This window comes from Dendropsophus ebraccatus, chromosome 3 (assembly GCF_027789765.1).
Source record: "Dendropsophus ebraccatus isolate aDenEbr1 chromosome 3, aDenEbr1.pat, whole genome shotgun sequence".
NCBI lineage: Eukaryota > Metazoa > Chordata > Amphibia > Anura > Hylidae > Dendropsophus > Dendropsophus ebraccatus.
Window position 1 is genome coordinate 68,162,007 of NC_091456.1, and position 144,179 is coordinate 68,306,185.

The window sequence follows — 144,179 nt, forward strand, 5'->3', positions numbered from 1 at the left end:
GCCAAGGCCCATGCTGCGGGTGCGTTAATGTACGCTCGTGGTTGCCAAGGGGTTAACTTTATCATTGTCAGACACACATCACTTGTTTACACACAATGATATGTGGCCATACGAGTTTAAATGCTTACATGAAAGATGCAATCTGCTTTTTCTTGTTCATCAACTGAACTTTTACATGAGCTAGATATCGGTAAAGAACATTCCTACCAACAGTCAATCACCTCAATAATCGAGCCTTTACTTAGAGAAAGTTTACAACATAGGGGGACATTTATCAAAAAGCTAAAATGCCTTTTTTAGGCACAGATGGGGCTGATCAACATAAAAATATTTTATTCGCATCAGGCACATCTGGGCCAGTAGGGTGGAGATGGGGCGTTACGGGGGAGCAGCAGCACGCAGAGGGAGTGCGGCCTCTGCCTGCACCGAATTTACAATTTCAATTCATTCCCATGAACAGGCTCCGTGCGCACAGGATTTATGTGGAGGCAGTGTGCTTCTACATAAATCCTCTGAGTTCCAGAGCTGCGGGGACATTTGTAAGCCTGGCATAAAAAACGCAGGATTTAATAAATGTCCCCCATAGTCTACATTTTCCTTGATGGTAGATATCCCTTGTTTCCCTCACAGAAAGTAAAAAGATTTGTAATATGCTCTCAGTAGCTAGCAATATCCATGGGGCCATCCAATATCTTATGGCAATTTTAAAGGTTTCTCTCCATAAACACAAGAGCCATGTTTATAGCTCACAATCCCCTCTACTCTATTTACCTCTATAAAAGGCTCATTTACACACATCTACGCAACTCCCATTAATGTCAATGGGAGTTATGTCACCTGATTAAAGTGGCCTGTCCTGCTGTTTCCACCTTCTAAACCACTTTCAGTAACCACATACAGGCAAGTGGGTCATGATCTCAAGATTTTTTTCCCCCTTTTAATCGATTAGGGTTATACTACTGTTCTAAGTGCTGGTCCCCCTTTATCACAAATACTTATCTTTTCAGATGGTACAGCTAAACTAAATCTGTCAATACAGATAATTGCAGATAGTATACACAGACTTTCAAAAACACAGAAAGGTAAGAGGACAGGGCAGCGTTTAAATAAATCTGGGTTTTTTTTTCTAAGGCTGGGTTCACACTGTGTTTATGAAACCAGTTTTTTCCATCCATTCTATGCAAAAAAAAAAAAAGATGAAAAAAAAGCTAAAAATGCTAAAAAAAAAAAAAGCATTTTGATACAGTTTCTTTTTAGAATGAAAGTCAGCGTGAACCCAGCCTTAGTGACCAGATGACTGAAATACCATGCTAACAAAGAGAAGAGCACTGTTTATAATGAATATATGTACTTTTTATTATTTGTTTTGAGAGTGTCTATAACATAACTATATTCACTTTATACAGAAAACCCTGTAAGAGATTTGCCAGCATCATCTGTACTTCCTGTGTTAAACATGCCAGGAGCCTCAACACCATTGATTATCCGACACAATATTAAAGTGCGGGTAGAATGAAATATGTTTATTGATGATATGTCTCTATGAGGAAGTCAATGTTATTAATCCTGTGAAGAATTCATCAAGCAGGTGGAAAATCTGACAATCTGTGAAAGCAAATAAATAATACATTGATTATAGAAATAGAAATGTTAAATATAAAAGGCACAACATTCTCTTGTAAACTCTACTCAATGCCATTCGCCCTCTGTGTATACTTATGGTAAATCAGAAAATGGTTCCAAATAGAAACACAAGAGAAATATTACAGTTCTATACTCTAGAGGGAAATTTACTATTCCTCAATTGCTACATTTTCATCCTCTCAAGCGCTAAAGTTTGGCGCACATCATGTACATTTATTGATAATGTATTAGGCCATGTTCACACATTGTATGAACATCGGCCGTTGTTTATTGTAAAAATACAACATGTGAACATGGCCTAAAACTGTGTAATTTGGGTCTTATCCAAAAAATTATTTTTTTACCGATTTATTTACTAATGAAAAAGGTTGTTGTTTTTTTAGGAAAAAATACACCTTACACTATACAGTCGGCATGTCAGGTACTCAGCAAACAATAGTTAATTCTCCCCTATATGTGTGGGGCACATGTAATGAAAATACTTGAATTTTCGGAAGCAAGTGCTGCTGTTTATAGAGTCCGTCATCAAGACTCCTTTAAAAAAAAAAAACATGTTCCAACTCCTATAACCTCCAGAAATAAGCATTTACTGCAAGCAGAGGCTTCATCTGGCCACTCATTTTTGCCACTGCAAGGAAAATCATTATTGTGGCAATTTATTTTTGACTCATAGATATTATCCTGGGCAGGGAAACCCCCTCCAAGATACCTATCCTCATGAAGAACCCACCCCCAGACAAATGAGCACTGCACTCGAGGTCGAGGATAACCCAAGTGCAGACAGGTGTATGGGTGCAGGTGAAAAAATTATTTTTTGCAGTGGCAAAAATTTTTTTTCTGGTTTCGCAGTGTACTTTAAGCACAAGGAGGAAAAAACTAAAACGTAAATTGGCCCGGTCCTCTAAGGGTTAAGCTACATTCACACAGTTTTTTCAATGGACGTTATTTGATACTTAAAACCATGGCTATTATTTTAAGTATCAAATAACGGCTGTTGGTTAACAATGCCATGACGGCCGCTGGTATATTTTTCAAATGTTATGTTTGCCATTGCCGCCTTTTCACACCCTTATGGGTGTGGTTGTTTTAAAGCCCCATTTAATATAGTGAAAAATTTGGGTGAAAATACGATGGAAAAAAAATCAATGTGTAAACAACGTAAAACTAATGAGCATGTCACTGCAGCGATTATTTTATACATTTTGTGAACCAACGGCCATTGTTTCCATAGACTTTAATGGAAATCATTGAAGACCGAAAACATTTTAAATTAAAATGGCGGCCATTATTTTACAGCATGTGACCACAGCTATATTCTGCTTTGCTTATTATGCTTTTCTGTCCTGCAAATTAAACAAACTTGGATAAAGAGGGCCAAAGAGGACAAAATTTAGTCACAAGTAGTCAATGATAGTCTTTTGAACCCTGAAAACTGAGCAAAGTGTTGACAATGTGTATCTATGCCTAAAACATTATGAGAACGACCTCTGAAAAAGGCAGTATGACAAATATGACATACAAGAATATGTAATATGGATATTATACCACCATGTGTGGATCACAGACATTGTGAAAGAGTGCAGGGATTTTGTTCCCAACCAATGTTATAACATGATTATCTATATTGTTCCATTGATACAGGGGCAACACATTTTTTTACAACTTTCTGCAAACACTTATAGAACAAGAAAAGTAATAATACATCAATACAATCCTTATTGAGGCCTAAAGTGATAGATAAATGGATATTAAATAGTAAAATTCGTATTGCTAGAGGGATAATATGTCTCTAGCTACACTGGTTGAAAACTGGTTAAATGAAACTGATGACAGGGATTCCCTATTGCTCTACTCTAACAAACGTACAGGACTTTGATGAATTTCAAGTGCGCAAGCTTCTCAATAATAAAAGGAGGCACCTCAAGGGCAGATAGTCCTTGATTTCTTTTCTTAAGAGAACGAGATTTGGTGTTAAAACATTTCCCTCTACTAGGTGTTATCAAGAGAGACAAAATAAAATCCAGTCGAACACATCCAGAACTGAGCCACAGCGTACATATAATGTAAGAACTGTGTCAACCTGTACCATGCAACTGTACCGATTAGAATCTTGTGACACAGAGTAAAGGGCAGTGGCATGAATCTTGTGTGTGAGTTAAAAAATGTGCTTAAAAATAATATAATGATGACCCTGACTTTAGTGAAAGATGGCAAACCGAGTAGAAAAGTAATGACATGTCACTTCTTTCCATGCTGTTATAATATGAAACGCCTTTGGGAGCTTTTGGGATGGATACCCCCATTTGACCTCTGTTCAAAGAAAGTCACGTCACGTCACAGAGATACACATGGCAAGGTTCTTGCCCATGTGCACATACCCTAATACAGGTCGAAATGCAGCAGATAAAATCAGATAAACCGTGGAAAGGGAAGATAATATTTTGTTTTTAAAGAATCTTAAACATGGCTTGGAAACTATTGTGACGTTCCAACTTATAGAAAAAGCCTCACAAATCATGCAAGATTGTAAGCGATGCATTGTTTAGGCAAGCATTTGTTGTGTTTTTTATTTTAGGAATACATACAGGAAAATCCCAGCAATAGTAGTATGCATGAGCAGCCCCCTATCTGCCAGAAATCATCCAAATCCCCTCATTTTGACATGAATTGTGATTTCAGCCAAAAGGCACTACTGATGTGAGTTTAATGACATGTCTGATTAATAATAACATGTATTCTTGACCGCATGCGTCTAACCACGTTAGGTGCTCAGTGGCAAATGGTTATTCAAAAAAAAAAGTCTGTGTCCCAACAAGAGTATACAAGAAAATAGAATATGAGACCGTAAATCCTATACAGCAAATGGCAAGATGACGTTTCAGTCCTTCCCGGACCTTCTTTGGCCATAGAGTCTCTAAGCATAGAAAGAGTAAAGTCTGGTCTGGAGGAGACGGGACTCTCCCCTCTCTATGCCCAGATACCCTATGGCCTGAAGAAGGTCCGGAAAGGACTACAACATCATGTTGCCATACACTGTATAGGATTTACTGTGTAAAATTTAGACTGGTGCAAACTTCCCCCAACAACCAATCACAGCTCCTCTTTCCTTCCACCAGAGCTGGAAGCTGATGTCAGGACAGGGAGGTACAGACACAACCAGACAGTGGGCCCTTAATATGAACCAACCCACTGCCCCTGCCTACTTGCCTCAGTCGGCCCTAGGCGGCCGTGGACAACCATGTAGACTTTCCCTACACTGAGTATGTGCACACGGAAAAAGACGGACGAACAAATATAAAGAATAGTCAAACAAGCCGGAGGTCAGGTAACAAGTCGGGCAAAACAGAGGGATTAGAAACGGGGTACGTAGGAATAGACAGGGAAGCTGGGACCTGGAAGTTAACCTAATAGCCAGCGATCACATGCTGGCTTGCACTTTACTTTATACTGGATTAGGAGCCCGGACCAAAAGCTGATTGGTCCGGCCTCCTGAATCCAGCCACATTGCAGCTGATGCACTGCAGGCCGAGTGGCAGGGCAATCTGTCACTTAGCCTGAGTGCAATGCAGCTCAGCTGCACGGCCAGGCGGCTGCAAGTGACGCGAGACCCACGGCTCCCTTATTTTCTAGGGACGCCGTCGGGTTCCGTGACGTCACCCGGCTCCGACGGCGCTGTGTCCTAGCACTTTCAGCCTGAGAAGAGGCCAATGATGACGCTGGAGCCCCGACAGGTAAAATACTGACAGCTGAGCTGTAATTGGTTGCTGTGGGCAGTTTGCACCAGTCTAAATTTTACACCCTTTGATAAATCTCCCGCAAAGTTTATATTTTTCACTCTGCTTAAGAAATAAAATTCATCTTCACTTGCTTTACTTAAGTGTGCCGTGGTTTAGCTACACTTATGTCTGAATAACCATTCCCAAAATCTCTTAGAGGAAAAAGTTCTCTTTAAAGGGGCTGGTTGGTATTTTAAGAATGTTGCCTAAATGCAGAAAATATAATAAAATAAAATAAAAACGATATTCACCTATTAAATTCCCTTCCATTCTAATACTGTTGCTCTTGTGGTCAATGCCAATCCTGCATCACAGGACAGCTACAGACGATCATGTGCTTGTTTTTTTGTGTTCCTTTTTATGGTTCACTATGTGCCACTATGGTTCACTACCCATAAAATAACAATTCTGAAACATATTTTCCTATAGCTCTGTGATGCAACGATTCTGTTATTCTTACTAGAAATCTATGAAAAACCAACTGAGTATTTCCATTTGGGATCATGTCCCTACACACTCTTGTACTGTCAACTCTGGCTGAATAGTGTCAGACAGAGTGGGGACATGTCCTCAATTGGTAAAACCCAATTATTTATTCAGTCATATATTTCAAGTAAGAAAAACGGGAGCGGCATATCACAGAGCTGTAAAAAAAGATTTCTCAGAATTGTTATTTCATGGGCATTGCATGTATTTTCTTAAACAGACAGGCCAGGAGAGGTGACAGTTCCTCCTTAATGTTTCTTAGTTCAGCAAATAATACATCTTATTAATTCTGCTACCAGGGTGGGAAAAATGCACATAACCTTATTAAGAATACATACAGTTATCAATATGGTTAATTGGGTTATTTGTGAATCCCCTCATGAGAAATAGAGCCTAGTGCTTAATTTTAGACTTTTTGGCCCCCCTCAGGCTTCTGGGACTGGGTGCAACCACACTCTCTGCACCCCATATAGGGGGCCTCAAACATCCCTATTTGGGGTGCTTATTTTATTAGCGGGTCCATATATCACCAGAAAATTCTAATGTACTCTCGTTGGCCACACCAACATTGCCTGACCTTCTAGACCCTGCTAGATACAATTGTTTTAATCCAGCATTTGTTTACGGAGCCAACAAAATTACCATTTCCTGTCACATTAGTAGTTACTCTTGGAATCGGTAATTTTGTACAATTTTTTATTTGGATTTCTCATACATTTCATAAGAACAAATATTATTTAGTATTTTTTAAAATTGCAGTCATTGTCTTTACACTGATACATTATACTGAAAACATATAAAAGCTACAAGCAAATATTTCACAGCTACTGCATTACAATAGGAAAAAGAGTAAGAGAAACTTTTTAGAGCTAAACATGTTCGTCATAAACTATAAGTAAGTCACTTATTGCTTGGAGAGACACTCTGCAAAATTGAAAAAGAAGGGGTAAATTACTTTGTGGTTGAAAATCAGTCTGTTTAACTGATCAAAATGCTGTCAAGAGATTGTACCATTAGTTTCAAGGATGACTGTAGAGGATGAGCTTAATGCCTTCAAGTAGCCAAGATAAATGACTCTCAAATCAATACACTGGATTCTAAACTTTCTGTATTGCAAGGTTTTATGGCTTTTGTTTGCATTGTAAGGACATTTCCTCAAAGTATTTGAGAGTAATATTCCAAAACACAATATCAATTATACTCAGGGAACTTTCCCTGAACTTTTATCCTTTGGATAGTTCTTGAGGGGTTTGAAATAAAACTATTTTCAGTATTGTTAGAATTGTAGTAGTCACTGTTGTATTTTGTCTCCACTTCAGCTAACAGATTTGAAATATAATATTTGTGCAAGGTCTACATTTTTAACTTTTCAACCATTTGAAAGTAAATATACATCAGCACACACACAGATAAAAGCGTTTGTTTTTGTTTTTTTTGTAAATAGTGCTATGAAGTATATCTTGGCTATGCTTTAGAGCAGAACATTTGTTTAAAAGTATGGATATTTTTTATCTATAGGCTTTAAATATATAGTACAGGTGACTACACATAACATTTACAATGTGTTAACTGGACCTGCGTTTAGAACGATACTGACTTTCTCACCAATGCTTAGTAGAAGTCACTATTTGCTAAGTGACATGTATACTTGTGTGGGTGCATGGTGACACTGACCACATGATTAAAACGCAAAAATCATTAGCAATAGATAAAATAGATAGATAGATAGATAGATAGATAGATAGATAGATAGATACCAATAGATAGAAATAACAAGACATAGATATTTTTATTCACTCGTTTCAGTCTTGATCATTGAAGCTTTTTTGAGTTAGACAAGCATAATGATCTGTACAACTTTGTCAAGGGCACACTTGTGATCAATAGATGACAAGGTAAGGACATTCTTAAAATGGCAAGTCTTGTAGGGTTCCAGGTATACAGAGGTCAGTACCTACAAAAAGTAATCCAAAGAAGTACAACCAGTTACCCACAGCTCTATTCATTGTCAATGGAGCCACCAAAAAGGGCTGAGTGCACAGAGGTCAGACCCCCGACAATCTCCTACTTGTCCTATACACAAGTAATTTTTAATTGGAAAACTCCTTTAATGGAAACAACAGTGTTGAATTAAGCTCACAAGACTGTGGAATATAAATATGATAGCAAACCTTAAAAAAGAAACTAAGACGTAAAAGAGGAGGAGGTGCTTGGTATAAAGGGCTTTTGGTTAGAAAAGAAAGTGTACAGTGGTGAAAGCTATATGGAGGTATGGGAAAGTGACAGAACCAGGGAGTCCATTTAAAAAGAGTTGAGTGTACTGAAATTAGAGTTGATAGTAAGAGCAGAATGGGCCAGTGGCTTGAGCCAGTCCTTTCAGAGAAATGGTATGTATACTAAAAACTGGCTGGATTCTTTAAAAGATTTTAAGTAGGCACTGGAAGTATACCATTAAAGATGTAACCTCTCTTGCTTGAGAAAGTTTTCAATGTTGTTTTTAAGTATGAGAAATTAATAAAGATTTTGTTAAATAAATAAAAAAGAATATTGGCATACCAATAGATAAAAATAACAATATATAATGGAGTGCTGCTGACTTTTAGCTTGGGCAAGCATAATGATCTGTGTAACTTTGTCAAGGGCAAACTTGTGATCAATAGAAGACCAGGTAAGGGGATTCTTAAAATGGAAAGCTTTGTAGGGTTGCAGGTACACAGCCATCAGTACCTACAAAAAGTAATCCAAAGACATAGGGGGGCATTTATTAAGTCCGGCGTTTTTTACGCCGGACTTAAAAATGCCCCCGCAGCTCCGGCGCTACGGAGATTTATGTAGAGGCGGACTGCCTCTACATAAATCCCGTGCGCGCCGGTGCGCACCGCCGAGAACCTACGCCAGCTAAGGACTGGAGTAGGTTTTCGGCGTATATTTGGGCGGAACGGATGGTAAATCGCGCGGACTCTGTGTCCGCGCTCTCCGTTCCGCCCACTACACGCCCCCTTTCCACCCCCCTGGCGTACTTGGCGGAAAGTTCCGATTTGCGAATATTTTTCTCGCAGATCGGCCATTTGCGTATAAAAAAATATGCAAATCGGCACTTTCCGCCGAAAATCATCCGTTCGCAGGATGATACATGTGGCCCTTACTGTACAACCAGTGAATTAGTGATAAGCCTACTGATGTGCATAGGGATTGAAGTTTAATGCATCTGGTCTGATCTCACAGACGATTTGACCATAATAGGTCAGAGAAACACACAGAGCATCTCAGATTGCTGCATAGAGGGCCCTGTAGCCCTTTAAACATTGAACCATAGAATAACAAAAGGTATTATCTTGGTCGAATGAATCATGATTTCTATTATAACGCATGCATGTGCATCATTTAACTGGAAAAGAGATGATACCAGCATGCACTGCAGAAAGAGGGCAGGCAAGGGGAGGCATTGTGATGCTTTGGGTAATGTTCTGCTTACAATCCTTAGGTCTTTGTAGTCATGTGGGTGTTACTTTGACACGTACTATCTGACTAAATATTGATGTAGACCAAGCACACCCCTTTATGGCACTGGTACTTTTTAAAGGCAGTGGACTTTTCAACAGGATAACGTACCCTGCCACACTGAACCATGTGTATAGGTTCAAAAGGTTCAAATTGTTTACGTGGTATCCGAATTCCTCTATTTAAAATCATACAGGCATCTCTAAGATGTACCAGAAAAACATTTTCAATCCATAGAGGCCCCACCTGTCAAGTTACTTTACAGCAAAACTCCTCCATTAATAAGGGGGTATTCCCATTCTAACTTGTTATCCCCTATCCATAGAATAGGGAATAACAAGCTCATTCCAGCGTCTGGCTTCAGGGACCCCAACTGATCCAAAGAAGAGAATGCAATAATCCCACAATAAATGGAGTGCTTGTAATACTTGTGCAGCCACCACAGCCATGCACTTAATAGCAGCCCCATAGAGAGTGGATGGAGCATAGGTTACAATGGCCATGTATGCACACTGAGTTCCCTAATTATTGGGGAGAAGATTGCATCATTGTTCTCCTAATCATTTGGGGTCCCGGCAATTGGCCCCCCAGAAATAAGCTTGTTATCCTGGATCCTATGCAAAAAAAAATGGTGGTAAATGATCTTCTTTGTATAACAATACATAAAGCCGTAGAAACATCACATGAACACACAGCTTCCAAGTGACACAATATCATACGAATAAAGATAGATGAAGCAGTGGGATATTTCAGCTGTTACTTAAATTTTTCTTTTAAACACATACTTTAATATTTGTAATATTAGTTGTTGAGCAAAAACAGCAGTAAAACTCACAGGGGTCGAGAAAGTCTTTGAAAATCAAAATAATAACTAAACATTTTTGTCATATGTAAAATGAACTAAAACAAATCTATAAAACAGGTGAAAATCCTAAACTTTTAATCTTGTTAAAAACTCTACAAATGTAAAGAGCTATTGCCTGATTGCATCTATTTCTCCACTTTCTCCGGTAAAATTCTTTTCATACACACTGTAAACTAAGCCTGACTCCAAGGAGCTGAGAGTTGGGCGATTAGCTGTGTTTTTCTCATTTATCCTTTTCGCTATTATAAAATGAAAACAAAGTAATCAGTTGAAGCATCAGAATGATCTCTTGCTGCGAGAGCCATCTGAGGTCACTAAACAGACTGTATATTACATCCAGTTGAACGTGTTAGAGTCATCTGTTTATCACATCAACAGGTGCAGCTTACATTAATAATGCACTTGGGTAATATTCCACATGTTTTAAAGTGCAAGTGGGTGCAATAATTATAGTAGCATATGCTTGTTTATGAGCTTCAGCATTTGGGTTAGAAAGTCAATAAACATATGTGTTGTATTGTTGAAGTATGTGAGCAATATCCTTATCATTATATATCATTTAATCTTCATCATTAGCATCATCATTGCTGCCCATTTTCAGCTTCAGAAGGAGAGTAATACACATGAAAGGCTGACAACCTGGCTCATAGTGCAATATATAATCATGAAAAGTAAGACCTTGACTGTAAAAGTATGGCCACCACCAAAAATTATCCTGTATCCTGTCCTAAAACCTTTGAATATCTAACTTTAAGACATTGAATACATATTATAAATATGTAAAATGGTGTTGCCATGCAGCACTGGGGTCTCGCATTCAAACTTTCTGGTATCAGTCGATCTGAAAATATTTGTTTTTCTGGAATAACCCTTTAAACAGATATTAGCTGGAGGTCGATAGAAGTTTATGATATGCCTTATACACATGGATTTTTTTTTTGGTGTGGCATTTTCCTTTCCTCTCTGGCATTTTTGAGGCTTGTTCTGATTGTCTCAGAAACGCAAATTGTTGTGAGTATGGTGGTTTTTATGTTGTTTTTGTCACCTTTTGTGGTCCAGCAACAAGGTCATGTGATAGCATTATGAAGTTTCCTTGAACATGCTGCACTTGGTTACTGGTGTCACAGCGACACCAAGCAGCTATTGGACATTGTGCATGGGCATGTTTTTGCCCAAACACAAAGGATGGTCAGAGGGAGGAAGTGGAGTGCCCGAGAGCAGAAAAGGTATGACATTTCCTGTTCTTTGTATATCTCATTTAATAACCTATATATGATTATATTGTTTGTAACACCACACCATCTCGCTGATATCGATAGCAATAGGAGGAAATCTTTGAACTGTAAAATGCATTGCAATGGCCTCAGCGTCTGTTCTTTACTGCAGGGGCGTCATTGCTTTGAAGTCTTTAGAACGGGCGTTAGAATAATGTGCCTGTTAATTAGTTCCGGACGCTGTTCACTGAACAGCATCCAGAAACAGCAGCAGTTCACACAATGCAATGAGCAGTGGCGGTCGTACATTGAATTGAAGTGAATGGCTAATTGATTTGCGGGCACACCCAATGGTGCCCGCAAATCAATTGTGAAAAAAGAACATCCTGCAGCCGATACAGAGTGCAGCCCGGAGGCCAGCTGTTTAACAGCGTCCGTTGCTATGCAGTTGCTATGAGTTGAGGAACTTAGAAAACATGTCAGTTTTACTATAGGGTAAATGCAAAGAAATGTTTTTTTTTGTTTATTTGTTTGTTTTTCCATCTCACTGCGCAAATAATTTTTTTCCAGTTTTGCTGCATATTTTATGGAAAAATTAAGTCAGTTATTGCAAAGTACAATTAGTGGCGCAAAAAATAAGGGCTCATCTGGGTCTGTAGGTGAAAAATGCAAGTGCTATGGCCTTTTACATACGAAAAGGAGAAAACAAAAGGGATCCTAAAGGGATAAACATGTCTAGTCCCTGAAAGAAATGAGAACTCTCCAGACACTCACCTAAATGGTATAAATGTATTTTATTGCTTTAGGGTACAAACACACATGGCGTATCCGCAGCGGATTTCTCTTTGTGAATTCGCAGCGAGACCCACTGCGGATCCCTACCCTGTACACTCCATGGCAGACAAATTCCCAGCAGGATGGACATCCCTCTGTGAGTATGTCAGCAGCCCTTTCCGTTAACCCCCTGCCACCGAAGCGTATACTTCACCTGGTCCCCGCTCCAGCTTGCTCCAGGGCTCCTGACATTTTCACGGGGCAGCGCACTGATTGGCCAAGCGGGACCTGCCGGGAACCTCCGAAGCAAGCTGGAGCGGGGACCAGGTGAAGTATACGCTTCGGTGGCGGGGGGTTAACGGGGTGGGCTGCCCCGGACAGAGAGTACACACATCGTATACGCTCCGGCCGGGATCTGTGCGGCCCCGCAAATAACTGACAGGCCAGAGACCGGCCTTTCCATGACCCGGCCGGGGTCACGGAACGGCCGGTCTCATACGTAGTGTGAACATAGCCTAAGGCTGGATTCACACACAGTATATTTCAGTCAGTATTTTTGTCCTCATATTGCAACTAGAGATGAGCGAACCGTCTGACTTTTGGTCCGACGGCATCTTCGCTCAATTACAATGCCTGGGATGCCTGCGATAATGGAAGCCTAGTTGTGCTCCCGGGAATCTGCGGGCATGATCTTCCAGGGAATTCAAGATATATTCCCTGGATTTCCAGGGAGTGTATCTTGAATTCCCTGGAAGATCCTGCCCGCAGATTCCTGGGAGCGCAACTACGCTCCCGGGATCACAGGCATCGCACTGGAGTGGACGGCTTTAGGACTGAAAGTCCGAAAGTTCCGCTCATCTCTAATTTTAGCCTCAACCAGGAGTGGATTGAAAACACAGAAAGGATCTGTTCACATAATGTTTAAATTGAGTGGATGGCCACCATATGACGGCAAATAACTGCCATTATTTCAATACAACAGCCGTTGTTTTAAAATAACAGCAAATGTTTGCAATTAAATAGCAGCCATCCACTCAATTACAACATTATGTGATCATAGCCTTTCTGTGTTTTCTGTGTTCACACTACGTAAAAGTATACACATCGTATGCGCTCCGGATGGGATCCCCTGCAGACACGCAAATAACTGACATGTCAATTGCGGCAGCAGAAACCCATGTCAGTTCACACAATGAAGCGAGCGGCTCCAGCCGCTTGCTTCATTGTGTGTGGTGGGAGGTTCTGATGCTGGCGCTCACTGATGCGCCCGCAGCAGAACCCTGCGGGCGGAAAGATCATGGGTCACGGAACGGCTGGTCGTTCACGTAGTGTGAACATAGCCTAATCTGACAAATTTTGGAAGCCAAAGTCAGAAATGGCTTTGAAAAAAGAATAGATCCCTGATTTTCCTTTATTACAGGGTGGGATGAAGGATCGCCACCTCAGCCGGGTCCGGTGCACGTAGATATGGAGTCAATAGAATACAGGAAGACTCGGTACTCGGAAGCTGCTTCACACACAGTTTATTGAGCAAACTTAATTACAGCTGCACGCGTAGCGGCCGCGCATAGTGGCTCACACTGGCCCTTTCTCAACAGCTGTTGAGAAAGGCCCAGTGTAAGCCGCTACGCGTGGCTGCTGTGCGTGCAGCTGTAATTAAGTACACTTAATAAACCTGTGTGTGAAGCAGCTTCCGAGTCTTCCTGTATTCTATTGATTTTTCTTTATGACCTGTTCCCTGTTTACAGTCTGTTCCTGGGTTTGGCTTAAAGATCTGTCAGATAATTCTGTCTGTTTAAACGCACCTTTAGGTCAGGTTCTCACTGCGTTAGTTTCGTAATAATCACAGGCATTGTAACAACGGTCGTGATAACTATGGTACTTACGTAGTGCTGCCTTCTAAGGAATCCCGACCGGAGTGTATACACATAGGGGGAGATTTATCAAAGGGTGTAAAATTTAGACTGCTGCAAACTGCCCGCAGCAACCAATCACAGCTCAGCTTTCCTTTCAGCACTGCCTAAAGCTGAGCTGTGATTGGTTGCTGTGGGTAGTTTGCACCAGTCTAAATTTTACACCCTTTGATAAATCTCCCCCATAGTATACACTCCGGCTGGGATCGCTATCAGCATCACAAGAAACTGACATGTCCATTAAACAGCGGCCGCAGAAAACCTTGTTAGTTCATACAATGGAGCTTGCGACGGGGAATTCAGATGTGGGCACGCACGGATGCGCCCGCATGCGAATTCAGCGGCATTACCTGCCGGGATGATCTTTCCTGACATCGGCCGTTCTGTGATCAGGCCGGGTCACGGAACGGCCAGTGTCTTACAGAGTGGGAACATAGCCTTATGGTCCTTTTACACGGAACGGTTTATCGTTCGAATTTGTACAATAACGATTGATAATCATACGTGTAAACGCAGCGAATGATCAAGGAACGAGCAAGAAATCGTTCATTTTGATCTTTCAACATGTTCTCAAATCATCGTGATCGTTCGCAAAAACTTTGCAGATTGTTCAGTGTAAACAGTCATTCAACGATTTCACCTATGTGTGAGACAGGCTTAAACAATGGCAAAACGATCGCATAACGATTTTTCCTTACGATGTATCGTTCCGTCTAAACGCTGATCGTTATAAAAAAAACATAGTTCATTCAAAATCGCTAATCGTGCGATTGGGCGAATTATCGCTCCGTGTAAAAGTACCATTAGGCTGTGTTTATACATGCAACTGTGAATGGAACATTTTATTGCAGTAATTGATCATTTCATTGCAGCCCTGCATCATTTCATTAAATTATTGCAGTAATTAGTCATATAATTGCCGTCTATCACAATGAAACTCCAATGTATGTGTAAATATACCCTCACAGCAGGATACAAACAGGAAATAACACAGTAAATGAGGCCTCATTTGGTGTGTTTTTGACTTGAAGTGTGAATAATCTTTTTTGTGATTTGGGCGTTTTTGTGTGCAACAAGATAGGTGAACTTCCTCACATGACATACTGTAGTTGCTGGACCAAAAGGGTATAAAAACACAAGGGAAAAAAAAGCCAAACACAGATCAATGGCATTTTTGAGATGAACAGAATATTCCCATTGAAGTCTATGCCAGAGAGCCAAAGGGTTTCAAAATCGCAAGAGAGGAAAGAAAAATGCCATAACAAAAAAACACCACGTGTGTAAGGCATATCATAAACTTCCAGTTAACATTTTCCACTGGCATTTTTGCAAAAAAAAAAAAAAAAAGCCATGAAATTTGTATTGTTTTTTTTCTGGGATTTTAAGGCAGTGTAAAGCCAGCAACCTCCTGTCTACTTTGGCTAGGTAGAAAATAGTACAGAACATGTAGCCCTGTACTGTGCTCTATACTGGTACTGCTAGACATAAGAGATTAGTGAATTTACAATAATAACGAAGCAAGGACTGGATCCAGCTTTCCCAGCACCTGGGGAGGAACGGTACAGAGCAGAAGTGAGTTACAAGGCAGCCGGCTGATGAGCGGATCGCAGAGATAACAAAGCTCATTCATTCATCTGTACATTCGCTCATCTGTAGCAGACATCCAATTGGTGTATGCATTTTGGTATAACAGTTGTTATATTATGAAAATGGCAATGCTGACTGGCTGAATCTTCAGTGGTGCCCATGCTGTTTTATGCTGAATGTGATCCCAGGAAAGCTACAGAATGTTGAAAACATTGTAACCAGATGCCATTGTTATTTGAACCACTACTTTATTATGTATGCCAAAGAACTGGTACACTATTTAAACTGATCCTTTAGTTTCATTATAGATGTTGTTTTTTTCTATAATGTCATAGGAAAGAAATTTTGCATCATACCTTAAAGACACTGACAGTAGATGAGTTTATAGAAAAGGTTGCTGGAAAATTGTGCTTTTCTGCCACCTAGTGGTGAATTGGAAGCACACAGGTCTTCTTGACAATCACAAACCAGGAATTTATTAACTTGTAGTGGGGGTCATGGAAAACAACAACACTTTACTGCAATTGATATATATTCTATTTATTCTATTTATCCATGTATTGTATTCATTTATGTAGTCTAGCACATAAGTAAAAAATAAAAAGCTACATGAAACTGAAATAAATGTGTTAGTGGCCTACAAAGATCCACAAACATATTGAGAGAGGCTAAAACATTTGACCCAAATAAGACAATACAACGGCAATGTATATAAATTTACAAGGCACAATGAATGTGATAAAAGAAATACAAGCTAATATAAATCATTGTCTCTGGAATTAATCTTATATTCCGGAAATTTGTTAGTGACCTAAGAGACCTGACCTGGCCTTAAGTATACGTTCACACTTACCGGATCCGCAGCAGATCCGCAGCAGATTTCATTTAAAGGGGTAGTGCGGCGCTAAAAAATTATTCACAGAATAACACACATTACAAAGTTATACAACTTTGTAATGTTTGTTATGTCTGTGAATTGCCCCTTTCCCGTGCCCCACCACCCCCGCCCGTGTACCCGGAAGTGTGTGGTGCATTATACATTACCTGATCCGTGTCGAGGGCCGTCCGCCATTTTCTGCCAATCGTCATCTTCGGAAGGACGGCCGAATCCCTGCCGCCGTCCCCCCTCCGCCGCGTCATCAGCCGCTCAGCCGCGATTGGCTGAGCATAACTGGGACACGGGAAAGGGGCAAAGTTGTATAACTTTGTAATGTGTGTTATTCTGTGAATAATTTTTTAGCGCCGTACTACCCCTTTAAATAACTGAACACAGCATCAAATCTACACCATAAAATCTACATTAAAAAAATGTTCGGTTTTAATAAATGGCTAAGGTGTATGGAAACTTATGACAACTTATGTAGTGTTTTTTCTCTGTACTACTTATTTATCTATCCATCTACTGGAGCATAGTTATTCTTACCATTATAAACAGTCTTGATGCAGGCTCGCACAATACTCACATTTAGCAACAATAGAACAGTAGGTGATTCCGACACAGCTGTCAAGGTGATCAAGCTCGTATTTACACGTACATACACGTAGCATGCAGCCAGCTCACTGGATCAAAGATTGGGTGACCTCCATGGTGCTTAGCCTCTCGCAGACAATCCAATAGTGCAGTAAGTAGATATTATGAATCATCACTCCAGAGAACGGTCATGTTCAAAACCATTCACTGATACATATTGTACAAAACCATTCACTGATACATAATGTACAAAACCATTCACTGATACATATTGGTGGCAGACAAACAAATGCAGGGGCTTTCTTGCACTAGCAGGAAGAAGCGCAAGCTAGCTTGAAATGGCTCTAGCCTGTGGAATGCCCCTGCATTTGTTTGTCTTCCATGAATATGTATCAGTGAATTGTTTTGTACAAGACATGACCGTTGTCTGGAGTGGTGAGTACCAACTATTCATTATATCTACTTACTGCACTATACTCAAATTCAAGCTATAATCATTATGGGCAGGGGGTGTGGTATGCCGTCCCAGTCACTGACTGGCTGAGCGGGGCATCGGTTAGCCTGGTCATGATGTAGCTGGAGGAAAGCTAAGAAGACAGCCGGCTGGAGTCTAGGAACAGGACACAGTGACTATGACATCTTTTTTATGTTCCCCTGGCCTAAAATAATTTTTTTGCCTCCCCCCAGATGGCAATAATGTGCTACATTGAAATCAATGGGAAATTGGCTAGCAGTGTACACACCTTATAGAATAATGACCGATAATGACTGACAGTTGATTTGAAAAGGGCATGTAGTTATGAAGATTTAAAGTTTTAAAAGTTATACAGATTTTTTAAGTTACTTATATTTAAAAATCTCAAGCCTTCAAGCAATTATCAGCTGCTGTCCTGCAGGAGGTCTGCCATGTGCGCTTTGCTGCCACCTCTGCCCATGACAGGAACTGTCCAAAGCATAGACAATTCTCATAGACTCATATTTTATTCATAATAGAATATAATATTTTATTTTATATATATATATATATATATATATATATAAAATCAGATGTTAAAAGTGAGAAAATTCCAGCAATTGGTCTCCTCATTTCCCAAATATCTACAGAATATCAATAAAGAAGAGATACACAATGGTAGACGGGGCCCTGCTCAAATATTTTTTTGACATGGTAAAATGTCTCACTCTTAACATCTCATATGTATTCTATTGTGTAAAAATATGGATACAATATAAGATTTGCAATAATTGCCATTTTCTTTTTCTCAACAGTTATGTATTCTACACGGGTTCCTAACTTTTTTTTGGAATTGGAATTGTATACACAAATAAAGAAAAGTGCCGGTCATCGTGTCCTGACAAGTGAATGACCCACTCCAAGGCCTGTAGGATTATTTCCTATGGTTAGATGTCAGAATAAAAAGTAACTCTATTATAGATACAAATAGCTTATAATGCTTAAAAACGTGTGAAGCCAAATATTGATTGTGGAGATGAACTAAGACGTAATGAAGATGTGATTAACATACCATTAAAGGTGCATGTACTTCTGCTTATAGATTACAAATAAAAATTGACCCAATCACTTCAGAGGGAGTAATATATTAAATTATAATTTACAAGAAGGAGATTTACTGCATTGAACCTGATTTGTCATGTCAGATATATATAGCAATAAATTTGTGTTGCTGAGCCTTTTCCCTTAGATGAGCGCAAAGTACTCAAGAAGGTGGAATTCTACTGACGAAGGCATTTTATGTTACTTAGTAAAAGAAATATAACAAAGTACAAGGGGGATATTATCAGTAGAAACTAAACTTTTAACTTCACTATTAATATAAAAATAACACTCTACTGTGTTATGAGTTGTTCCGCCCTGAAAATTATTGTCAATTTGAAAAGTAGTGAAAATGTTCACACATTTCACGTGTAATTGGGGATATTTTTGCCACAAATTGCACACTTCACAATAAATAGTGCTATTTTGCTGGGATTTGCTGAAATCGGGCCAAAAATAGTGCTATTTTATGGCAAGTGTGCAATTTGTGGAAAAATAGAGCTAAATAACACAAATTAAAGCCTAATTAAATGCTATGTATGAACTTAGCCTGAAGAAGGTCATACACCTTCAATAACTGACGGCCAAATGATTGTTCGAATGTCAGTTATCTTTTTTATCCTCTCCCCATCCTCCCCATAAACATAAAAGCTTTGCATAACCAATCATTGTTTTCTCTATAGGGAGAGGAGGGGTAAGCCTCAGCCATACCTCAGTGGCTTATCTCTCAGAGAATAAAGGGGCCTGCCAATGATTTTCCACCATGCCTGACCCCTATCTCTGAAGACATAATCTGTCTCTAGACATTTAGAGAACTCCATACACCCAATGCTGATGAACGAGCCCGCCACAAGCGTGTATTGGGACCTTAAACCCTTAAGGAACCATGACTCACTGGTAAGACATGGGAGCCTGTCACTTAAAGACCTATGACGTATCAGTATGCCAGTGGGTCCAGCAGTGCAATAAAGTGAGATTAGGATCTGAGATCCCTTCCTAGAGCATGGACCAGGGTCTTCACTGTTAATGACGGGCTGCCGTGATCGCATGGCCACCTTCTATTAACCCCAGCTCTTTCGAAATTGTGGCATTTAAAACTGTGTAAAAGAGGCACTTTGGGCCCCAAAAATTACTGTAAAATAGGTCTAGGAAGAGGTAGAGAGCTGAAAATGCAACCAAAATAGGCATAAGAAGATAATTGCCCTGGCAATAATGGGGTAGGTAAAGTATTTAAAACAATACCATAAAATAAATAAATGAAGCAATAAATAAAATTAAATTAACTGAATATATAAATAATTTTGAAAGAGGTATCGGAAAGAGGGCATGTCTTCCACCACCAGCCAAGCTACTGACCACAGGCCCTCTGCTTTTGCCACCTGATTCCTCTTTTGCTCTGTTTTTGGGTCTGGCTGACCATCACCTCATGGCCTTAAGTCCTTGTGGGGCCTAGCACTTCGTCATCACCCCTCAGATCATCTTCCACCCATTGAGCAGGGTAGGTGGCTGCCGGGGGCCCATGATTTATAGGGCACCCCCCTGGCTAGTCATGGCCTCCCCATCACCATGTTACATAAAGCTGTAGCTGAACCAATGGGTCACACACACCCAGCAATACAGCTAGAAGGGGGGGGGGGGGGGATTTTGATTTACAGCTCTGAGCATGGGCCCATAATGCTTTCACCTACTGCTTAATGCTGCCCTCTGCAACTGTCCCAACATAGATGAAAGTGTCATCAATTGGCAGTCCCCTGCCCATTTGCACCACCTTTACCACGTCCTCATCCTCTATCATAGGTCATTGGTAATCGGTGCATTGCAGGTGTTTAACTGGGCAGATGTATTGACCACTAAATACATGGGAGCAGAGCGATCAAAGAGCAATAGTGATTGCTACATCACCTGGAACTCATAGCGTTTTGGAGATTTGTAAAAAGGTGAGGTATTCAAGAGCTGGTATTGATTTTAGGGCCTATCAAGTGATGTTGTAATCCCTGCCACCTGCTCGCACTAGAGGAAGGTGTTATATTTTTTAGCACAGGAGGCACAGCCTAGACTGTCCCCACCCTAGATTGGTCACCCTGTATCCCCCTGCCCCCACCCTAGACTGGTCACCCTGCATCCCCCTGCCTCCACCCCAGACTGATCACTCTGTATCCCTCTGCCCCCACCTCACACTGATCACCCTGTATCCCCCTGTCCCCACACCCGAGACTCATCACTCTGTATCCCGCTGTCCCCACCCTACACTGGTCACCCTGTACCCCTCTCTTCACTGATTGTCCTCCCTGTTCTTTATCCACATACCAGTAGCTTTAGTATTCCTCCACCATAGAGCAGACTGTAAAGAACCTTTGGTGACAACATAGTCACATGTTAAGGTCCTTCGGGGTGTTCTTTAATGTTACTGAATTGTCTCCTGGCTGCAGTTTTGCTCTGATTTGTGCAAAATCACTATAAAAAGGCAAGCATTTTTTGCAATTCATGGCAGAACTGTAGCCAGGAGATAGTTTAAGTCTGTTTTGGTGACCCCAGAAGGCTCCGGGCTACCACCTAAAACAGGCCTATTATAATCTGCTACTGCTCTCCAGTGTCCCTTTGTGCAGTGTATACCAGTAACACTTACCAGTAGACAAGGCCGGACTGGGCATCTGGCAGTTTGGGCAAATGCCAGAGGGGCTGCAAGGCTGAGTGGGCCTGTTGCCTTTTACCCTGACCAGCGCTCCCTGCACTTAACAGCCCACTAAATTACTGGCGCCAGAAGGCTGTGTAGTGCTGACAGGACTGTGCAGGGTAGGAGCAGCCCTTACACTATAGCCATCAAGCCGGATATTCCTCCTTTACAGGTCTCCCACAGACCTCCACCACCTCACAGAGAATAACAACAGCGTGTTTTTTTTGTTTTTTTTTGTTTGTTTGTTTTTTTAATCTAAAAATCATGGTTAGTAGGAGTGGGGCTTAACTAGTGGGCGGAGTGTTTCTGAGGGCGGGGTTTAGTGGTGGGCAGCAGTGTTAGTTGTAGGGTCTTGCCAGCTCCTGCTACCAACTAACTACAAGATTCATCAATCGAGAAAGGAAGCAGGTGAGTGTAGCTGTGTGTGTGTGTGCCCTGCTGACTGGTGTGTATAACTGATGGATTGATAGTTAACAGTTTATGTCTATTGTATGAGTAAAATATACACTTGTGAGTGTTTGAGTAACCTGAATAGCATGTTAGTGGCATATGCAGTATGTAGCAGGTATGTTAGTGGCATATGCAGTATGTAGCAGGTATGTTAGTGGCATATGCAGTATATAGCAGGTATGTTAGTGGCATATGCAGTATGTAGCAGGTATGTTAGGTATGAAAGCTGACTTGGCGTTGCAGGTCTGAGGGGTACACATGGGTTGAAGGGGGAGAGGGGGTGGTGAATTTGGAATCGGGGGTCTGGGGGGAATCAGTTACTGAGTGCTGCATATGCTGGGGTGCTGTGCCGAGCTGTGTGGGGTCTGGGGATGCTGCTACCAGCGCTTCCTGTCACCTGTGCTGTCTCTACTTTCTTTCCCCAGCAGCATCTTCAAGCCCCATCACACACACACAACGCTGTGAAGGTGAGAGACGGCCAGTGCTGCACGAGAGAGGTTGTACTGTGTCTCACAATCTCTCTCCTCCCCTTCCCCACTTCTCTCTGTCTCCTCCCTTCACCACCTCTTTTCATCTCCTTCACCTTCTCTCTTCCTCCTTCCTCCTTCCTCCATCATCCCCCTCTCCCCCCTTCCTCCATCTCCCCCCTTTCCCCCCCTCCTTCATCTCCCCCCTTCACCTCCTCTCTCCCTCCCTCCTCCATCATCCCCCTTCTGATATCTCTTTCTCCCCCCTTCACCTCCTCCCTCTCCCCTTCCTCCATCTCCCCCTTCACCTCCTCTCCCCACCTCCTCTCTTAAAAATTAAAAATAAAATGATCATGTTAATAAAGTGAAGCAGGGAAGAACAGAAAATATGAAGTTATGAACTACACCTCCCAGCATGCCCTGGCAGCTATAGACCTTCAGGAATTGCTGGGAGTTGTAGTTCTCCCTACAAAATAAAAAAATGTATTTTGTAGGGAGAACTATAACTCCCAGCAGTTCCTGAAGGTCTATGGCTGTCAGGGCATGCTGGGAGTTGTAGTTCACAATTTATGGGGTTGGGTGTTACATTTTTTATTCATGCAAAATGAATACCCCAAAACTATATATGGGGTTGGGTGTTACATTTGTTTAGGCATGTAAAATGAATACCCCAGAATTATGTAACCTAACCCCATAGATTGGGAACTACAACTCCCATAATGCCCTGACAGCTATAGACCTTCAGGAACTGCTGGGAGTTGTAGTTCACCCAACATAATATAGTTTTTATTAAGGTAAAAAGGATACCCTAGAATTATCTATTTTGTTGGGAGAACTACAACTCCCAGCAGTTTATGAAGGTCTATAGCTGTCAGGGCATGATAGGAGTTGTAGTTTCCAATCTATGGGGTCAGGTATTCCATAATTCTGGGGTATTCATTTTACATGCCTAAACAAATGTAACGCCCAATCCCATATATTGTGAACTACAACTCCCAGCATGCCCTGACAGCTATAGACCTTCAGGAACTGCTGAGAATTGTAGCTCCCAGTATGTCCAATAAGATTATTTGGTATAAAGTGTGTGTGCTGCTGTGACATTTTATCCTAAAATTTTCCCCGTACGGTAAGTGGGCCTGTATGCGTTGAAATGCCAGGGCCGATTTTTCAGTCCCAGTCCGGCCCTGGTAGCAGGTATGTTAGTGGCATATGCAACATGTAGCAGGTATGTTAGTCGCACATGCAGCATGTAACAGCATACCTCCCAACCGTCCCGGATCAAGCGGGACGGTCCCGATTTAGGGGTGATGTCCAGCTGTCCCGGAACAGCCCCCCTGTGTCCCGCAGGCATCACTGAAGCCATCTGACAGTGTGAGCGGCTCCTGCGGCTGCTGACAGTGTCAGATGGCTTCCGGGATGCTGTTTGCATAAGCAGGGAGCTTCTGGAGCAGACAGCCTCATACACAGCTCAGCTGCTGCCCGGAAGCTCTCTGCTCCAGCCCCGCACGGTACCTGCATTCCTCCTCTCTCCTGTCTGTCTCCTACTGGCTGCCGTGGCTGCTGCTGGGGACGTCACAGGTCAGGGACAGGTCAGAGAGAAGATGAAAGCAGATACCGCGGGGCTGGAGCTGTGAGCTGTGGGGGCAGGGAGCTGTGTGACGCTGTCTGCTCTCTCCTGTAATCTCCCTGACCTGTGACCAGCTTGGAGAAGACCGGCAGCCAGCTGGGATCGGACTGCTCCCTGACTAGGTGAGTATATGTTGTTTTTATTATTTTCTGTCAGGGGTGGGTCTGCTGTGGGATTAACTGGGGCAGGGGGGTTACTACAGTGTGTCCTGGGGGGGGGGGTTACTACAGCGTGTCCTGGGGGGTTACTACAGTGTGTCCTGGGGGGGTTACTACAATGTGTCCTGGGGGGGTTACTACAATGTGTCCTGGGGGGGTTACTACAGTGTGTCCTGGGGGGGTTACTACAGTGTGTCCTGGGGGGGGTTACTACAGTGTGTCCTGGGGGGGTTACTACAGTGTGTCCTGGGGGGGGTTACTACAATGTGTCCTGGGGGGTTTACTACAATGTGTCCTGGGGGGGGGGGTTACTACAGTGTGTCCGGGGGGGCGGGGTTGCTACAGTGTGTCCTGGGGGGGGTTACTACAGTGTGTCCTTGGGGGGTTACTACAGTGTGTCCTGGGGGGGTTACTACAGTGTGTCCTGGGGGGGGGGTTACTACAGTGTGTCCTGGGGGGGGGGGGTTACTACAGTGTGTCCTGGGGGGGTTACTACAGTGTGTCCTGGGGGGGTTACTACAGTGTGTCCTGGGGGGGGGTTACTACAGTGTGTCCTGGGGGGTTTACTACAGTGTGTCCTGGGGGGGTTACTACAGTGTGATTAACTGGGGGAGGGAAGTTACTACAGTGTGTCCTGGGGGAGGGGGAGTTACTACAATGTGTCCTAGTGGGAGAGGGAGGTTGCTACAGTGTGCCCTAGGGGGAGGGGGGGTTACTACAGTGTGTCCTAGGGGGAGGGGGGGTTACTACAGTGTGTCCTGGGGGGTTTATTACAGTGTGTCCTGGGGGGGGTTAATACAGTGTGATGAACTGGGGGGGGGGTACTACTTTGTGTCCTGGGGGAGGTTACTACAGTGTGATTAACTGGGGGAGGGGGGTTACTACAGTGTGTCTTGGGGGGGTTACTACAATGTGATTAACTGGGGGAGGGGGGTTACTACAGTGTGTCCTGGGGGGGTTACTACAGTGTGATTAACTGGGGGAGGGGGGCTACTACAGTGTGTCCTGGGGGGAGGGGGGTTACTACAGTGTGTCCAAGGGGGAGAGGGTGTTACTACAGTGTGTCCTGGGGGGGGGTTACTACAGTGTTTCCTAGGGGGAGGGGGGGTTACTACAGTGTGTCCTAGGGGGAGGGGGGGTTACTACAGTGTGTCATAGGGGGAGGGGGGTTACTACAGTGTGTCCTAGGGGGAGAAGGGTTACTACAGTGCGCCCTAGTTGGAGGGGGGGTTACTACAGTGTGTCTTAGGGGAAGGGGGTTACTATAGTGTGTCCTAGGGGAAGGGGGGTTACTACAGTGTGTCCTAGGGGGAGGGGGAGGTTGCTACAGTGTGCCCTAGAGGGAGGGGGTTACTACAGTGTGCCCTAGGGGGAGGGGGGGTTACTACAGTGTGTCTTAGGGGAAGGGGGGTTACTACAGTGTGTCCTAGGGGGAGGGGGATTACTACAGTGTGTCCTAGGGGGTGGGGGAGGTTGCTACAGTGGGCCCTAGGGGGAGGGGGGTTACTACAGTGTGCCCTAGGGGGAGGGGGGTTGCTACAGTGTGCCCTAGGGGGAGAAGGGTTACTACAGTGTGCCCTAGGTGGAGGGGGGGTTACTACAGTGTGTCTTAGGGGAAGGGGGTTACTATAGTGTGTCCTAGGGGAAGGGGGGTTACTACAGTGTGTCCTAGGGGGAGGGGGAGGTTGCTACAGTGTGCCCTAGGGGGAGGGGGGTTACTACAGTGTGCCCTAGGGGGAGGGGGGGGTTACTACAGTGTGTCTTAGGGGAAGGGGGGTTACTACAGTGTGTCCTAGGGGGAGGGGGATTACTACAGTGTGTCCTAGGGGGTGGGGGAGGTTGCTACAGTGGGCCCTAGGGGGAGGGGGGTTACTACAGTGTGCCCTAGGGGGAGGGGGGGTTACTACAGTGTGCCCTAGGGGGAGGGGGGTTACTACAGTGTGTCCTAGGGGGATGGGGGTTACTACAGTGTTCCCTAGGGGGAGGGGGAGGTTGCTACAGTGTGCCCTAAAGGTAAGGGGGTTACTACAGTGTGTCTTAGGGGGAGGGGGGATACTACAGTGTGTCCTAGGGGGAGGGGGGGTTACTACAGTGTGCCCTAGGGGGAGGAAGGGTTACTTTAGTGTGCCCTAGGAGGAAGGGGAGGTTGCTACAGTGTGCCCTAGGGGGAGGGGGGGTTATTACAGTGTGCCCCAGGGGAAGGGGGGGTTACTACAGTGTGTCCTATGGGGAAGGGGGTTACTACAGTGTGCCCTAGGGGGAGGGGGGTTACGACAGTGTGCCCTAGGAGGAGGGGGATCTTACTACAGTGTGTCCTAGGGGGGGGGGGGTTACTACAGTGTGTCCTAGGGGGAGGGGGGGGGTTAATACAGTGTGCCCTAGGGGGAGGGGGGGGGATTTACTACAGTGTGTCCTAGGGGGAGGGGGGGTTACTACAGTGTGTCCTAGGGGGAGGGGGAGGTTACTACAGTGTATCCTAGGGGGAGGGGAGGGGGTTTACAACAGTGTGCCCTAGGAGGAGGGGGGAGTTATTACAGTGTGTCCTAGGGGGAGGGGGGGTTACTACAGTGTGCCCTAGGGGGAGGGGGAGGTTACTACAGTGTGTCCTAGGGGGAGGGAGGTTACTATAGTGTGTCCTAGGGGGAGAGGGAGGTTACTACAGTGTGTTTTAGGGGAAGGGGAGAGGGTTTACTACAGTGTGTCCTAGGGGGAGGGGGAGTTACTACAGTGTGTCCTAGGGGGAGGGGGGGTTACTACAGTGTGTCCTAGGGGGAGGGGAGGGGGTTTACTACAGTGTGCCCTAGGGGGAGGGGGGAGTTACTACAGGGTGTCCTAGGGGGAGGGGGGTTACTATAGTGTGTCCTAGGGAGAGGGGGGGTTTACTACAGTGTGTCCTAGGGAGAAGGGAAGGTTACTACAGTGGGTCCTAGGGGGAGGGGGAGGTTGCTACAGTGTGTCCTAGGGGGAGGGGGAGGTTACTACAGTGTGTCCTAGGGGGTGGGGGGTTACTACAATGGGATATGAAGGCACAGAGGGGTCTGTACTATATGGGGCACAGAGAGTTACTGTGAAGCAGAAGAGGATGATACTGGAGAGAAGAGCCTAAAATGTTTGTCTCGCAGATGGCCGGAGAGGTTTTCAAAATGGCTGTGCCTGATAGGGAAGAAACACAAAAGTTATCAACAATAGAAGACGTCCCCTGTGAGTCACTGAATAACTGCAATATAATCACCTATAAGGTCTGCAGGTGTACAGCCTCATCTACAGCTGTATGGTCACTGCTGAGGGAGATAACTGCTCTGTGTATAGTGGATGTTATGTAGTAATAGTATGGGGTGGGATAAGTCACTAAGTGGTGAAGATCTGCTGGTAAAATTTGTTTCCTGTATAATGGTAATAGGTAATGGGGGCGTGGCTATGGGGACATGGCACATTTCCGTTATTGTCCCTCTTTCCTCCGAGCAGAAGTTGGGAGGTATTTGTAACAGGTATGTTAGTGGCATATGCAGTATGTAGCAGGTATGTTAGTGGCACATGCAGTATGTAGCAGGTATGTTAGTGGCACATGCAGTATGTAGCAGGTATGTTAGTGGCACATGCAGTATATAGCAGGTATGTTAGTGGCACATGCAGTATGTAGCAGGTATGTTAGTGGCACATGCAGTATATAGCAGGTATGTTAGTGGCACATGCAGTATGTAGCAGGTATGTTAGTGGCACATGCAGTATGTAGCAGGTATGTTAGTGGCACATGCAGTATGTAGCAGGTATGTTAGTGGCATATGCAGCATGTAACAGGTATGTTAGTGGCACATGCAGTATGTAGCAGGTATGTTAGTGGCACATGCAGTATATAGCAGGTATGTTAGTGGCACATGCAGTATGTAGCAGGTACAGTGTCGGACTGGCCCACCAGAGTACCAGAGGATCCTCTGGTGGGCCCCTAAGCTTCAGAACCTGCACAAACACTGACTGACAGTGTGTTTCTCACTGGTTCTTCACTGGTGGGCCCCCAGGATCAATTTCTCTGGTGGGCCCCAGATACCCCAGTCCGACATTGAGCAGGTACTTTGTGGCACATGCAGTATGTAGCAGGTATGTTAGTGGCACACACAGTATGTAGCAGGTATGTTAGTGGCATATGTAGTATGTAGCAGGTATGTTAGTGGCACATGTAATATGTAGCAGGTATGCTAGTGGCATATGCAGTATGTAGCAGATATGTTAGTGGCATATGCAGTATGTAGCAGGTATGCTAGTGGCATATGCAGTATGTAGCAGGTATGTTAGTGGCACATGCAGTATATAGCAGGTATGTTAGTGGCATATGTAGTATGTAGCAGGTATGTTAGTGGCATATGTAGTATGTAGCAGGTATGTTAGTGGCACATGCAGTATGTAGCAGGTATGCTAGTGGCATATGCAGTATGTAGCAGGTATGTTAGTGGCACATGCAGTATGTAGCAGGTATGTTAGTGGCATATGCAGTAAGTAGCAGGTATGTTAGTGGCACATGTAATATGTAGCAGGTATGCTAGTGGCATATGTAGTATGTAGCAGGTATGTTAGTGGTACATGCAGTATGTAGCAGGTATGTTAGTGGAATATGTAGTATGTAGCAGGTATGCTAGTGGCATAAGCAGTATGTAGCAGGTATTTTAGTGGCACATGTAATATGTAGCAGGTATGCTTGTGGCATATGTAGTATGTAGCAGGTATGCTAGTGGCATATGCAGTAAGTAGCAGGTATGTTAGTGACATATGCAGCATGTAGCAGGTATGTTAGTGGCATATGTAGTATGTAGCAGGTATGTCAGTGGCACATGCAGTATATAGCAGGTATGTTAGTGGCATATGTAGTATGTAGCAGGTACGCTAGTGGCATATGCAGTATGTAGCAGGCATGTTAGTGGCACATGCAGTATGCAGCAGGTATGTTAGTGGAATATGTAGTATGTAGCAGGTATGCTAGTGGCATATGCAGTATGTAGCAGGTATGTTAGTGGCACATGTAATATGTAGCAGTTTTGCTAGATGCACATGACCCAAGTCCCACCATTCCTCTTTTTATATATACCCCTCTATAATTGACCCAAACTTGCATATTATTTCATCATGTGGTACAAGTTGGATCCTAAATTTGTTTTTATGGCCTCTTTCACACAATTTTTTACATATGTAGACTTATTAATTAATATGGCCCCATACACACATCTGTAGATGGTACAGATCTGTTTAAGGGCCATGATCCATGCCGCAAAAAATTATTTTGCCGTTCGTGTGGTCTTTGTCACCAATTTTAATCATTGGGCCCGCGCAAATGCGAGTACACAACTACAGACAGTGTTACTGATGTTTGAATGGGACCTAAGGAGGTAGTCACACATACAGGATCTTCTGCAGATTTATAGATATCAATGTAATTAAATGCATGTGTAGTTTCCCACTACGGGTTGTTCTTTTGGCCGTTCACACCCAGGTAAAACTAGTTCATTCAAGTTTCACTTCAAGTGATTTTAGCTGCAATCTCTGCTGCAGCCACTAGGTGTCTCACTCCCCTTGTGCACAGTTGCAGTCTATGTAAAAGGTCAAATCATATTCCATATTATAATGGCACTTTTTATGCTCTATCTTTATCTGATATGTAACAAGAGTTTCTGAGTCAAACATATTTATGAACATGTCGGTTTTTTATTATATTGACCAAATGTATATATATGTATATTCACTTTTTGTAAAATCATGCATCCCTTTTAAGTGCTTTTAAGTATGTTAGGGTCTCATATTCATCTATTCTTTCCCTATATTATATCCAATCAGTAGTCTAATGTGGGTCTCCTTGGCAACAACATTCCGCATGAGTGCGCATGCGTCGGGTCCCTTTCCCCCGGTTCTTCCGGGTTTGAAGAACGACTGCATGGACCTCTGACGTGCGGTCACGTGTGTCTCTGGCCCGGAAGCGCTCGGGGGGATCATGCTCCTGACGCAACGCGCCGAGAATCATGCAGGTGATTTCCATTTTCTCAATATTTGTGACCGCATGGCATTTTACACCTGATTGGCTGGGGTTAACTAAAGCGGCCTATATAATTGGTCCCTTTAAGAGCGACCTGGGTCCCTTTAAGAGCGACCTGGGTCCCTTTAAGAGCGAAATGGGCCCCTTTAAGAGCGAAATGGGTCCCTTTAAGAGTGAAATTGGTCCCTTTAAGAGCGAAATGGGTCCCTTTAAGAGCGAAATGGGTCCCTTTAAGAGCAAAATGGGTCCCATTAAGAGCGAAATTGGTCCCTTTAAAAGCGACCTGGGTTCCTTTAAGAGCAACCTGGGTCCCTTTAAGAGCCATCTGGGTCCCTTTAAGAGCAAAATGGGTCCCTTTAAGCGTGAAATTGGTCCCTTTAAGAGTGAAATTGATCCCTTTAAGAGCGAAATATGTCCGTTTAAGACCAAAATGGGTCCTTTTAAGAGCGATTTAGGTCCCTTTAAGAGAGAAATGGGTCCCTTTAAGAGTGAAATTGGTCCCTTTAAGAGCGAAATTGGTCCCTTTAAGAGCGACCTAGGTCCCTTTAAGAGCGACCTGGGTCCCTTTAAGAGCGATCTGGGTCCCTTTCAGAGCAAAATGGGTCCCGTTAAGAGCGAAATTGGTCCCTTTAAGAGTGAAATTGGTCCCTTTAAGAGCGACCTGGGTCCCTTTAAGAGCGAAATGGGTCCCTTTAAGAGCGAAATTGGTCCCTTTAAGAGTGAAATTGGTCCCTTTAAGAGCGACCTGGGTCCCTTTAAGAGCGAAATGGGTCCCTTTAAGAGCGAAATTGGTCCCTTTAAGAGTGAAATTGGTCCCTTTAAGAGCGACCTGGGTCCCTTTAAGAGCGAAATGGGTCCCTTTAAGAGCGAAATGGGTCCCTTTAAGAGCAAAATGGGTCCCTTTAAGAGCGAAATTGGTCCCTTTAAAAGCGACCTGGGTCCCTTTAAGAGCGACCTGGGTCCCTTTAAGAGTGAAATATGTCCCTTTAACCCTTTAAGGACATGGCCCATTTTCGTTTTTACGTTTTCGGTTTTTCCTCCTTGTATTTAAAAGGTCATAGCACTTGCATTTTTCCACCTAGAAACCCCCATGACCCCTTATTTTTTGCGTCACTAATTGTACTTTGCAATTACAGGCTGAATTTTTGCATAAAGTACACTGCGAAACCAGAAAAAAATTCGAAGTGTGGTGAAATTGAAAAAAAAAACGCATTTCTTTTATTTGGGGGAAATGTGTTTTTACGCCATTCGCCCTGGGGTAAAACTGACTTGTTATGCATGTTCCTCAAGTCGTTACGATTAAAACGATATATAACATGTATAACTTATATTGTATCTGATGGCCTGTAAAAAATTCAAACCGTTGTTAACCAATATACGTTCCTTAAAATCGCTCCATTCCCAGGCTTATAGCGCTTTTATCCTTTGGTCTATGGGGCTGTGCGAGGTGTCATTTTTTGCGCCATGATGTGATCTTTCTATCGGTACCTTGATTGCCCATATACGTCTTTTTGATCGCTTTTTATTACATTTTTTCTGGATTTGATGCGACCAAAAATGCGCAATTTTGCACTTTGGGATTTTTTTGCGCTGACGCCGTTTACCGTACGAGATCAGGAATGTGATTAATTAATAGTTCGGGCGATTACGCACGCGGCGATAGCAAACATGTTTATTTATTTATTTATTTGTTTACTTTTATTTAAAACCTGGGAAAAGGGGGGTGATTCAGACTTTTATTAGGGGAGGGGGCTTTTTACTATTAACAACACTTTTTTTTTTTTTTTTTACACACATACTAGAAGCCCCCCTGGGGGACTTCTAGTATATACACTGTGATCTCTCATTGAGATCTCTGCAGCATAGATATGCTGCAGAGATCCATGAGATCGGCACTCGTTTGCTTTCGGCTGCTGCAGCCGGAAACGAACGAGTGCCGAGCCGAGGACGGCGCCATCTTGGACGCGTCCCCGGCCGGCATCAGTAACGGAGATCGCTCCTCCGGGACAAGGTCCCGGAGGAGCGATCTCCCCCACTAGACACCAGGGAAACGTTGCCTCCGGTAATCGGAGGCAGCTGTCAACTTTGACAGCTGCCTCCGATTAGCTAATTAGCGGGCACGGCGATCAGACCGTGCCCGCTAATAGCAGCGGTCCCGGGCTACTCGCGGCACCCGGGATCGCGGCACTTCAAAGCGGGGCCGCCGCGCGGCCCCGCTTTGAAGTGCAAGTGAGGACATAGGACGTACCGGTACGTCCTATGTCCTTAAGAGGTTAAGAGTGACCTGGTTCCCTTTAAGAGCGACCTGGCTCCCTTTATGAGCTAAATGGGTCCCTTTAAGAGCGAAATGGGTTCCTTTAAGAGCAAAATCGGTCTCTTTAAGAGCGACCTCGGTCCCTTTAAGAGCGACCTGGGTCCCTTTAAGAGCATCCTGGGTCCCTTTAAGAGCGACCTTGGTCCCTTTAAGAGCATAAAAAATGAGTCCCTTTAAGAGTGACCTGGGTCCCGTTAAGAGCTAAATGGGTCCCTTTAGGAGCTAAATGGGTCCCTTTTAAGAGCGACCTGGGTCCCTTTAAGAGCGAAATGGGTCCCTTCAAGAGTGAAATTGGTCCCTTTAAGAGTGAAATTGGTCCCTTTAAGAGCGACCTTGGTCCCTTTAAGAGCGAAATGGGTCACTTTAAGAGCGAAATGGGTCCCTTTAAGAGCGACCTGGGTCCCTTTAAGAGCGAAATATGTCCCTTTAAGAGCAAAATGGGTCCCTGTAAGAGCGACCTGGGTCCCTTTAAGAGCGAAATATGTCCATTTTAAGAGCAAAATGGGTCCCTTTAAAAGCGACCTGGGTCCCTTTAAAAGCGACCTGGGTCCCTTTAAGAGCGACCTGGGTCCCTTTAAGAGCGACCTGGGTCTCTTTAAGAGTGAAATATGTCCCTTTAAGAGTGACCTGGTTCCCTTTAAGAGCGACCTGGCTCCCTTTAAGAGCGAAATGGGTCCCTTTAAGAGCAAAATCGGTCTCTTTAAGAGCTCCTAAAGGGACCCATGTCGCTCTTAAAGGGACAGGAGCCACGTTGCTCTTAAAGGGATGCGACCGAAGTCGCTCTTAAAGAGACGGCACCGAGGATTAAAGTTTCTCTTAAAAGGAAGTCACTGGTAAAGGGGCGCTCTGGAAGTCACTGGTAAAGGGGTGCTCTGGAAGTCACTGGTAAAGGGGCGCTCTGGAAGTCACTGGTAAAGGGGTGCTCTGGAAGTCACTGGTAAAGGGGCGCTCTGGAAGTCACTGGTAAAGGGGCGCTCTTTTCAAGCACTATGTATTTCCCTGAAAAATGCAAATCTAGTTTAATATGTTGTTATGTATTAATCGCTAATAATACAAGTGTTGAGCTTGATCAGTGCTCCTCCCCTGCAACCTATCACACTCAAGTGATTGACCAGGGGAAAGCTAGCTCCGCACACCTTTTACCCAGAAGGGCTGTGCGATCTTGTCAGTGACAGTTGGTAGTCTGGCATTGCCAGAGTCACATCTAACCTCCCTACGTCAACTCAGTAATCCTGTCAGACTCCACCCTCAACCCCCTAACCTGTTTCCAGTCAGCCATAAGGACTAATACGTATCTTCAAAGTCTCAGCAGGACATCCTCTGTATATATTAGTGCCTGCTGTCGGATTGGTGAAATGATTGAGGGTCTCCCATTCACCCATTAAAAATATGTCCCTGTGTGTAAGCTGAAGAAGACAAGGGCCCCAGCACCCTCGGACCCCACCGTGACAGGAAGGTTTCAGAAGGTGAGCCCTAAGGTTGCACTACACCACCCGGCAACACAACCCCTCAGCATATCACCGCACAACACCAAAGGGACATTATAAATACTTTTATAGTCTTTACATTTTTACTAGAAAATGTACCTGGCGCTGCCCGGGTATAAAGTGTCAGTGTATTTATTAGATTTGTTTCAAGTATGCTCAGGAGGCCAATCTATACCCTTGTGTTTTTGTTTCGTTTTTAAGGGGAAATCGCCAGGAGCCCTATATACCACTATATACCACTATATACCTGACAGTTCTGCACTGTTTATGTAAACTGTAGCTTATGCACATTAGAAATAAACTAAGAACTTTAAACATCCTAAATACCTAATAGCCAAACTGAGATGTCATGTGATCAGACTGTATACAAAGCCTGGTTATATACAACATTGTCAGTGTTGTATACAGCCTGGTTATATACAACATTGGCAGTGTTATATACAGAGCCTGGTTATATACAACATTGGCAGTGTTATATACAGAACCTTGTTAAATACAACATTGGCAGTGTTATTTACAGCCTTTTTATATACAACATTGGTAGAGTTATACTGAGCCTGGTTATATACAACATTGGCAGTGTTATACAGTATACAGCCTGGTTATATACAACATTGGCAGTGTTATATACAGCCTGGTTATATACAACATTGGCAGTGTTATATACATCCTGGTTATAAACAACATTGGCAGTGTTATATACAGAACCCAGTTATATACAACATTGGCAGTGTTTTATACAGCCTGGTTATGTACAACATTGGCAGTGTTATTGGCAGGTACATAGACATAAAGATTTTTACCTGATACAACTCAGGAGCAGCAACATACAATTGTCCATGCTGGAAAACATGCAGAATCCAGATTTATGCCGCCACCTGCAGTGATCATTCTTGGGCCTTGTTTATTGCCATTGCAAATGATGCTTAACAGGAAACTGCAATTGTCTAAAAGGTATTGTTTCATCTGAGTTAATCAGTGGAATTAGTGTATACCTGTAGTGTATAGTTGGGGGGGGGGGCTATATACCCCCCCCCCAACTATACACTACAGGTATACACTAATTCCACTAATACCGGTCCTGTATACCTGTAGTATATAGTTGGTGAAGGTGCTGTATACCTGTAGTTTAAAGTTTGAGGGTCCTGGATACCAGTAACTTTCAGTTTGGGGGTCCTATATACCAGTAGTGTAGAGTTTTAAGGTCCTGTATATCTGTAGTGAATAGTTGTGGGGTCCTGTATACCTGTAGTGTATAGTTAGGGGATATTGTATACCTGTAGTATATAGTTGGTGAAGGTGTTGTATACCTGTAGTGTATTTTGGGGGGTCCTGTATATTGGTAGTGTAGAGTTGGGGGTCCTGTAAACCTGTAATGTATAGTTTGGGGGTCCTGTATACCTATAGTATATAGTTGGTGGAGGATCTGTATAACTGTAGTGTATAGTTGCTGTAGGTCTTGTATACCTGTAGTGTATAGTTTGAGGGTCCTGTATACCGGTAGTATATAGTTGGTGGAGGTCCTGTATACCTGTAGTGTATAGTTTGGGGGTCCTGTATATCTGTAGTATAGAGTTGGTGTAGGTGCTGTATACATGTAGTAAAGAGTTTGTGAAGGTCCTGTATATCTGTAGTGTATAGTTTTGGGGTCCTGTATATCTGTATGTATAGTTTGGGGGTCCTGTATGTCTGTAGTATATCGTTGGTAGAGGTCCTGTATACCTGTAGTGTATAGTTTGGGGGTACTTTATACCTGTAGTATAGAGATGATAGAGGTGCTGTATACCTGTAGTATAGAGATGGTGGAGGTCATGTATACCTATAGTGTATATTTTTGGAGTACTGTATACTTGTAGTGTATAGTTTGGGGGTCCTGTATACCTGTAGTGTATATTTGGTGGAGGTCCTGTATACCTGTAGTGTATAGTTTGGGGGTCCTGTATACCTGTAGTATAGAGTTGGTGGAGGTCCTGTATACCTGTAGTGTATAGTTTGGTTACTTGTATACCTGTAGTATATAATTGGTGGAGGTCCTGTATACCTGTAGTGTATAGTTTTGGGGGTACTGTACACCATGAGTGTTTAGTTTTATGGTCCTGTATACCTGTAGTGTATAGTTTTATGGTCCTTTATACCTGTAGTGTATAGTTTTGGGGTCCTGTATACCTGCATTGTATAGTTCGGGGGTCCTTTATACCTGTAGTATAGAGTTGGTGGTGATGCTGTATACCTGTAGTGTATAGTTTTGGGGTCCTGTATACCTTTAATGTTCTGTATACCCATACCTCCCAAGTGTCCCTCTTTTGGAGGGACAGTCCCTACTTTTGACCCATGTCCCTCTGTCCCTCTTTGCCCCTTACACTTTTTTTTTTTTTTTACCTAGGAATCACATTTGCATTAATAAACCTTCAATGTTGCTCTAGAAAGTGTCTGGTTTCTTACTGTATAATAGACCCAAACTTGCATATTATTCTATCATATGGTGCAAGCTGGATCCTAAAAATTGTTATATTCACATGAATCATGTGACATTATGGCCCCTTTCACACATGCAGACTCATTGAGTTCTATGGCCCCATACACAGATCTGTAGGTGTTTCTCATCCATTTGGGGACATGATCCATGCTGCAACAAAACGATGAAGACATTATGTGTCTGTGTCATCTATATGACAGTGGGGACCTGCAAATGCAGACAGTAACTGAAACACATTTGTAATCCTGTCCGCAGTTTTGGGTCCGTAAGTACAGACAGTGTTCCTGATGTGTGAATGCGACCTAAGGATGCAGTCACACATACAGGATCTGCAGCAGATTTGCAGATGTCAAGGTAATTAAATGAATCAATCTGCAGCAGATCCTGTTTGTGTAAATGCATCCTTAAATTAAAAAGAAATGCCTGGCATGAACCACAACTGTCCCTCTTTGGCCGTCCAAATTGTTGGGAGGTATGTATACCAGTAGTGTATAGTTTTGGGGTCCTGTATACCTGTAGTTTCCTTTATACCTGTACTGTATAGTTGAAGTATAAGTCTACCAGTTATTTCTGTGGATATGTTGGTAGGCAGCTGGCCCTAGCAACCACAGCTCCCGGTGAAAATGAAAGTAGTAATCCTATTGATTGCTAAGGCTTCCAACTTCCATTACAGCTGGAGACCTGCAGCACTAATTATATCACCTGTGTGTGCAGTGTGGAGATTTTCCCATTCATCTCTATGGAGCGCTCTTCCCCCTCCCCCTCCCTCCTGTACATCTGGCAAAAACGGGACCTTCGCTTTTACCTTCCCAGGTACCCAAAGTATCTGCCTGCCAAATTTGGGGTCAAACCGTTGAGGCATTTGGAAATCTATAGGGGACAGACTGACAGACAGACAGAAAAATAGAGAAGAAATCAGGTGATACCTTTTGGAGGCTAACTGAGTATATTTGATTGTAAGCTTTCAAGAGTCTAGCTCCCTTCGTCAGACATGATGTTAAGACAGACAGAAAGATAGACAGACAGACTTTCATTTTTATGATATAGATATTCTTAATAATGATGAATTTATTACTTGTAACATGTATGTATATGCATCACTTAATGTCAATGCAGTCATAAAGCTTGTGTGCATAAAATGGTATGTGGAAACATTGCTATATCACTGTATAGGAGAAAGTACATAAACCTGGTTGTTTGGATTACATCAGTCTTCACTTGTCTTATAAACAAATAAATAGACATAAATCCAAATTATTATTTATTTTGCTATAGTACCTTGAAAACATTTGGCTACATGCCTGTATGGATATTTTCTACCACTTCTATTATTTTAGATGTACAAACTACAGTGTATCTAATGAACCAAATTCTACCCTTTTTACCTATTATGTTACCACTTTTGATTGTGAATGTAGCACGAATGAAAAATTTGATATATTAAGAAAAGTAAAAAGTAATTGAGGGCAATACATTTTCCTTATTAGAGATTTTCCATTTCACCACTAGATGTTACTCTACATGTTTGCTTACTCTTATAAGGATTTTTTTTTTTTTCACATCTTGAACATCAAACATTTCAAGCCTGAAACAATAAAAATGTTAATTTCCACATTATAAAGTACCTATAAAAAACTGTTCACCTCCCTTCGTCTGTGTCATATTTTACTAAATGAATCAGCATTAATTTATAGCAGTGACATAATGTTTAGTTTTTGTACAGCTGCCTTTAAAAGCAACACACAGTACCAGAGACAATGTATAAAAAAACTGTAGCGTACTTTTAACACATGAAAACAAAAAAAAAATACCTTGCTATTTTAAGACATTAAAGAATACCTGTCACGATGAAGACCATGTATGCACTATAGTGCTTCAAATGGTTATAATGGACCAGTGTAGAAACTGTAAATAGGCCTTTTCAGTGCCTCCACTCTAATGTTGAGCTCTGTCATTGTGACCCCCACCCTGTAGATAGGCCCCCATTCTGTGCCCCCCCCTTACTTCCCAGTAGTTAGGCCCTCATTTTCTATTCCCCACCCCCACTTCCCACTAAATATGCCCCCCTAATGTATGTCCGCCTCTTTAGTTAAGCACTCATACAGTATGCCCCCGAGTAGTAAGGCTCCCATACTGTATGCCCCCTTCTGTAGTTGGGCCCTCATACTGTATGTCCCCCAGGAAATAGGCCTCCATACTGTATATCTTCCTTCTTAGTTAGACACTCATACTTTATACCCCCGCCCCAGTAGTAAGGGCGGCCTTACTACTCACAGTAATAAGGCACCCATACTGTATGACCCATAGTAATAAGGCCCTCATACTGTATGTCCTTCTCTTTAGTTAGGAACTTATACTGTTCCCCCCCCCCCCCCTTCCCCAGTAGTAATACTCCCACACTGTATGTGCCCCCAGCAGGTAGGCTCCCTGTGTAGTCAGGCACCCATGCTGTATATCAACACCTCCACTAGTAATGCTCTCATACTGTATGTCCCCCCGGTAGATGGACCCCTCTGTAGTAAGGCCCCATACTATATGTCCTCCCCAGCCAGTAGTAGGATCTCCTCTGTAGTTAGGCCCTATACTGTATGATGGCAGTTTGCAAGGCGAGCAGTGACAATAAGTGTGGAAATCAGGAGCAGTATGTTGGCTGCTGAAAGTACTAGGCATCACTGCAGGAGGAAGTGAGAGGTCAAAGGAGAGGTGTGGTAGGATGGTATCTAAGCCAAACTATATGATGGCCCTAAAATATGCATAGGACATAGGAAATCTCCCTGTTGAGAGAAACGGTGAGCATTAAAGTATGGAACTTAATACAAAGAAGAATTCTGCTAGTCATTGTGGTCCACAGGGCCCAGGACAGCTAACTTTGTCTTCACTTTACTTGAATGGGGACTAATCCTTGAGGTGGCATTTAAGTGGAAGGTTGCAGCTAGCCACCACAGTGACTTCACTGTAGGCTTGCTGGGGGTTTAAACCCTGGATAACCTGTGCAGTCACGTCTATCACAGTGATTTTCTATAGGGTACAGAATAGCCCCTTAGAGTCCCGTAGACATAGGCTTCGCAGGTCAGCTGTCTGGGCACAGGTGACTTGGCTGGCATGCTTATTGTGGGGAAAAATGAGTAGGTAGAGAAAATAAGTTTTATTGCCCCAAGTATGGGCGGATTGTTACTTATGGTTCAAACTTTGGGGGACATTTAAGAAGTCCGGCATTTTTTACGTCCGGGCTTACAAATGTCCCTGCAGCTCTGGAGCTCAGGGGATTTATGTAGAGGCACACTGCCTCCACATAAATCCCGATCGCACAGATCCCGTCCGTGCAAAAAATTGTAAAACCTACGCCAGCACAGAGCTGGTGTAGGTTTCAGTATAATTTTGCCACACACCCCGTAACGCCCCCTCTCTGCCCCACTGGCGAAGGGGGCGCAGATGGGGCAGATGCGAAAAAATATTCACAAAAATACTATTTGCAAATATTTTTAAGCCAATTTGACCCATCTGCGCCTAAAAAAAGGCATTTACGCCTTTTCATACATGTCCCCCTAAGTGTTTTGTAATAGACTGTATTCACCTTGTTAGTTTCCACCTACAGGTATCCCCCTCAAGTGGTTAGGCCCTGATACTCCGGGTCTGATAACATTAATTTACAGTTGTTAGTTTGGGTCATTGGACCTGTGGTCAGACCAGGGCCTGCCAGGGCCTATCATAATGCGAATGTAAAAATCCATCAATATAACACTAGTTTAGAACCATCCCTAAGATGAATTACATAGAGAATTCCATAGACTATAGACAGTTGTATCAGCTTCTTATAAGTGCAGAACTTACTAAAAAGGTTTTTTAGCTTTACAAGAGTGTTTTCATTCACTGACAGCAAACAAATATTAAAAATGATGAGAAAACTGAAACACAAAGGAACATACAACATAAAAAAACTTCTTTAACACATTAAATGATTAATTGACATGAAGTAAATCTTCCCCTGAGGAGGAAGGGCATGAAAGGGATAAGGGGGAATAATAAGGAGAACAAGTATCTGAAATAGGACACTATTGAACATGTACCTGATACACAAAGTAACCTCTTTATTGTTTGGTAATGTAACAATCATAATTATTCAGCTATATGCCTTTAAATGATTAATAAATGCTTGGAATTAAGTAAGTCACAGGTTTAGAATAACAGCAAGGCTATTTAAATGTAATACAGTCCTCAATTTTACTTTCAAGATCACACACTTTAAAGGCACTTAGTCGATGAAAGTAAAAGTTCATTGTGCATGTTCAGTCAAGAGAATACTATATTAAGATCTTCCCTTCTGAAAAGATCAAAAGAGAATTGGGGATGAAATTTCTTGTCTGATCTGGGAGTAACACATTTGTATATCTCATACTCCTATGAGAAAACGTAACCTTGAGTTTCTGAAATCTCCAGCGACAGCAAGATCGTTTAGTTCAAGATAATCATTTATATTCTTAACTATTTATCTGCTGTGTAAAAAGGAAATAAAATATATATTCCCGGTACATTATAAGTGGCTACCTTCAAAGTATGCAGAGTGTGTGTTTCTCAAAATGTTCACTTAATTTTTTTTCTCAGCTGAGAATAAATAGATTAACCCCCAAATATTTTCTTTAGAAAGATGGGTTAGAATAATAAAATGACCAAATCTTACTGATTCTCTGTTCTGGTGGTTACCTACAAATCAGAAATGTATAACCGTGATTAAAGCGGTTGGGCACTTTTTAGTAAAATAGTTTAGTGTATAGAATTAGGCTATGGTCACACAACGTAAATTTTCAATTAATCACAGTCGTTGCAAATTGCAACACCGACAGTGATTAAATGAAAATTTACATTGCACTGAAGTCAATGGAATCCTGGCCGAAGTGTATACACATAGTATACACTCCAGCTGTAATTCCAAGTGGCCGCAGCAAAAAAACTGACATGTCAGTTCACACAATGTAGAGTTAGGCTCCGGACGCACTTTACATTGTGTGCTATGCATATGCGCCTGCATCCCAATTCTAAAGAAAGAAGTTCATAAAGCCAGTACTGCACTACTGGCCGGGATTAACTTCACACACACCGGCTGTGTCACAGAACGGTTAGTGTCTTACGTCGTGTGAACCCGGCCTTAAGGCCCTATTCCACGGGCAAACTGAAAGGAGCAAACGAGCGATATTAGCGCTCGTTTGCTCCTCATTTCCCGCTCGCTGCCACCGCTATTTCACGGGTGAGTGTGGTAGGGGCCGCGGGGAGCTGCAGGGCAGCTGCCTGGGTGATCGCTAGATTGTCCAGGCAGCCCATAGCATACAGCAATGGTCTGCTGCCGCTGCTCCTATTCCACGGAGCGATGGCAGCATATCGTTGCTGTATGACTCGTTTGTCTTTCAACATGTTTGGACGACGCAACGATCAGCCGACATGAACGATTGTTTATGTTGGCTGATCGTTGCCTTCTATTCCACTGGACATTTATCGGCCGTAACGGCCAAATACTACTGATAATCGTTCTCTGGAATAGGGCCTTTAGTAAGTGTACCCTCTGCACTTACTGAGAGCAGCTCACTGTGTACCTCATACAGTTAATATCAGGCAACCCTCCATCTAGGTTGTGCTGTCTAGCTCTGTATACTGAACAGCTATTCAGTCTATAGGATTGCTGAGCGTTAAGAAGTGTGTAAACATGTCCTATCCTCTGTGTCCTCCATAAGTAAATAAAGGTTAATTGGGGGGCACTGAGGAAGGGACATGATCATATGCTCCTTCATCAGCCTACAGACCATGATGGCACAGCCTGAAAGCCCGGAGGAGGGGTACCTGATATTAGTGATGCATAGTTGCAAACTGTCCCGTTTTTTCCTGGTTTGAACGGGAAGTCCCAGTAAATTTATACTATCTATACTTTTAACTATAAGCACTTCTAATGAGGCTTATATTTAAAATCAAACTGCTCTGCCACTCACTGTATAGGCTGGAGGCAGTAGTCTGCCTCCAGCAACTAGAGGCCACTGTCTCCTCCCAGTTCCACTGCAGGAAAATCACTCATGTAGCTCACAAAGACTAAAGGAAGAAAAGCTGGTGGCGTACTGCCTGTAACTTATCTAACTGTAATTCCTTAAGGAAAACATTGAAAGGTTATCCTATTAATTTATTACTGCACTTAACTAAACTCACTGATAAGTAGATGGCAGCAGCTAAACGGATGGAACTTTAACAGCTTACATGGAAACATGTGGTCTCCAGACCCTTTGTTCAGTTTAGGATGCCTGTTTTCCCCTTATGACTTTTTTGTTCCCTTCCAGGCCCCTGTATCCTTCTTCAGACCACTTTATTCTCCTCTAGACTCCTCTATCTTTCTTCAGACTTTAGACCCCTCTATCCTCCTCCAAACCAATCTGTCTTCATCCAGACCCCTCTGCCCCCCTCCCTTCTGTCTCCTTCAGGTCATTCTGTCTTTTCTAGGCCCTCTCTCCTCACCAGAACCCTTTATAATTCTCCAGACTCCTCTATCCTTCTCTATCCTCTATTTTCCTTCAGACTTCTCTATCCTCTTCCATGCCCAATATCCCTCACTACTTCTCTATTCTCCTCCAGGCCCCTTGGTCCCCTTCAGACTAGCAATATGCTGAGGATCTAATACTGGGGTCTGTAATATGCTGGGTGTCTGATAATAGGGTCTATAATACTGTATACTGGAGGTCTGATACTGGGGTGTGTAATATGCTGGGGTCTGATACTGAGGTGTGTAATATGCTTGGGGCCTGATACTGGGGTCCGTAATATACTGAGGGCCTTATACTGGGGACTGTAATATACTGCGGGCCTGATACAGGGGTCTACATCATACTGGGTGCCTGATACTGGGATATAATATGCTAGGGGCTTGATCCTGGGGTCTATAATGCTCCTTTTGTATTGTGCTAACTGTAAGGTCCATCCTGTAAGGATAGACCAGGCATGAGGAGGTGGATCTCCTGAATCCCGTCACAAGTAGTGCTGATCTACTTTCTCCAAGGAGAAGAGTCTAATGAGCCACCAGTTTTCACCAGAGCCTGCTGCAAGGTGGGAATGTCTCTGAACTATATGCTCTTCTTCTGCGGTCAAACTTCAAAATGTGAGAAGGCGTGGCTATATATACCCTCAGGTAAACAGCCTGGAATTCTCCAGAACCTGTGGGCTTAGCTATAAATACAGGTGAACAGGAGCACACCTGCCACTTGAGGAAGCCCAATCCTCCAGGAGGCCAGCTCAGAACAGGAGAAGCTGGCGGAAGAAGCATACTAAGAAAAACAGATGACCACAGGACAGAGCAACCTGCAGCAGGTAGGGGATAATGGACACAATCGCCTGTTGTTACGCATATAATAAGAACAATACAGTGAAAATTTAGCAAAAACCCACAGCTGAAAACCATACCCCATGCAAACCACACCCACAACAGGCCACACCCCCACCCACAATGAGCCACACCCTCGGTGTCAAAGTTGAAGTCTCTCTGGAAAAAATGTTCAAATGTTGCCAACTATGGTGCTGTATGAGAATACTTACTAATGCGATTCAAAGAACAATTTATGTGGTTATCCGAGATTAAAAAACATATTTTAGTTGCTTTCTTCTGAAAACAGGTTGTGTGTGGTATTAAAGCACTGATCCATCCTAAGAAGAGTATATCAATATAAAATTCAAGCCCTAATGGCAGTATACAAATGTTACATGTTGGAGGTTTCCATGTTTGTGGCTCTGTGGTATTTGGAGAACATGGAACAGCTTAACAAAACCGCTCAAAGGACAGCTTCAATACATTAACACTTTGACAACCTGGGGTCATTGATGCATCAATGTCCAGGTCGTTTTTGGACATCAGCTTATGGGATCATAATGATCCCATAAGCTGATGTCCCTATGTCTGCCCCCTCTCCTCTGTCCCCTGCTGCTGTTACAATCTTGTGACAGTGGCAGGGGAGAGAGGGGAGGGGGCAGAGCTCACGGCCACGCGTCCTGCCTTCCCTCCCTCCCCCCGCCGGCCTCCGTAGCGAGGAAACTGGAAGCCTGAGGCTATCACCAGACAGAGAATTATCCCTCTATAGAGGCAGAATTCTCTGTCAGGAACCCTATAGATGCTGCGGTCGTGCTGAACGCAGTATCTATAGAGTTAACTCTCAGCATCGGAGCTCGGCTCCAGTGCTGAGAGTTGCGGCGGGTCCCCGGCTATCACTGATAGCCCGGACCTGCCACGGATGACACAGGCGCAGCTGCTGTGCCTGTGTCATCCTGCAGCGTAAATTAATGTTGCTGCAGCATCAGGCATAGGCTGCAGCGATGTTAATTTACTGTGGAGTGGCGGGAGGGGGTTAAAGTGCAATAAAGTGCAAATGAGAGACCAGCTTGTGTGTGAACCAACAATATGAAAGTCTGGAAATCTCCTTTAAGTTTTTGTGTTTTTTTTTAAATAGAATAGAAAACTGACAAAAATAATAGAGCCAATATCTCATTGCCCCCCAAATTAGTGGCAACACCCATCATCCCCCCCATAAGAGTGCCTTCTCATGGATGGATGGATAATAATTCACAGCTTCATGGCTGTCAGATCATATTCATGTCATATCTGTGTGTTACATTCATATATGTAAGTAGTATGTTGTACAAAATACAAATGTGAGACAATTAAACACAATGTTAAAATGCTCTTGTCTCCAGTTTGAATGGGGTTTTGCAGCTCAGTTTCATTGAATTGAACGGAGCTGAACTGCAATACCACACACAACCTGGGGACAGGTGTGGTGCTGTTTTTCCAAGAAAGTAGTTGTGCTTTTCCTAACCCCAGACAACTACATCCTATTTTCTCTGGTCCCCTAGGCAGCTGCTTATCGTGCCTAGCCCTGTCACACACTTAGTACAATGTTTGTTTCCAGTAGATACAATGATATAAAAATAGAAGGGTATGCATATACAGATGAATTCTTCCCTCTGCTGTAGCCCTTATTAATGTACTGCTCACTATCTAGGCATGATTATAGCTCTGTATAAATAAAAGCTACTGAACTTGGAGGTAGAGCCAAATTAAGCATTAGTTACAGTAGGTTATTGCCTGCAAGTGGCCTACACTGAGAAGCTATCATACAGACCAGGCGTCTAACTGACACATAATAAAAAGACAAAATTAGAACAGAGAAATGAAGAAAACCAGCCTAGTTTATCCCCTGATTTCTTTTTTTTAATTTTCTCACATTTATTGTAAAATAATGAACTTTGAACTTTTTGATTATGGTTGAGAAAAACACTCATAAAAAATGTATAACTGTCAGTAAGACCCCTTTTTTGGCAATGCCTGAAGGGGTGAAAACAATAATATCCACTTACCTCCCTGGCTCCAACCCTGCCATCTGCTCCAGTCCACTGCTTTGTAAGGCAAGTTGATGTTATTGTCTTCGACCCCCAGACGGGATACCCCTTTAAACTTTGAATACTGAGCAAATTCAGCCTGCTGCCACTACTGGACTGGTGGGGGTCCAGTCCTGGGAAACATTGTATTATTGTATTATTTTTTAAAAATTTATTAGAATTTTATTGCATGACATACTGTAAGTATTTGATCACCTACCAACCAACAAGAATTTTGGCTCTCACAGGCCTTTTAGTTTTTCTGTAAGGGTCCATTTACAAAGAAAGATTATCTGACAGATTATCTGACAAAGGTTTGAAGCCAAAGCCAGGAACAAAGGACTATAAACAGAGATCAGGTCATAATAGAAAGCCTAAGATTTCTCCTCTTTTCAAATCCATTCCTGGCTTTGGCTTCAAATCTTTGTCAGATAATCTGTCAGATAATCTTCCTGTGTAAATGGACCCTTGGAAGTCCTCCTACTCTCCACTCGTTACCTGTATTATTGCATCTGTTTGAAATCATTACCCGTATTTAAAAAAAAACAACTTTATCATCATGGCCAAGATCAAAGAGCTATATAAGGACACCTGGGACAAAATTGTAGACCTGCACAAAGCTGAGATGGGTTACAGGACAAAAGGGAAGAAGCTTTGTGAGGAGGCAACAACGTGGTCTGGAGTTCTATGCAAAATTTTGCTTTGTGGGGTAAGGATGATTTTGAAAAAGGTCCCCCTACTCCAAGCCCAGGCCCATTGAAAGTTTGCAAATGCCCATCTGGATGATCCAGAGGAGGCATAGGTAAAGGTCATGTGGTTAGATGAGACCAAAATAAAACTATTTTGTAATAAGTCCACTCGCCATGTTTGGAAGAAGACAAAGGATGAGTACAACCCCAAGAACACAGTCCTAACTATGAAACATGGGGGTTTAAATATCATACTTCTCTGGTGTTTTTCTGCAAAGGGGACGGGACACTTGCACCATATCGAAGGGAGGATGAATGGGGCCATGTATCATGAATATTTGGCCAATTACCTCCGTCCAACAGTAAAAGCAGTAAAGATAAGTCATGGCTGGGTTTGCCAGCATGACAATGACCCCAAACACACAGCCAGGGTAACTAAGTAAAAAATAATCATTTCAAGATCCTGAAGTGGCCTAGCCAGTCTCCAGACTGAACCAAATAGAAAATCTTCAGTGAGATCTGAAACTCAATGTTGCTCAGCGATAACCCCAAAACCTGAAGGATCTGGATGGAGAAATGGAGCAAAATTCCTGCTGCAGTGTTTTCAAACTTGTTCCCCTGCAAAAATCCTGCATGTCTGGGCTCTAGTGGGGGATTTTTTAAGAGATGCCTTCATAAGTGCACACAATAATCACAGCTTACCTGAATACGTTTTTTTTTTTTTTTTTTTTTTTGCAGGATAATCCAGTGGGTGTTTGTGCAAAAACACTGTGAAAAAGTGTGAAAAATGTTCTTAACATTTTTGAACAGTTAGGTTACTGTCATCCAAATCAACAGACATATCAGTTTACCCATAAGCCTTTGTCTGCTGCTTAAATAGCACCAATATATTCTGTAGAGCTGTAGAGACTCCTGTTTCTATTGGGACTCAGAATCTAATATTCCAGTCTTACACCATATATAATATTTATGTATAATCACGTAACCTATTGTTATATGTTTTTAGTGTGTGAGAAGAAGCTGGAATGCATGGAGACAATCTGCACGGTCACATACAATATACAAAGTTAATGCAGATGTTTTTTAAATCCTTTATTCCAGTTCTGCAAGTAACATTACAGTTGTTTGTGTTTGTGTGCGTGTACAGTATGTAGTATTTCTCATATTTCCTTTTCATGAAAGTAAAGTAAGGATAATTTCATGAAAACAATTCACAATAACGGTCTTTATTTTTTCTAACCGTAGGTTAAAAGTGACATAATGTCAAAATGAAGAATTTTCTTCTTGAATGGGAGGTCGGGGCCTTTTCCTATAAAAATGTCTCATTAGTATAATTGCTTACTAATGTAATTTTTAGAAGGGAAAAAATGTGTTTAGAGAAACATGAAATATCATATCATGGCAGCATATACCCCAGCTCTAATGCTTTAACCTTTTATTTAGTACCACAAAGCACTTCAAATGTATGAGTATTATCCAGCAAGTTCTTATGATAAAGTTAAGCTACATATTGGGGTTGAGCTGTTATGCAAACACCATAAATCTAAAGGAGCACAAAAAAAATCAGTGGCTGGATAATAAATTGTCAGTAAACATAGGTTACATTAATGTACTTTGGTGAATCGAGAAAGATTTAGTTGCTTCATTCAGAAATTAAAAACAAAAAATTAAGGAATAGTGAAAAAACAATTATTTGTTATTAGATTGCTTTATTCAAATGCCTATAAATATGTTTTAAAAACCATACATTAAAGATGACATTATTATTAAACTTATAGGGCAACAAATGCTGAGAAGCACAAGGTATTCAGTGAGCAGTAGACCCAGCAGACGGAAGGAACGCCAGATCCTCACTGAATGTTACACTGTCAAGACCATTCAGTCTATCAGTCTGTTAAAGTTGACTTATTACAATAAATGAAGACTGCAGAACCATGAGTCTACTCGGGTTTATTAAGTTTTCTCTGTGTACAATGTTTATGCTCTAGATCATGGGAACAAGTTGACTATGTCATTGGAGGAGGTGGTGCCATCAGGCCTGCTCTATGCACTGTGCTCCCACTTATTGCGAGATTACAGCATAGAGATGCTTATACAGAAAAAAAGGGAGGAAAGCCCACACCAGTGACGCTGAAATGAATGTCGCAACACAAAATGGCGCCATGGGACGTGACAACAAGGATTTATCTCCAACTACAAAATATGCAGAGGACGTAGTGGGGGTGGACTGTAAGGTCCAGTTCACACTGAAGAATCAGTGCTTAATCAGCAAGGAAAGTGTTCCGGGCAGAAAGTGTTCTTGCGGAATTCCGCATGGAATTCTCACGGAATTCCAGGAAGAAAATATTCCGCCCAGAATCACGTCTGGTGGAATTCTGCAGTAACTTATTTCTCATTTCATTAAATTATTTCATTTATTCCAATTCCGCGCTGACTTTCCGCCAGCATTCTGCCCTAATTCTACGCTAATTCCACACTGAATAGTCACAGCTGAATTCATTTCAACGGGATTCTGGTAGCAAAATCCGCCAGAAGAATTGACATGTCAATTTTTCTGGCAGAAAGCGGATCTGCCGCTGAAAATTCCATGCAGAATTTCCTCTGTGTGGACTGCAGGGAGCAAATGTCATTGAACTCAATGGAATTTAGCTCTGCACTATATTTTCAGGCGGAATTTTCAGTGAGGAATTAGCGCTTAAATTCAGCGCTGATTCCTCAGTGTGAACTGGCCCTTAAAAAAAGTGTGAGAACTTGTAACATGATACAATGTTATTGTTTGGCTGGTCTTCCTGAGATCAGTGATCTGTTTCTCTTATGGCCCTACTAGGCATTGCTCCCACCTAGCCAAAATCCTGCTCCACACTGATGAGGGGCAACAACCCGAAACACCTGTATGTGGATGGATACATGGCCTTGGTTTTTCCTTTCTCATAACATTTACTTATAGGGCCACTTAATATGGTGGTTTTGGTGGTTTCCTTACAGGAGCCACCCCTTGGCCGGGTCCTTCCCGGAGGAATATTTGGCTAGTCCTGTGTTTTGAGACTCTTCAATGAGGCTCCACAGGCACTTCTTCTGCATAAACTTGTAACATGATGTCATTCGACTGTTGTATAATTTGAGGTGGTGGGTCTCCTGTGCAAAAAATGATATCTGACCGAAGTACCAGATAAATTCCTAATAATCTAAAGAAGAACAAAATGTATTTATTAATTGCTACACTAGTAGTAAAGAAACATCTAATCATAACATTGTCAGAACCAAATACTTTTGTGCTTACCTCCCAGGCTTCTGCTGGGCTGCTGGCATCTAACCAATTAGTAACCAGCTCACTTCTGAGACCTGGTGCAGTGACATTGCAGGCCCATGCAGCCAATCAGCAACTGCAGCGGTGTCCCGCCTCAGTCGCTGATTAGATCGGCGTGCCAGTAACATAATGGCGCCCAGATCTCAGAAGTAGCTGAACAGTCGGATGGAGACCCGCAGTGCTGTGGGAGCCGGAAAGGTAAGGGCACTTTAAATATTTTCAAGCTCCCCTGGAATACCGCTTAAATTTCAGTAATATTATTACATCTGATATACTATTTACTTTTAAGATGAAAGCATGTGTTTACTGTATGATGGTTACGTATCATATCGGTTTTAATAATTCTGAGTAAAAAAGATGAAAAATAGATTTCATATTTTGTACATGAAGCAAAATGATATATGACATGAGTGTATTTTTGCCTCGCGGATTATTTTTAAGCAGCTCAGCTAACTCTTCTTTCGTGACACACAAAAACTCATGACTGGTAGTCACACACTTCTCAGTTTGATTAATACCTACAGGAATTCTAGATCCTTAATCCCCAAATCACATGACCAAAGCAATTATCAGTCATTTCACTGCGGCTTTTCTAATATGTCTTGTAAAGAACAATAATGTAAATTAGAATTCATTCATTATTATGTAACTGTCTATAAGGTAACTTTCTTTAGAATGCATTGCTATTTTACCCCGAAAATTTCATTCTTTGACCACTTTCACATGGCAGTATTTAAATCAGTATTAGTAAGCCACAACGAGGAGCAAAACTTAGAAGAGTTACAATTTTTTCTAAGATGCGTTTTGCGTTTGTTGCAATCCGTATTTTGGCCTAGCCTATAAATACTGATGTAAAACAATGACCAAACATATGGTTTATTATAGTGGCCTTACTCCTATGTCTTTTTAATAATATACAAAGGCTCTACTTAGCGGTAATGCTGACTTATTTTATTCTATGCATTATATCCACAAAACCCAGACCCCTACAATTCAAAACACCCAATTCCCTTGATTAAAAATTAAAGTGTCACTGTCGTGAAATTTTTTTTGCAGAAATCAATAGTACAGGCGATTTTAAGAAACTTTGTAATTGGGTTTATTAGCCGAAAAATTAATTTTTATCATGAAAAAGCAGTTTGAAGCTCCTCCCCTGTCTTTATTGTTCTCCAATAAAGAAACCAAAACAGGACAACAAAGAGTTAATTAAAAGCTACAACACAGGCTCTTTCATCTGACAGTCACCACTGAGCTATCTGACCTCTGAATAGCTCCCCCACTGAGGAATCCTTTGTTCTCTGTTTTCTGCTGTTGACATTTCTGCTCCTTCTCTTTTCCCCCCTCCCCTCTTCATAGAACAGACAGGACACGTCTGATTTAGATCTCCTAATCTCTTGAGTGAAAGACAGAAAGGAGAGGAGGGGGGGGACCTGGGAAAAGGCTTTTTACATGCAGATAATGGCAGATTTGGCTAAAAAACCCAATTACAAAGTTTCTTAAAATCGCCTGGACTATTGATTTCTGCAAAAAAAAAATTCACGACAGTGACTCTTTAAGGAACCTAACAAAATTTGTTTAAAGAGGTTTCACTCAAATCAGATGTCAAATTTGTGTTGGGCTTGGCAGCCAAATTAGACTTAGTCCTACAGTCCACTTAATAAGCCAGCTGCAGAGCACCCAGCATAATTAAGGCCATAAAGTAAGCAATCATGCATCAGAATGACACATCAAAATGACAGGACACTAGGGCACTTACAGGACCATTTTTAACAACAGGCAATAGAGTGCAACCCAAGGCACCAACAATCTGGATACAAGCTGAATGGGCATTTTTTAACTGTAAACATGGTCATAGGATGACATGACTTATGCACCCTCCACCAGTGCAAGAAAGGACGACAAAAGACCAGAGTGCTGCACAGTAGGCCGGAGAAGGTTACAATGTATGCCTCGCTGCTGAGAAAGACTATTCCAGGAGTCCCTGCTCTTGTACCAATTCACCTGAGGCTAATCACACAAAAAAATCTATTTCAGACAAATCTATACATTTTTTATTCTAAACAAATATGATTCAATTCACTTATCTGTACTCATGATCATCTGTTTGGTTCACTGGAACCACTGGTCATCTGAATCAAGCTTTAGTGTAAGACAGTACAAGCAGACAGTTACTAACACAATTCCAGAGCCCATGCACACAGAATATATAGTCCTATATTTGGACAACCAGAAGTAATAATAAACAAGTTGTTAGTATTTTGTAAAGTTGATTATTTTGAGAGTATTATACATTTTGTTGTTGTTGTTCTTTACACTTGATCCTTATTTACTAGAATATAACCTGTCTATTACATTTTCTGAAAAGAAGAATTTAGCGATGACCGAACCTTTTAAAAGTTTGGGTTTGCAGGTTTGGTAAACTTTGGCGTAAAGGTTTGGGTTCATTTGAACCGAACCTTATTCGAACCACACTAAAACAGCTAAACAATTCTAGCTACAATTGTGGGACTATAGGGGTTCTTTTGCAGTGAAAATCACATTTAAAATGTACATTTTTCAAATGTTCCATATGATCCACTATCATCATACTGGGAGGCACCATGGAACATGGACAATGGATAATGTAAGTGACACTCCATTGGACCGGGGGGCAGTAGTCGCACTGAGGCCGTCATGCTATGAGCACGCTGCAGCCCCACTGAGGCAGTCAGGCTTTCCTAAAGGTGCAGCAGTCCTACTGAGGCTTGCAGCATTTGATTACCAGTGGCTGAAGAAGTTGGATGCAGCCCTAGGGAGTTCTGGAACACATGGTTACAGCTGTGGCTATATCCATGTTTTCCAGGCACCGTTACAGCTGCATCAAACTTCTTCAGTCATCAGTAATCAAATGCCGCACAATTGGTTCCCAAATAACCCAAGCTTGCTTGAGGTTCACTCATCTCTAGTGACTGTGTTTTCTCCATTTCCTGAACGTATCCTCCTATAGTGATCTGCACTAAGACAATAGTGCAAAAAATAACATTTTACTCTAATCTCTAATAGTCACAATTAGACTACGACTGGACCATAAAAGTTTTTTTTTTCACCTTACACCTTAACTGACATAGTTGTACTGGTAGGGCATGTCAAGTGAAATATTTTTGCAAATTCATACATTCATTTAGCAAACTTGCCTCTTTTTCCTGATATGCTGCCCTTTTCCTCCTATTGTTGACAGCTTGTTGTATATGTTACTGACTACCTCTCAGCTCTAATAGCAGTTGTCTGGGGAATGATAGATAGATAGATAGATAGATAGATAGATAGATAGATAGATAGATAGATAGATAGATAGATGTAAGTAAAGGAAATGACTACAGCACTCCTGTGTACATAGATGATCAAATACTTCAAAACGATTGTTTTATCAGAGACAGCTGGATTTGTCAACTTTTCTACCCAAAACACCAGTGCAGTTTATAATAGTATAAAATGGGTTTTGTTTTAGGGATACTTTTTTGCTAGTTTGTCAAAACTTTTTATTCTCTTAAGATTTCAACACAAAGGGAATATGAGCCGTAATTCTGTGCGGAGCCCCATCATGTCTATGCTGCAGTCGCAGCTCACCAGTTTAATGGTAAAACGGACCCACTGCAGTTAGGTCTCTATACTGGTGACACCCCTATGAAGCTATTGTTTAAAATGAAAGCTCTGCCCCCCTCAAAATGTTTCGGCACTTTCAGTGCCTTTATCAAGATGTCAGCACTGAGCTTCACACGCTGCTCTGAGGTTTTTAAAACCTCTCATACTGACATTAGTGTGCTGCTCTTCCTGAACCCATGAGAACTTTGCAAAGTTCAGAACGAATCTGGGTTTGGGAGGCTCAGTTTGCTCATTTCTAATATTGGTGTGTCACCAGTATAGAGCCCTAACTGCAAGGCGGCCTGGTGATCTGCGGCTGCAGCATAGACTTCATTAGTGCGATCAAACTGTTCAAGAAAAGTTAAGTTCCATTCGAACATTGCAATTTTCTCAAACTTGAACAGAACATTTTACTGTTCGTACAAGTTAACGTTCGAGTTCGAGTTCACGTTTGAGCGCCTTTTTTAAGCCAATTAGCGCAGAGCCCATAGAAGCATCAGAGATGTCATTGCTAAGGTATAGGGGTCTCACTGGCTGCTAAAATCAGATGACCAGCTCACAAATATATATCACTGTGATGCATTCTGGATGCCATTTCCAGCTCACTTACTGTGCTGTACAGACTGCTCTCTGTCTGCTTGCATGCTGCTATTAAGCTTAGTTAGTTAGTTAGTTAGTTAGTTAGTTAGTTAGGTAGGTAGTTAGTAGGGTGTTTAGCAAGCTTAGGGGCAAGCTTAGACTGATGGTGCATTTACACAGTCAGATTTATCTGACAAATCTTTGAAGCCAAAACCAGGAACAGACTATAAAGAGGGATCAGGTCATAAAAGAAAGACTTGGATCTATCCTCTTTTCAAATCCATTCCTGGCTTTGGCTTCCAAAATCTGTCAGATAAATCTTTCTGTGTAAGCACACCATTAGGGTCCATTTGCACAGAAAGATTATCTGACAGATTATCTGCCAAAGATTTGAAGCCAAAGCCAGGAAAAGACTATAAACAGAGATCAAGTCATAAAGGAAAGCCTGTGATTTCTCTGTTCTTCAAATCTTTGGCAGATAAGCTTTCTGTGTAAGGGTGCATGCACACTATGGAATTCCCGCGTTTGACATTCGGCGGATTCCGTTGCTCGTACCCGCACGCGGAGGCGCGCATCTCCTCCCATGCCATAGACACTATTCTTTGCACGTGCAGATTCCGCATTCCGCCGAAAGAAGTGACGTGAATTCTTTCGGCGGAATGCGGAATCCGCCCGTGCATAGAATAGTGTCTATAGCACGGGCGGAGATGCGGGTCGCCGTGTGCGGGTTCAAGCGTTTGAATCCTCTGTGCGTCATATGCGGGAGTTCGGTTGTGTGCACGCACCCTAAACGGTCCCTTAGTTAGCTAGCATCTTCCTGTCCATAGACAGCAATACTTCGGTTTTGTATTGCTGGCTGCATGTTGGATTTGCCAATTCAAACTCAGTGTCCAAAAGTCTATTTTTGGCAGTTTACATTGATGAAGACCTGTCTAAAAAAGGCCCCACATCTGTTATACCCATTAACTTATGATACATAGGATTTGCTTAGTGCTATTTATCCAGAATGGGTATATGTGTTTTTTAGTCAGTTTACATTGGTGGAGACCTGTATAAAAAAAAAATGTCTCCACATCTGTTATACGAATTAATCAATCATACATAGGAGTTGCTTAGTGAAATTTATCCTGAGAGAATAATTTCTTTAATAAAAAATAGTCTTCACATCTGTTATAGGAATAGATCAATCGTACATTTGAATTGCTTCGTGAAATCTATCCTGAGTGGGTACATGTGTACTTTCCATGAATCTGTTGCCAGTTCACCAGTTGTTCTTCCTTGGACCTGTTTTGGTAGATACTGGAAATACTCCAAGACCTGTCCTTTTGAAGATGCTTGCACCCAGTTCTATAAGCATGACAATTTGCCTTTTAAAAGGTTTGCCAGTTCATATTATGTCAGTCTGAAAGAAAGAGGAGAAATAGAGAGACAAAAGTTGGGGTATAATAAATGTCTCCATTGAACTACATAGGTTAAAATATACATACACATTGAGGCTGGGTTCACACACAGTATATTTCAGTCTGTATTGTGGTCCTCATATTGCAACTAAAACCAGGAGTGGATTGAAAACACAGAAAGGCTCTGCTCACACAATGATGAAATTGAGTGGATGGCCGCCATTTAATGGCAAAAATGCTGTTATTTTAAAACAATGGCTGTTGTATTGAAATAGTGGCAATTATTTACCGTTATATACGGTGGCCATCCACTCAGTTTCAACATTGTGTGAACAGAGCCTTTCTGTGTTATTAATCCATTCCTGGTTGAGGTTGCAAAATACTGAGCACATACTGAATTAAATATACTGTGTGTGAACACAGCCCAATAGGTAAATCTGTTGCTGCAAACTTATAACATCTAGACACAATGACATGTGAGTGGAAAAGATAGAAAACAACTACAAAATTGTCTAGTTTTCCTATAATATACACAGTATATATACCAGTCTACCTCAGGAGCTGGTCACAACAAAAACAGTAGAGGGCTTTAAAACAGGCCTTGACAAGTTCTTAGACCAAAATAACTTAAATGCATATATATAGAACCTATCACCCCTCCCCCTTCCCTGTATCCATCCCCTCCTTGTATTCCCCCCCTTCCCTGTATCCATCCCCTCCTTGGTTGAACTTGATGGACATGTGTCTTTTTTCAACCGTATTAACTATGTAACTATGTAACTATGTTCTCATGTCAGCAAAGTTATACCAAAATTACTCTATTTGTACTTCAAAAATTAGCAACTTTAGTTCTAAAATGCACTATTTTTACACTGTTGCAGGCATAACATTAAAAATCCCTCCATTTACATTGCTTTCACATGGCAGAGTCCTGTGACCTCTCAGAGGGAGGGTAACATCAGCTGACATTCTCTACAAAAGATGTGGTGTGCCTCTTATACGTAACCACACAAGGTGAGGGTTTTTTTCTTTTTTCCAGCTCTCTTGTGACAAACATGCTGCCCTATACAGAGCTTTTTGGTGTTCTCTTTAAGGGCTTTGCTAATATATCATCATTGTTTGGGTTAAATAGACAGATCAAGTGTGTCTTAGTAATAACTATGAACTGATGCAGCTTAAGACAATTTTTAAAAAATATTAATAAAGGAACATTTAAAATTAAACAAAGCTTTTACAATACTATAGAATACAAATCAGTACTAAAAGTGTCAACCCCAGTGAAAGCTACAATTATCGAGGTTTTCTTCAGGAAACTGAAACCTAAATTACAAGTGAAAACATTAGTCATATTTTGTCTTTGTAGAATGACACGTTGGTGAAGGACAATAAGAATGTTCATTTAAACTCCTACTGTTAATGGATTTCTTAGCATAACAATAGGAGCAGCACTCAAAGTCTTCCGGGAAGTTCCGAGTGTTGATTTAAAAGGATTAAATACTGTACCAAGAGGCTAATAACTTAATAGTCTTGTATTCAATATGTAATCCAATTTAAACAGTAGGTTGTCAAAAAGTCAATAGACATTAAACAGTAAACCCAAAAGACTAGAAGACATTCATAATCAATTTCACTGCATTATTCAAAACAACAAAATACTTGCTTATTGTTTCAAGGATTAGAAGCTTAAGCATGTCGCATCAAGATATTTAGACATATCTGTTATATTGTTGTATGCTTGCACTAGTCTTAAATTTTGTAATTATTTGCCCAACTAGAAGCAATTTCTGCCTGTAGAAATCTGGTTGATTTAATATAAGTAAAATAAGCTTTAGGCCTGCTTAACAGACAGTAAGACCCTAAATGGATCTGAAATACAGATATAATATTAATAAAATTACATCAGCCATGAGGAAGCACATGAAGTAGTGCAAAATGGCATATGAGTTCCGTTTCTTGAGCCATGATGTAAAGAAAAAAGTCTAAAGTTTTTAATACGTTGGTGAGTGCTGCATATCTTCTTTTCTTTTCATGTTGGATTTACATATGGACTTTGTCTTTATATTTATGAATTTTCTGAGCACAGGCAAGATCAGTAGGTCATCTAGCCTAGCAGCACCTCTGCCCAAAAGGTCAGGGTAGTGCCGGTGTTTGTTACCTATTGTACTGAGTAAACATTTATATCCTATTTATCCTCTATCCTAAGACAATAAGAAAGGAATTACTAATAGGGCAAAATAGATAGACCAGGTGGTATTTTTCTGCTGACAATCTTTTATGTTTTTTAAATGAGAAAATAAATTTAAATACTGATGAAATACGGATACATCCATATCTTATTCCTAAACTCCAATTAACAGAAAATAGAAGGGGCATATACTGTAGTAATCTGACAAGTGACTGATGTGCTGCATAGGCATGGAGATCACTGATAACACAGTGAGTAACTACTTTTATGTGTATAAAAAATGCTGTCAAGCAATTAATAATAAATTCCCAAAGAAGTACTCTTTCCATAGGCCTCAATGGTATATCACTAGGACATGGCTTCTCAAACTTTTTCTGCTTGGACCTCTTCAGCAAATCTATGTTGATGTCGGGCCTCATGACAAATACATACTGCCGTGCAACACCAAATACTGTCATACCACAGCATGGAGCCATAAACACCATGCAGCTTCACCTGTAGTAAACCCACAGCACAGTGCAGAAATACACATAGTTCCACCTGTAGTAAACCACACCACTAATGCAGAAATAAATGCTGTTCCACCTGTAGTAAAACAACACCACAATGTAGAAATAAATGCTGCTCCACCTGTAGTAATCCCCAACACCACAATGCAGCAATAAATGCTGCTCTATCTGTATTAAACAAACACCATAGTACATTGGTGACCATCAACTATCCTAAATGTTGTCATTGCCATTAATCTATTATGAGGCTCAGTGCCTAGCGCAAAAAAAAAAAAAAAAAAACATAACACATAACATAAAACTTATTTCAAACAATGTTATTTTTTGATGACAAATACACTTTAAGCTCATAAAACTAAGATTACAAGAGGGAAATTAAATATATGGTAAATTAATATTAAATTATCTTTACTAAGTACAAAAATGTACTAAATCCCATGGTCTCAGATGTTATATTTCCTATCCCAGTGTTTTATAAGAAGCTTTGCAACTTTAACAGGCACCTCCTTGACTAATATAAGACATAACGATTTTGTTGTTATCCATGTTAAGATGGGTGTACCTGAAATGTATAAGGAGAACATCCAGGATTTTTGTCATTATAGTTTAGACATGATGCAACTTAGAGAATACTTTATCCCCTAAGGAAAAAAAATGTCCAACAACATCCTGGGTCAAAAAAAAGACGTAGGATGAAAATGTAAAAGGTGGAATACTAAACATTTCTCTAGCTTTAATACTGTAATGCGAGTACTTATCTACATTTGGATAAACTCATGTTCAGTATTAAAACATGAATAATTAAAAAGGTTCGGCCAACTTTTCATGGGGGCCTTTAGACAGAAATGTTGCAGTTAGTAAATCATAAGTAAATCAATTCAAAATAAATCTATTACATGACTATGAATCTACCCACTCTCCTCCCTCTCTCCATAGCACCCAATGCCTAACATGTCTAAAGACCTGTTCCATGACAGTATAATATATGTATGCATGTTTATAAGGGCTTAATTACCTGGCTTCAGTACATCTATATTGTGCTGTCACAGGTTTGCTACTTTAACATAGATGCCCACTATATATAGACTCTATAAGGTATCTCAATGGCCCATGCTCTGTAGACAGCTACAGTATATCTGATACTCTACCCCTAGTATATAGTGTGTGTCTGTGCTACAGCCCTGGGCACCAATCTGACAGCAGGTCCAATTACTATTGGCCCCATTATCCCATGCAAAACTTACTTGAGAAGTCTCAAGTTTCTTTATCCTTTGGCACTTAATTTCTTTAGAACTTTTTCTAAGTTTGAATTTCAGGCTTTAGGGTTTGAATGTTTGGGATTTGAAGTTCCTGAGATAAACTTCCCACTGGAATTATGCATGTAAGTCCATCAGGAGGCAATATATTTTTTATTTTTATTATAATGAGCTGGCCTGGCACTGCTCTCCATTAAGTACTCTTGGCACAGGAATTCCAGTACTGTAACAGAGAGCATGTGGACCTGCTGTGATACTTGACCGATTTAGCTTTGAAAGATGAAAGATCATGATCATGGCCTTTTAGCATGTGCTATTACACCAAATGATTTTTGGCTATAATGGCCGGTAATCAGCCAAGGACGACCGATAATCATTTAGTGTAATAGGGCCCTCAGTGCCCTCTAGGTCTTCACTCTTTATCCATTAGGTCCTTCCCTGGAGGAAATTCTGGCTAGCTCTGTGTTTTGAGACTTACAAACGAGGCTCCATGGACTCTTTTTGCCTCTTTATCCAGGATGCAGAAGCTGGACTACTGCGGCTAGAGGGCACCAGTTCGCTCCACAAGTGTGAATGTCCTGCTGTGAGAAGCAACTGGTTCCCAAAGACCAGACAGAGTCAATGTGAGGCACTGGGGAACAGGCCGAGTAATCATAATCAGCAGACTGGGTCGTCAACTGGAAAGTCAGCACAGAACCAGGGATGAGACGGGTATCATAGTCACAAAGGCGAAGGATCAGGGTAGGTGAATTCAGAGGCAAATAAGGCAATCCGTGTCGGCAACAGGAGAAGCAAACAGACGGGTCAGGCAGGAAGCCTAATCCGAAGTACAGGAACAGGTTAGGATAAACAGGAATTCGGCAGAAATAGCAGACAGACAACTTTGCTACTATGCAACAACTCTCAGGCAAAGAGGAACAGAAGGAGTAAGTTTAAATAGATGCAGGTGGATTGGTGCTCTGGATTGGTGGAAGGCAGTAGCAGGTGAAGACAAGCTGTTCTAGAAATCCAGAGCAGGTGGCTGCGTGCACACCCTAGTGGCCAGAGGTGTCCCTGCAGTAGGAATCACAATGAGGAAGCAGATGCTTCGGAAACAAGAAGAAGCTAGCCTAGACAAGTAGCCCTGGGACCAGCATGGAGTACAGCAGTGGGGCGGACAGGGTGGTGGTGTTGAGCAGGAGCTGGAAGCCACTGCGGGTAGTGAGTAACAAGGTGGTATTACAACAGGGGCGTAGCTATGATTCACGGGGACCCATAGCAAAAACCCCTCCCCTATGCAAAACACAAAGCACTTTGTGTATGTATGTGTATGTATATATATATATATATATATATATATAGATATATATATGTATATATATATACAGTATATGCTGTATATCACAGTATGTAATGTGGCCAAAAAATTTAATCTTTTGTGGCCCGAGGCAAAATCTTGGCTGCAGCCACAAGAGTTAATGGCAGAGAAGAAAGCCAATGGCTGCTTGCTATGACAGTCCACTGTTTTTACCTGTAAAACTATATACAGAGAACAGGTCATAAAGGAAAGACTGGATTTCTCCTCTTTTCAAATCCACTCCTGGGTTTGGCTTCAAATCTTTGGCAGATAATCTGTTGTCAGATCTGTTGGTGAAATATGACCTTTACTGCTTGTGCACTGATAACCCCTGACCTCTGCTTGGAGCATTGCACATTTCCCTACTTGATTGCGCAGACAGAAGTCAGAAGTTATCAGAGGAGATCTCTTTGTCTTCTGCTTGTTAACCCTTTTTTGTTTTGCAGCATGTAAACATTGGGTCACTTACACACTGCAGTACATAAGGGGTTAAGCAGAAGGACACTCTCTTACCTTCTCCCCCAGGCTCCCCTTCTGCATGTGCCCCATAGCAACTGCCTACCCTGCCTCTATGGTAGCTACGCCACTGTATTACAAGTGCCTACATAAAAAATATGAACCTGTTCAACAAGGTAACTACAGTTTCAATCCAAATTCATATAGTTGTCAAAAATTTAAGTAGCCTTTAGTTAGTCTCTAGTTTAGACGTCTATTCTATCAAATGCACAGGAGCCACCCCTAAGCTCCTTAGTTAGATGTTCTGTCTGCCCACTGACTTTAGATCAGGTATTTCTGTTATATTCTCCAACCCATATTGTGCAGCTTCTATGGTGTCTGCTGCCATAAAAGAACTAGCTCCAGGTCCCCCTTATGTGTACACACCGTAACAGCCACACTTCATGCAAATCCTGCTACTGCATGGCATTATATCTAAAACCAGTAAATCTAGCTATTTCTTATTTATATCAACACACCAATAATAATCATAATTTGTGTTTATATAGCGCCAACAGATTTGCAGCACTTTACAATTCTGGGAATACATACAGTACATAAACATCAGACATTACAGAGATATACATATAATTACTCCAATCAATGCAAAGTCTGCACTAAATACTCTATTAGCAGCCTCCACACTCCCAGACTCCACCTGTCCAACTCAACAACTTTATGCAATATGTAGAGTATGGAGGAAAAAACTTCTCACCAAATTGCTGTCATCTCGAGTCTGACTATAGCCAACACACTCTGTAAATACAGGGTGAATAATACTCACACCATATTCATGACTTTAACTTTATTTATTTGGAACATGGATGTAGCATATATCAAAGCTCACAGCTGATGTAGACATCAACTTTGGATGCCCAGGTACGTCCTCATCGCTCAAAAGACATAGTGAGAGATTTATCAAAATGGTGTAAAGTAAAATTGTCTTAGTTGCCCCTAGCAACCAATCAGATTCCACCTTTCATCTTTCATAGAATCTGTAAGAAATGAAAAGTGGAATCTGATTGATTGCTAGGGGCAACTAAGACAATTCTACACCCGTCTGATAAATTTCCCCCATAGTTCACATTGAACATTTGCCAAAATGCGTTTTTTAATACAGGTCCACACAAACTTCTCCAATAAATGCTCCGCTCCTTGCCATTCCTCCCAGGATGCCAGAAAAAGCTGAATCTAACCCTGGGAAACTTCTCCCAGTTTCCCAGGATTGGATCCATTTTTACCTGGCACCCGGGGTGGAGCGGCAGGGAGTAGAGCAGAGCTGAGCCTGGCGGCTTGATGAGCGGAGCGCTGATTAAACATTGCTTAGTTGAGGTCAGGGATTCACTCATCTCTAACATTTACCTTTATAAATAGTGCCACTGATAAGACGTATGTAAATAATGACTATTATTGGAGAGTGTAAATATAGCATATCCAGGGTTATTGCCTAGGCCAGTATAAGCTATACAGATGGCCTGTGATCAGTAGTGGATTATAATAGGTCCGTTTTGGGCGGTAGCCCGGGGTCCTGAGCTCCTGGGGGGCCAATGGCCTCCTAAAAAGACATACTTTCAGTTGCGTTCTGTCTCCTGGCTACAGTGATGCCATGATTTGCAAAAAAATGCAGCTTTTTACCGCAATTTTGCACAAATCAGGGCATCATGACATACATACATATATGACTTACAGTGGGGTTGGGGGGGCCCAGGCTTGGTGAACAGCCCAAGGCCTATGGTAAAGTTAATCCGCCCCTGCCTGTGATGTGGGTGGTATGAAACCGGCAGTAAGCAGCTCCTGCTACAATAACAGTATTGCAAAGCAGAGACTGTTTAATTTGCACACAACAAATTAGCCCTATATCTGTACAGTATAAAGGCCCTGGACTTCTTTTGATATAGAAATTGCAGCCATTTCCGCCCTGAAAAAACATTTCTCATTTACTTCAATAGGGGATAGGAAACCACTTGGAAATAAGTGACATATGGCTTTTTTTACTGTAAGGAGGTCAGCATGCTAACCATAGTTAAGGAGAACCATGGCACAGGTAAGGTTTTTGCCCCTGTGCAAATACCCTAAGGAAATTGCCTTCACCAGGCTGTTTTCTTATGGTGTCCTCCGCTGTTAACTTCCATTGACGTGCTGTGCAGACAGAAAATGACTGATCAGTATAGATAATGTGCTGACCAGTTATTTCATGTCCTCACATCCCGACACCAGAAGTTCTAAAGAAGAGGACAGTGACGGACAGGAACCGACTTTCGAGGTGAAGCAGGATGAGTAGTATAAAGCACTGTTATGTCCCCCGAATCCCTGCCAGAATCAGAAAATAGCCATTTACACTTGACAACCCCTTTAATTCTATATTAGTCTGCAGAGGGTATGAAAGAAGGCTAGAATGCAGGGATGAGGAACCTGCAGCCATCTAGTTGTTGCAACTCTACAGTTCTCATCATGCCTGGACAGCCAAAGTATGAGCGCTGGGGGTCTGGGCATGCTGGTAATTGTAGTTTTGTAACAGCCGGAGGGCCATAGGTTCCCCTGCTCTGCCATAATGCATAATACTTTTTATGTACATTTATTACTTTTAAGAATAAACATAGATAGAAAGTTATAAAAAATATATCATTTACATTTTCTTACATTTTTAAGGTCAGGTAAACTTCTGACCTCTACCCTTTTCTCTTACATGCTTTATACTCTATGAACTGCTGTCACATGCCTTGCGCATGTCATGCACTTCCATTCACAAGGAAATGCCAAAGGCTATAACTCTTTTCAAAAGAAGAATCACGCCTTAAATTTCTTTCAAAATTTGGAATATCTAAAATATGTAAAGTTTTCCACGCTCCGTAATCCACAGAAGCCATGGAATAAAAAGCTGCACAGCGAACCCCCAGACCTCCTGGCATCATGTTTCATTATGATGCCGGGAACACCAAAAGTATTTATAACAATGCAGGACTGTACTAAAACAGCCACAAAACGTTATTTAAGAAATCTCTAGTGTCTTAAAATTTTATAAATTAATATTGGCTGAATAGAATTGGAATGTAATAGAGCTGAAATGTGTATCGAAAGGAAGTAGGAGATTTGGATAAATAAATACTGTAAGATATACGTGAGTTTCACCAATTTTGTTTAGAGATCAGTACATTTTTTCTATGTGCATAAATTATATTACACCTGAAAGATGTTAGCAAAAATGTATAAGAAGAGATCACCCTTGTGCCCAAGATATAGGAATTATGAGGCAGATTTCATCATATATGTTCTGGAAATGTTCAAAGTTGATGAGTGTTAAATGAGCACAAAAATTCTCAAGTGCTCATTACTCGAGTCAAGTACAGTGGTTCCTTGGATTATGAGCATAATTCGTTCTGGGACTGTGCTTGTAATTCAAATCACTCTTAAACCAAAGCAAATTTTGCCATAAGAAATCATTGAAATGCAAAAAATTGGTTCCCCACCCCAAAAATAAGGATATTTTTTTTAAATTATTCTGAATAACAAAATGTAAACACATGAAACAAACATCCAGAAACAGCTTAATAGGTCATATAAGTTACTTTACAGTATAGCAATTAGTTTGTGGAGTATAATGTATAGTAAGTGCATAAACATGAAAAAAACAGCAGCAGTTTGTAAATACAGGATGGAACTGTAGATCCCCATAATGCAGTAGTGTAGTACAACAGACTAGAATAGAGAAGAAGGCCTGATGTCAGTGGTCTGTGTTACAGGTCACATGACAGCAATGGAAAGGGGTGGGTGTTCAGCATGGACCAATCAAGAAGTGAAAATCACAGAGCTGTGCAGGGGGACAGTGAGAGAAACTTTTCTATACAGCAGTGTGTATAGCTAAGTCAGTGCAGGCACATTATAGCAGCAGTGTGTATAGCTGAGTGTAAGTGCAGGAACAATATAGTAGCAGTGTGTATAACTGAGTGTAAGTGCAGGAACATTATAGCAGCAGTGTGAATGGCTGAGTGTAAGTGCAGGCACATTATAGCAAGAATGGAGAGGATGAGAAACACAAGGGCTGACAGAGACTGCAGGGACCATGAAGGAATGAGCAGGCTTGATGTGGGCACATAAATGCAGCGCTCTCTGTCTGGGGAGAGAGGGCTTACAGCAGGGCCGTCTTAACAGCATTATGGGCCCCTGGGCAGAGGTGCGAATTGCCCCCCCCCCAACCGCCGCCATCAAATCCCCCACATCTTTGCATATAGTGCCCCCAATAGTAGCCAATCCCCCCATAGTAGCCAGTGCCCACATAGTAGCCAGTGCCCCCCATAGTAGCCAGTGCCCCCCATAGTAGCCAGTGACCCCCATAGTAGCCAGTGCCCCCCATAGTTGCCAATCCCCCCATGGTAGCCAGTGCCCCCCATTATAGCCAGTGCCCTCCATAGTAGCCAATCCCCCCCATAGTAGCCAGTGCCCACATAGTAGCCAGTGCCCCCCATAGTAGCCAGTAACCCCATAGTAGCCAGTGCCCCCCATAGTAGCCAGTGCCCCCCATAGTGGCCAGTGCCCCCATAGTAGCCAGTGCCTTCCATAGTAGCCAGTGTCCTTCATAGTAGCCAGTGCCCCCATAGTAGCCAGTGCCCCCCATAGTAGCCAGTGCCCCCCATAGTAGCCAGTGCCCCCATAGTAGCCAGTGCCCCCCATAGTAGCCAGTACCCCCATAGTAGCCAGTGCCCCCCATAGTAGCCAGTGCCCCCCATAGTAGCCAGTACCCCCATAGTAGCCAGTGCCCCCCATAGTAGCCATTGCCCCCCATAGTAGCCAGTGCCCCCATAGTAGCCAGTGGCCCCCATAGTAGCCATTCCCCCCCATAGTAGCCAGTGCCCTTCATAGTAGCCAGTGCCCCCATAGTAGCCGGTACCCCCATAGTAGCCTGTGCCCCCATAGTAGCCAGTGCCCCTATAGTAGCCAGTGCTCCCTATAGTAGCCAGTGCCCCCCAAAACAATAAACCAGTTACTCACCTGTCCGGCGGCCCCAGCAGCTGATGTCTCCCAGCAGCGCGCACTCCCGTCATCCTCCGGGCACAGGCAGTGGGGTACAGAGAGACTGCCTGTGCCGGAAGTGTCCGGCTGCACGACACATCCAGGACACAGGCAGCGTCTCTGTACCCCGCTACTTGTGCCCGGAGGATGACGGGAGCGCGCTGCCGGGAGACATCAGCTGCTGGGGCCGGCGGACGGGTGAGTTCCGGGACCGCCCGCCCCTTCTATTGCCGCTTAGCTGAGCCGATCAGAAGCCCAGGAAAGTGCTGCTCATTGCACTTTCCTGGGCTTCTGATCGGCTCAGCTAAGCGGAGATAGAAGGGGCGGGCGGAGGGGGGTTGCTGAGGGCCGCTCACTATGCATATGCATAGTGAGCGGCAATAGAGGGGGCGGGCGGGACGGCTTCCTTGCGGTGCTCAGCACTGCTTGGGAGCCGTCTTCGCTTTATAGGACGCACTTAGTTTTATAAGTGAGTCTTATAAAGCGAAAAATACAGGTCACAGAGGGCAGGGGCCCCCTAGGACGCAAGGGCCCCTGGGCAGCCGCCTACCCTGCCCAATGGGTAAGACGGCCCTGGGTTACAGCTATCAAGAGATTACCTCCACAGTCCTGTCCTCTGATACATGCCCCAGCCTGAAGTGGATCTGCTATGATTTGGAAGGTGAGGGACACTTCCTGGGTCAGAGTACAGTGCTGTAGACCCCACTATGCAGACCATACTCCTCCCCCTACTCCTGCTCCCACCCAGTAAAGTGAGCTCCTAAACCAAAGCAATGCTTTTAAACCAAGTTACAATTTTGAAAAACAGTGAGCTCTTCTTGCAAAGCGCACTCAATCCAAGTTACTCTTAAACCAAAGTACCACTGTATTTTTCAATCCTTGAGTGCTTAACTCGAGTAACAAGCCATATTGAACTCAATGGGACACTCAAACATTTAACCAAGTGTCCCCTGCTCGGTACAGCAGAGGGTGCCTGGTACACCTGCTCGGGAAAAGGAAGGGATGTGTAATCAAAATATACAAAAATGAGAATTAAAAAAGATGTAATACATTACTGCAAGAATTATTAGAACTCCAGCAGTATGTCATCAATTGACGACATACTGCTGGAGCTCTAATGTGTCTTGCAGAAATATATTTAATTTTTTCATTCTAATTTTTGTATATTTAATTTGCACATCCCTTAAAGGGATGAAGTATACAAAAATTAAAATGGAAAAAATGCAATACATTACTGCAGACACACGGCCATTGGCACAGATTCTATGTGACGTCACAGATAGTCTGGAGTCCAGTAAGAAGCAAAAACATGTTGCACAGAACATTTATCATTGGCAAGTATGATACGTTCCACAGGCTGGAGTGTGCTCCTTGCATCTAGAAATACCAATTGCAGACACCACATAGGGAAATATCAGCCAGATGTAGCCGATCACATAGACTGCACAATCACCGTGGACTTTACAGTATCAGGATACAGGGGTGAGTAATAAAACTTACCTCTGTCAGAAATACTGCTCACTTTTGAAACATTGTAATGGCTGGTGTCAAAACGCAGACACATTTCTTTACCCAAGCATCATGAGGTGCTCGGTCTAGCATCAGGCTATATCTAGCACCCGAGGCTCAATCGAACATGCTCGCTCAATACTAATGTTAATTAAATGAAGAAAAAAAAATAAAGAAAACCATACAATGTGTATTTCAGGGTGCTCAGCAGGTATTGGAGCCATAAGATGTATCAAGAATGCAGTTAGACTGTTGCTTTGTATGCTAGAAGATGGGTTGCAAAAAAAAAAGAAATGTTATCTAGAATCCTACCCACAATAAATGAATAGTGAAGTTGGTAATAGCAAATATAACATTTTTAAGGTTTGCATATTTAAAAAAATGGAAGGGAAGAAATATGAGATGGGATTTTGAATTTTGTACAGAAAGCACAGGAATGGCCCTGTTATTTTTTTAAATGTAATTTCTACATATACTGCGCCCCCTGCTGAACCCTGCAGGTATAGACGGGGAGTCATGACGTCACTTTTTTTTTTTTTAGAGAAATTGAAGCCCGTCTGATCTACTAAATTAAGGGAAATAGCACTTTATGTGCATTTCCCATAATTAGTGTATATTAGTAATTTGTCTAACTTTGCTTATAAAATGACATCAAGAAACAGATTTTGGCCTTTAATCCTGTACAAAAATTCCATACTATAGAATACAGTATTCTGTCACACTACACAGATATTTATGCAGAATATCAGTATATTTTAGTCTTATTATGGAGGTGTTCTAACTATAAAATAATGAAACATAATTTATCTGATTTATAGGAGCATTATAGGAATTTATAGGAAAATAGTATGGCACATAATTTATAATGTTGTAGGGCACTACAGTTGCATTATTCTTTTAAGTCCTAATTTCCAATTGAAAACTCACTGTCTCACTGTCTCCCATTCACTTCACATTCTTGAAATATCATCACTTTGGCTTTAATTGAAAAGTCATCACCAAGGATAGAGTTTAAGGGTGTTTGCTAGATGCCAATATTCTCTTTGGTGATGGAAAATACCGGTGTCCTTGGTATTTGGAAGCAATCTGTGAGTTTCTATGGGTGGCTTACGCGGGTCATGCTAGAAAATATTACACGAAGAAGAGTCAAATTTCATGGCAGTCATCTAGCTAAATAGCAACAAAGCAAACACTTCAGTCAGTTTGAGGTGAAACTTCCATGTTCTGAACATTATCTTCAATAGGACAAGAATTCACTAAAGTATATGATGAAGTTTCTGGAACTTGGAAACATTTTAGTTTTTGCCCTATGTATTATTGGTAATACAAGAGGTGAGTTGTTTTTATTTATTCTGAATATGTTACATTTACTAAACTATACTAAGAACTAAAGTTCGAATTTTATTGTGACTCTACACAAGATAACATTCAGATGCATTTATAAGACTGCTATATTTTATACCAGTCTAAGTGAAGGAGATCATTGGAGTGATTGGTGGCAGATTAATTAAAAGATGCAAGCCTCATAATAAATTGCTTTTGGAAGTGTGGAACAAAAACTCAACTCTATGGCTGTTAGGATCATGTGTATGCTGGCACATAAATTTGAATAATTGTTGGGCAGTCTGCTTAATAAATGTAACTAATACTATGTCTCCTTGGAGGCACGCAACACTTTTCAAAACTGTCATCCAAGAAAGGTCAACATTTATTCTGTGAATACTTCCACATTTACTTACACATGTGCTTAGTGGTACTGAATCATCTAAGTCCATACTATGTATGGGGTCTACACATAGCATGCATGTAACATACTCATACAGTATGTTATCATTAGCTAGAAAAGGCCAAAAGAGTCTCCTGCTAACCAGAGTATGTCAGTATTGGTTTATCTCAACTCTATAAAAAAGTATACAGAACCAAACAGGGTATGTTCCCGTCCATACAGAATAAAGGACTGTTCATATTAGCCTTCTATCGGCAGTTCTTGAATAACTTAAATCATATTATGTTACTAATATACCTGTCGTATTAGGCTTTCATGCATTAGTGTTACAAGACTTCTGAACCATCACCTGACAGAACGCATTAGCATTGTGTAATAAGCAAACACCAGTTAATGTGGTACAGAAGTAACATCTAATTATTCCTGGAGATTTGTATAGCAGTACTAATAGCCAGGACATGTATACACCACATTTGATGTGTTTTAGTATATTCTATTACTATATACAAGAAATAAGGAGCATATTAAACACCTAAAATACTGTATGTCACATTTAACCATTTCTGTAAGTTTACAGATCAGAGTCATAAAGTAAGAGAATCCAGTAGGGACATTAAAGGGTTATTTGGACTCTCTGGTTGTATCAATATTATGCCTCTTAATGAAAAGCATTAGTAGTACAAGCAGGGATAAATAATTTCTACATCCCCCTTAAGTTTAGTGCAATACAGTATCTGTGAATAAAATGTCATCGCTAAATAATAATAGTAAGATGGCACATACCAAATCCCCTAGGCTATTAGTTTGATAAATATAATCCATTGTCATTGTTATTGCTATTTAGCATTAATTGAAATTTAGTTTAATTGAATTTTGTTATTAAAAAGATAAATGTTGTTGTGGAGTACAAAGTGCTTCCCAGCTTACGAGCATGTTTATGGCACCCATGAATACTTAAGTATTTTATCTAAACGTGTTCCCTTAATGTTTATGTTTGCAAATGCTTCCAATTCAAAGCTAAATGAGGTCTCAAGTAATCTCAGTAATGGATATATGAAGGTTACGCTTTAAATCATGACAAAATAAAGCTTAAAGTGAAGCACAGTTAACGTGAAAAATATCTGTAGACACCGTCCAGGCCAACGCAGGGAAATGTTACTGAATTTGAATTTATTATTTTTCATTCACATTTGCTTTATTCGTCATTATTATTATTTTGTTTTTCTTTACCTTTGTTAAAATACACAAATAAATGAAATGGTACCCATATGAGTACCATATGTGTTTTTTTCCCATAGAGCAATGTTATCCACACTTGAATGCTTGCCATTTGATTCCCTGTGGCTTCAGAAGTTGGATGCTGCTCTAGGGAGTCCTAAAAAACATACAGGAAACAGCTATAGACTATGTTCACACAACGTAAGTTTAGTATTTATCACGGCCGTTGTTGCCGATTTGCATGCAACGGCCGTGATGAATACAAAACTTAAATTGTGCTGCAAGTAGAGGCAATCCTGGCCGGAGCATAAACTATCCGGCCGCACGAAAAACTGACATGTCAGTTTTGTGCAACCGCTTTTCATTGCACAGAACATGTCAGTTCACACAATGGAGCATGCGGTGAATTCAGATAAAGGCGTACATGGATACGCCTGCATTCAAATTCACCAGAAACGAAGATCATGTGGCCGGTACTGCAGTACCAGCAGGTTTAATCTTCAGTAACACAGTCCGTGGTGTTATTCCTTAGTTTAAACCTGGCCATAGGCTATATCCATGCTTTCCTAGCAGCCCCAGGGTGGCATCCAGCTTCTGCAGCCGTGGGGAATCAAACACTGTGTATTCAGATTCGGATAACATTGTTGAACCTGAGAATTTTGACAGGTTTGCTCAAAACCATATATATATATATACACACTACCGTTCAAAATTTGGGGTCACATTGAAATGAAATTATTTTTGAAGGAAAAGCACTGTACTTTTCAATAAAGATAACTTTAAACTAGTCCTAACTTTAAACAAATGCACTCTATACATTGCTAATGTGGTAAATGACTATTCTAGCTGCAAATGTCTGGTTTTTGGTACAATATCTACATAGGTGTATAGAGGCCCATTTCCAACAACTATCACTCCAGTGTTCTAATGGTACAATGTGTTTGCTCATTGGCTCAGAAGGCTAAATGATGATTAGAAAACCCTTGTACAATCATGTTCACACATCTGAAAACAGTCTAGCTTGTTACAGAAGCTACAAAACTGACCTATCCCCATCACATTGCCCCGGCTGCCGCCCATGCCGCTCCTCACACAAGGACTGCCTCATGCCCCCTCCTCCGTTCCCCCACCCTCCTCCCAGCTTCAAACTTGAAACTATCCTGCCGCTGACTCCCCGCCGCCGGTCAGCTCCTTGTGGGGTGGGGAGGGCTGACGCGGCCGGCTTGCAGTGTGAGCAGAGACCGGCGGCCGGTGGCAGGGAGTCAGCGGCAGGATAATTACAAGTTTGAAGCTGGGAGGAGGGGGAGCGGAGGAGGAGGCATGAAGCAGCCATTGTGTGAGGAGCGGCGGCCGGGGGGTGATTCAGCGGCGGCATACTTTGAAGCTTAGAGGAGGAGGGGAAGCGAAGGGGGCATGAAGCAGCCCTTGTGTGAGGAGTGGCGTGGGCAGCGGCGGCGATGTGATGGGGATAGCACAGGTACTACTCCCCCATCACCTGTTCATACTATGAGCAAATGATGGGAGGAGGCGTACAGTGCATATATGGCGGCGGAGGGGAGGGGGGTGGGCGTATTGTTTAGTGATGGCCCTGGTACTACTACTCCCATCATCTGCTCATACTATGAGCAGATGATGGGAGGAGTAGTATTGTGTATATGTGTCCAGCACCGAGCAGGGAGGGAGGTAATTAGATGCATAGATTGTGTTTCTGGAGCATCACATTTGGGGGGTCAATTAAACGCTCAAAATGGCCAGAAAAAGAGAACTTTCATCTGAAACTCGACAGTCTATTTTTGTTCTTAGAAATGAAGGCTTGTCCATGCGAGAAATTGCTAAGAAATTGAAGATTTCCTACAACGATGTGTACTACTGCTTCAGAGGACAGCACAAACAGACTCTAACCAGAGTAGAAAAAGAAGTGGGAGGCTGCGTTGCACAACTAAGCAAGAAGATAAGCACATTAGAGTTTCTAGTTTGAGAGACAGACGCCTCACAGGTCCCCAACTGGCATCTTCATTAAATAGTACCCACAAAACACCAGTGTCAACATCTACAGTGAAGAGGCGGCTGCAGGATTTAGGGCTTCAGGGCAGAGTGGCAAAGAAAAAGCCATATCTGAGACTGGCCAATAAAAGAAAAAGATTAAGATGGGCAAAAGAACACAGACATTGGACAGAGGAAGACTGGAAAAAAGTGTTGTGGACGGATGAATCCAAGTTTGAGGTGATTGGATCACAAAGAAGAACTGGAAGATGCTGGAAGAATGCCTGACACCATCTGTTTAGCATGGAGGAGGTAATGTGATGGTCTGGGGTTGATTTGGTGCTGGTAAGGTGGGAGATTTGTACAGGGTAAGGGTATAAACCCACACACCGTATACGCAGCAAATACGCAGCAAATACGCAGCAGATGTGATGGTGAAGATTTGATGCTGTGTTCAGTTATTTAGATCTAATCTGCTGCGTATTTGCTGCGTATTGCAGTAGTAAATACGCTGTATATACGGTGTGTGGGTTTATACCCTAAAAGGGATTCTGAATAAGGAAGGCTATCACTCAATTTTGCAATGCCATGCCATACCCAGTGGACAGCGCTTGATTGGAGCCAATTTCATCCTACAACAGGACAATGACCCTAAACACACCTCCAAATTGTGCAAGAACTATTTACAGCAGAAGCAGACAGCTGGTATTCTATCGGTAATGGAGTGGCCAGCGCAGTCACCAGATCTGAACCCCATTGAGCTGTTGTGGGAGCAGCTTGACCATATGGTACGCCAGAAGTGCCCATCCAACCAATCCAACTTGTGGGAGCTGCTTCTAGAAGCGTGGGGTGCAATTTCTCCAGCTTACCTCAACAGATTAATAGCTAGAATGCCAAAGGTGTGCAATGCTGTAATTGCTGCAAAAGGAGGATTCTTTGACAAAAGCAAAGTTTGATGTAAAATCAATATTATTTCAAATACAAATCATTATTTCTAACCTTGTCAATGTCTTGACTCTATTTTCTATTCATTTCACAACGTATGGTGGTGAAGAAGTGTGATTTTTCATGGAAAATACAAAATTGTTTGGGTGACCCCAAACTTTGGAACGGTAGTGTATGTACATATATATATATATATATATATATAGAGAGAGAGAGAGAGAGAGAGAGAGAGAGAGAGAGAGAAAGAGAGAGAGAAATAAATAGATAGATAGATAGATACATACTGTATATATAGTGTGAGATTTATCAAACAGGTGTAAACAAGACAATTCTACTTTACACCAGTTTAATAAATCTCCCCCATAGTGTTCTTTTTTTTTTTTTTTGTCAAATCCTCAAGTAAGTTAAGTAAGTAAAAACAACTGGCTCCTTATACCTATGCATATCTAATCTACAATATGGCTATATAGTGTTTACACGTAAAAAAAAAAAAAAGAAAAAAGAAAAAAAAGAATAATAATTCTATATCCCTCACACTTATCATGCAGAATGTGCTATGTAAGATACAAATGTAAGGTACGTTCAGTTCCTTGGGCCAATGGATTATCTAGTGACTCATTGATATATGTCACTATGTTGAAAGAAGATATAAAACAATGTCAGGGAGCAAACAGTTTAGCTGTGCAGTTTTATTGTCAGATAAATCTGATTGTCAGCAGTGCAGCAGAAGCATTGGATAAGTTATGAGCAGGACTTGTGTGCCACTTTCTGCTAGAAAGCATGACCTCAGTTTATTGTACATCAGAGCCACAAAGCTGAATCTAAAGATGTGTTTCTTTTATTTGCAGGAGAAGCAGAGTTCCAGACTACTGTCCTATCAGTAACAACAACTGTTTCTCTCCCTGCCCTAAAAACAACCCCTGTTTTTACTGAGACAGAACACACTGTTAGTAGTACAACTAACACAGAAGAACCTGAAGTGGCACCAACTCAGGACCAAGGTACAGTGATAATAATAATACATTAGTAAGGCTGGGTTCACACTACGTTTTTGCAATCCGTTTTTTTCATCCGTTTTTTGAAAGAAAATAAATGGGTGAAAGAAAATGGATGCATTTGTGTGCATGCGTTTTGATCCATTTTTCCATTGACTTCCATTCTAAAAAAAATGGATGAAAAACGGATAAGGTCGAATACGTTTTTGTGTACGTTTAAAAAAAAAAGGCTTCATTTTGATCCTTTTTTTATAATGGAAGTCAACAGAAAAATAGATCAAAACGGAAGCACACAAATGCATCAATTTTTTTCATTCGTTTTTATCTGTTTTTTGCAAAAACATCGTGTGAACCCAGCCTAAGTGGGGGTTCAGTGTTGAATGACATTACTGGTTAGTAAAATAGCAATATAAATATTCTTTAGTGTATAGAAAAATGTTATGGGGCCTCTACGACAAGGAAAAAGAACATATTCAGTCATTCTTTAAAGTGAATATACCATCAGGTTCATTGCTTTAAGAATTTTATATGAATAGTGTGCCAGGGTGGGGATGGCGGTGTTGAGGTCCCTTTTTTTGAACCATGGCCCGATTCTTGCGCACGGCGCAGGTGTATTCCCGGGCACTGGCCCGGCCTGAAGCACTGAAGTCGGGCCAGTCCGCTCCCAGTGTGACAAAACCCCTCCCCTCTGTGACACAGCTTCATTAATTCTAAGGCTACGTTCACACGTAGCAAAGGTGGCGGAACGCCACGGCGGATGCCGCCAGCCTCTCTATCATAATGACAATCTATGGGAGGCACTCGCGCCTCCTCCCTCGGTGCTGAAGAAGGAACATGTTCATTCTTAAGCGCCGAGAAAGGAGGTGCGCGAGCCGCCCATAGACTGTCATTATGACAGGGAGGCTGAATTTCGCAGTTGAATTCCACCACTTTTGCTACGAGTGAACGTAGCCTTATGGAGCAGTGTTACAGAGGAGAGGGCAGAATATCACACTGGGGGCAGGTGGACCCTGATCGTACATTTGCTTTAAGTTCTACAAGATTTTCTTTATCTAGTGCCAATGGATGTCCTGGATGGGATGACTGTTTTTAGATAACAGAGGATAGGCCATTATGCTATTAAAATTGACACTGTTAGAGCATATGGCAAGGAGTTTATTGTTGTAGGTAACCGATTTTTGAGGAAGCAAAGTTTTTCATAAATTGACACTCTAATTAAAATAAAACATTTGAAGATATTAAAATGATATGTCAAAAGTTTTGATTAGTAAGGGTCCCACTGATCAGAAGAATGAGCAAGGGAAGGGGCGTAGTAGCAAATTTCACTCTCCGGCTCACAGTGATCTCTGTCTAGGAAGCTCAATGCTCCTGCTTGCTAGTTCTTCTGATAGGTGGGGTCTCAGAAGTGGAACTTTTGACATGAAGTTTTTAGAATTAAAGTAAAGTCCACAAACCACGTGGGGGAATTCATCAATTCAGTTCCACCTCCATGCCTCACGTCAGATTTACTATGAGGCATGCGTTTCTCAGTAAAACAGCAGGTCTGAGGCTGCTGCATGGCAGGTGCAAAAATCTGGTATATATTTTTTCAATGATTAAGGCCTGCTAGCAAGCATAAATCATGATACATCAGGCAATGCTGTACCACTCCTTTATTCTATTAATGTTAAAGGACAACTCCGGCCAAAAGTATTGTTATTACTTATGGAAAGTTAGACAAATTTCTAATGTACAATAATTATGGGAAATGCACATATACTGCTATTTCCTTAATTTAGTAGATCATGGAGTATTAGAATTTTGTCCAAAACTGTGACATCACAAATCACTTGTAATTTCTGTGGGGTGTCCAGTAGGGGGCGCACTATATATAGAAGTCAATGAGTACCATTGACTTCTATATATAGTGCGCCCCCTGCTGGACACTCTATCGATTAAATTGATGTGTATGTAAAAATGTTATGTACAGTACGTTTTTGATTGAATACATTTATGGAATACTTTGGGGAGCAAGTGTCCTTGCTCCACAAAGTATGCCATTAAATGTATTCAATGAATACATTTGGAGGGCACCGAGCAGGGAGGGAGAGAGGTGCCTATGCATCTAATTACCTCCCTCCCTGCTCGGTGCTGGACACATATACACAATACTACTCCTCCCATCATCTGCTCATAGTATGAGCAGATGATGGGAGTAGTAGTACCAGGGCCATCACTAAACAGTCTGACCATCCCCCTCCCCTCCGCCGCCATATATGCACTGTACTCCTCCTCCCATCATTTGCTCATAGTATGAACAGGTGATGGGGGAGTAGTACCTGTGCTATCCCCATCACATCGCCGCCGCTGCCCGGCCCGGTATTCCATAAATGTATTCAATCAAAAACATACGGTACATAACATTTTATGTTATGCTCGTTTCGAGTAACGAACCCCATTGAAGTCAATGGGAGACTTGAGCATTTTTTGAGGGGACTCAAGTTTGGTAGAGAGAAGGTTGTGTGAAAACCTGTCAACCTTAGAAATTGATGGAAACACAACGGAAATGGACAGAAAACAGCAGGGGCAGCATGTATGCATGCCTCTGAGGCTGCCTAATGGCACCATTATGCCTAATTCTGTCCAACAGCCTGGTTAAAACAGAGGTAGGCATAGGGACCACCCAAAAACTCAGCCTGACACAGCATGGCATTGAGAACACAGGAAACCATTAAAACAGAGGTAGCTTATCATGAACCCCCCCAAAATACAGCCTGACACAGCATAGCGGTGAGGACAGAGTGAACAAGGTAGAAGTGGTAGCCAGTCAGCCTTCCAAAAATTATACCTGACCTATCATGGCAGTGAGCTCACAGAGAACCATTAAAAGTGAGTGAGAAAGAAAGTGAGCCTCCCCAAAATTAGGCCAAACACTGCATTTCATTGAGCACACAGAGAACTGCCGGGATCAGCAGTAGTCAACATGGAGGCCAGGCAGGAGCAACAGTAACCACTCCCTAAAACTAGGCCAGACACTGCAGGGCCTTGAACACACAAAGAGCCATTTCAAGTGAGTGAGGAAGTTAGTGAGGCTCCCCAAAACTAGACTAGACACAGCATGGCATTCAGCACACAGAGAGCCATTACAAGTGAGTGAGGAAACTAGTGAGGCTCCCCAAAACTAGGTCAGACAGTGCAGGGCCTTGAACACACAGAGAACCATTACAAGTGAGTGAGGAAGCTAGTGAGCCTCCCAAAAATTAGGCCAGACAAAGAGAGCCATTACAAGTGAGTCCACCCAAAAATTGGAGTGAGTACAGGGGATGGGATATGTAGTGGTCATGAACCCGGGTGCTGACAGCTAACTGGCTAGGCCAGTTGTCAGTCAGCACTCACCATCAAGGGTACACTTGATGCCTCTCGACCGGGGGTGGTGAGGCCCCGGCCACGGCTACACAAAAAAAAAAAAAAAATAGAACAGCAGTCCCGCTCCTCCGCAGACGTAGTGTGACGTCAGAGCATGGCAGTGAGGACACAGAGAACCATTAGGAGTGAGGAAGCAATTGAGCCTCCCAATAATTAGGCCAGACCCTGCATGGCGGAAGAAGACTTGGCAGTTGGCTGAGAATTGTAGGAAGAGGAGAAGGAGGAGGAAGAGGAGGAGGAGGAGGAGGAGGAGAGAAGTTACCAAGAATCTTCATGTTCAGCTGCTTTCCCCGGGTGGACAGATGGATTCAGGTGAAACCCAGGCTTTGTTCATTTTTATAAACGTCAGCCTGTCAGCGCTGTCAGTGGACAGGCGGCTGCACTTATCAGTGATGATGGCACCAGCTGCACTGAAGACCCGCTCTGACAACACGCTAGCGGCAGGGCAGGCCAGCACCTCCAAAGCGTAAAGCGCCAGTTGAGGCCACGTATCCAGCTTTGAATCCCAGTAGTTGTAGGTAGCAGAGTGATCGGGAAGGACGGTGGTATGGTCAGCAAGGTACTCCCTCACCATCTTCCTGAAGGCTTCCCCCCTACTCTGTCTAGACTGGGGACGGTTGACATAGTCTTGCTGGGGTGCCATGAAACTGTCAAAGGCCTTGGAGAGTGTTCCCCTGCCCCTTGACAAGCTGCCTGCTCCACCGCTCCTCTCCCCCGCTCTTTGGCGCACAGAACTACGTCCTCTGGCGCTAGTGGTGTCAGATGGGAAGTACATTTTCAGCTTCTGCACCAGGGCCTGTTGATATTGATTCACTCTCATACTGCGTTCCTCGGCAGGAATGACAGTGGAAAAGTTCGTTTCTACCAAGGATCCAGGGGAGTGAACAGCCAGTAATCTGTGTTGTCCAAAACCAGTAGTCAACATGGATGCCAGTTAAGGCCCAGCAGTAGTCTACATGGATGCCAGTTAAGGACCAGCAACAAGGATGCAAGGGCAGGCACACCAGGCCTTATTATGGCTAGATTTAGCCTCACACCCTCATGCAGTTGTGCGTGATAGGCATCTCTTTGGAGGTAGGGACAAAGAATAACAATACAGTCTTCTTAAGAGGCCCCGAGCTAAAAAATGAAAGGACAGCAGAGAACCCCCGCAAGTTCACATCCACAGGTCATATGGTTTGAAATGGATAACACAAGGATGCTAAATTAGGATCCACCATTATCACTTACTGTTCCTTTGAACAGTAAAAATTGCACTTGAATTGGAGTCGATTTGATTTTAAAATTTAAATTGAAGGTAAGAAAATAACACACCAGTAGTCTACATGGGTGCAAGTTAAGGCCCAGCAACAACGAGACAAGGGCAGGCACACCAGTAGGCTACATGGGTGCCAGTTAAGGCCCAGCAACAACAAGGCAAGGGCAGGCACACCAGTAGGCTACATGGGTGCCAGTTAAGGCCCAGTAACAACGAGGCAAGGGCAGGCACACCAGTAGTCTACATGGGTGCCAGTTAAGGCCCAGCAACAACGAGGCAAGGGCAGGCACACCAGTAGTCTACATGGGTGCCAGTAAAAACCCAGCAACAACGAGGCAAGGGCAGGCACACCAGTAGGCTACATAGGTGCCAGTTAAGGCCCAGCAACAACGAGGCAAGGGCAGGCACACCAGTAGGCTACATGGGTGCCAGTTAAGGCCCAGCAACAACAAGGCAAGGGCAGGCACACCAGTAGGCTACATGGGTGCCAGTTAAGGCCCAGCAAAAACGAGGCAAGGGCAGGCACACCAGTAGGCTGCATGGGTGCCAGTTAAGGCCCAGCAACAACGAGGCAAGGGCAGGCACACCAGTAGTCTACATGGGTGCCAGGTAAGGCCCAGCAGTAGCCAACAAGTACCCAAGAACCCCCAGCACCCTTTCGATTTTCAATTTGACTGTAGCAGTTGGGGTAACATTCCCTGCATAATATATGCACAAGCCAAAAAGACAGAAATGGCTGCACATCGCACCCATGGCTGACAAGAAAGCTTATTCAGCTACATTTAAAACCAACATCAGAAGTTAGTATATAATTTGGCCAAACCATATTGCCTCATGTACCACGTGCAGATCTTCTGATACACATGAGTCCCTAACCAAAAAACATCACTGTGGCGGTCAGCGACCACAATCCCCGCAAGACGTGCGCAAGCAGAGAAGGGGGACCACGGAATGGCCCTGCAACCCCATTGTCACAGGACCAGACCCTAAGGGGCCCCCCCGGACCCCGCAGGCGCCACCGGCGGTAAAAGTGGACGCCAAGCAACACAAGTGTGAACAAGCTCTTACCTCTCTCCATTCCTCTGCAGGTAGAATGGGAGAATACTAGGAGATCCTCCCCTTATGTACACAGGTGCTTCCTGCTAATTTGGATCACATGGGTCTTACAAAGCACGAGTGCTAGCCACAATGAAAAAAGGGACAGAACACATAAAATATGCATAAGCCAAAAAGACAGAAACGGCTGCACATCACACCAATGGCTGACACGAAAGCTTATTCAGCTACATTTAAAACCAACATCAGAAGTTAGTATATAATTTGGCCAAACCATATTGCCTCATGTACCACGTGCAGGTCTTCTGATACACATGAGTCCCTAACCAAAAAACATCACTGTGACGGTCAGTGACCACAATGCCCCCAAGACGTGCGCAAGCAGAGAAGGGGGGTTCTTCCATGAACCGCATTTTGTTTCTCTCTTTTCTCCATGTCTTGCACTCCTCCTGGTGAGACCCACATGACCGCAATTAGCAGGAGGCACCTGAGTGCACATGGTTTTAATCCCTCCTGTCTTTTCCCATTCTGTCTGCAGCAGCTATGGTGAGTGCAATACCTCATCCAGACTTGTGCTGTTTGGGGGCGACCTTCTCCGCCGGCGGTGCTGGCCGGGTTCTGGTGTGGTGTTTTTGGGTCTGGTCCTGTGGCATGGGGGTCGCAGGGCCGTCCCATGGCCCCTGTTCCCTGACTGTGCACGCCTGCGGGGTTGGTAGCCACTGACTGGCACAGTGTGGACTAAGTGTAGGGACCCATGTGTATCTGATACCTGCACGATGGTACATGGGGCAGTATGGCTTGATCAATTCATACACAAAATTCTGATGTGTTTTTTATTTAGCCAAGCGGCACTAGTATTAGCCATAGGTGTGAGGTGTAGCACTCTTTTTCTTCCCTGAACCGCATTCCCTGCATAATGTAACTACTGACTTCTACCCCCGCCACCACCCTTTCGATTTTCAATTTGACTGCATTCCCTGCATAATGTGACACACCACCTCTCCCCCCACCGCTGTTTTGATTTTGAATTTGAATTTGATCCTTGAGGATCTGGCAATTGTCTCATGCAAAGGGATCATCACTTGAGCGGTAGTGTACTACAAATCCCAGCAATACAGTGTAGTACCCACTAGTTTAGGGGGGGCTGTACGGTACAATCTGGTAGTGGCTGGACCTAGACACACGCTGGCATACCCCCTTACAATGAGCAGTGAAGTTTTATGCAGGTGTACTACAAATCCCAGCAATACAGTGTAGTACCCACTAGTTTAGGGGGGGCTGTACGGTACAATCTGGTATTGGCCAGAACTATACACACACGCTGTGACACCCCCTTACAATGGGCAGTGAAGTTCTATGCAGGATGCATCACAAATCCCAGCTATACAGTGCAGCACACACTAGCTTATGGGGTGCTTGACGGTGCTATCTGGTATGGGCAACAACTGTACACACTTTGTCACCCGAATACAATGAGCAGTGAAGTAAGTTCTATGCAGGATGCACTAAAAATCCCAGCTATACAGTGCAGCACATATTAGTTTAGGGGGGGCTTGACGGTGCTATCTGGTATGGGCAACAACTGTACACATTTTGTCACCCCAATACAATAAGCAGTGAAGTAAGTTCTATGCAGGATGCACTACAAATCCCAGCTATACAGTGCAGTACACACTAGTTTAGGGGGGGCTTGATGGTGCTATCTGGTATGGGCAACAATTGTACACACTTTGTCACCCCAATACAATGAGCAGTGAAGTGATTTCTGTGCAGGATGCACTACATATCCCAGCTATACAATGCAGTACACACTAGTTTAGGTGGTGCTATCTGGTATGGGCAACAACTGTACACACGCTTTGTCACCCCAATACAATATGAGCAGTGAAGTAAGTTCTATGCGAGATGCACTACAACTCCCAGCTATACAGTGCAGTACACCAGGACCACCAGCCCCAAAATCAAAAAGGAGTACACTGAGCACTTCTTAGGGGTGTGTATGCAACACCTACTGCCCAACAGGAGTCCGTGGAGCCTCAGTTACGAGTCTCAAAACACGGGATAGCCAGATATCACTAGCCTGTTGCCACGGGGTGCCTCCATGATAGGGAGAGCACCACACCACCCTGATAAATAGCCCCTTAAGTCCCACTCGGTTGCGAGTATTGGAACATAAATAGGGAAACACCAGGGTGGCCCCTTTTTGTCAATGTCTAACTCAAGGTGCGAGTATTGGGATCATGACAAGGGCTTGCCAAGGCAGGCTTCCATCCACAGACAGCCGTTTCAGGGTTTTTGCCCCTCGTCAGTGTGGAGTAGGATTCTGGCTAGTTGGGGCAATAGCAAATCGACCAACAAAACACAGTTATCACTGAACTCAAGGAGAACAGTGAAAAAAATTCCAATGAAGTACTCAATCAAGAGTCTCCACTGATGCCCCCCAAAATTTAAATATGCAAAACAGGAGTCCGTGGAGCCTCAGTTGCGAGTCTCAAAACACGGGATAGCCAGATATCACTAGCCTGTTGCCACGGGGTGCCTCCATGATAGGGAGAGCACCACACCACCCTGATAAATAGCCCCTTAAGTCCCACTCGGTTGCGAGTATTGGAACATAAATAGGGAAACACCAGGGTGGCCCCTTTTTGTCAATGTCTAACTCAAGGTGCGAGTATTGCGATAATGACAAGGGCTTGCCAAGGCAGGCTTCCATCCACAGACAGCCGTTTCGGGGTTTTTGCCCCTCGTCAGTACTTCATTGGAATTTTTTTCACTGTTCTCCTTGAGTTCAGTGATAACTGTGTTTTGTTGGTCGATTTGCTATTGCCCCAACTAGCCAGAATCCTACTCCACACTGACGAGGGGCAAAAACCCCGAAACACCTACTGCCCCCTTTCTGCCAGCAGCCGGTCACCACAGTGTGCTGGTTAAATCGCGGTAGCAGCACTGCAACTCCCAGCCAGCAGTCTGTAGTAATAGTATTAATAAAAGCTTTTAAGCCCTGAAAAGGGCTGTTTGTTTATATTGCTCACAGCATACGTCTGAAGCGAGCACTGCCGGCGCCGAGTTTTATATGGCAGGGTCATTTGATCTGGCCAACCAATCGCTGCTATCGACATGTATGGGTCCCACGTCATTGCAGGATGTACCAAAGAGTCTCCTGAATGTTTATTGGCTGCGAAAAAGCGCGCAAACTTACAGGAAACGGATGATGAGATTTCCTCGAGTATCACGAGATGCTCATCCGAGTAATGAGTACCATCGAGTACCCTAATACTCGATCGAGTACCAAGCTCGGACCAGCACGTTCACTCATCTCTAGCTATGATGAGTATAGCAATTGTATGATAAGTAACTGCTGTATTTTTAAATTAAACATAGTTATTATTACCTTTTCAGTACAGTCACCCTTTTAGCAATTTCAAATATTTCTCACTTTATATCTCTGTTAATTGTTAATTGTAATGCATTTTTAAATGCTATTAAACCCCACCACTAATGGTATTTTACCAGGAGGCTCTTAAGAGAAATGAGTCGCCTGTTTATTTTTTAATTCCATTGTCTTGTGAAATAAAGCTTTTTAATTATCATTTCAATTCATTTGTGTTGTTCAATTACAACTACTCTACTTAGTGCAAATCACGCCCTGAATATGAAATGAAATGGTTTGATTTGTAGCATTTTAATTTGTTACAAGGTTTTATGCATTTTAAGGATCTCATGGGTTTATTAAATACTCTGAATGATGACTGCTTTTCTCTTACATTGCTAATAACTACATGCAGTATTTTTCTGCATGATTTGTAGGTTTATGCTTATCTGCATGCAAATGTAATGAATGATTTGTAGCCTTTGTTATGCAACAATGGCAAAAAGGCATGTTATTTCTATGGATTGAGGTAAAAGCAGCAGTCAGACCACAGAGGATTGCATTGCCTATGGCTGGCTTAAAGAGACACTGTAATTTTAAAAACCTTGCGAGCAAATATAAGAAACTTTGCAACATGCCTGAGATAAACATATATCTATCCTAAGATAATAATAATAAGAGAAATACTAAAAGGGCAGACAAGATGGACTATATGGTCTTTTTCTGCCAACAATCTTCTATGTTTGTATGTTTCTATGTAATATATCTTATCAGACAAAAATGTATCCTTCTTCTGTTGTCAAACATCCCTCCTTCACCTCAACCCCAAACTTTCTTTCACTCTTAAAAATTATCTTTGTACCATTCTGTAGCTCAGGGATCAAATTACGAGCAAGGCAACTGTATGGAACAGAACAAGGAAGAAGATAGATGGAGGGGGAGTGCCTGAGTACGCAAAGATGCAAAAGTGCAGGACTCCTCTGTGTGAACTGGAGAATTGTAAAAAGTAGTCCTAATATTTACAGTTAAGAAAAGGCATTGAAACGCCTCCTATTGTACCACTGGTTTTGATTGTTCATCTGATATAAGATGTCGGTAAGTTGCAGGGCTTCTTTCTACAAATCTCCCAGAAATTTATACCAGCAGTTTGGGGGAGTGGGTTGGTGAATACAGTATCACATTTTCTGCATTTGACTTTCCTTTGTGTGTACAGACACCATAGATATTAGGCTCTGTCCTCTGTATGTACACACACGTAGTTTATCCTGAAAGGTCACCTGAAACAAGGGGTACACTGTAACGTTAGCTGTACACATTAAATAAATGTCAGCAGACTCTCCAAAATGGGAATAGGCATGTTAAATTTAAACATGCCAGAACGTCTATTCTCTAGGAATATAAGCTCTGTCAGAGCAGTTCAGCTTCCTAAACCTAGTAAAATAAACATGCAATTCCGGCCAATCATGAATGTTTATGAGAGAGTCAGGAGGAAAAGCCATGATTCAACCCAGCCTTAGGCTGTCAGCTATCTCAGTCTATTATACAATTTAATGGGCTTGAGATGTTAACCATAAATGTGCTCAAAACATATGTATCTTTTCTGAACTCTTTACACAAAAAGAAACAGCTTATTGCATTTTATATAGGAATATAATTTATAATATACTTCATAGCTCCTACTTCAAATTGATGAATTCAATCTAAGCAGTATTCTATGAGATACATACATTAAAAGCATCACATATGATCATCTGAATACATTGCTGCTAGAGATGAGCAAAACTCCCAAAAAGTTTTTGGAGGATTCACTTAAATCAGCTCTCGAACTAAATTCAGTTTCTAATTACCTACCCATCTGGCTCAGGTGTTTTTAACAAGCAGAAGACAGCATAGGGATTAATGGCTGGTTTCCCTTGGTTCGGTGGTTGGGAGAACATGAAAAGGTAAACTTTTGTGATCTGTTCACACTGGTAAGGTGTTGTGTGGCATTTATTGTTGCTTTGGTACTGCCTGTGGGTGATGTGGACGTGGAGGCAATGGACGTAACGTTGTATTAAGGGGGCGGAGGAACCCCCCCAGTGCACCCAATGAGCTAATTAAAATAGTTTTTTCAGACTTAATTTTGCAAAAACGGTGGGACATACAAAAATACCTAAAGCAGCGCCAGAAAGGGGAGGTAAGTGGCTACAGGTAGATATCAGCAGGTTTATATGGACTAATCTGCTTATAGTTTATAGTCACATTTATCGTACAATATCTTTTGAACCAAAGTAGACCATAATGAAATGGTTGTGGGAACACAGCCTTAGAAAGCTGAATTCATGTTATAGACCACAACCAATTGGTAAATACAAACAGAAACAGTGGGCACCACCAGTAAACCCTGAGTGCTAAACCAATGCATATAAAACACAATAACTCAAAAGAAGAAAAGCATATGCACAAAAATGGTAGCACATCAAAAAAATCCTTTATTGTATACTAGAAAATGTACCCGGCGCTGCCCGGGTATAAAGTGTCAGTGTCCTGTATACCTGCAGGGTCGTATTTACCATTAGGCACCCATGGTCTGGTGTGTAGGGTAGCACCTTGCAGAGGGGCAGTACCCTCCTGTTCAGACTTGCCAGAAAATCTGGTGTCTTTTCGAGGGGGGTATGGCGGTATTGGTCTGGTATAGCGGTGTTTTCCAGTCACAGTATGGCGGTATTGGTAAGGTCTGGTATGGCAGTGTTATTCAGTCACAGTGTGTCGGTATTGGTCATGACTGGTATGGCGGTGTTATCCAGTCACAGTATGGCGGTATTGGTCAGGTCAGGTGTTGCTGTGTTATCCAGTCACAGTATGGCGGTATTGGTCAGGTCTGGTATGGCAGTGTTATTCAGTAAAGTGTGTCGGTATTGGTCATGTCTGGTATGGCGGTGTTATCCAGTCACAGTACGGCGGTATTGGTCAGGTCTGGTGTGGCGGTGTTCTCCAGTCACAGTATGGCGGTATTAGTCAGGTCTGATATAGTGGTGTTATCCAGCACAGTATGGCGGTATTGGTCAGATCTGGTGTGGCAGTGTTACCCAGTCACAGTATGGCGGTATTGGTCAGGTCTGGTATGGCAGTGTTATCCAGTCCCAGTATGGCGGTATTGGTCAGGTCTGGTGTGGCGGTGTTCTCCAGTCACAGTATGGCGGTATTAGTCAGGTCTGATATAGTGGTGTTATCCAGCACAGTATGGCGGTATTGGTCAGATCTGGTGTGGCAGTGTTACCCAGTCACAGTATGGCGGTATTGGTCAGGTCTGGTATGGCAGTGTTATCCAGTCCCAGTATGGCGGTATTGGTCAGGTCTGGTGTGGCGGTGTTACCCAGTCACAGTTTGGTATACCTGTCCTGTAGTGCCCTGTATATACATGTACTGTATAGATGGAGTAGGGGGTCCTGTATACATGTACAGTATTGATGGAGTAGGAGGTCCTGTATATACATGTACTGTATAGATGGAGTAGGGGGTCCTGTATACATGTACAGTATTGATGGAGTAGGAGGTCCTGTATATACATGTACTGTATAGATGCAGTAGGGGGTCCTGTATACATGTACAGTATAGATGGAGTAGGGGGTTCTGTATATATGTACTGTATAGATGGAGTAGGGGTTTCTGTATATACATGTACTGTATACATGGAGTAGGGGGTCCTGTATATATATATATATATATGTACTGTATAGATGGAGTAGGGGGCCCTGTATATACATGTACTGTATAGTTGGCGTAGGGGGTCCTGTATATACATGTACTGTATAGATGGAGTAGGGGGTCCTGTATATACATGTACAGTATTGATGGAGTAGGAGGTCCTGTATATACATGTACTGTATAGATGGAGTAGGGGGTCCTGTATATACATGTACTGTATAGATGGAGTAGGGGGCCCTGTATATACATGTACTGTATAGATGGAGTAGGGGGTCCTGTATATACATGTACTGTATAGATGGAGTAGGGGGTCCTGTATATACATGTACTGTATAGATGGAGTAGGGGGTCCTGTATATACATGTACTGTATAGATGGAGTAGGGGGTCCTGTATATACATGTACTGTATAGATGGAGTAGGGGGCCCTGTATATACATGTACTGTATGGATGGAGTAGGGGGCCCTGTATATACATGTACTGTATAGATGGAGTAGGGGGCCCTGTATATACATGTAATGTATAGTTGGAGTAGGGGGTCCTGTATATACATGTACTGTATAGTTGGAGTAGGGGGTCCTGTATATACATGTACTGTATAGATGGAGTAGGGGGTCCTGTATATACATGTACTGTATAGATGGAGTAGGGGGTCCTGTATATACATGTACTGTATAGATGGAGTAGGGGGTCCTGTATATACATGTACTGTATAGATGGAGTAGGGGGTCCTGTATATACATGTACTGTATAGATGGAGTAGGGGGTCCTGTATATACATGTACTGTATAGTTGGAGTAGGGGGTCCTGTATATACATGTACTGTATATATGGAGTGGGGGTCCTGTATATATATGTACTGTATAGATGGAGTAGGGGGTCCTGTATATACATGTACTGTATAGATGGAGTAGGGGGCCCTGTATATATATGTACTGTATAGATGGAGTAGGGGGTCCTGTATATACATGTACTGTATAGATGGAGTAGGGGGTCTACCAGTTATTACTGTGGATGTTGTGAGGCAGCTTCCCTAGCAACCATTGCTCCCTGTGAAAATGAAAGCAGTAATCCTATTGGTTGCTAAGGCTCCAACTGCCGTGTCTGCTGCAGCTAATTATATCACCTGTGTTTGCAGTGAGGAGATTTTCCAATTCATCTCTATGGGGCGCCTCTCTTTCCCCTCCCCCTCCCCTCCTGTACATCTGGCGGGGACGGGACCTTCGCAATAACCTTCCCGGGCACCCAATGTATCTGTGTGCCAAATTTGGGGTCAAACGGTTCAGGCGTTTGGAAGTCTATAGAGGACAGACAGACAGACAGAAGGACAGACAGACAGACAGACTTTGATTTTTATGATATAGATAAATATCACATTACAAAAGAAACAAAAGTACTGGAGCAATAAAACCAGGGCAAGCCCTAGATCACTGTTCAACGGCTTCCTCAAGGATGTGAGTGGTAAGGGTATTGTTGCATATTTATATATACACCTAAATTATGAAAACAGCCCCTAAATTAATGGAAACTACATACCGTGTGCCGAGGAATAAAGCGTCTCCAACACGAGTCAGTGCCATCTTGGTAGTACAGCGCATGCGTAGTAGCGCCAAGGCACTGAAGGCAGAAGTGTTTGAACTACAGAAATGGCGGCCGTAATGTATTGAATCATTATTTTTTTTAAGGAAAAGGACACAAATGTATCAAATGACCTAAATCTCATAGTAAATTTTGAAAAATAACTTCTGCTATTTCGAAATAACATCTGTAATTTTGAAATAACTGGCAAAAAAAAGTTGTTGTGTGGTTGTGGCTTTAGAATTGCTGCACTTAAACAAGTGAGATAATTCATTGCTGGACGGCACTGTGCAGCTCAAAGGCTCAGGTGGGTGCACAAGTCTCTGGTCGCCAGACCCAGGCTTTCAAATCCACAAAGAAAAATCTTTTTCAAGATCTTTACTGCACTTGGTTTAAAAGTCCAAAATTATTGGATATTTAAAGACAGGGGCGTAAATAGGATTTATGGGGATACATATCGAAAACCTGTACGGGGCCTCGTGAATCCTGTAACCCCCCCAATACTTACCTGGCCTGGCGTTCGTTCTCCCAGCGCCCTGGCCGGCTGGATTCACTTAGTGGGGCCTAATATAAGACCAGCGTACTTGTACGCCAGTCTTCATAAAACTACCCCTGTGTCTTTGCTGATGGACATTTGCAAAGTTATAAAACTGCATTTTTCCTTGAAAGCTAAAGTGCCACAACTATCTGACTGTATATGCAGCTCTGTACCTGGTAGGGACTTGAAAGATTCTCTTTAATAACCAAATATTTTCCATATATTTTTATGAAGTATATATTATTAGAATTTAACTGTAAGGATAGGAATTGTCTGCCAAGGAGACTTTTAATGTTCAGGGTATAGGAGACATTTTAATGAGGGTATAGGAGAGTTTTAAGTGCTACCTTGGCTGACAACCCCTATCCCTTCAGTTGAATTCACACAAACTACTTTTCTGTATTTTATTTTTTTATAAAGTCATATTATAAAAAAAATATATATTGGCATATGTATTTCGACAAAATTCGTCATAATATTCGTCTGACAGGGAAAAGAAATGACCGTACATGTCTGTGTAACTGTGTGAAAATTAAAAGTATAGAGACCTGAAACCGGGCTCTCAATGCCCATTTATCATTGTGAACCATTACTTTATAAACATGTATGTGATACTATGTGCTCATTAACCAGTATGTGGTAAATTCTTTTAGGCCCTAGACTTGATCTTCCCATCAGCAATTTGTCTCCTTTTTCACACCAAACTGAAACCTCATCTGTTCCTCAAGTGCCACAAAGTGCTGACTCTGAAGAGATTTCTGATACCAGCAAACAGACTAATAGCATAAATGACATTTTTGCTGACAATGTCGATAATGATGACACCCTGTCCAGCATCAGCGAGAGAACAACGTCACCAGAAATAGAAAATATTGTCAAGGATCTGCCGTCAGCCTCCGTGGAGCCTCTGATTATTAAGTCACACGTCACACCTCATGATAAAACAGAGGCTTCCTTAAAAGATGCAGCACAGAACAAAGGTAAGGCAAACATAAAAGAAGCAGAATTCCTCATAAACAGTTCCAAAATATTATGGAATCCTGATGTGAAATTATGGATAAATAATATATTTAACCTTTTATTTAAAAGTGTTTATTTTCTTCTCACGTAACCCCTAGGCGACCCTGGACGTACCCGTACGTCCAGGGCCGCCTCCGCAGGGGTCCCAGGTGCCGCTCCTAGCCCGGGACCGCGGCTATTAGTGGGCAGGGTCCGATCGCCGTGCCCGCTAATACAGTAATCGGATGCAGCTGTCAAAGTGGATAGCTGCATCTGATTACTTACTGCAGCACTTCTCTGGTGTCTAGTGGGGAGGATCGCTCCTCCAGCCACACATTTTACCACGTCCGGGGTCAGTGCTGTAATGTCGCTGATCCCGGCTTGGCAATCGATTGCTTCCAGCTGCGGCAGCCGGAAGCAATCGATGTGCCTATCTCATCTATCTATGCTGCACATCTATGCAGCATAGATCTCAATGAGAGATCAGTGCACTTATACTAGAAGTCCCCCAGGTGGGCTTCTAGTATAAGTGTAAAAGTAAAAATAAAAGTGTTATTATTAATAAAAAGCCCCCTCCCCTAATAAAAGTCAGAAATACCCCCCTTTTCCCATGTTGTTAATAAAAATAAACAAATAAATAAGTAAACAAACATGTTTGTTATTGCCACGTGCGTAATCGCCCGAACTATTAATTTATCACATTCCGGATCTCGCACGGTAAATGGCGTAAGTGCAAAAAAATCCCAACGTGCAAAATTGAATTTTTGGTTGCATTAAATCCAGAAAAATTGTAATAAAAAGCAATCAAAAAGTTGCATATGCGCAATCAAGGTGATACCTGATACAGCCCCATAGACCAAAGGATAAAAGCCCTATAAGCCTGGGAATGGAGCGATTTTTAGGAACATATATTTGTTAACAATGGTTTGAATTTTTTACAGGCCATCAGATACAATGAAAGCTATACATGTCACATATCATTGTAATCATAACAACTTGAGGAACATGGATAACAAGTCAGTTTTACCCCAGGGCGAATAGCGTAAAAACAAATCCCCCCCCCCCCCCCCCCCCCAAATAAACAAAATGCATTTTGTTTTGTTTTTTCAAATTTACCACACTTTGAATTTTTTTCTGGTTTTGCAGTGTACTTTATGAAAAAATTCAGCCTGTCAGTGCAAAGTACAATTAGTGGCACACAAAATAAGGGCTCATGTGGATTTCTAGGTGGAAAAATGCAAGTGCTATGGCCTTTTAAGCACAGGGAGGAAAAAACGAAAACGCAAAAATTGAAATTGACCGGGTCCTCTAAGGGTTAAAGGGGTATTTCACCCCCCTCCAAAAAAAAATTCAAACCAACTGGTGCCAGAAAGTGCCAGAGTTGTGTAATTTATTTCTATTAAAAAATCTTACGTCTTCCAATACTTATCAGCTGCTGTATGTCCTGAAGGTGGTGTATTATTTCCAGTCTTATACAGTGATCTCTGTTAACACCTCTGTCTGTGTCAGGAACTGTGCAGAGATGTAGCAAATCCCAATAGAATCCCAATAGTCTGCTCTTCAGACTATAAAGAATACCACCTCCTGCAGGACATACAGCAGGTGATAAGTACTGAAAGACTTGAGATTTTTTAATAGAATTAAATTTCTAACATCTTGCACCAGTTCATTTAAAAAAAATGGTAAACCACCCCTTTAAAGAGAATATGTCAATGACTTTTTGTTTAAATACTATTATTTATGTTGAGGCTGCGTTCACACCACGTATATTTCAGTCAGTATATGTATATTTCAGTCAGTATATTTCAGTCAGTATTGCAACCAAAACCAGGAGTGGATTAAAAACACAGAAAGGATCTGTTCAAACAATGGTGAAATTTAGTGGATGGCCGCCATATAACAGTAAATAACGGCCATTATTTCACTATAACAGCCGTTGTTCTAAAATAACAGCAAATATTCGTCATTAAATGGCGGCCATCCACTCAATTTCAACATTGTGTGAACAGATCCTTTCTGTGTTTTCAATCCACTCCTGGTTTTGGTTGCAATACTGACTGAAATATACTGACTGAAATATACATATGCTGACTGAAATATACGTAGTGTGAACGCAGCCTAAAAATGTTTTTTTATGTTGATTTTTTCCCCTAAGTTTCCATTTTACTATCAATATTATGAAATATTCCTGATATCTTGCAGTTTTCATTTTTACCACTGGGGCTAAAACTGAGCTGAGACTTCCTGTTCTGTCTGTGGTGATGAGAGGAAGCTGCTGTAAGTGGCAGTGGAGTGACATGTGGCACGAGTGGATAGATAGCACCAGTACAAAACACAAACTATGTTTACACAACATTTTATTTAGGTGAAATAATGGATGTTTTTTGATAATAACAGATGTTAATATTAAAGGGGTCGGCCACTTTATAGTAAAAATGCTCAGTGTACAGTATTAGTAAGTGTACTCACTGCTCTTACTGACAGCAGCTCCCTGTGTACCTCATTGAGCTAATATCAGACTCCTCTCCTCCATCCTGGGCTGCCCTGCTCTGTGGTGTTTTGGTCCATAAGATGGCTGACATGGAGGAGCATGTGACCATGCCTCGCCCCCCAGTGTCCACCACTGCGCCTGTATATGTCTATGGAGGACACAGGGGACAGGGCATGGTCACATGCTCCTCCATGTCAGCCATTTTATGGACAGAAACACCACAGAGCAGGGAAGCCCAGCCTGGATGAGGGGAATCTGATTTTAGCTCTATGAGGTACACAGGGAGCTGCTGTCAGTATATACAGTGAGTACACTTACTAATACTGTACACTGAACTATTTTACTATAAAGTGGCCAACCCCTTTAATCATTATTAGAGGCTTTCATTATTTAAAAAAAAGTTTTTATGCATAAAAAGACATTGTGGGAACATGGTCAGAGTGTGCGCTCACTAATGTTTCCCATTCATCCTAAAGGGTTTGACTCTGTTTATTGTCTATGTCCATGAGTCTTGTTGTAAAGCATATCACTAAAGGATGTTAAAACAGCTTAGCCAAGATGGCAGCCCCCACAATATTGTACAAAAAGTGAAAAAAAAAATACAGTCAGAAAATAGAAACAGATTAGAATAAAAGAACACGTTACAGTATCCGTCTCTACAGTAAAGGAAAATCTAGATGATACATGTCCTTTAAGTAGAGAAGCACAAAACATTTTAGTTATGGGATCTTCTGAAGCTCAGGCAACAAATCCATGGATTACAACAGATGTTGTCAAGCTGTAATAAATGGTGAAAACTGAAGTTGGTGGCATAGCAGATTAAACTAGTCCTATAAAGAAATGATTCATGTTTCTCAACATTTGAAATTAATGTTTCTCATAGAGCAATAAAATCCAATAAACACCCAACTGTTGATGAAACTATAGTTTCTTGCTTTTCTTTAGTCTATAGCTTTAAAAGAGTAAAGCTTTAAAATTAGTTTTACACCCTAACTGCTGTGAACTTACTGTGTGGTGTACCTCCGGTGTGATGTTATATCGGAGGAGCGGCTGGTCACCTGCTAGATGGTGAAGTGTGACGCCACTACTGTGGTGGATGGCCGAGATACAGCCGGACCCTGGGATATTGTTACATGACGCCAGTGACGGGAGGGCACACAGGTGTGATGGCACACCTGCTTTTATTTTATCAGGTCGGCTGTACACTTTTCCCCTGTGGTCAGTGTCCTGCCGGGTTAATACTGGGTCCCTTGGGTTAGAGTGTTCATGGATGGACAGAGTGCTGTGATCCTCCCAGATTTTAGGACCTGCCACCCACAGAAAAGGGAGAATGTCCCAAGGTTGCGGTGTGTGCTGTGTCGGTGGTGACAAATAATTACAGACTCTTGAAATAAAGTTGAGTTAGTTTACTACTTGTAAATGTGCAACAGGTAATACAGAAGTGACAGTACAAAAGTTCCTTGAGTTAAACTCTTTGAAACACACTTGACAAAGTTCCAATAAACACTTGATAAGGGAACGACCAGATCTGTAGTAGAATTGTAGTGTAGCATATAGTCATGTTGGTTGCATTGCACTGAAAAAGACAAGAAGTAGAGCAGCAGAAAGGAAGATGCCGTGAGAGTCTCAACCCAGGTAGTAATGTGCTCTGCCGGGACGTTGGAGAATGCGGTAGAATACTTGTAAGAAAAAGAAGATGATGAAGAAGAAGTACACATGTGCCGTGTATTGACCTTTGACGTCAGTCTTCACACCACCTTATGCCCACTAGACTAGGCTGAACCTTCCTATTGGGTGACACAAGCCCCAGACCTTATTACCTGGGATGAGTAGAATGCTGAGGGTTCCCTGCTGACACCCTCACTGCGAGACAGAGTTCATAGGCTTATCGCAACTTTGCTCTGCCCGGATCAGTTCCTGGCTCTATGGCTCTGGTATGGATACTGTCCTGCACTGTGACTTCTCCTTCTCCTCGTCATGGGTTTAGGTGATCTCTGGCTAGTCCTCTCTTAAGAGGGGTTTAACAGTGCATAGTGCTTTGTATAGTCACTGGTAAAGAAGTGGGTAACAGTGGCTGTCTTGTGTCTTGTACGTGGACCTGGCAGAGGGCCAGGGCCCAAATAGGACCACTGTGGAGAACTATCTAGCGTGTGTCCTTCCTCCACAATGTCCAGAACGAAAGACTCTTGCTCCTCCCTCACCCATGGGACTAACTTCCTCTACAGCATGTATAGTGGGCTGTGAGTGGGTGAAAGGGTGCAGTAGAAAAAAAAAAGAAGGAAGATGATAGGAGAGAATAAAGCAGAAATCCTACTGGTCTACAGATTCTGGTAACACACAAACATAGTAACCCTTTGCGATCCTTCAGCTGTGCAGCTTTCACATATACATGTAGAATACAGCGGCATCTAGTGGCTAACTTTTAGTACCACTTTTATAATATTAATAATGATAACGATAACGATAACAATAATAATAATAATAATAATACAAGAAGTACAGACTTTTGCGAAGGGTGTATACAACGGTAACCGTAACATCTTGAGAAAAAGACTAGACGTTTGTTAAGGCACAGCATGGGCTATGAAATACAATATGTAAGATATACTGTACTTTAAGTGCATACACACAATCGTCCACAATAAAACTTCTGAGTGCTGGATGCATCTGTCCTTGTACACCCTTAATGGAGCTATGATGCATCAGTTCCTTTGTAAACACAGGAAATAGTGAGGATCCGTCCTCACAAGAAAGGGGAAGAAGGAAAGGGGAATCATGGCTAGGCCGAGTGCAGAATCTTGAACAGGGGCGTTGCAACGGGGGACACACAAACTGTAGGAGCCAACGTGGCTCAACAGAGCAGCTCAGCCTAACTGCCCAAGGGACAGCATTGTGTCCTCTTCAGTATCCTTTTGGAGGACACTTTTTCTGGCCTTTAACATCCTGGGGGCCATGACCTCCGCACGGTAATGCTCCCAGAGAGCTTGGACCTGGTGATGCCAGGCTTGCAGAACAGCAGTCTTGCGGACCTCTTACAGGTCCGGAGTCCCCTCCAGGGTGACTGGAGTGATGTCTGCCTCATCAGAAAAATCTTCCCTGGCATGGGACAGCTCCGAGTTCTTAGACAGTGATGAGGCGAAAGTGGAGGCTGCAGTGGGCGCAGACAGATAATCAGTGGCAGACGTTGTGGCAGTGGTGGAGTCCGTGGAATCCTCAACTGCCGCCACATGACGGGAGAGGGCGGACTCAGTCATATCTGGTGGTGTAGTCATCAGGACAGTGTCATCTCCTGGCGCAGGCTCCATTACCATTGACTTCTATATATAGTGCGCCCCTGCTGGACACTCCATTGGAATTACAATGGATGTGTATGTAAATGTAATATACAGAATGTTTTTGATTGAATACATTTATGGAATACTTTGGGGAGCAAGTGTCCTTGCTCCCCAAAGTAATCCATATTTGTATTTAACAGTACATTTGCAGGGCACCGAGCAGGGAGGCAGAGATGTGCCTATGCATCTACCTCCCCCCTCCCTCCCTGCTCGGTGCTGCCACATATACACAGTACTACTCCTCCCATTATCTGCTCATAGTATGAGCAGATAATGGGGAAGTAGTACCTGTGCTATCCCCATAACGCCGTCGCACAGCTGCTCCTCACAAGGGCTTCAGCATGCCCCCTCTGCCGCTCCCTCTCCTAGCTAACAATTTCTAACTATCCCACCGCTCACCGCCTCTCTCCACCGCCGCTGGCCACGGCTCACCACCGCCGCTGTCCGCCGCTCTCTGCTCCCACATACCGCCTGTCGGTCCTCCCGGCCGGGGACAGGAAGCACCCCCACCCCGCAGGGAGCACAGTGCTCCCGGTGCGTCCTGTCCCCGGTTGGCATGCAGTGCGGACCGGGAGGCGGTATGTGGAAGCAGAGAGCGGCGGCCAGCGGCGGAGAGGCGGCCAGTGGCGGCGAAGAGAGGCGGTGGGTGGTGGGATAATTAGAAATTTTTAGCTAGGAGGGGGAGCAGCGGAGGAGGCATACTGAAGCCCTTGTGAGGAGCAGCTGTGTGGCGGCGGCGTTATGGGGATAGCACAGGTACTACTCCCCCATTATCTGCTTATACTATGAGCAGATAATGCGAGGAGTAGTACTGTGTATATGTGGCAGCAGCACCGAGCAGGGAGGGAGGGGGGAGGTAGATGCATAGGCACATCTCTGCCTCCCTGCTCTGTGCCCTTCAAATTTACTGGTTAAATACATTGATGGATTACATTAGGGAGCAAGGATACTTGCTCCCCAAAGTATTCCATAAATGTATTCAATCAAAAACATCCTGTATATTACATTTACATACACATCCATTGTAATTCCAATGGAGTGTCCAGCAGGGGCGCACTATATATAGAAGTCAATGATACTCATTGACTTCTATATATAGTGCGCCCCTGCTGGACACTCCATTGTAATTACACCCCCGATTCGTGACGTCACAGTATTTCAGAGAATCTGAAGTCTCCCTGATCTACTAAATTATTGGAAATAGCCTTATATGTGCATTTCCCATAATTAATGTACATTAGAAATGTGTCTAACTTTCCATAAGTAATAACATATTAAAAAATAGTTTTCACAAGCCAAAAAGACAGAAATGGCTGCACATCGAACCCATGGCTGACACGAAAGCTTATTCAGCTACATTTAAAACCAACATCAGAAGTTAGTATATAATTTGGCCAAACCATATTGCCTCATGGACCACATGCAGGTCTTCTGATACACATGAGTCCCTAACCAAAAAACATCACTGTGCCGGTCACCGACCACAATCCCCGCAAAGCGTGCGCAAGCAGAGAAGGGGGGCCACGGAATGGCCCTGCAACCCCATCGTCACAGGACCAGACCCTAAAGGGCCCCCCCCAGCTAGCACTCGTGCTTTGTAAGACCCATGTGATCCAAATTAGCAGGAAGCACCTGTGTACATAAGGGGAGGATCTCCTAGTTTTTTCCCATTCTACCTGCAGGAGAATTGGTGAGAAGTAAGAGCTTGTTCACACTTGTGTTGCTTGGCGTCCTTTTTTTCCACCAGTGGCGCCAGTGGGGTCCGGGGGGGCCTTTTAGGGTCCGGTCCTGTGACAATGGGGTTGCAGGGCCATTCCGTGGCCCCCCTTCTATGCTTGCTCACGTTTTGCGGGGATTGTGGTCGCTGACCGGAACAGTGATGTTTTTTTGGTTAGGGATGTGTATCAGAAGACCTGCACGTGGTACATGAGGCAATCCACCCGTGCAGCGGGTGGATACAGCGTAAGAAAAGCCTAAAAAATTGGGATACAGCCTATGGCATAGGTTGTATCCCAGTTTTCTAGGCTTCCTTAGGCTGTATCCACCCGCTGCATGGAGATGGCAGACAGCGGGAGTAAGATGCCGAGATTTCTGGTTCGTACGAACCAGAAATGCGGCAGGTTCGCACATCTCTAGTGAATAAGTGTAAGTAATGTCAGACACGGAACATGGACATAGTACTGTGTTTGGAAATAAATACAACTCATTTTGTTAATCTCAGCAACCCCTTTAAGACAGTTTCACTCTCAATGGAATTGCAGCGGATTTCACACTACGATGCAATGGATTTGCAGCGTGAATCCACTGCGATCCTGTTAGGTGTGAACCCACCCTAAAAACTGAAATGGCGCAAACTGCCCATATCTACCAATCACAGCTTTACTAAAAGCTCAGCTGGGATTGGTTGCTATGGGCAGTTTACACGAGTTTCTATTTTACACACTTTCATAAATCTAGGGTATCGCTTATACACAAATGGAAACATTTATTAAGTTTTTCGGTTCTTGCGCTAGGCTTAAAAATGTTCCCGCAGTGCCGACAGTCAACAGATTTATGTAGAGGCACACTGCCTCTACATAAATCCAGAGCGCATGGAGGAAATCCTACGCCAACTCAGAGTTGCTATAGGTTTCCTTAACATTTTTCCGTGTGCAAAATCATAAATTCAGCAGACCTCGAGTCTGCTCCCCCCCCCCTTCCTGTTCTGCCCCCTCCCCACCATCCCCTGGTGCAAGCAGCGTAAAGTGGCCTGGTGCGAAAATTGTATTCGCAAAACAGGCTTTTGTGAATAAATTCATTTGCATCAGTCCATTTTATGCCAAAAATATAGAACATTTTGGGTTGATAAATCCCCCCCCCCCAAGTGTGTATGTATTTTATTGTCTACTATTTTATATGTATTTTATTGTACATAAATGTGATAAAATGTTGTTGATTGCATCTTGCAGTTAATGTTGTCTTCTATGCATTTTCAGAAAACAATGAGAGCTCGGGACTTGCACCATGGAAAGTAGGTGTCATCTCAGCAGCTGCTTTTCTCGCAATAGAGGCAATGGTTCTTGCTATATATTGCTTCATGTGTAAAAAAAAAAGGTATGATTTTACTTTCCATGAATTGTAACATTTAGAAATTACTTTAAATGTTCATCAATACTTGTAGTACACTGAAAACAACCCACACATTTAACTTTTATGAAAAGGCAAGCTTCTTCTTTTTTTTTCCTTCAAATTTTGGTATATTTCATCCCTGATGTTTAACCCTTAAAGGCCTGGGCCAATAAAAATTTTTGCGTTTTCGTTTTTACCTCCTTGTGCTAAAAAGGCCATAGCACTTGCATTTTTTCATCTAGAAACCCACATGAGCCCTTATTTTTTGTTTTTGGACTTTTTATTAATAATAACACTTCCAGTATAAGACTTTTAGTATAAGTACACTGATCTCTCATTGAGATCTATGCAGTATAGTTATACTGCATAGATCAATGAGACATGCATTCTATTGCTTTCGGCTGTCTGCTCGCGTCGCGGGGGGCGATCCACCCACTAGACACCAGGGATAAGGCTGCAGTTAGTATTCAGATGCAGCTGTCAACTTTGATCGGACCGTGCCTGCTAATAGCCGCGGTTCCGGGCGGTCTAAAGTCCCCTAGGCGACCCATGAAATTTACAAAAATTAGAACAAAAAATGTAATAGGTTTCTGCAAGATACATTAAAACTCTGGTGGGATGCCAGAAAGTCTTATATATGAACCATGTACCATGTTGCCACATTAAGGCGTCCTCGAGACATGGTCCCTACTCTAGCATTTTCACACTAGCAATGGCCTCTCCTGGGCTGAATAAGCCTCTAACTGGGCAGAAAGGAGCCAAATGATCTCTTTTATAGCACCCTTGGGACATTGGTGGAGTGCAAGCCAACAAGAGGTAGCCACACACCCCACATTCAACAGAAAAAAAGAAAAAATTAACGTGGCGACATGGTACACTCTGTTTGATCGAATACTTTGCTAAGATCCTCACTTTTTAATATCTACAGAGCAGGTGTTTACCGTGTGTACGCTGGGAGGAGTATATATGGTGAGCCCCTGCACCTTTCGGTTGCTGTTGCACCTTCTGTTTTTTTTGTCTGTACTTAAGCGACAAGCAGCGTGCAACCTGCATTGTGAACAGAGTCATGGATGTGCTGCCAATTTTTTCTTTTTTCTGAATAATGCGTAAAGGACACAAAATTTCTGTGACATGTCAGAGAGACATCGGTCTGGGTCTGAGAAGGGAGAGGACCACGCTATCGCACTGTTGACTCGTTGCTCTGTGTCGCTGTGAAGAGACCTGCCCCATAGACTTCTATTATGTGGCCCATCTCATTACATGACACAGAGCCGGGAGAGGACTGCGCTGAGCATGACTTCTCCCAGTCGGTCACAGTCTGCACACTCATTCCCGATTGATCAAAAATGTTGACATGTCTCTATGCCATGGCCAAAAGTATTTGTTTGTGACAGTGCCTCTTTAAAAAAATGATAATAATTACAACTTATTTTGAACTGTTCTATTGCTTTTAGCTTATTTAGGTTTGAGACTATAGTGTGCTTAGAATGATTAATTAAATATTTTGTGAAAGAACAAAGTGTGTGTCTTGGGAAAACCACAAGACATGAACTATAAATAGGAAAAGGCTATGGAAGGGCTACTGAAGTGAACAGATGGCATGGGAAAACGGCTGCTACACTTCTGAACACTCATAATTTAGAGCTGATTTAGGCCAATCAGTTGTGTAATTACAACATTATGTGATTGGCTGATGGGCTTACAGATAGTGACAAGAGGAATATTTAGTTGGTAGGGATATGGTGAAGCCAGAAATTGAATTACTAGTGTAGCTTAAAAGTGAATATAGTCACTATATATACCCTGTATTTTTCCAAATGTGTGAAGTGGTAATTTAAAAGATACCGTATTTTTCGGACTATAAGGCGCACTTAAAATACTATGATTTTCTAAGAAATTGTAAGTGCGCCTTATAGTCCAGTGCGCCTTATATATGGACCGGGATAGCTCCGGCCTCCATGGCGCAGATAGGCTGCCGAGCTCACATCTCCCCGCCACACAGAACAGCGCAGCGCTCCCTCACCTGGACTTCCGGACCATGGCTCCGCAGGCCTGTCCTGCTGTCCCGCTCTCAAGGTGTCCCTCTCTCTCCAGCAGTAGTAAGCTGAGTGTCAGGGATGCTCTACAGGCAAGGACTTAACAGGAGCGGAGGCAGGCAGAAATAGATGCAGAAGAGGGCCTGAGCGCTGCTGTGCTGAGGAGCTGTCTGCATTCCAAAGGGGAGGGGGAGGCCGAGTGGAGGCAGAGGGGAACTGATGCTGTGGCTCTGCGGCTAAGCCCGGCAAGGGTACGGGGGAGCCGGTATTTGCAGGCAGGCTGTTCCGATTGTTACCTCTGTCAGATGAGGGAAGAGTACGGGCTGCCATGGGCTCCCTGTGTGTCCCCGCTGATGCTGTGTGTGACGGAGCAGTCTGCCATATCCCGCTCCGCCGCCGGCATATGAGCAGGAGGGAGGGGGAGCCGCAGGGACTCCGGCGCCATGTTGCTTTGACCGGGCAAAGGGGAGAGAGGCTTCCAGTTTCCTCCGTGCTTCCTCCGCCAAACTTATACACTATAATGCGGTGCGCCTTATAGTCCGGTGCGCCTTATATATGAACCTAGATGGCTTAGCAGGCTAAAATTGGAGGTGCGCCTTATAGTCCGGTGCGCCTTATAGTCCGAAAAATACGGTAACTTACTGATTCTACAAATACTTCTTATTAATATTAAATCCTTACACCTAGATTTGGGGTGTTCGTGCATCATGACGAAAACTATACCCAGGTTCTGCTTATGAGAGGGCTATATTGTTGTCTTGTTGTATTATTATATAAATATAAATAAAAATACTTACCATCCTTTTACAGGAATTGTGTAAATGTTTAATTTTTTTCATTTGAATTTTTATTGAAAACTTTGAAACATACCAAAGCTGCTGAGTTTTGGTATTGTTAATATGAAAGGATGGCACAGCATGTACACTAAACAGCTTGAGAGAGATAATAATAATAATAATAATAATAATAATAATAATAATAGGGTGAAACGTAGCCTGTTTCTTGCACATCTGGAACAATAAACACTAGAAGATTTTCTATAACTTTGAAGTGTTGCCATTACTTAGGATCACTTGGACATAGATACAGGCAGTGGTTCGGCCTGTTTTGAGCGAGCACTCAGACCTGCATCATTTTGCTGTAACACTGCTGCCCCATGGCGACATTGTGAGCATGAACGCTAAAGCACATTTGGCATAAATGATACACAAAATGCATCCTCTATACAATTCATATATATTGATACTATGTGAGGAAGGCCCAGCATTATTTATGGATTTAATGTTTCTTGAGAGTTTAGGGCATTTTACACAGACCAATTATCTGCCAGGAGTGTTGATAGAAATGCTCCTGTGACCGAAATTCGGCCCATGTAAAAGTGTCAGAGATTAGCTGAATACAGAGCAAATGCCCAATTATTAGCTGATTGTCTGGGTACTGTGTTTAATACTGGGAGAGACAAAAGGAAACTGACAGCACAGATATGTATATATCCGTGCTGTCACTTTCCGGATCACAAGTAGTCTATACCTGCCGGTCTATATCCTGCCACAAGTAGTCTATACCAGCCACACTGCTTATGTCCTGGCATCTAGTTCGCCAGTCCTCCAGTGCCACTGTAACTTAAAGGGGTATTCCCCCCAAAATTATTTTTGCACTTATACATTGCCCACCCGTAGCTTTCTATCTTTCCAACATCAATGTATTATAAATTCTGCACAGTTTTGCTGTTATCTAGATACATTCACCCCCACGGATTGCATAGAATCATCAAACCTCAGTCCAACCCGACACCACTCCCTGCTCCTGGCCCGCACCCTCCGAGACGGCATCACGTGTCCTCAGTCTCTTCAATGGGCCGGGTTAGCGCTTCTAACTCAGCCAAACTGAAGTGAAGGAGGACACTGCCAGCCATGGCTGCTGTTAGAGAGGGAGACAGTGATCAGTGCAGCTGTCACTGTGTCCCTCTCTAACAGCAGCGACCCCGTCACCTGCACTGTGTGCCCCCCCCCAGAGCTTACCCCCTGACTGTGCCACCTCACCTCACCGGCGGCACCCCGTCACCCCTGTTACCCGTGGCTCACATCGCGGCACCCACTTGCAGCGGGGCTTACCAGCGGCACCCCCATCCCCCCCACACCAGTCACCTGCGGCAGCGCTCACCGTCACCCCGTCCCCACCCCCGGGCACCCGGGGCGGCGCTCACCGCCACCTGTCACCCTGCTTACCGGTGGCGCTTACAAAGCTCATTCGCGGCACCCCCGTCACAGCTGTCACCCGCCGCGGGTGACTGGGGTGCGGCGGGAGGATCCGCAAAAGAGCCCAGGGGGTGCCGTCGGTATGCGGTGGAGCAGGTGAGCGCCGCCGGTGACACAACCGGATTGCGCTGCAGCGGTGACAGGGGTGCCGGGTGCCATATTGGATATAGTTCGGCTTTTTAAAAACTCATAACTATGGAACGGAAGCAGCTAGAAAGTGAAGGAGGACACTGCCAGCCATGGCTGCTGTTAGAGAGGGAGACAGTGATCAGTGCAGCTGTCACTGTGTCCCTCTCTAACAGCAGCGACCCCGTCACCTGCACTGTGTGCCCCCCCCCAGAGCTTACCCCCTGACTGTGCCACCTCACCTCACCGGCGGCACCCCGTCACCCCTGTTACCCGTGGCTCACATCGCGGCACCCACTCGCAGCGGGGCTTACCAGCGGCACCCCCATCCCCCCCCCCACCAGTCACCTGCGGCGGCGCTCACCGGCACCCCGTCCCCACCCCCGGGCACCCGGGGCGGCGCTCACCGCCACCTGTCACCCTGCTTACCAGCGGCGCTTACAAAGCTCATTCGCGGCACCCCTGTCACAGCTGTCACCCGCCGCGGGTGACTGGGGTGCGGCGGGAGGATCCGCAAAAGAGCCCAGGGGGTGCCGTCGGTATGCGGTGGAGCAGGTGAGCGCCGCCGGTGACACAACCGGATTGCGCTGCAGCGGTGACAGGGGTGCCGGGTGCCATATTGGATATAGTTCGGCTTTTTAAAAACTCATAACTATGGAACGGAAGCAGCTAGAAAGACGGGAGACGGCTCAATAATCTCAGGGGGATTTGGTGAGTAAGACCAGCTAGGTATGGCAGCATTTTATTTTTTTAGCTCTTGGGGGGAATACCCCTTTAAGGCTGCAACCTCCTCCAGAATGATTGACAGCCAGAGGAGGCAGGGCCTGAAAATACAGCCAGCACTATGACCGGAGAGTCAAATACCAGATCACAAGCAGCATGGCTGGTAAGTATACACTGCCTGTGATCTGGAAACTGACAGCATGGATATATACATATCTGTGCTGTCAGTTTCCAAGTCTGCATGAACGATACAAGGTGATCGGCATCGATCGGCGTGCATTTGCAGCCCCTATGTTCGAGAAATCTGTACATCTAAAAGGACCCTTAGGGCTCAAGTACATGGCCATATTATGGACTTGGACAAGGTCTGAGCAGCACCTTTAGAAAACTATTAGCCCATACTGTACTTCCTTATGCCTTAAATTCTACATGTAAGCATAAGGAGATTTCATTCCTGTTGGATTAATATAGGAAAAATTGTGGTAATCCTTATCAGTCTTTCCTAGAGGAACTGGTCATAAATGACATAAAATATATGTATTTCTTTTCCAACCAATGACAAGAACCTCAATCCCACATTCCTACCAGATGCAAATTCATGGCTAAGAGGTGTTTGAATGGAGTGGTAAAAGGTGTCCTGCCACTTATTCAGTGTCTATGGAACTGACTAAAATAGTGGTTCCAGCTGTTTAATACTTTAATACTAAACTACTATTTATTAATGGGATGTAATGGGATCTGCTGGAATGCACCTTTATCTAAAAATATAAAAAGGGAGTAAAATAAAAAACAAAAAAAGGATTATGAATGTAACATAAAATTTAATACAATATACAATAAAAAAAAAAAAAAAAAAAAAAAATGTGTAATTGCCCCAATTTTGTGCAACCTAGTGGCCTCAGTGTTGGATGTTATTAAACATGAATGTCATCATACATTTACATTTTCGATTCTATGCTATGTGATATAACCTTATTAAACAAGATTGATTACATTTACAATTTAATGAGCAGTTGCCTCCGTGGACATTCCCACAACGGACTACTTGACAGATGTGCTTACATCTGCTACAACTTATAAAGGCAATTATGAAAATGAAAGGATTCATTTACATTGGTACAGCGTAGGGATTATCTTTACATGATACTCCAGTTAAACCCTAGGTATATAAATTCAATGAACTGTAAAAACTAAAACTGGTAATTTGCTTGCAGGGCATGATAAAATTAATTTGTAAATGAAAGATATATTCTTTATATTTAAACACTCAATACCCAGAACCTTTATGCAGAAAAAAATGCTAGTAACCACAGTGATTTATAGGGTCCCCAATGTTTTTCAACATAAAAATGTCAGTGTTAAGTGGACTTTTCCCAATAAAATTACATTTTAATTGATGGTACAGGACTCTTGTCTGCCTTTCAAGATAAAACATGCCCTATATATGTTGCACATATGTTACTGTTTGTTTACAGTATTCTAAGATGCGTAAATAAATAGGCCCAATAGCTAAGTGAAAAAACACAGTTTACCGAAGTAATAACAAATGCAAAGCAATAGGTACTAATAAAAAGACAAAGAAGTAAGCAAGAACAACATATGCTTGGCCATGAATACAGATAATACCTGTTAAATAGATATCCAACACACACCCAGTTGGCGAGTAGTCTCCACTACTTGGCCAGCCATGTTACACACAAACCATCATGATTCCAAAGGACCTCCAACTTGTGCTAAGTGTACCTGGTTTATAAAGACTTTTTCTCCACTCCTTCTTAAACTTTCCAGAAAGAACCTTCACTTTCCCCCATTAGTTTCAAGCAGACACAGACCAGCTTAATGTGGTCTGACAGAGAATGTGGCTATAAGACCTATGTCCTTGTAAAAGTTTTGTAAATATTCCTATTCAAAATTGCAAAGTTAAAGCGTACATCTTCAGAGCTCCACACCTACTGTACATGACTCCTTATTTATGTAATTAACACAGCTTCCACTTCAACTCATGGAGCATTGTAACATAAAAAAATTGTAATTTAAGATCATTTTTGCTAGGCAGACCCATGTCTAGTATGAACACTGATCTAACCATTTGTCCCCTATTTTCACAAGACCTATTGGTTGTGTGGCCCATTACTGATATCATTGTCAGTTGCACATCTCCTGTTACATGTGTGGCCAACCAACGATAATTTTTAGGGCTGCACAATCTGTGGAATCTGCTCATTCATCAGCTGCATGCTGGGTCTTACACAGGGCAATAGTTGATATGTTTGGCTTATAATCACCCTGCACTTTAGTTTTTTTCCTCCTTGTGTTTAAAAGCTAAAAGGAGCCTGTAGAAATCGTCAATTAATAGCAGCATCTGAGGCCAAGCAGAGGCCTGAGGCTGCTTCTACCATGGATCTCCCCACGAGGCTACAAATGACCGGCATGTCTACTGGCAGCCGACAATAGAGATTACCCTGTGCCAGTTGTTAGCCGTGGTCCTCAGCTGTTAAATACAGCAGCAGGGAGCATCTAATACTGCCTTACTGGCACCATGATGCAACTGTACATCCTGGTGCAGGTAGGGGTTAAAACATACAAAAACAGTATTTTGATGACAGATGTATAAGGATGACACAAAAGCGAAATTTGAGCAGTTCTCTGGTTGCACACGATGTCAGTGGTGCTCTTGACTTCTGCTTAAGCAAACTATAATTCAAAACACTGGATTTTACATAATTCAGATTATTGCGGATAATGCAAAGCAGCACTCTCTGCTGAGACCAAGAATCATATCAACATAGTACAATGTAAATATAGGCGCATAAATTGGAAGAAAAAATTGTTTTATGTTATTTTCAATAACTTTTTTTTTATGAGAACAGAATACATCAGTGAAATCAGAAGTAAATGAGTTAGGAGTTAAGCGCACTACACGTGTTTGTTTTTTTTTGTTTTTTGTTTCTTCAGAAGGGTGAATATAGTCAAAAACTGTGACCAAGATAGTGAAGCTGGTGAGACAATCAATGTGGAATCAAACGACAATACAGTGACAGGTGAAGAAGGGACAATTAATGGGTGAGTAATTTTGTTGGCAAGTATATGAAGCTAAAGTAATCAAAAATCTTGTCTTGTTGGCCTTGGAAATATTAAGGCCAATTACATATTACACTGCACAATGAAGGGCAAATGAGCACTGAGGGAGGTCAGCGCTCACTTCCCCCTCTTCCCTGCTCGCTGTTAGAGCAGCAGAAGGGGCTGCCAATTGAAGTCAGTGGTGGTCGGTGATTTGATTGGACTTTCTCAAAACTGGTGGAACTTCTGTGTTTGCGTGGAGCTTATTGTATGGTTACATCTAATGTATGTTGGTAGGTGCCACCTTAGGTGTGCTGAAATTAGTGTGCATGCATTATATACTGCTGTTACCATATAGGTCCTGGGGATCTGGTACCCCCTTGTTATTAGCAGATAATTCAGTTTTTGACATGTATACTGACAGAGGAAGATTACATGGATACCACCAGATGTAGCCACCACCAAGTCTGGCCGCTTGCTACAGTTTTTTGCAAAGCATGCTACACTATCTGGGTAAGGTACCAGGGAAGGTTCAAACAGAAGCAGGGGCACCTATCAAAAGCCGGATTTGGTGGCCCTGTATTCTGAGTGGCAAAGTGTAAAGTGCCATATTGCTCATCACTATTACTGTAGTGAGCATACACCAATACATACAGCATCTCTACTCACCTGTAGGAGGCACAGGCCTTATTTATTTATTTATTTATTACAAACAAAACTACGTAGGCTATGGAACACTTTAGTTTTTTCTTTACTTCCAAATACTTCAGTGTTTATTTTACTCTTTTTCTGCTTCTGTTAAACAAGACTACTTAGGCTAGGTTCACACTGCGTTTTCGGCATCCGTTTAACTGATCTGTTTTTTGCAAAAAACGGATTGCAAAAAACGGATGCATTTTGTGTGCATCCATTTTTGATCCGTTTTACCATTGACTTCCATTATAAAAAATAAACGGATCAAAACGGATGCTTTTTTTTTTTTACGCACTACTGTTGACACTACTTTTTTGACTGTTAAAAAAACGGATTCGTTAAACGGATTGCAAAAACGCAGTGTGAACCCACCCTTATTCTCCCAAAAATGTAGAGTCACACAAGTAAGCATAGATCATTATGATCCCATAAGCTGATGTCCTAAAACGACCAAGGCATCAATGACCCCAGGTCGTGAAAGGGTTAAAAGTTTATATTGATATGCATTCACAATTAAATATTTTTTGTCTCTAGGGGACTTGGTCAAAATAGAGTGGCTAGTGCGAAGCCTACTGAGCAACTGGAAGCACAACGACAACAACACGCTGATCAACATGGGAGAAGTTTGGACAAAAAATCTACAGATGTCTAGAACAGCAACAAATACATCAACACAGAAATACTGTTGCACTTTTTTTTTTCATCTTGGCTCCTCCTATTATCTAATGTTTATTTGTACTTACCAACAACTAACAAAAATTACAGTTGCTGTCACAGCTTAAACTGTAGTACAAAATAAACAAGGGCTTATTCACATGTTTCCGTGAAACACAGAGCCACGCAGCTGAGTCATTATGGAGCCTGTGATGATTTAAACATCTCCCCCCCTCCCAAGACTATATTGCCAGATATGGTAGGGAAATTTAAACATCTCCCCACCCCCCCCCCTCCCGGCACTACAATGCCAGGCGGTGAGTCATTCCATATCATGGCTTACCCATCTATGGTTTTATGTTTCACACAAACTTGTGAACAAGCCCTAAGAGCTATTCTAGTAGGCTTTCTATGGCTATGTTCCCACAAAGTTTTTTCTTGCCAGTTTATAATTTGTTCAAATGCCGTCCGTCATTTTGAGGATTGGTCACCTGTCAGTGCAATAGCAGCTGCTGGTACATTATTCTAGGTTAGGTGGACTAATTGGCCTTTGGATGTGTCTTTAATTGAAATTTTAAATTTAATAGTGAAATCGGAGAAAGGACGGTAAAAAAAAGAAAAAGTGTGTGAACAACTACAAAATGATGTCCGCTGTTTGCAAAAGACGTCAGTGAATACCATTCTAAGATCTAAGATCCAAAGATTGAAGATATAATTATTGAAGAAAAGACAACGATATCTTAAATATTTTGTATAAAATATATTCCTAGAATATAGAAGGTGTGGCAAAGTACAGCTCACAGCCTACAAATGAGCCACAAGATATTATATACAAGAAGAAATCATAACTAATTATATCCACCTACAGTACTAAAATAGAATTCCTTAGAACATTTTTTTTAATAATTCAGAAAAGCCCCTATATGTAATATTCCTGAAATAAGAAATAAAAACTTGCTGAAACAGTGTCCCACAAGACCTACCTAAGCGCGTCTCTTTTTCTCTTGTACAATGTTCCAACAACTTTTCTGAGTTAATTACTAGTTATGCACCCGTCTGTCTTAGGCGCTCTACAGAATGCTGGATAAGCCAAAATCCTAATAAAGCATTAATGCAGTCCTTGCTCCAGGACCTGCAGTTTCTACATACTGCTTCTGCCAGGCAGTAATTCCTTTGCCCATTTGTTAAACATAATGGGGGAAATACAAGTACACAGATCTAACATAAATTTCTGCGCCCCCCCATTCCCCACTCTGGATTTATGTTTCTCAGTAAATCCAGCAAATCTGCGGCTGCCACATGGCAGACATCTTCACCAGTTTAGGAGCTGGTGTAATTTTTTGCCATGATTTACGCCTGCTAGCAGACACAAATCCTTCCTGCCTTCTTGCACCCCCTCCCACCCATTAATGTGATGAAAGACTTAGTTTGTATACTGTCACTTTTCATTAATGCGCAGGGGTTGAACTTTAAGTTGGTTCTCAGTGTTTTCCTTGTTTTTTTGTTTATGTTTCTTGTTTGTTTGTTTGTTTCTTTTCATAGTTAAAAAATGTTAAACTATAATTACCTACCCCAGCCTCACAGCTAGTGTTACAATGATGTCCAGTCTGTGTTCAGACAATAACTTGTGAGTAACGGACTGAGCACCTTTAGAATAACAGTAGCATTGGATCAGGCAGATAAGCACAGCTTTATTATTCTTTAATGCAGCATGGCCACTTTTAAAACAAACAAAATGCCAGATAACCCCCTTTTGCCATTTTTTTTACCCTTATAACTTATGTATATATGACTTTAACTTTAGATAGATTTTAGCATCTAGAATTTTATTGTTAGGCAAAAAATATACTTAAATGGGAAGTTAAAGAGAGTGTCAATCTTTTAAATTGCTTCCTGATAAGTTGTTGTTACTTATTAAGAATGCTGATAAACTTACAGTTTTACTGTTAGTTCTTATGAAAAGCTAATTCAAAGGAGACAACTAATATGAATTTCCTGTTGTTAAAAGTCCTGTGAAAAAAAAAAAGGCAGAAAGACAGCAGGATGCGGGAACATAATAAAAAAAAGTATACTTACCTATCCCCATGCCCTCATAGCACTGCTCCCAGGTCTCGCTGAAAGCAATGGCATCCAGGCCAGCCAGCATCCATGTCACATGCCCGGCTCCTGCAGCTGCAACGTCACGGCTACACTGATGGATTGCCCTCTTAGCCCGTCACTGACTGGCTGAGCAGGCAATCATCAGTTAGATATATGACGTTGAAGCTGCAGGAGGCTGGCAACTGTCAGCGAGAACCAAGAGCAGTGCTTTGGGGACAGGTAAGTATACTTTGTTTGGAATGTTCCTGCTCTCCTGCCTTATTTTTAGTTTTACAGAAATTTAATTCTCCAAGATTGGCTGCTGAAAAAATGTCAATCTTTCTGTGAGTAAAATATGTAACATATAATTACCAAGGCTGCCTACTTCTATGACATCTGACTTACTAATATACTGCATTTTATATTGGGTTGAAAGTCTCTTGCAGTAGTGAGTTGAGATATTCACATAGCCTTTTACGTGCCTAATATTTTCCATTGTGTGACTATTTACTTACCTCTGTTGTCTCTTAAGCAGAAGCTCTATTCATATTAAAATGTATTTTTGATGTGTTTTTGTTATTATATAAATAAATACAGCAGTAATTAATAATATGTTGTAATAAGGTTGATAGCCAGTTACTTTGATAAACTGAGTCTATTCATTCACACATTTGCTAAATACATAGATTTATGCAACATGGGGATGCCACTAGCAGCAGTATACTAAATATATAATATTTTATTGAAGTTATTTGGAGCTGTTTAAACCTTAATCCCCTAGTGGTAGCCTTGTCGTGCAGAAAGCTACGTTTTACGCATATTTCCACCTAAAAATAAAGAAAACCTTGCCCCCAAAAATTGCATTAACAGTGTGAATTATTTCTGTTGAGAAAATCCAAAGCAAAATGAAAAAGTGCTCCTTGGCCCAGACCATATTTAGAAATTTATTGGCAAATTCACAGGTAACACGTTTTGGGACTTTGGTGTCCCTTCCTCAGACTTCAAGACTGATGCATGCATACTTAGAATATATATATATATATATATATATATATATATATATATATATACATATATATATATATACACAGTGGTGGTGCCTTAGATTACGAGCATAATTCATTCCGGGACCGTGCTTGTAATCCAAATCACTCTTAAACCAAAGCAAATTTTCCCATAAGAAATCATTGAAATGCAGAGAATTGGTTCCATGTCCCCAAAATAATGTTGTTTTTTTTTAATGTTTTTTTTTCTGTAAAACAAATGAAATAAACATTTATAAACAGCTTAATATGTCATATTTTAAGTTACTGTACAGTATAGAGATCAGCATGTGGAGTATAATGTATAGTATGTGCATAAACCTGAAAAACAGCAGCAGTTTGTAGATACAGGATGGAGCTGCAGATCCCCATAATGCAGGAGCGTAGTACAACAGGCTCGAATAGAGAAGGAGGGCTGCTGTCAGAGGTCTGTGTGGTCAGATAACAGCAATGGGGAAGGAGGGGGTGTTCAGCATGGACCAATCAGTAAGTGAGAATCACAGAGCTGTCTGGGAGGACAGAGACAGAAACTTTTCTATACAGCAGTGTGTATAGCTGAGTGTAAGTGCAGGCACATTATAGCAGCAGTGTGTATAACTGAGCCCATCTTAGCAGTATAGCAGAAAATGGAGAGCATGGGAAACACAAGGTCTGACAGAGACTGCAAGCATGAAGGAATAATCTGGACATATGCAGGAACAGTATAGTAGCACTCTCTGTCCGGGGAGAGAGGGGTTACAGCTATGAAAAGATTACCCCCACAGTCCTGTCCCCTGATACAAGCCCCAGCCTGAAGTGGATCTGCTATGATTGGGAAGGTGAGGGAGACTTCCTGGGTCAGAGTACAGTGCTGTAGACCCCGCTATGCAAACCATGCTATGCAGACAGTGCCCCTTCCACCCAGCACAGGGAGCTCTGAAACCAAAGGAATGCTCTTAAACCAAGTTACAAATTTGAAAAACTGTGAGCTCTTCTTGCAAAGCGCTCACAATTCAAGTTACTCTTAAACCAAGGTACAACTGTATATATATATATATATATATATATATATATATATATATGTGTGTATATCCTGAACAGGAAGTAGTACATATCAGTCCTAAAGCTAATTATGTGCATAACATTGTCAGAAATACATCTGGTAATGCAACAATGCAACAGCATTCTGAAGTGCAGTAACATTTAAAAACAACCTAAAACATAGGTTTAACAAATAGTCTAAGATAACAAAAGAGATGAATTACATATCGGCATCCAGAAGCTCTATCTTTGTTTTGTCTTATTTTATTTCTGTTGATACCTGCAACAACAAATATGAAGCATGATGGGTCTATGATATTCATGGCTCAGTTTCCTGATTACCAAGATTGGACCTTGCAACAGTAGGGCATTATTCGCACATTCCGTGATTTTCAAGGTCCGTGGATAATGTCCGCTATCTATCTCCGTTATGTGTAAAACTTTAGTGATTGCATTCATGTCTGTGTTTGCATGTTTTTCACAGATTCACCGATACTACATCCGTGTATTCCTTGAAAAAGATGGATTCTATTGATTTCTTTGGAGGATCCGTGCACTGATCCTGCTCCGAGTTATGACATGTAATATTTTTTTCACAGAACAGATTGTAGACCCGTGAAAAAACAGAACATGCAAATCTCCCAATAGAAAGCAATGGGCCATAAAATTGTCCGTGGTCAGGGACAACTTCATGGGACGTGTGAATAAGGCCTAATACAGACTACAGGGTATCCTGCTGCTGAATTCTATCCTCTCAAAATCAATTCTATTCAGTGGGTGAAAATGGCAGCAAGAATAATAATATTTGTATAGCGCCAACAGATTCCGCAGCACTTATTAATCAGAATAAAAATGAATCTAATTCCCTCCCTTGTCTAAACCAATCAGGTTATATCATTAAGGAGCATTCATTTAGGCCACATTTCAACATTCTGTTGGACGCATCATTGCAGGAGAAACCTCATTGATAATCCTGTCAATAGTGAACGCATGGGAACATGAATACCTCCCAACTGTCCCAGAACTGTCAAGACAGTCCCAATTTTGGGGTGATGTCCTGCAGTCCCGGGACGGCCCCCACATATCCCGCTGCGAGCACAGCCTGCCCACAGTTCTCCCTGTCCCCCGCACTGGGAGCTGCCGCAGCCAGTAGCTGTAAGGAGCCTCTTCACTGTTAGCGCTCCTGATGAGCACTACAAATGGCGCTATGTCACTACATGGTGAAGATATTTGTTCCTTACATAATGGTAATAGGTGATGTGGATATGTGGACGTGGTTATGAGGCGTGGCTATAGTGGCGTGGTACATTGCCGTGAAGTGAATGTCCCTCTTTCCTCCGAGCAAAAGTTGGGAGGTATGGGAGCATGGTTTCCGCCACATTTGTTCATTGGCACGGGGGGATGCTGCCTCGTGAGAGACAAAAGCTATGTATGGTGCCACTAAGCTAGTCAGTGTAGGGAACATAGTCCGGTTCTGGGTTATCACCTAGGACAGATGTTCCAAGTAGTACAGTAGACTGGGTTGAGTACAGGGCTCACTGTTCCCCTATAGATGTGACAATTGATAATACCTTTTTATTTGCAGAAGGTCTGCCCATTGTAGGAGGGTGGCTGATACAGTATAAGAGGGGCACACATCTCATCCACACTGCTAACCTATGTAGGGTAGATATTTGTAATCCAACAGTAAACAGTAGTCCAAAGGCAAATACAGTACTGTCTTCCCCCTATTAGATATAGGCCCTGCTCCAGCTTCTTGGAGTGACATACTTGTTTTGCAAATCAGTCTCCTCAGTGATAAGGGGTCAGCATAAGGGTATGTTCTCACTGAGCAAAGCAGGCCGAATTTCGCGGTGGAGCCCCCCTACCTTGGAATCCCGCCTTACTCAGTGTCTCTATAGGATGGCTCACACATTTTGCTCCCACCCCTATCCACTCAAAGGATTGACATGTCAATTCTTTGAGAGGGGAGCTCCACGTGGAATTCCGCCTGTTTTACTCTTAGGTGCTAAAAGTTCCTTATATCACTAGCACTGTGTAGTGTACTTGGATGCAGCAAAGCTGTACTCACAAGTCCTCAGGGCCTCTCTTTAAAGTGACTTTGTACCCACAATCTGACCCCCCAAACCACTTGTACCTTCAGATATCTGCTTTTATTCCAAGATCTGTCCAGGGGTCCATTCGGCAGGTGATGCAGTTATTGTCCTAAAAAACAACTTCTAAACTTGAAGCCCCATGCCCAATGGCCGTGGCCTTGATTGCGTATGCATTAGGCTGGGACAACCTCTCTGTCCCTCCTCCCCACCCTCTTTATCATTAAGAATGCTGCAGGCAGATTTTCTATTATTCATCACCTGTGTCAGCACAGCACATGGGCTGGATCGTTAAGGCACCTGTGTAGTTTTAAATGCAGAGGAATAGGAAAAATGATGAAGAGGGTGGGGAGGAGGAACGAAGGGGTGGTGCAAAGTTAGGGCACAGATACTCCAAGCCACAGATGTTGGCCACAGGGCTGCAAGTTTAAAAGTTGTTTTTTAGGACAATAACTGCATCACCTGCTGAACGGACCCCAGGATTAAAAACAGCTATCCGAAGGTACAAGTGGTTTGGGGAAGACAAATTGTGGGTACAGAGTCGCTTTAACTCAGGCTGACATCACTGTACCAATTTTCTTCACTAAGCATCTGTATTCTTTCTGGTTTTCTCTCTGATCTGTAACCCTGCTGTTGCCATGCAACAGTGCAGACACTTTTCCACAACTGACATGTCACTTTTTGAGCGGAGAGCTGCAGCAGCAGAGAAGTGCACGTTCTCCTATAGACAGGCTATGGCACACTGAGACAGGTGGGATTCTGTGGAAGAAAGTTCCGCTGCGGAATTCCACTTGATTTACTCAGTGTGAACATAAATCACTGTATATTAACGATATGAGATGGGGATTTTTACATGCAACTAAGAAAACTTGTCACTGAATCATGTAGACTTTAAAACCATTAAATTTTATTAGATATGCCTTAAAATAACACACAGTCCTTCAGCAATCTCAGATAAATTAATGATGAGTGTGAGATTGATCACTCAATATGCACTTATTGGTATAGCCAATACTAGGCAAGATATTCCACCCCTCAAACAGAACAAAAATAACAATTCACTAAAAGTGGTGACACATATTTATCACCACGGTCTTAGTGTGAACATACTCGTATACTGTACTGTGCTACTATTGTGTTCAATAAAGGTCAATAGTAAATTTAAAAAAATTTTTATAAAGAGACAATTTTTAGCTGTAAAAATGCTATTTCTATGAGACCAATACATCCTGCTTAATCATATCTTGGATCTTTTGTTTGATCTGTGCAGTTCAGTGCCCCTGGAAAGATACATAGTATGAACATGGCCAAAGCTTAAAAATAAGTCACTAGAGTTTGCTGTTATGTGTTAGGGTTGAGAAAACTGTATTATGTGATTTGCATGGAGCTTTGGCAAGCAAAACCTATGTTTAGCTAGTGCCCAGGTGGGCAGATGTCTATATTGATGTTTTCTTGCACAGTGCTGCGCAAGCCAGTGACTTTCAGTAATAATAAATCAGAGTTGGACTTAAAATATTGAATCTGCAAATGAATTGTATGCCTGACTGCCAGCCCCCAAAGGAGGATTCATACACCATGTAAAGGGATTCTTTACATACTCATTTACTTGTAAGCTCACATACTGTAAAAATGTTTCAGTGATTTTTTACTGTGCTTTTGTTCAAACTTGGAATATAAACACAATACAGATAAAAGGAACAGAGTGACAGAATAAATTATTAAATAAACATTTCAAGCCCATAAACATACTAAATAAACCTGGCAAAAAGGAATGTTTAAAAATAATTGAAGTATAGAAAAATGAAAATTCTGGAAAATAAAATTAAGGATATTTAACATTGTACAGTGCCAGTTTAAAATATCCTTAAAAATATCTGAGGTCAAATTTTCACATGGATTTGATATACTTATCAAGGGCTTATTATTGAAGTTTTTCTAAAACTAAGACACTCAGTTCAACAAACAAGCTAAACAAATAAATCAGATACTAGAGAATTTCCAATCCTCTCAGCAGGACAACTGGGGAAATCTGCTTTGATGAGCAAAGTTTGCTTATAATAATCAAACCAATGAATCCGCCAAGGCTTTGTCCCTCTTCATTGTTTATGGACAGTGCTTCTTCTTTTCCCATGCCTTCTTTGGTTCCTGCACTCCAACTTATCTGCAAAAAGCAATTTCTCGTTATGTTATAGGTTTTTTTCAGTAAAAAGAAGATTAGGCACATTTCTGTGTCGATAATGCACCTAAAACCATGTCCATACTGTAAAACAGTACAGTTTTTTAGACAAAACTACATGTAATGTGTTCTTCTAAATCGGTGTGCTTTCTGAAAAAAGAGCCTTTTGAAGTCAATAAGAGAAATAAAATGTGTGTTTCTGAGACACAAATCCATGCATTAAAAATACATGTTTTTTTTTTGTTTTGGTTTTTTGTTACTACGTATGAACGAACCCTAATGGGTGGTATGGACAACAATTAACCCTTTAGTGATCACTGATACGGTTTACTGTGGCTTTCTACAATGGTCATTAATGGGTCTTATGCTGATAACTTCCGCTTTTTACCCTGGGATCAAAATAACGGTTTGCCTAGCTCCTACGCCGGCCTCACAGGAGACTAGAGGGGTTATTTACTAACAAATCTAAAAACATGATTTTGTCAAAGATGTTAAGTCAAATTTATGTAAATTGTCTAATAGCATAGTAAATGTGTCTTAAAAATAATGTTCTTTTAATTAGTCTAATAAATTCCCCTGGTTCGGAGCAGACGTAGTGATGCGCCAATATATGCGACTTCTTAAAAAATTGCGCAGTTAATAAATTTAGCTAAAAAAGAATTCTGGTGCACTTTCGATCTAATTAACAACAAAAAATCTAATTCAAAAAGTTGCATCTAATTTGGATAGTCTTGTCTAAAAAAGCTTCATAAATTCATATTAGATTTATTTTGAGCGCAAACTAGATATATTAGACTAAAAACAGACGCTATTAGTTTGATAAATGTCCCCCTCGGTGTCAGTAAGACTGCTGATCATCTGCTGTAACTTTCTGGAGCAGAAAATCCTGCGTTCTGGGTTGTTTAACCCATTACATGCCACTGTCAAATCATGACAGCGGCATAAAGGGTTGTGGTGGTGTAAGTGCTTAATACTTACCGATCAGAAGTCCTGCTATGAGGTCACGGCTTCTAATCGTCTCCATGGCAATCCTAGAGCCCTTATGAAAACCCCTGGCCTCTATAGATTGCCTTTCAGCATAATGCTGACAAACACATTACACATGCATTACACACTGCATTCCAGTGGTAGTGCAGTGAATTGTAACAGTGATCAGTGGTGAATGTATACTAGTTTAAATGAAAAAAAGAGTGTGCAAAAAAAAAAAAAAAATTACATTGTATTCCCCATACAAAATAAACAGTTAAAAACATAAAACATTGAAAAAACACAAAAAACAATACAGGTTGGTATCGCCACGTCCGTAACGACCCAGGCTGTAAAACTATACCCGTATAGCACATGGTGCACACTGTAAAAATATAAAACAGCACCAGAATTGCTGTATTTTGTCAATTCGCCTCAGAAAAATTTCATAAAATTCATTTATATGTAAAACTTGGCATTAATAAAAACTACACATCTTCCCACAAAAAATCAGTCCAAAACCAGCTCCATCACACAAAAGATGAGAATGCTATGGCTCTAGTAACTGGCAACATTTTTGTAGTTTTCTATTGTAGTTTCTATTGTACCAAAGTGGTAATAGTTTTTTTTTTTTTTTAAATCGCTGTAACCGTAGTGACCCAGAGAATACATTTATAATGTTATTTTTACTGCACGATAAATAGTGCCAGAAAAATAAATGTCAATTTTTAGCTTGATCATTAATGCCCAAAACAGCTGCAGCACTAAGTGGTTAACAAAAGAAAGAACTAGCTCTAGGGGTATGTTCACACTGAGCAAATGGGGCGCATTTCTGCGGCAGAACTCTCCCCAGCAAAATCTCGCTTGCTTCAGTGTTAGACACCGTCTCTGTGGAAGGGCTTGCGCGCATCCGCTCTCCACTCAAAGAATTTACATGTCAATTCTTTGAGCGGAGAGCTGAAGAGCGGAGGTGCGCGAGCCATCCCATAGAGACATTGGGGAGATTTATGAAAGGGTGTAAAATTTAGACTGGTGCAAACTGCCCACAGCAACCAATCACAGCCCCTTGTTCCTTTCACCAGAGCTGGAAGCTGAGCTGTGATTGGTTGCTGTGGGCGGTTTGCACCAGTCTAAATTTTACACCCTTTCGGTATTTACACCCTTTTAGGTATTAAAGGTAAAGGTCAGCTGCAATTCACATTCAAAATTGCTGATATTGTTAGATAGCTTTTAGGCCAGGGAGACATACATGTCCTCTTTCATATATCCCTTATATATATGCTTTTATTATATAGTAAGAACAGTCAAAGAGGCTTTCCTGAGCTCCTGAAGTGCAGAAAGCTGTAACACCTCCTTACTCCCACCCTCTACCCCCATATACCTGACCCTGTTTGGTACTCGCTTTGAGGTGTCAATCAAACAGGGAGGGGGGGGGAGGAGACATTCCATCTTGCAGCTATTCAGGAGCATGGAAAAGCCTTTTTGACTAAGGGCCCTATTCCACGGGATGATTATCATTCAGATAATCGTTAAATCGTTCGAATCTAAACGATAATCGTTCGGTTGGATATCAGTTAATGACTAACGACCGAACAAGAAATCGTTAATCGTTTAATAAGACCTGGACCTATTTTTATCATTGCTCATTCGCAAATCGTTCGCATTGATCGTTCGGACGTTCGCAGTAGTGACGAACGCAATAGCGACGACAAGAGGACCGCAAGAACGATCATGAGAAGCGATTATCTTTTCATGTAAATGGGTGAACGATTTCAGGTCTTTCACAATAGCGGTTGTTTGGATCGTTTATCGTTAATCGTTAATCGATTGTGTGAACGATAATCGTCCCGTGGAATAGGGTCCTAACAATAAAAACGTTCTTCTATATCCTGGAAGGGCAGACAGATATATGGCATGTACCATGTGTCCTCTTATCCTAACAGCTATCTACCATTTACAGTAAATAAGTCTAGATCAGAAGTTCATTAGGGAAGTGTTTACACCAGATACAAAAAAAACAGTAGAGCAATATGCAGTCATTTTGTTTTAACATTTTTTATTTGGAAAGAACCAACTCAAACCATCGGAAAATATTAAATGATATGATCTTCATATACATTGTGCCTTTTTTCTAAAAGTCATGAATTCTAGTATTTTGAGAAAAAAACAGAACCATTCCTTCATAGAAAGTTTTAAGTCATTCATGTGATTCTCAGTTCTACTTGCCTTTAGCAAAATTCTTAAAATATAGCATATCCTGCTGGTTTATTAATACAAATATAAAACAATGGTCTATTAAGAAACATGCTTTTAACAGAGGAGATTTTTTTCTCTAAAGTCAGCTGTCAGAAAAATCGGATAAAAAGTTACTAACAAGGAATTGCTACTATCGCTGCAAATTCTCCCTCATGTGTCCCTCAAGTGTTTCCATCTTTAGGCTATATTCACACTGCGTATGAATCCGTCCGTAGTGCAAACCGCGAATATACGCACGTAGTTTTGAGGTTGATGCGTTCGCTATACGCCCGCACAATGCACACTACATATGTGCTTACGGCCAGATCGTATACGGCGCCGTGAAAAATGAACAAGACCATTGTTTGAGGACGGAAATATTGAAACTCACGGCCGTGGATTTCCATGCGGTCCCGTACGAAGTACTTATTTCAGCCTAATTGAACTTGATTTTTCGATCCAAAAGGTTCTGTATGGTTTACGGGGCTGGGCGAAGATTTCCAAGTAAATGACCTGCCTCAGATCGCTTCGAAACAAGCTAGGGAAGCATAACTGTACTGCGGGCATATGTTCATGGTTCGTACGCATCCGGCCGCATGTCTATTTTTCCCACGCCCGTAGTTTCAGCCACACATGTACGGCGGTGTACAATCTACGGACGGATTCATACGCAGTGTGAACATAGCCTTAAATCGACTCTGTACCCACAATCTGTCACCCCCAAACCACTTGTACCTTTGGATAGCTGCTTTTAATCCAAGATCTGTCCTGGGGTCCGTTCGGCAGGGGATGCAGTTATTGTCATAAAAACAACTTTTAACCCCTTCAAGACCAAGCCTACTTGCGCCTTAATGACCAGGCTAATTTTTCAAAATCTAACCTGTCTCACTTTATGCACTTATAGCTCAGTGATGCTTTAACGTATGCTAGCGATTCTGAGATTGTTTTTTCGTCACATATGGCACTTTATATTAGTGGCAAAATTTGGTCACTACTTTGTTTGTTTTTTTGTGAAAAATATCAAAATATCATGAAAAATTAAAAAAATTAGCATTTTATGAACTTTGAAATTCTCTGCTTCTAAAAAAAGAAAGCTGTATCACATAAATTAGTTACTAAGTCACATTACCGATATGTCCTCTTTATTCTGGCTTCATTTCATAAACATTTTTTACTTTTTTAGGGTGTTATGGGGCTTAGAAAATTATCAGCAAATTACCACATTTTCGTGAACGTTTCCAAAACAGATTTTTTTAGGGACCAGTTCTTTTTTTAAGTTGATTTAGGAGGTTTGTATACTGGAAACCCCCATAAGTGACCCCATTTTGGTAACTACACACCTTAAAGAATTAATCTAGGGGTATATTGAGCATTTTAACCATACAGGGGCTGGAGTAAAGTATTCACCGTAAAAAAAATGAAAAATTAAAATTTTCCAATAATATATACGTTTAGATTAAAGTTTCTCATTTTCAAAAGGAACATGAGAGAAAAAGCACCCCAAAATTTGTAACGCAGGTTCTCTTGAGTACTACGGTACCCCATATGTGGGCGTAAACCACCGTATGGGCACACAGCGGGGCTCAGAACGGAAGGAGCGCCAACTAGCTTTTCCATTGCAGATTTTGCTGTAGAAGTTTCTGAGCGCCAGGTGCGTTTATAGAGCCCCTGTAGTGTCAGCAGAGAGAAAAAAAAACCATAAGTCATCCCATTTTGGAAAGTACATCTTGGGGTAGGATGAGCATTTTGACTCCACAGGTATTAGAGAAAAGTATTCAAAATTAGACAGTAAAAATGAAAAACTCGAATTTTTCCAATAATATGTTCGTTTAGTTTAAAATTTCACGAGGAACAAGAGAAAAAAAAGTACAGCAAAATTTGTTAAGCAGGTTCTTTTGAGTAAAAAGGTACCTCATATGTGGGCATAAACCACTGTATGGGCACACAGCGGGCTCAGAAGGAAAGGAGCGCCAATTAGCTTTTTCAATGCAGATTTTGCTGAAGAAGTTTCTGAGCATCAGGTGCGTTTGCAGTGCCCCTGTAGTGCCAGCGGAGTAAAATCTCGCCATAATTCACCCCATTTTAAAAAGTTCACCCCTTAAAGAATTCATTTTGGGGTGTGGTGAGCATTTTGACCCCACAGGTATTAGAGGAAGGAGCGCCAATTAGCATATTCCGTGCAGATTTTTCTGAAGAAGTCTCTGAGCACCAGGTGTGTTTGCAGAGCCCCTGTAGTGTCTGTAGAATAGAACCCCCCAAAAGTCACCCCATTTTGGAAAGTGCACCCCTCAAAAAATTCATCTTGGGGTGAGGTGAGCATTTTGACCCGACAGGTATTAGAGGAACGTATTCAAAATTGGCCAGTAAAAATGAAAAACTCGAATTTTTCCAATAATATGTTGGTTTAGTTTGAAATTTCAAAATTTCACAAGTAACAGGAGAAAAAATGTACCCCAAAATCTGTAATGCAGGTTCTCCTGAGTACAACGGTACCCCATATGTGGGCATAAACTACTGTATGGGCACACAGCGGGGCTCAAAAGGGAAGGAGTGTCAATTTGCTGGAGCAAAACCGCAGCTAGTAATAGTTATAAGAATAGCGCAGTTACTAAAATAAAATAAAAAAATTAGATTACAGGTAATGTGGGTGGTTACGGACAGTCTGGGGTGGTTCCAGGTAATCTGGAGGTGGTTACGGGCAACCTTGGGTGGTTACGGGTAATCTGGGGTGGATACGGTCAACATGGGGTGGTCACGGGCAACAGGGGGTGGTTACGGCAACCTGAGGTAGTTAGAGGCAATCTAGGGTGGTTACAGGCAACCTGCTGTGGTTACGGGAAACATGGGGTGGTTACAGACACTCTGGGGTGGTTACAGACACTCTGGGGTGGTTACAGACAATCTGGGGTGGTTAAAGACAATCTGGGGTGGTTACGGACAAACTGGAGGGGGTCATTGGCAATTTGGGGTGGTTAGAGGCAAGGTGTGGTTGTCATTTGCAAGGTCTGGTGGTCAGAGGCAAGGTGCGGTGGTCAGAGGCAAGTTGCGGTGGTCAGAGGCAAGGTGCGGTGGTCATTGGCAAGGTGTGGTGGTCAGTGGCAAGGTGTGGTTGTCAGAGGCAAGGTGCGGTGGCCAGAGGCAATGTGCGGTGGTCAGTGGCAAATTGCAGTTGTCAGAGGCAAGGTGCGATGGTCAGAGGCAAGGTGCAGTTGTCAGTGGCAAGGTGCGGTTGTCAGTGGCAAGGTGCGGTGGTCAGAGGCAAGGTGCCGTGGTCAGAGGCAAGGTGCCGCGGTCAGAGGCGACGTGCGGTGATCAGTGGCAAGGTGTGGTTGTCAGAGGCAAGGTGCGATGGTCAGAGGCAAGGTGCGGTTGTCAGTGGCAAGGTGCGGTTGTCAGTGGCAAGGTGCGTTGGTCAGAGGCAAGGTGCCGTGGTCAGAGGCAAGGTGCCGTGGTCAGAGGCGACGTGCGGTGGTCAGACGCGACGTGCGGTGGTCAGAGGCAACCTGCGTAATCTGGCATGATTACAGGCAACCTGGGATGGTTACAGACAATCTGGAATTGTTACAAATAGACTGAAATACTTATAGGTAATCTGGGGTGGGTACATGTAATTTGGGGTGGTTACAGGCAATCTGTGGTGATTACAGACAATCTGAAGGGGGTCACTGGCAACGTGCGGTTGTTACCGGCAACGTGCGGTGGTTAGGGGTCATTTGGGAGTAAACTGCAATTATTACTATAATAAAAAGTGTGTGTTTTATTTTTTTGTATGTTTTTCACTTTTTGTACTTTACACATTCATTTTCACTGTATTGCTATGATTACTGTGATATTTTCTATCACAGTAATCATAGTTCAGTGACAAAGACCAAATTTTCAGAGTTGGCTGGTTGTGGAGCGCATGCGCACTTCATAACCAGCCAGGACGCCGGATCAGGTGAGTATATGAGGAAGGGGGGGTGACTGGGGGGGGGGGTGACTGGGGGGGGGGGGGCAACTTGGGGGACAGGACACTTCACTTTTTATCCCCTGTCACCAATCATTTATGGTGACAGGGGATAAAAAGTGCCGGTGGCACATGGCACAAGCGATCAGGGGTATATAGTATATACCGCTGATCGCTTGTATCGGGGCCCCACAGGGGGGTCCCCGATCACTGCCCATGGGGCTTTCATTCATTTTTACATTTACATCGCTGTGAACAGACAGTCTTCTCACATCGATGGCGGCGGCCATCTTGGATCTGATGGCCGCCGGGGGAGGGGGGTTAGTTACCAGGGCACTAGGGGGTCTGATCTGGGGTCTGATTTTACTTATTTCATCTCTCCCTACGGTGGGGGAACATGAAATGCAGCGGCGGCACCGGCCCATTAGTGACCGCCGTATCGGCGGTCACTAAGGGGTTAATGAGGGTCGGCTGCGGGATCGCAGCTGACTCTCATTACCTCCGATGCTGGACACACATGAGAGCAGGATCGCTCTCTCTGCAGCTAATACGCTCTCATCAGAAAAACCCCTGTCAGTCAGGAACGTATATATACATTCCTACTGCACGGGGTATGTGCAATAGGAACATATATATACAGATTGCTGACGTGAAGGTGTAAATCCGGCAGCGCTGTGTCTAACGGCCAGGGCTTACATTTGTATATGCATTGGGCTGGCACCACCTCTCCGTCCTTCCTCCCCACCCTCCTCATCATTAGGAAAGATCCAGGAACATTTACTGCTGTTTGAGCTTTGCACAGGTGTATTAACGATCCAGCCCATGTTCATTATACACACAGGTGGGGAATAGGAAGCAATCTGCCTGGAGCATTCCTAATGATGAGGAGGGTGGGGAGGAAGGACAGAGAGGTTGTGCCAGCCTAATGCATATACAAATGCAAGCTCCGGCCATTAGACACAGCACTACCAGATTAAAAGTTGTTTTTATGACAATAACTGCATCCCCTGCCGAACGGACCCCAGGACAGATCTTGGATTAAAAGCAGCTATCTGAAGGTACAAGTGGTTTGGGGGGTTCAGATTGTGGGTACAGAGTCGCTTTAATGTCATCTTAAGGCTTGTTCCCACTGCGATTATTTAGCTGGGAAGGGCATCCATCTATTAATAATGATAGCTGCAATGATCAAGATCTTTATTTAGGCCGTTATTATAATACAATAGACCCGTCACATAGTAGAACATAGCCACAATCTGTACAATTCAATTGAGAAACAAAGTGAAAACTTTTAGGGCGAAAAAAATAAAAAAAAAGAATTAAAATAATGTGGCTGCCTAATTCCCAATTAGCATTCATTGCCGAGGTTGGGGTTTGTACGAACCTGAACTCTCGGCAATGATTCCCGCTGTCTTCCACCTCCGTGGAGAGGGTGGAGACAGCTGGAGGACTGCCTAGAAAACTGGGATACAGCCATAGCCATAGGCTGTATCCCAGTTTTCCAGGGGGTCCTCCAGCTGTCTCCACCCTCTCCACGGAGGTGGAAGACAGCGGGAATCATTGCCGAGAGTTCAGGTTCGTACAAACCCGAACCTCGGCAGGTTCGGACCATCCGTAATCGAAAATCTTTTTCTTTCAAATCAACTGGTGTCAGAAAGTTACATAGATTTGTAATTTACTTCTATTAAAAAATCTCAAGTCTTCCCATACTTATTGGCGACTATACGTCATGCAGGAAATGTTTTCTTTTCAGTCTGACACAGTGCTCTCTGCTGACATCTATGGTCGAGACAGGAACTCTGTCTTGTTTTTATATGAATCCCCATAGAAAACCTCTCCTACTCTGTACAGTTCCTGTCTCGGCCAGAGATGTCAGCAGAGAGCACTGTGTCAGACTGAAAATAAAACATTTCCTGCATGACATATAGGAGCTAATAAGTATGGGAAGACTTGAGATTTTTAATAGAAGTAAATTACAAATCTATATAACTTTCTGACACCAGTTGATTTGAAAGAAAAAGATTTTCGATGGACAGCCCCTTTAACATTCTTTTATCACAGACAGTATATGACCACATAATTGAACTTAGTAAAAAAAACAAGGCCTGACGTGGGTTCAACCTTTTGCCATTGTCAAAGTATAGGAGGTTTTTGTGGTCGGTAAGGACCGTCACCTGATGCCAAGTCCCCTCCAGAAAGTGTCTCCACTCCTCAAAGGCCCATTTAATGGCCAGTAACTCCCTGTTCCCTATGTCATAGTTAACCTCGGCAGTGGAGAACTTTCTGGAGAAGAAAGCTACAGGTCAGGTTGGTAAAGGGTTTCATACCCTACGATAGGACCGCTCCAGTTTCTAAGCTGTCAACCTCCACAACAAACGGCAATTCATGGCAAGGATGCACTAGCACTGGAGCAGTAGAAAAACTGTTTTTCAAAGTTTAAAAGGCTTGCTCAGCCTCAGGAGTCCATGAGGTGGGATCAGGCTCTTTTTTGTCAATTCAGTTAGGGGGTCTCACTATAAGAGAAAAGTTTTTGGAATTTTCGATAAGCCCTGTCACTGAATCCACCAGTCTCTCCCTGCCTTTTGGGAGAACCAACTCTTAATAAGATGGACCCAACCTAAAGACTATATCAACCGTCTTCAGACTCCTAGGGATCTCTGTTCACACGGTGATGTACTGCAGATATATGTCTAAGTAGCTTAATACCTCTGAGGCCCCGTGCCTCTATTTATAACACTCTAGAGTAATAATACTACCAATGTATTTAGCGCTAGGGTCACTATGGATTACACTATGATGTGATTAATAAGTGTTATAGCTACTTTAGATAATGTAACAGTTGTCAACTAAAAAGCTGATAATATAGTTATAACAGTTATGTAGATATCGTTCTCCACCGGGGTGCATGCCGAATGTGTTAATGGCGTTATGCTTATTCTCTTACTGCACCATGAGTCACTAGTGCCAGAAGGGGATAAGGATCTACCTGCCCCTGAATGGACTGTAGCACAGAAAATTGCCAGGATTGCGATTCATGTAAGGTAGAAGTACAATTACCTTAATCCCTTGGTGTAGTTTCTGTACTTTAGCCGTATCCTTAAATCCCCATTCTGGCCCCCGGCCAGCAGCACCACTGCCCCCGGCTATTTGCGTTCCTGCACAGTGTCAGTTTAAACTTCAAGTGACGTCACTCCTTTTGTCTGTATGGGTGCTCGTGTTGGACACAAAGATCCAACATGTTTCAGCGATTACAATCGCCTGTCAGGAAAGTGTCCCAATCCTATGAGCCAAAATCTAAATAACTGTTACAACTATATTATCAACTCTTTTGTTGACAACTGTTACATTCTACAGTATCTACAGTTACATCTACAGTAGCTGTAACACTTATTTTTCACATCATAGTCTAATCCATAGTGGTCCTAGCGCTAAATACATTGGTATTATAATTATTCCAACCTGAAGACTACAGACTACACTAAATAAGTGCACACACAAGACAAAGACAAAAGCAAACAAAACACAATAAAAGAAGGGTCAACAAGCCAGGTCAATAACAGTAGGACGTCAAAGTACCAAGTCAGAAAGCAAGAGGGAAGTCAAAGGAACAAAGCCAAGGATCAGATAAACAGAATAGCAAAACCAGAAGAATATAGCTAGCTAGACACTCTACAAGAAAGGCTCTATAGCAGGCAATGTGGGATGGTGGGAGCAGTAGTTTTATGGGAGCTGAAGTCCCAGCCCCATGCCCTGATTGGGGCAGGGACTCCAGCCCCCTCCTGAATATCCAGAGCTTACTGGCAGCGGCGTCAGCTTGATTTAATGGCCATCATCTCAGCGCCACGCCCAGGAAGTGATGCAGCCCCAGCCGTGGCGCTGGTAACCAGGGAAGCCGTCGCTGCATCCCTTTGAACCTGCGGAGCTGGGTACTAAGGATGCCATCGGCACATCCTTACAGCCAGCAGCGCTCTCTGCCGCTACTTCATAGTGATGTCGGGAGCGGGAACGCCGGCAGGTACTGGCTTCCGACACGTTGCCAGAAAAATTCCATCACCGGCACGCACCAGAACAGGGAGCGTAGGGACAGAATTTTGACAGTGTATCCTGCCCCCAGCGAAGAATGATAGTTACACTTTAAACAGGACAAATCTTCATAGTCTCTGGAAATAGTCTCTGGGAGCAGTCCAGTACAAATTAATCATTCTTGACCAGGTACTGCAAGCGATCGCAGATCTCAGTGATTGGCACTCAATTGTGGCCATACACAAATGCACATCATGGCGTGTAAAAGGAACTCTTAAAGGAGACAGTAGAATATGATCAGAGTTTCTTTGTGTGACAGATAAGGAATTGAAATGAGTAATAAAAGAAGGTGGGACAGGGTTAAGAGAGTTATCCCCTGGAGCTAATAAAGAGAGACAGCAGATGGTTGAGTAAATCATGAGACTGACGTTTCTGTTGCGCACTGGAGTCAGATGGTAAAATGTGATGAAAGAACGTGAATAGTGCATGTGAGCATTACATGTCTGAGTAAATGGGCTGATGTGGGTACAATCTATCAAAGGCAGGAATGGATATAAAGACTGAGGGGAAACAGCAGCTAAATGAAGGCAGAAGAAGTGAGCATAGAAAATGCCCTGATGTGACAGCAGAGCAAGAAATATGTAAACATAGTAGTACAATTATACAGTAGTTTAGTCATTTAAAGTGTGCACTTAAAGAGAAATTGTTAACAGAAAATAATCTATTGTCTAAATTATAAAATAATCCTGAAATCTTTCAATATTAATTCTGACAACTAAACTTAAATTGACACTTTCACCCCCTTTTTGCATTATGACGTCTCTACACAGGTGTAAAGGGGGAATTTAGCAGTTTTCCTACCTTATTTTATATCATACTTTATGGTGCTTATTCCAGTACAAAGTGATTTTTTTATCATCTGCGGATTGTGTTACCCAACGACACACAATGTCACTGTTGGCCCTGCCCCTGTGATGTCATCAGTGCATAGGTCCCGCTCCTCGACGGCCATTGGAACAGGTCAGCCTAAAGGTCTAGGCCCCACCCCCTCTAGGTCAGCCCATACCAATACCCACTGATGGCGCCAGCAATGACGTCACTGGCAAATGGTGGTGTTGTGGGCGGGGCTAAGTGGCGCTTCTGACGTGAAGCCCTGCCCAGATGGCACAATCCACAGATGATAAAAAATCACTTTTTCCTGGAACAAGCAGCATGACATGTGATATATTTAAAAAAAGGTATGAAAACTGCAAAATTTACCCTTTACAACTGTGTAGAGAAGTCATAATGCAAAAAGGGGCAGACAGTGTCACTTTAAAATTAAGATGAGACTTTCTGTTTTTTACAGATCACTTTCCAGCAGTGTCCTTCTTAGCATCACAGACAGAAATACAGTGAAAGGTGACACCAGTATATAGATCAGGGGTATCAAACTCAAATACACAGTGGGTCAAAATTAAAAAATGTTGACAAAGTCAACCGTAATTTTTATTAATGGTACTTATATAAGGTATAGGATTTTTCACCTATTTTCACCTATTCACGCTCCCTCTGTGTCCTTTTGTACTTTTGATTCATTGCTGCTTGATTTTTTTATTCTTCCTGCACTTTATTACTGGTTGCTGTCCAGGTATCTCATAGGCACTTTTATGGCCCATGCACCTCCAACTTGTATGTTTTTAATGTGGATTGGTTCATTTGGGATTTGTTATATTATGAATGTTGTCAAAAACCGGCACTGCAGGAGTGGCCAGTGACACCCGTCAACAGCGGTTTGGTAACTGGCCCGGCCGTTTGCTAGGGGTGAGCTAACGGCGTCCTTAGCTTTTACGCCGGGGCCGCACCGCTCCCTGTTCAGTGTTCAGCTGTGCCGGGTTATCGTTAGAGATGAGCGAACCAATTCGCGAGGTATGGGATCCGGTTCAGATTTTCCCAAAAATCCGAGTCCGATCGGATTCGGATTTTTGGAAATCCGCTCCGATTTTTTTTTTCTTCTTGGTTTCTAAAATGGCAGCCGCCATTCTAGAAAGCAGGAAGTGTTCCGGGCGGGAAAAGAGCTTTCCCATGATGCCCGGAACACATCTAATCAGCAGGGATCTTGTACTAGCCCACCCCCTGTGTGATGTCGGTATTGCTTTAAGAGGAGAGGTCACATGACCGCACCACGCAGTGTGTAGAGGGAGAGAGAGAGAGAGAGGAAGCAAGCTGCTGGTGCTGCTGCTGCTATTGTGTACTACAGACTACTGAGAAGATATTGTGGGAAAGGAAAGATTAGGAAAGCGGAGAGGAGAAACATCTAGTGATTGAGAGAAATATAGCGAGGGCGAAAGATAGATTAGGCATTGGACAGAAAAGGGTGCACGGAACCAAAATGTTCAGTACAGATATACAAGTCCTATCAGTGGCGGATTATAATGTGGGCGGTTTGGGCGTGCCACCCGGGGCCCGAGGCTCCGGGGTGGCCCATGCAACGCCGCCTACATTATAATGCCGCCCGGGAGGCCCCCTTCCTCTCGCCACTGCACTCTTGTGACCGCAAGCATTGTTTCACTTGCGGTCACAAGAGTCTCCGACTGCCTCCGGCTGATGTGCGGCTGCCGGGGGTGTCCCGTCCTCTCCCCGGCAGCGCGCGCATCACACAGCTCCCTGTACGCCTGGGGTCCTGACTTCCGGTACTGGGAGCGCACGTTAGAGACCCTCTGTGTACCGGAAGTCAGGGCCCAGGCGGCACTAGGAGCTGTGTGATGCGCACGCTGCCGGGGAGAGGACGGGACACCCCGAGCAGCTGCAAATCAGCCGGAGACTGCAGAAGGAGAGAGGCTCAACGGGGGAAAGCAGGGTAGGTGAGTTGTATTTTGTTATTTTTGTGTTATTTACTGACTGGGGGGGCATCTATAAAGGGGGAAAGAGGGGGACCATCTATAAAGGGGGAAAGAGGGGGGCCATCTATAAGGGGGGAAAGGAGGACCATGTATAAAGGGGGAAAGAGGGGGCCATCTACAGAGGGGGAAAGAGGGGGGCCATCTACAAGGGGGGAAAGGGGGACCATGTATAAAGGGGGAAAGAGCGGGCCATCTATAAAGGGGGAAAGAGGGGGACAATCTATAGAGGGGGAAAGAGGGGGGCCATTTATAGAGGGGGAAAGAGGGGGACCATCTATAGAGGGGGAAAGAGGGGGACCATCTATAAGGGGGAAAAGAGGGGGGCCATCTATAAGGGGGGAAAGAGGGGGACCATCTATAAAGGGGGAAAGGGGGACAATCTATAGAGGGGGAAAGAGGGGGACAATCTATAGAGGGGGAAAGAGGGGGACCATCTATAGAGGGGGAAAGAGGGGGACCATCTATAGAGGGGGAAAGAGGGGGGCCATCTATAAGGGGGGAAAGAGGGGGACCATCTATAGAGGGGGAAAGAGGGGGACCATCTCCTATAGGATTAGCAGCTTCCTCTCCTGACATCCTCTGTGCTGCTGGGACCTCCCCTATAGATCAGCACCCTCCTCTCCTGACATCCTCTGTGCTGCTGGGTGCTGCGACCTCCCCTATAAGACCAGCACCCTCCTCTCCTGACATCCTCTGTGCTGCTGTGACCTCTCCTATAGATCAGCACCCTCCTCTCCTGACATCCTCTGTGCTGCTGTGACCTCCCCTATAGATCAGCACCCTCCTCTCCTGACATCCTCTGTGCTGCTCGGACCTCTCCTATAGATCAGCACCCTCCTCTCCTGACATCCTCTGTGCTGCTGTGACCTCCCCTATAGATCAGCACCCTCTTCTTCTGACATCCTCTGTGCTGCTTGGACCTCTCCTATAGATCAGCACCCTCCTCTCCTGACATCCTCTGTGCTGCTGTGACCTCTCCTATAAGATCAGCACCCTCCTCTCCTGACATCCTCTGTGCTGTGGGAATCTGCAACCTCCCCTATAAGATCAGCACCCTCCTCTCCTGACATCCTCTGTGCTGCTGTGACCTTGGGGGGGGGGCAACATCAGGGGACCAGGTGAGGTGGCAATATGTTTATTGGGGGCAGTGAAGGTGGGGTGGGCAATGCTTACTGGGGGTAGCAGCAAGGAACCGAACATTATGTTTATTGGGGCCAGCAGGGAGGGGAGGCAGGCAGTGTTTATTGGGGACAGCGGAGGGGGGGGGCGCAGTAGCAGATTATAATGTGGGCGAATTGACTGGGGGGGGCCAGGTTGGGTGGACAGCCCGGGGCCCAGGGTACATTTAATCCGCCACTGAGTCCTATACTTCTGATAGTGTGTATATCACATTTGTCTTATCCTGAGAGACAAAAATACCTGGTTCAGGTGTATAGCATTGTATCTTAAAAAAAAGTGCTATATACCCAATTTCTATACTTGGACCCTTCTAATTGAAAGTGTGTATTTCACATCTGTCTTATCCTGAGAGACTAAAATACCTGGTTCAGGTGTATAGCATTGTATCTTTTAAAAAGTGCTATATATATATATATATATATATATATATATATATATATATAGATGCTTTAAACTATGAAATCTGAAGAGATCTGAAATTCGGTTGAACCAAACTTTCCGAAAAAATCCAAAAGTCCGATCGGACCGAACTTTTGAAAAATTCGCTCATCTCTAGTATTCGTTATGCTGATTGGCAGGTGCAGTTGCCAGTCGGCTTTTCTTCTTTTTAGGAGGTTGGCGTCACAGGCCTGGGGGGGCCTGGGGGCCTGTCCTTTCCCCTCTCTTCTTGTCTGCGACAGAGCCTCAGTACCTGAGTGTCCCTTGACCTAGCATTTATCCTGATTGTTGACTTTGGCTTTCTGACTTCCATATTATCTTACGATTTTTTACTTCGCTGACTGTATGCAAAAAATTTAGGTGACACATTTTAACTTCTTAAAGACACAGTGGATATCGTCCTTAACCCCTTAAGGACCGGGCCTAAAATGGCCTTAACCCCTTTAGGGTTAAAGCCAATTTTTGTTTTTGCTCTTTTGCTTTTTCCATTTTATGTTTAAAAGTCCATAGCGCTTGCATTTTTTCACCGAGAGACTTATATGAGCGCTTATTTTTTGCGAAACCAATTGTACTTTGCAAAGACTGGCATTATTTTTCCATAAAATATGCTGCGAAACCGGAAAAAAATCATTTGCGCTGTCAAATTGAAAACAAAAAGAAATTTGTTTTGATTTCGGGGAGTTTTGCATTTACGCCGTTCGCCCTATGGTAAAACTGACTTGTTATGCATGTTCCACAAGTCGTTACGATTACAACGATATATAACATGTATAACTTTTATTGTATATGATGGCTTTTAAAAAAATAAAAACATTGTTAACAAATACATTTTCCTTAAAACCGCTCCATTCCCAGGCTTATAACGCTTTTATCCTTTGGTCTATGGGGCTGTGTCAGGTGTCATTTTTTGCGCCATGATGTGTTCTTTCTATCGGTACCTTGATTGCGCATATACGACTTTTTGATCACTTTTTATTACATTTTTTCTGGATTTGATGTGACCAAAAATGCGCAATTTTGCACTTTGGAATTTTTTTGCGCTGACGCCGTTTACCGTGCGAGATCAGGAATGTGATTAATTTATAGTTCGGGCGATTACGTGTGCGGCGATACTAAATATGTTTATTTATTTGTTTATTTATTAATTTATATTTATAAAATGGGAAAAGGGGGGTGATTTGGACTTTTATTAGGGGAGGGGATTTTTTATTAATAAAAATACTTTTTTACTTTTTTTTTTACATGGACTAGAAGCCCCCCTGGGGGACTTGTATATACATAGCACTGATCTCTCATAGAGATCAATGCTGTGTATATACACAGCAAAGATCGATTAGATTGGTCATAGATTGCTATGGCCTGCTGCAGGCCATAGCAATCTATTGCTGAGCCGGGATCAGCGTCATTCCGACGCTGAGGCCCGGCACGGGCAGAAGAACGGATCTCCCCCCCGCGATCGCATCGCGGGGGGGAGATCCGACCCACTAGACACCAGGGATAGTGTGCATAAAGCACTTCAATGCAGCGGTCAGGTTTGACAGCTGCATTGAAGTGCTTAATTAGCCGGCGCAGCAACGGGACCCGCGCCGGCTAACAGAGGCACTGCCCGGCTGCACGTGTCAGCCGGGATCAGCGCCGTTCAGAGCGGGGTCCCGGCGGGACCCCGCTCTGAACACCCCCCGCGGCACCATGACGTATCAGATACGTCATGGGTCGCTAAGGGGTTAAGGACTGGAGCAAATTTTATGAATATGACCTGTGTCACTTTATTCATTAATAACTTCGGGATGCTTTTACCTATCCGGCTGATTCTGAGATTGTTTTCTCGTGACATATTGTACTTCACATTTCTTGTAAATTGGAGTCGATACTTATAACGAATCTTTATGAAAAAAAAAATAACGTGAAAAATTGTAAAAAAAATGCATTTTTCCAAATTTTAAACTTTTCTGCTTATACAGAAAATGGTTATGTCACATAAATTATATATTAAATAGCATTAGCAACATGTCTACTTTATGTTGGCGTCATTTAATAAACTATATTTAATTATTTTTAGACAATAGAAAGCGTAAAGCATTAGCAGCAAATTTCCAAATTTTCTGTAGAATTTCAAAATCAAATATTTTTAGGGACCTGTTCAGGTTTAAAGTGTATTTGAGGGGACTGTATGTTAGAAAGCCCCACAAAGCACCCCATTTCAGAAACTGCACCCCCAAAACTCTGCAAAAGCACATCCAGAAAGTTTTTTAACCCTTTAGGGGAGTCACAGAAATAAAAGCTAAGTGTGTAAGAAATTTGAAAATTTTAATTTTCTGTGCAGAGATTTTATTGTAATCCAATATTTTTCATAATTATAAACTTTTTACCAGAGAAATGCACCCCAATATTTATTGCCCGTTTCTGCAGTTTATATAAATACCCCATATGTGGCCCTATTGAGCTATTTGACGCAACCACAAGCCTCAGATATAAAGGAGCTCCTAGTGCATTTCAATGGCTCCGTTATATTTGGTCATTTCTGACTGTACCACTTCAGCTTGGCAGAGGCTCTGGGGTGCCAAAACCTAAAAAACACCACTAAAGGGACACCATTCAGAAAGCTACACCCCTCGAGGAATGTAATTAGGGGTCCAGTGAGCATCTGGACCCCACAGGTGCTTCACAGATTTTCCCAACATTATGGCGTGAAAAAAGACAAAAGTATTTTTTACACTAAAACGTTGTTCTAGACTTCAATTTTTCATTTTCACAAAGGGATAAAAGGAAAAACAAAACACAAAACATGTAGCGCAGTTTCTCTAGAGTACAGAAATACCCCACATGTGGACATAAAGTGCCAAGCGGGCACAGGACGAGCCTCCAAAGGGAAGGAAGCTTTTGGAAGCTGAATTTCACTGGAATGGATTTCAAGGGCCACGTCGCATTTACAGAGCCCTCGTGCTGCCAAAACACTGGAAACCCCCCACAAGTGACCCCATTCTGGAAACTACACCCCTCAAGGAATCTAACAAGGGGTGCAGTGAGCATATGGACCCCACTGGTGACGGGCACAAATGTGGAACAATGTGACGTGAAAGTGAAAATTTTAATTTTTTCACTTTCACCGTCATCAAGGGGTCCATATCCTCATTGCACCCCTTGTTAGATTCCTTAAGGGGTGTAGTTTCCAGAATGGGGTCACTTGTGGTGGGTTTCCACTGTCTTGGCAGCACGAGGGCTCTGTAAATGCGACATGGCGTTCATCATCCATTCTAGCCAAATCCAACCTCCAAAATCCAATTGGCGCTCCTTCCCTTCAGAGGCTTGCCCTGCACCCACATGGTGCTTTATGTCAACATGTGGGGTATTTACGGACTCGGGGGAAATTGCTCTAAACATTTTGTGTGTTTTTTTCTCTTTTAACCCCTTTTGAAAATGATAAATTCAAGGCTAGACCAACATTATAGTGTAAAAAATGTAATATTTCATTTTCACGCCACATTGTTCCACATTTGTGCTCGTCACCAGTGGGGTCCATATGCTCACTACACCCCTTGTTACATTCCCTAAAGGGGTGTAGTTTTCATAATGGGTTCACTTGTGGGGGGTTTCAACTGTCTTGGAAACACAGGGGCCTTTTAAATGCAACATGGCCCCTCGAAATCCATTCCAAATCCAGCCTCAAAAAAACAAATGGTGCTCCTTCCCTTTGGAGGCTTACCCTGCACCCGCATGGCGCTTTATGTCCACATGTGGGGTATTTCCGTACTCAGGGGAAATTGCTCTACAAATTTTGTGTTTTTTTTTTTATTTTTTAGCCCCTTGTGAAAATGAAAAAATCAAGACAAGATCAATGATTTAGAGTAAAAATTTAAAACAAATTACACTAAATGTTGGTCTAGCCTTGATTTTTTTCCATTTCCACAAGGGGTTAAAAAAGAAAATAAATGCAAATCGTGTAGGGTAATTTCCCCTGAGTACGAAAATACCCTAGATGTGGACATAATGTGCCATATGGGCACAGGGCAAGCCACCAAAGGGACAGAGCGCCATTTAGAGGCTGGAATGCAGGATGGAGGCCATGTCGCAATTACAAAGCTCCTGTTCTGCCAAGACAGTAGAAACCCCCCACAAGTGACCCCATTCTGGAAACTACACCCCATAAGGAATCTAACAAGGGATGCATTGAGCATATGGACCCCACTGGTAACAGGCACATATGTAGAACATGTGCCGTGAAAATAAAAAATACCATTTTTTTAATTTTCACGTCCAAAATGTGGCCGTTACCAGGGGGCCATATCCACGCTGCCCCCCTTGTTAGATTCCTTATGGGTTGTAGTTTCCAGAATGGGGTCACTTGTGGGGGGTTTCTACTGTCCTGGCCGCACAGAGGCTTTGTAATTGCATCATGGCATCCTCTAATGGGAATGGCGGCCATACCTATTTAGCTGGGGAAAAGGGACAATTCTAATTTATTTGGGCGTATTAGGCCAATTATTAGTTAATAAGGTTGAAAATGACAGGTGTCCATCAAATTCAACCTGTATTGATCCAGAGGAAGGCAAAAAACCCTCGTAAGGCAGACGACAGTAGCCTCATCACTGGGAAAAAAATTCCTTCTTGACTCCATAATGGCGATCAGAATAATCCCCGGATCAACGTGACCCCTGAAATAGGAATAAGGGACAGAATTTAGAAAATGTAGAACTCCGATGACGTGTGGTGCGCCTTGAAGCGATCCAGTATGCAGAGGCCGGGGTGATCAGGACAGGCGTCACCCTGTTACGCCACACTCTGCACTTCTTCTGGGGTCTCCTGTTTTCCAGTGTGGGGGACGTCACCTGGAAAATGTTGTCCTGGTGCGATACGGGGCCGTTCATATCCAGAAGTGCTGGGTCTGCTCCATGGCTGCTAAATATTAGGGCTTTATTACGGCTTCTGATATTTTCAGATCGTGCCGCAAGCTACAGTAGCTCGGGCAGCGAGGGACCGGAAGAGGGGGTGCTGGTATAAGAGTTATCCCCGTACAGGTGGTGACCTTTATCCAGCAGTGGGAAGATCAGTTCCCCAACGATCTACCCACTAACTCCGAGGATGGGGGGGTATCTGGGGGCATCTGGGGGCTGGATTCGGGTGTCCCTTCCTTCATACACTCTAAGGGTATGTGCACACTGCGGAATGGCGAAGGATAACCCTTTGTGCATTCCGCAGCTGGCACTCACCGGCGGACTGATGGAGGCGCGCATCTCCGTCCGTGTCATAGACTCCATTCTATGCACGAGCGGATTCCGCTCTCCGTCAAACGTGTTCATTCTTTGGACGGACGATGGAATCCGCCCATGCATAGGATAGAGTCTATGACATTCCGCAGTGTGCACGTACCCTATATCTGTAAGTGTACCCTGAGGTACGCTCACAGAGTTTGTAGACTTTCACACCATACCGTGATCTCTTATTGGGACTGTACTGGCGGAAAAGACGTGTCTGGGGGGCAGCGTACGCTACGCTACCCCCAGACACGTCACTGGATGATGAGGATGATGAGGATGAATGGAGGAAAGAAGGATCCCCCCATTCATCCTCACTGGCTGTTTCGGTGTCGGAGGCAATAATAGCGTATGCGTCTGACACCGAAAACACCCTTGGATGGGGTATGTAAATGTGTAGTGGTGTAGTGTAAAACTTTATTCCGTGTAGTGTAATGGTGTTTTTTACATGTTTTTTTAACATTAAGTATTAAAAAAAAAAACTACGCCAAGAAAGGAGTTGCCGATAAATGCCGCACTTATGTGAGGCACTGGCACTTATAAGCAGACCGTGGCTGTAGGATATAGGAAAAAAACACCCTACGCCAAAAAGGAGGAGTTGCTGATCAGCGGCGATAGGGTGCAGAATAAAAAAATAAAAAAATTGGAAAAAAAAAAAAAAAAAACCTTTCTTCAACCCTATAGCTACTGATATGTGTATTATATACACTTATCAGCCGCTAGGGGGCAGTAGTACGCAAATTCCGGAAAAAGCCGATGTTTGACAACGCTGGAGCCGATGATTGCCGATGGGGACTGCCGGAAAAAGACGAAGACGCCGACGAAGAAGAGGACACGATCAGAACCCGGAAGACGTGATCGGGACGCTGGATCCGGTGAGTATGGGTCAATACCTGCTCTGGACACCTCAGCTACCTAGCTGAGGTGTCCACAGCAGGTATTTAACCCTTTCATGGGGTACTTATATCGCCGTGATCGGACGGCCGGTCCCGGACGGCCGGTCACGGCGATCGGGACGTGGCACCGTGGCCACCGTTACTTTTAACAGTAATGGCGGTCGGTGCCGTCCTCGGACAGCACCGACCACCATTGCTTTCCGGGCCATCGGGTCACCGATGACCCGGAAAGCTGCAGATCGCCGCCATTGGCTGATCTGAATTGATCAGCCAATAGCGGCGATCGTCAGTACGGGAGGGGTTAATCACCCCCCGTGCCGACAAGCAGGGATGGCCTGCTATACATTATAGCATGCCATCTTCCCCGATCGCTGCATGTGTACATGCAGCGATCGGGGAAACCGCGGGCATAAATGTACGCCCGCTTGCGTTAAGGCACGGGTTTTGGGGGCGTACACTTACGCCCCGGTCGTTAAGGGGTTAAGGACAGAGCCAATTTTCATTTTTGCATTTTTGTTTTTTCCTCCTCTTCTTCTAAAAACCATAGCGCTTTTATTTTTCCACCTATGGGAAAGTTTGGGAGCCCAATATTTGTGCCATGATCTCTGGTGTTTAACCCCTTCACGTCAGTTACATGTATATATACGTTTCTACTGCACCTACCCCGTGCAGTAGGAATGTACATATATGTTCCTTACTTCAGGAATCGTAGCGTGCGGAATTGTTTATTCTATTATAAAAATATAACACTATTGTTCCTGTATGGTGAACTGCGTAAACAAACAACAAAAAAAACAAGATTGATTTTTTTTTTCTAATTATATATCAGAGAAAAAAATTATAAAAAATCTATCAAAATTTTTCTGTTACACCAATATGATATTAATAAAAACTAAAGATCATGCAACAAAAAATGACACCTCAACTAGCCCTGTAGGTGGAAAAATAAAAGCGATATGGCTCTTAGAAGGCGGGGATGAACATTGCTTTAATTTGACCCGGACATCCGGGCATCAAAGGGCGCTTTCTTGAAGGGGTTAATGATACCATATTTGTTTAGATGGACATTTTATTATTTTCTGATAGATAATGTGACTAGTGTTAGTTAGTGTTAGTGTTAGAACTGTTCGAGAAAAGTTAGGTTTTAGTCAAACATCTCGATTTTCACGAACTCGAACCAAACATTTTTCTGTTCGTTCGAGTTAGTGTTCGAGTTCGAGTTAGCGTTCAAGTCTTCTTTTGCCAGCCAATCAATGCAGAGCACATAAAAGTGTCAGAAACGTCTTTGCTGAGGTATAGTGGTCTCATTGGCTGCTAAAATCACGTGACCATCTCATACGACATGGACGCCATTTTCTCCTCATTCACTGTGCTGTACAGACTGCTATCTCAGTGTTATATTGTCTCCCTGCATGCTGCCATTTTGATTAGTCACTGTGCTGTGCTCTGGACGCCATTGTCTCCTCACTCACTGTGCTGCACAGAATGCTATCTGACTGTATCATCGTCTCCCTGCATGCTGCCATTTCGATTAGACAGATAGGTAGTGAAATTAGTGATATTACTGAGATAGGTATTGAGATTAGTGAGATTAGTGGGGTGTTTATCAAGGTTACACTAGTATATTTGCAACAAGCATTTTCCTGTCCATAGACAGCATTGCAGTTACAGCAATACTTAGCTTTGGTATTGCAGTCTGCATATTGGATTTGTATATTTATACATAGTGCAAAACAGTGTAAACTCACCGGCCACTTTATTAGGTACACCATGCTAGTAACGGGTTGGACCCCCTTTTGCCTTCAGAACTGCCTCAATTCTTCGTGGCATAGATACAACAAGGTGCTGGAAGCTTCCTCAGAGATTTTGGTCCATATTGACATGATGGCATCACACAGTTGCCACAGATTTGTCGGCTGCACATCCATGATGCGAATCTCCCGTTCCACCACATCCCAAAGATGCTCTATTGGATTGAGATCTGGTGACTGCGGAGGCCATTTGAGTACAGTGAACTCATTGTCATGTTCAAGAAACCAGTCTGAGATGATTCTAGCTTTATGACATGGCGCATTATCCTGCTGAAAGTAGCCATCAGATGTTGGGTACATTGTGGTCATAAAGGGATGGACATGGTCAGCAACAATACTCAGGTAGGCTGTGGCGTTGCAACGATGCTCAATTGGTACCAAGGGGCCCAAAGAGTGCCAAGAAAATATTCCCCACACCATGACACCACCACCACCAGCCTGAACCGTTGATACAAGGCAGGATGGATCCATGCTTTCATGTTGTTGACGCCAAATTCTGACCCTACCATCCGAATGTCGCAGCAGAAATCGAGACTCATCAGACCAGGCAACGTTTTTCCAATCTTCTACTGTCCAATTTGGATGAGCTTGTGCAAATTGTAGCCTCAGTTTCCTGTTCTTAGCTGAAAGGAGTGGCACCCGGTGTGGTCTTCTGCTGCTGTAGCCCATCTGCCTCAAAGTTGAAGGTACTGTGCGTTCAGAGATGCTCTTCTGCCTACCTTGGTTGTAACGGTTGACTATTTGAGTCACTGTTGCCTTTCTATCAGCTCGAACCAGTCTGCCCATTCTCCTCTGACCTCTGGCATCAACAAGGCATTTCCGCCCACAGAACTGCCGCTCACTGGATGTTTTTTCTTTTTCGGACCATTCTCTGTAAACCCTAGAGATGGTTGTGCGTGAAAATCCCAGTAGATCAGCAGTTTCTGAAATACTCAGACCAGCCCTTCTGGCACCAACAACCATGCCACGTTCAAAGGCCCTCAAATCACGTTTCTTCCCCATACTGATGCTCGGTTTGAACTGCAGGAGATTGTTTTGACCATGTCTACATGCCTAAATGCAGTGAGTTGCCGCCATGTGATTGGCTGATTAGAAATTAAGTGGTAACGTGCAGTTGGACAGGTGTACCTAATAAAGTGGCCGGTGAGTGTATTTTGGTCTGCTCACATCTGTTATACAGTAACATCTCATTTGTGTACGTGCATTTGTTTAGTGATTACAGCTCTATTCGTATAAGCTGGAAAAGGTCCTCTGTCCATCAGCAAAAATACGAAATAGTAGACATCTCTTATACAGTACTTAAACGTAAATCTTATTTGGGTACATGCATTTATTTAGTGATTCAAGGAGTATTCCTATCAGCTGAAAAAAATCCTCTGTCCGTTGTCAAGTAATCCGTATTTTTGTTATCTGTTATACCCAGTAATTAATTGTACATCAGATTTGTGTACGTGGATTTATCAAGAGTGGGTAGATCTGTTGACTTTTTTTTTGTTGGATCTTCTATCTAAGATTTCATATCTATCTTGTGAACATGGTGAGAACCAGAGGTGGTAGGCGAGCAATATCAGGTGTAGGAAGGGGAAATAGAGGTAGTGCACAAGGTAGTGCTTTTGCCACGTTCTGGCCCTGGCATGTCCCCAGTATCAGATGCTTAGCAGGCATTTCTTTGCAAGAAAAGCTGTCCCTGCCCTGGCCCAACACGTTGCAGAAAATATCTCAGGCGTGTTGGCTGCATCTGTGTCTACCAAGGTCCATCTGACTACAGACACATGGACCAGTAAGCACGGTCAAGCTTGTTACATATCGCTGACTGACACTGGGTGACTTTGGTGGCTGACACTGCCTCTGGTGCCTCTGGATCTCCGTTGACAGTCTCCATAACTGCTGGAATGGTGCACAGCCAGGATCCCCAACCTCGACAGGTAGCATCACGTGCTAACAGAAACCAGACCGTTCTTAAACTAATTTGTCTTTGAGACCATGATCACACAGGTCAAAAGCTGTGGAGGGCTCTGCGCACTCAGACCGACCACTGGCTGGATGCTAAGAACCTGGTGATCCTAGAAGACACCTAAAAGTGTTATCTTGCCCAGCAGCCAGTGTTATCTCAGAACGCACATTCAGCACAGCTGGAGGGGTGATAACTGACAAACGTATCCGTCTATCCACTGACAATGTGGATCGTTTGACCCTTATAAAAATGAATCAAGCGTGGATCTCTGACCATTTTGTTGCCCTGGTTGCCGATGTCTTCTTGAAAATGTAAAAAAAAACATTTCTACTGCACTACATCTCACGTCTGTAGCTCCTATGCCTGCTACTTCTAAAAACTGGATTCTACTGCTGCCCTCAGCTAGCGTTCCAAGTGTTTTAACAGAATGTATTTTTGAAAAATACACCTGTACAAACTTGATGCGCACTACATACACCTTCTTTCTCCTCATTCATTTTGTAGGCCTCAAAATGGTTATTTTTTAAATGCCTCATTCTCCCATGCTACCTAATTTAGTTGAATTACCACCTCCGTGTTCCCCACTGGTCTCTTCTTACTGCCACCAATGGTACCAATTTATCATCAGTGGGTAAAAAGCCAATTTTTGACAGTCTGCATTGCAGAATAATTTTTTTGTAAAATAATCTCTTCATCTGTTAGATGTATCAATGTTTCTTACAGAGGAGTTGGTGGTTAAATTTATCCTGAGTGGGTACAGAGCCCATTTTTGACAGTATGCATTGCAGAACAACTTTTTTTAAATAATCTCTTCATCTGTTAGATGTATGTTCTTAAAGCCAAATTTTAGGCTATGAGTTCTTTCATGTTTACAGTTTACTGTTCTGGAGGATAATTACAGTTTATCCTACATATTGGTGTCAAAATTAACCCGAACATCTCCCATTGAGGGGTGTCCTCTGCCTTCCTGTCATTTTGTAGCTGTTTCAAAGGCAGAAGCCAGCAGCTCGGTAAAGGCCACTTTATTGGCTGTTTTTTTAATCTTCGATTTAAAATCAAATCAAAAGAACAGATTGTGAAAATGCAGCATGGTCATAGTGATGCTTTAGAACATCTTCACATTCTCGCTGTATTTCAGGTACACATAGTGACAGCTATCCAAGTCATTAATTTCCTGTAGAAACTCAGAGAGTTGAGTATAATGAT

The 144,179-nt window shown here is 42.8% G+C and overlaps 1 protein-coding gene across 1 annotated transcript; it reads left to right on the forward strand.

Moving 5' to 3' along the window:
* The first annotated feature begins 46,407 nt into the window (after positions 1-46,407).
* Positions 46,408-112,273, forward strand: LOC138786506 (uncharacterized). Its single transcript, XM_069963488.1, has 7 exons — positions 46,408-46,557; positions 46,816-46,968; positions 88,749-88,845; positions 90,154-90,480; positions 99,301-99,418; positions 107,532-107,639; positions 108,864-112,273. Exons 1-7 carry the CDS (start codon positions 46,408-46,410, stop codon positions 108,979-108,981), a joined length of 1,071 nt encoding a protein of 356 aa, XP_069819589.1. The 3' UTR covers positions 108,982-112,273.
* The last annotated feature ends 31,906 nt before the right edge of the window (positions 112,274-144,179 follow it).

Coding starts and splice junctions, on each gene's coding strand:
- LOC138786506 (XM_069963488.1), top strand. CDS start 46,408: ATGGCCAAGATCAAAGAGCTATATAAGGACACCTGGGACAAAATTGTA. Junction 90,481..99,300: donor AGATGCAGCACAGAACAAAG/GTAAGGCAAACA, acceptor ATGCATTTTCAG/AAAACAATGAGAGCTCGGGA. Junction 107,640..108,863: donor GAAGAAGGGACAATTAATGG/GTGAGTAATTTT, acceptor TTTTGTCTCTAG/GGGACTTGGTCAAAATAGAG.